The following is a 137,918-nucleotide window of genomic DNA, read 5'->3' as shown; positions in this document are numbered from 1 at the left end:
ACCCTCCCAGGGAAGAGCGACTGGCTTACCGAGGGCGCACATTAGCGCGAAGACGCCATCACGCCCGAGGGGGCCGCGTCTTGAAGACCTCTCAAGTGCTTTATCTTCCAAATGCTATTTTTTAAAAGCATCCAGATGTCTACCCTGAGGGCAATTATTTCCTTGAAGTTCATAAAGAGTCAAAGATGAACAAAAAATGCATTTTGACACTTGTACGCCTGTCCCCCAGCAATTTCCATCAGACGTTCAGTGGCCCTGCAGCTCAGGGGGTGCTGCTGATGGACACCAGCAGCCGGGTGGTGTCAGCAGCGCACGTTCCGACGTCCTGATCCAACACGGCTGAGTCTCCTGGGAAGGGGCTGCGGGGGCCAGCTGCTCCATTGCGTGCTACTCTGGGTGTCTCTGCACCCACAGGCAGGACTGACTGAGGTTAGTAGTCCTGGTCTGAGGTGTCTGGGCCACGTGGGTGGACCTCACGCCCCAAGGCGTGTCCTGAGTGACCCCAGCGGCCGCTGGGGCTGTAACTGGAGAAGGCGGACACGCGGAGCGCACGCCCACAAGCTGGGCCTGGCGAGGTGGCCCTGGCTCCCCGATGACCTGCCGGGTGGTGTGGGGCCCAGAGCGGCCCTCTGGGTCCCGCAGCTGGGAGGGCGGGGGGCGGGGATGTCACAGCTTGGCCGGCCCTGCCTGCCCAGGACGTGCCTGGCGGGATGACCCCTCCCGCTGACACCGCTGTCTCCTTAAGGCTTTCCCTCTGTCCCGCTCCTGGGAGCCCCGTTCGGCTTGCGGGGAGGGGTGCTCCCTGCTCTGACTCCTGTAATGCTCCAGGGCGACCCCAATGTGAAACGGGGTGTTCTGAGCATGGGTCCCCACCTGCGTGCTACACAAGGGGGAGCGCAATCTTACAGGAGGGACACGCGGGCAGGAATAACCCAGGGAGACAGAGACACATGACGACGTGTCCGCCGGGTCACCCCAAGAGCACACCGAAGGGTGGCACAAAGGCCAACCGGCCCAGTCTGGCCGCAGGAGCCTGGGGGCTAACTGCAGCTCAGATCCCAGCACCACCACCCCCCCAGCCACTTTACGGATTTGCAGTCCTGGCTGCCTCGGGTCTCTTTGGCCTGGGGTGGGGGCGGGCCCATCCAACCCGGGTTTGTGACTGAGTTCCCCCAGGACGCCCTCCCCCAGCACCGACAGAGCCAGCCGGGGCTCAGCAGGCCGCTGGCGTCCAGCCTGCGGTGACCACCACGGCACCGGGCCAAGGCCCCAGGGCGGGTCGCCAGGTCGAGGCAGGCGCAAGTTTCAACTTTTGCTGAGTTCTGCAGCAGCGAGATATGCACTGAGAGGGGAGGCTCCGGCCCTGCGGGAAGGGTGGGGCTGGGCGGGGAGGAGGAGCAGCTGGAAGGAGACTGGAGGAGGGCGGGAGGGAGCCAGGGGGAGGCCGGGAGGAGGCTCTTGGGGCTGAGATGTGTGAAGAGGCCATGCTGGTTTCTCCGGCCTGACCTGCGCCAGGGACTGGGGGCCGCAGGGAGACACTCGGAAGAGTCAGGCGGGGTGAGGGCCCTGTGGGGGGCTGTGGCGACCTTCACCCTGGCTTGGATTTGGATGTTGCCCTTTACCTCCCGGACCTACTGGCCCCTCGGCCCGCCCGTGGGTCCCCCGGGAGCCGCCGGCGGGCCAGTGACGTAGTCACTCCGGCTGTTCAGGTCCCATCTCCCGAACCTGGTGGTGCGCAGGTGCAGGGGGTGGGGGGCCTGCAGGACCCCCGTCCTCTCGAGAGGGCGCCCCGCGGATACACAGACCGCCCTGTCTGGGTGAGCCTCCCTGGTCGTCCCCCCGCCCGGCCTGGGCCTGGCCTCCCCTGCATTTTTTCCGACTCAAAGCGCAGGCACAAGTTTTGCTCTGTCGCCTGTTAGGCTGGGGCGGGGGGCGGTCCCCAGAAAATTTTAAGATGTTCACAAGACAGATTAGTAGGTAAAAGGACCAAGTTAATAACATACATAGGGAGAGTTTAGATGTAAATTTTAAAGCCCGCGGGACCAGCAGAGGCCCCCGCTCTGGAATAGGGTGGCCGCTCCGGCCGGGCGGAGGGCAGCTTCTTCCAGGGGCCTCTGACTGACAGGTGGGGAGATGTTGTCACCTGCAGGCTTCTCTCCGGGGGAGGGGGTGAGTTTCTCCACGGCCCAAATGGGTTCTTGAAGTCTTTTTTTGGAGACGTTGGGTTTGGAGAGTGGGGTCCTCGGGTCACCCTGGGAAGAGTTTCCCCACGAGACAGAGACGTCAACTGCGTCCCAAAGGGCAGGTTTATTACGAAGGGGGAGAAAAGGAAAGGGCACTTGCCTAGACGCCGTGGGCAGAAAGGGCCCCGGGAGGGACAGGTTTGCGGAGAGGGGCCGGCAGCCCGGGAGGAAGCGGCCTCTGGCGAGGGAGGTCAGTGAAGCGTAGCCGGCAGGGTCTCAGGTGCTGCTGCAGCACAGTCTGATCCCGGCCAGGGAGTGACCCACAGGGCGCAGCAGACCCCTCCTGCCTCCAGCTGCTCCCCTCAGCAGTGTCCTTCGGTCCTTCTGCCCGTTCTGCTCCCCGCTCTGTCTCTGGTGAATCCTCTCACCCTCCCGGGCATCTGGCCTGTGCCCTGGTTCTTGTATAAATAAATAAATCTTTAAAAAAAAAAAAACAGCTTTCGCTGCCGCCTGGCGTCTGCTGCGGTGTTACGGACACGGAGAAGCAGCGCGAGGGTGTGAGGCGAGCCCCCAGCTCCGTGCCCTGTGAGTCCCCCTGGCCAGCTGCCCCTCTGCCGGGCGCCCCAGGGTCCTCGCGTCCAGCTTAGTGCAGGGACAAGCAGAGGCCTGGGGAGGAGCCGTTCGTGGCGAACAAACTGGCTTGGAAGATGGAGCCGCCCCAGCAGCCCTGGGGAGAGGGAGGCGCAGCGGAGTCAGGGCCTGGGGTGCCCCGGTGGAGGACACTTTCTGGGCCCCCCAGTTTCGTCTGGGTCTCTTAATCCTCTAGTGAGTGTGACGTGTCTGTGACGGAGCCAGCCCAGGTCTTGGTGGCTGGGGGGGAAGGGGGGGTGTGGGCAGCAGGTGCCGCTTGTCCTGGGCAGCAGGTAGGGGAAAGAGGAAGCATTGTCTGCTGGCCTCACCCCTCCCCACCCCCCAGCAGCCTCTTGTGCCCGCACCTCCTGGGAGGCAGCACTCTCCCCTGAAGGTGCGTCAGGAGGGAGGTCTCCTGGGACCCTTCCAGGGGCTCCCGCATCCCGCCTGCAGGAGGAGCCGGGCCCAGGGGAGAGCCCACCGCATGCCTGGGCCACCCCACCCTGTGTCCAGCTGACTGGGCGGGCAGCAGGGTGACGCGGGCGCTGGGTCGCAGCTCGCTGGCAGGTGGCTGGGGTTCCTGGCCCCCTCCTGGGGGAGAGGCCTGTCAGAGGCCATGAGGCCCATGGAGGCCATGGGTGCTCTGCCCGGCGGCTGTGGGAGCCTGACGCTCCGGAGCGGGAACCCTGATGGCCCTACCAGCCGCTCCTGCTGAGGGTGGGCGTGGGCGATGCTATCGGGTCCTCCTGTCCTGGCCGCAGAGGCCACCCGGGTTGCACAGGGAGCAGGACCTGGAGAGGAGCCGGGGGCAGCTGGGCCCTCGGCGCCGCCCTGCCCAGGTCTGCCTGGGCAGCCGTCAGCAGGTCGTCCCAGGGTGGTGGCACAGGTGTGCCAGGTTGGGGGGCCAGGTGGGTGGGCCAGGTGAGGGGCCAGGTGGGGGCGGCCAGGTGGGGGGGTGCAGGTGGGGTGCAGGTGGGGGCGGCCAGGTGGGGGTGCACGTGGGGGGCCAGGTGGGGGGGGCCAGGTGGGGGCGGCCAGGTGGGGGCGCGCGCCCGGCAGCCTGTTTACCTGGGTCCAGGAAGCGAAGCGGGAGGCGGGGAGGGAAGGCGGGGTGCGCGCCGGGCCCTCGAGCAGCCACCGCCCGTCGCCGTCGCCGCGCGCTCCCGAGGACGAGCTCCGCCGCGGCCGCGTCCTGCACCCCGGAAGGCGTCGCCGCGGCCCCGGAGCCCGCGCTCGGCGCCAGGACCCGCCGGTGCCCGGAGGCGGCGGGACCCACGCGCGGGGGCGCGGAAGCCACTGCAGGGCCGGTGCGTGACCCGCGGGGGGCCTTTGTCTCTGCGCCCCGAGCGGGACGCGAGCGCCTGGCGGGGCCCCAGCCGGGTCGGGGCGCGGGGCGCGGGGCGGGGGAGGGAGGGGGCGCTGTCGGCGCGCGGGAGCGCAGGACCCTCCCCGGGCAGCGCGCCCTGGAGCCGCGCGGTCCCGACCCTCTGCGCCCCCGCGAGCCCCGGCGAGCAGTGGGCGCGGGTGTGGGCGCGGACCCACCGTGGCGGTCCGGGACCGTCGGGTCTCCAGGTGAGGCCCCAGCCCGGCCCGGGGTCGCAGAGGCGCCGGCCTAGGGTGGGGGTTGGGCGGGGCGGAGCTTAGGTGTGGGAGGTGCCGAGCGCCTGCCCTGCCTGCGCTGGACGGGAGCTCCTGGCAGCTGCAGGCCAAGCCTGGGGTCCACACTGGCTTCAGGTGCTTCCTAACTGCGCGCCTGGAGGGGGGGGCACTCCCTGCACCTGACCCACCCCCCACGCCGCCGCCGCCGCTCCCCCAGGAAACAGTTTCCTTTTGGGCAAAGCAGCCAGCGCCAGAGACACACAACTCAGTCCAACTTCCTCCTTTGCTGGGCCTGTCCTGCTCTGACCTGCACCCTCTCCTGTCACCCACCTGGGCCCTCCTGTCACCCACCTGGGCCCTCCTGCAGCTGCCTGCACCCTCCTGTCACCCACCTGGGCCCTCCTGTCACCCACCTGGGCCCTCCTGTCACTCACCTGGGCCCTCCTGCAGCTGCCTGCACCCTCCTGTCACCCACCTGGACCCTCCTGTCACCCACCTGGGCCCTCCTGCAGCTGCCTGCACCCTCCTGTCACCCACCTGGACCCTCCTGTCACCCACCTGGGCCCTCCTGCAGCTGCCTGCACCCTCCTGTCACCCACCTGGGCCCTCCTGTCACTCACCTGGGCCCTCCTGCAGCTGCCTGCACCCTCCTGTCACCCACCTGGACCCTCCTGTCACCCACCTGGGCCCTCCTGCAGCTGCCTGCACCCTCCTGTCACCCACCTGGGCCCTCCTGCAGCTGCCTGCACCCTCCTGTCACCCACCTGGACCCTCCTGTCACCCACCTGGGCCCTCCTGCAGCTGCCTGCACCCTCCTGTCACCCACCTGGACCCTCCTGTCACCCACCTGGGCCCTCCTGCAGCTGCCTGCACCCTCCTGTCACCCACCTGAGCCCTCCTGTCACTCACCTGGGCCCTCCTGCAGCTGCCTGCACCCTCCTGTCACCCACCTGGACCCTCCTGTCACCCACCTGGGCCCTCCTGCAGCTGCCTGCACCCTCCTGTCACCCACCTGGGCCCTCCTGCAGCTGCCTGCATCCACCTGTCACCCACCTGGGCCCTCCTGTCACCCACCTGGGACCTCCTATAGGCACCTGTGCCCACCTGTCACCCACCTGGGCACGTGCTCCCCAGGCGCTGTGACCAGAGCGGCCTTCTGGAGTTGAAGCCCCTCCAGGCCAGAGGAGCCTGGTTTCGGTGGCCGTTGGGGGCAGCGTGGATGGTCACCCGCTGACCGGGGGCTCTGCTCTGGGTCTGTGGGATGCTGGCGGCCACGCCTGGTTGCTCTTAGGAACAGCTGTCCTTCCCCCTTCTGAAGGTGGAGGGGGCTTTGGAACAAGGTTAAGCTTCCCTGGAGGCTCCCGGCAGGAAATGGATGTTTTGGGTTTCTTATTCTGCTCCAGATCGCAACAAGGTGAGAAAGGGCTGCATCGCCTGCGTGGGCTCAGGGGCCGGGGAAAGTCTGGGCGTGCGGCCAGGGCGCAGAGCGGTCAGGGCGAGGGAGGCCTCAGCTGCTCTCCGTTGAAAAGAGTGTTTCAGGTGAGCGAGCTTGAAGAGAGCTTGTGGAGAAGAGTTTTAGCCCATCAAGCTGGGGCGGGTTACGGGCCCTCGGCCCCAAGCCCGGCCCACCCTGTGTGGGATGCCACTGCCCAGTGGGGCGAGGCCCCGGCCAGCACTGAGCCCCACCCTCGGGCCAGTGCCAAGTGACCCCAGGACCCCACCGCGCCGGCTGCTCCCACAGCACCGTGCTTTCCTAAGTGGGGTGAATAAAAACCCGGAGGGAGAGCACCCGGGTAAACATCATGGTAAAATGCTGGTAAATGGGAACTCCCCCGCCTGCAACGCTCCAGAAACGACTGTTCTGTGGACTTGGGGTTAAACAAAAGCTATTTGGTTCATATCAACTCTGAAAGCCTGAACACCACGCTTCCGCCCAAGGTGAGAGCGGAGCAGGCGCCTGCGTGGGCTGTGATGGGGGCGCGGGGCGCTGGGGTGTCCGCCCGCGTCTTCCTGGCCGGCCCCGGCCTTCGTGCCCACTGCAGGTCTCCCCGGAGCTGGGAGAGCAGAGCGCGGCCTGGCGTGTGCCCCACACTGCCTGAATTTTGAATGTTAGTGGAAGGTTATTTTGTTTGCTTTTTAACTTCCTTTCTGGGGTCTTTAACAATTTTACACCAGAGATTTGCGAAGGTCTGGGCCTCTCCGGGGCCCGCTGGCAGGCGGCCTTCCGGCACGCGGTCACCTGACCTCCGGGGCCCCCAAGGACTGACCTCCCTCTTAGGGTCCCCCTAATACCGACTGGGACAGAGACCCAGCGGCCCTGCACAGCAGGGCGGCCACCAGCCCCGTCCTGCACCCCAGGCGCGGGGACACCCCCAGAGCTGCCTGCTTTTCTCTTTTCACGCGCTTCCGCTGCTGGGGTGGCCACGCCCTGCAGCGAGCTTCCTCCTGGGGTGACTGACCCCGGCTGCGGTCGCGGGTCTGTTAGTCATCTTCCCCTGTCATCCCTGCGGCCGGCGAGAGGAAGGAGGCACACACTGCGCCTCTGAGATGGGGGCCTCCTTGCCCGGCGGTCACTTCCTGTGGCCCACGAGACTGTGGGCCCCGGGGGTCCCAGTGGGAGAGCTTTCCAAGCCCTCACACGGCTTCAGCCCAGAGCACCAAGCAGGCGTGGAGACTGGGCCGCGCTGCGGGCTGGAAGGTGACAGGACGGGGCCGCTCCCCCACCCGGTGCACCCCGTCACATGCTCCTCTCCGTGGGATAAATGAAAACCCGGAGGGAGCGCACCCGAGTTCTTGGGGTGGAAATGCCCGTGCCCAGCGGTGCCATCCCCACGTGTACCCCCCACGGCAGGGGCGCCCACAGAGGGTGCTCACGGAAGCCGTTTTTCAACGTGTCCGTGTGGGATAGTTGCACGTCCCCCTGGGGGGTGGGCAGGGCCCCAGGGCGCCCGCAGCCTGAGACACCCAGCCCGGCGTCCCCTGTCGAGGCCGGAGCTCACTCACCACGCCCATGTGGCCCGTGTCCGCGCGTGGCCCCAGGGACGCTGACCCGGGTGGGGCGGGGGCCGCCAGCCTAGCCCCGCAGGGCCATTCCCTCCGGGACCTCGCGCCACTCCTGTGGCCACAGCAACTCCCTCCCCCAAGCCTGGCAGCCACTGCCCTGTTCCCCATTCTCAGTAGTGTCATCATTTTGAAAGTGCGATAAATAGAATAAAAGACATGAGGCCTCTGATCGCCTCTCGCCAGCACCGTCTGGCCATCTCACCCGCTACTGGGTTTGGCTGCGCATCTTTCCCGGCCGAGCCGCCCGGAGGCGGCACCTGCTTGCTGCCAGCCCTTCACCCCCTGAGGGCACGGGCCTTCCCGGCGGAGGTCCGGCTGTGCGCGCCCGGCCAGGCTTCGGCGTGAGCACTGTCCATCCCTCCAGACGAACGCCCGGGGGGCCGTGGCCGACCCACGCCTGCGCAGCGAAGCGCCACTGGCCCCCAGCAGCCCACGCGGGGCCTCCTGGCGGTGTCCACGGTCAGCCCAGGTGGGCAGCGGCCACCGGCGGTGGAGGCTTCCGGCAGCCGCCCGCCTCCTGCTTGTCCGCAGCGGCAGTCCGTCCCGTCTTTGCCCGCTTTCTAGTTGAGCCCTGTGTCCCGGGCGCTTCTGGGGGGGGTGCGCGAGCCCGCGGGCGGCTCCTTCCCGTGCTCGCGGGGCGCGGCGGGGCCCCCTGTGCAGTGAGACCCAGCAGCTCGCTCCTCTTCAGGGGCTGGCGCTGGTCCCAAGGCTTTTTCCTGTTTTCTCTGCTTGTTTTATAATTTTACACCTCGGTGTTCTCCCTGTCATGCCAGCTTCCGCGTGAAGTGTGACTCGCAGGCCGAGCGTTTGGCTTTGCTCGTGTCTCGCCTGGAATGACAAGCGGCTCCAGGACTGTTTGTTGAAAACAAACACGGAGCGGCCTCCACGCCCTGGCCGAGAACCGCATCTAGCGGGGTCCCGTGCCCAGGCTGCTGCGTTCCGCCCCCGGCTCTGTCCCTCGGTCCCTGGCGCCGCAGAGGTGTCGGCGTCCCGCGGCGCGAGCTCCCGCCTCGCTCCTCATGAGACCCGTGGGAGCTGCCGTGGGCTCCGCGTGGGGCGGGCCGAGCTTGTGTCTGGAGCAAGCCTCTGGAGCCACAGCGCGTCTTCATTGGGATCCTTTACTATTAATACCTTCTCTGCATTTAGAAAATAACACTTCATCCCCGGAACATTCACCAGACTCACGGTCTTCGGGCCGTCTCCCGCGTGGTGGAAACTCGTTGCCGTCCTGCCTGTGAGACCGAAAAGCGCAGAGTGAGGTTGCGGGCGGCCCAGAAACCGCTGGCTGCGTGACCAGGCCCGGCACGACGGCCTGGGAGCGGCTCTGCCCTTGCACAGCAGACAGGGCGCCGAGGCGGGGCAGCGGCCTGCCGTGTGGGCGCAGGACCCCAGGGCTTCGGACTCCCCAAGGGGCAGCCCGGGCCCAGGACGCCCAGCGCCGGCTCTGACGGGCCTGCAGCAAAGCCCTTCGGCCCCAGCCCTTGGGCTGTTCGGGTGTCCTCAGCTGTCCCCGGCCTGTCCCCTGGCCCGTCCCCTGGCCAGTGTGCCAGCACCTGCCGTCCTGCCCTCGGGCAGCGGGCGCGTAGGAAGGGCGGGCAGTGTAATCCGCGGGGGTGGACGCGAGGGTCATGGCCCCGAGCCCCAGGCAGCGAGGGTCTCCTGAAGTGAACAGACAGCGGGTGAGTCGCCTCTCCAGGCCCCACCCGCACGGCACTCACTGTGCTGTGGCTTCAAAGGGCACCGGTGGCTCCATCCTTACCCCCGTCTGTCCAGACTTCCTTTCAAGCGAGAAGGCTGCAAAGCAGGTGTTAAAGCTCAGCTCGGGCACTCCAGGGGAGCGCTAGGAAATGACCGTGTGGAGGGAGGACACAGCAGTGCCTGGAGCTGTAAAATATGCTGCGGGTGTAATTATATATGAGCACGTGTGATTAACACAAATTATATATATTCACATCCCATACATTCATAAATTATGTAATATATTTATTTTATATCCTGATATAAAATTCTAATATGAAGGTGGATTAAAACTCGGGCTCGGGGTTGAGTGCGAAGGGCCTGAGGCCCAGGACAGCAGGTGCGAGGCGGTGGAGAGGGCCGGGCCTGGGGCCTCAGGACAGGAGGACGGCACCGAGCTGGACGGCGTCCGCCACCGCCTGCCCCGGGGGCCCGTCTGCGCGCGGCCTGTCGGCACAGGCACCAGGCAGGCGGCCAGGTGACGCGACCGCTGCGGGGCCTGACCCGGTTGGAGCTGTTCTTGCGCCAGCCCTTGGCAGGAGGGGGTCGGCCGTTTCCCCTCAGCGGCCTGGCGCACCCTCCGGTGGCGCCCCCAGCGTCACCGCCGCCCGGATCTGTCTGCCCTGTCGGCTCGTCTGCTTTGGCTCCTGGTCCTCACACGGGAGTGACACCGTTGGGTCTCATTCGCCGGGTTTGTGTCGCTGCGGCAGGTCCTCTGAGCCAGCCCCGCCACGTGGGGGCGGCCTGTGCGGAGGAGGGGGGAGGCGTGGGGGTGGCAGGGACTCTGCAGCCTTGCGCTGTCCTGGCATCTGGCCTCCCAGCATGAAAGCGAGGAGGCCTTTGGGATGCTCGCCAACTCCAGGTCCATCGCCCTGACCCCCGGACCCCTGCCCACTCCCTGGTCTGAGTCCCGCGTGGTTTCCCCTCGTGTCCAGCGGGGTGTCGGGGTGGAGGTGCTCTCTCCGGTGTGCAGACCCACAGTCTCCCCTCCTGTCCTCTGGGGTGTGCCCCTAGGCTGCCTCCTAACACGGCGACGCCCCCCCGCCCTGGGTCTGGGGTCCCCAGCTGTCCACGCAGCGCGCCCCACCCCCACGCCCTACTCTGGGCCCTGAGCCAGCTGGCCGCCGAGAGGCAGGGAGGCCGGGCCAGGCCAGGCGTGGCGGGCGCTGTGAGCAGGAGGAGCAGAGTTCGCTGAGCTCTGCCCAGGTCTGTGTTTGGTGGCATCAGTGTGGCCGCCCCTCCTGCTGGGGTGCCCAACGAGGATCCCGCGGGGGGGCTGGGGGCCCCTGGGACGTGTGTGTTTCGCGACAGGTCACACGGGTGTGTTAGTAAGTGTGACCCCTCTGGACACAGTCTTCGCTGTGTCCGGATGCCCAGGGCTGCGTGGCCCCTGCAGGCGTGTCTCTGCAGCGAGCGGGTGCCCCAGAGGAAGAGGCGCCCCGGGAGGGGCTGGCGCAGCGCAGAAAGCTGGTCTGCAGCGGGCAAAGTCCAGGCCACGCTCCCCTCGGCGCCTTCCCGGGGCAGGCGGCCAGCACTCAGCCCCGAGAGACGGCAGTGGGCATGGCGCCCGCGCGTGCTCCGTGCCGGGGTAGGAAGCCCCTGAGGGCCCCGGTTGTTAAGGAACAAACCCACAAGTGCAGAGACCCCTGTCGGATCCCCGAGCCAGGCGGCCCCGCGGAGGCGGGGGTGGTGGGCTCGCTGCCGGATCGGCTCAGAGACCTGGGGAGCGGCTGTCCCTCCTGGAGCCCCTGCAGCCCCTGCAGTTGTCTGCACTCACTCCTCTGGGTGCTGCCCCTGCCCAGAGCCCCGAGGGTGGCGCCCTCCCTGGCAGGGGTGCCGGGGCCTTGGCTGAGAGCGTCGGCTGTGCTCAGCCATCGGCAGTCCCGCGCAGCTCACTGCCGGAAGGTGTAGCCGCACGCGTGCATGTGAGCAAGCCTGTGAGAGTGTGAGTGTGTGTAAGTGTGCGTGCGTGTGACAGGGAGGGTCAGTGAGCATTGTGTGAGTGCACATGAGTGTGCATGAGTGTGAGGGTGAGTGTGCATGTGTGAGTCACTGTACATGTGGAGTGTGAGGAGTGAGAGTGAGTGCACACCGTCCGTGAGCGGCCTTGAGAGTTGTCACTGTTTCATATCGAGGAGGAGCATCCCGGTGTCTCGCTGCTGTGAAGCAGAATCTGGGGGTGGCAGCACCCCGTTCTGAGTCTGATGGGAAGACAGTGATGGTCACTAGCAGGCAGCGGGGCGTCTCTTGCTCGGGGCGTCTGGATTTGCAGGCGTGCACAGCGGGGTCTGGCTGGAAGCCACAGCTGCTCTGGAGACTGACCCCGTCTCTGCCTCTCGCCCCCACAGCTCCGGGCTCCAGGATGGGGAACCATGCGGCAAAGCGAGAGCTTGGCACCGAGAAGGCCACGAAGGTAAGAGGGGAGCGGGCTGCAGACCCCGCAGGCCGCGCTTCCGGGGAGAAGCCCCCTCCCGGCCCCCACAGTGATCCCGGGGTCCTCCCAGCATCCATGTGGGCGCTGCGGCCAGTGGCAGACCCCGCCTGGGGAGCGCTGAGCCTGGGAGGCTGCGGCGAGTCCTTCCAGCTGCTCCCAGGACCTGCCGCCCCCGGCATAGGCCACGGCCTCCCCACCCTCCAGCCTGGCCCCCTTCCCCCTCCCCGGTGACTGGGGTCAGCGGCACAGCCTCTCCCGACCAAGCCCCCTTCCGCAGGTGACCGGGACCGCCAACCTCCGGCACCTGGGCCGGCTCTGTCCACCACTTGTCCAGGGTCACTGCAGATGGCAGGGGGAGGGGGGTGCGGGGCTGCACGGCAAGCAGAGGGCTGTGCCCTTGTGGGGGGCGGGAGGGGCTCCGTGTCTCGGGGCTTTCTCTCAAGCCTGCAGCCTGTGTCACACCAACAGGCAAAGGACTGTCCGCCAGTAGCTGTGGTCACTCACCATGTCCATGTCCTGGTGGAGCTGGGCAAGTGCCCAGGTGCCCCATGAGTCTGCCCAGCCCAAGGCTCAGGCCTGGACGCTCCGTCCTGCACTGGCCTCCCTGTCCCTCTGCCACACGCATCATCCTCCCTCATTTGCGTCCAGGTCACCTGGGAGGCCGGTGAGGGCCACCGCTGGCCTCCCTCGAGGTCTCTCTCAAGGGGCTGGCGAACAGTTGGCACCATCTGGTGTCCTGCCTCCGGGGTCAGGCCCCAGCGAGGTGGCGGCGTCACGCCCTGCAGAGCAGCCCCTGCTCCGGGCCCCTCCCGGTGAAAGGCCGTGTGCAGAGGCCGATAAGGACGGTGGGCACCGGGCCGTCCGCTCCCCTGCCCTGCCAGGAGCAGCCCTGTCGGCAGCGAGCGCCAGGGCCGGGGCGGGGCCCTAGGTGGGGAGACAGGTCCGCTGGCCGTGAGCCTGAGTGAGCGCTGGCCAGGGCGCCCCGGGCTCCAGCCCCGAGCCCCGTTGCGGCCCACGGCGCCCCTCCCGCTGCGCGACACCGCACATCCGCACGTCCCCGCGTTTGTCTGACTCCCCGACGGAAGGCGGCTCACTGCCGGGGGAGCCCGTGGCTGTGCGTTTTCTGAGACCCGATTCTCCGCGTGCTGATAAGTTCAAAACAAATCTGGGGCTCGGGCGAGCTCCGGGGGCAGCTGTGCTCAACCCTAGGTCCTCTCCCAGTGGCCAGGCTGCCGCCTCACCTGCACCCGGAGCTTTGGGTGCAGCTCCGGGAGGCGCGCTCCGACACTTGGAGAGTTTTGCCTGTTTCGGGGCGGGGACGCCCTGCCTGTGAGGAGCCCCAGCCCTTCCTGTTGGAGGCCCTGCCCTGGGACCCCGCACTCATGCCCCCACCCGCTTCCTCCCACCCCCCCCCCCAGGTGCCAGCCCTCCGCCCTGTCCTGCGCCCCCCAGGGTACCCCCGGCGCTGCGTGCCAAGCATCCGTCCGCCTGTCTGTCCGCCGTTTCTGTGGGCCCTGCTCTGTGCCAGGCAGGGCGGGGGCATAGGGCCCACCCTCCCCCGGGCCTCTGCCTCCCCCTCCGTTCCCTGTGGCCTGGGTGCCTTGAGACTGCTGGCTGGTGCCCTCCGCTGACGCCGGCCAGTCAGACGTGCAGGGGCCTGGCGGCCACGAGGGCCAGATCTGCAGGCCCCCGCCTGGTGGGAGCCGGACTCCCTGCTCCAGTCCTGCTGCAGGTGAGGCAGGCGTGACCCCACATCCCCCAAGTAGCTGCGGGCGCCGTGAGTCTATGTCCGAGAGCCAGCGCCGGGGCGACAGCCCTCCGGGGGAGGGGTGCAAGGGGCTGGACTCCGGGTGCCCTCGGCCAGGGGGCTCCTCTCTCGGTCACACGTCACAGCCACGAGCTGGGCCGCGCCGGATCTGTCATGCTAAACTGTAGTGAGAGCCGGGGTGGGGGGTGGCAGGGAGCCAGAGGTCGTGGCTTCACATCAACCTGCCCAGGACGACCACGACCGACTGGGCTGCGCTTATTACGGGAGACGGGTTTATTTAAGGTGGGAAGGTGAGAGAGTGAGGGGTGGTCTTGGGGGGAGCTGGCGGTGGCCTGGGCTCTGCGGTTGGCGCGGCTGCACCTCGGCGCCCGGGAGCTCTGCCGGGACCCTCCCCCGCGGGAGGGGCTGCGCGACGGCCTGGGCCCTGGCTGGCGGGGTCGGCTCGCCCAGCACCTTCCGCCGCACGGGCCCAAGTGTGCCTGAGGCCCCGGCTGCCGCTTCTCTGCTGCGCAGCCCCCGAGTGCCACCGCGTGACTTCATCCTTGAAGCCAAGTTTATCTGAGGCTCTGAAAGGGAACGAGGGTCCTTCCGTGTGAAATCTCTGGACTTGTTTTACTTTTAAGCACTTTTTTATTTTTAGCAAAACCCTCCTAAGGTTTTAAATGCAACAAAAACTAAAAAATCTCGTTTTCAAAATGATATTTCCTGTCTGACTCATGGCTTTGGCAATCCGGCTTTAAAAGCTTAAATTTGGAAGCAAAAGATTTTATATTCCGGAGTCCACTTGTGAGACACGATCTCTCTGTGCCCGCGAGTCGGCCTGGGGTATTTCCCGTACCCGCCCACCAGCAGCGCCCGCCCCTCTGGGGTCTGCACCGGGCCCCCGGGGGCATGCTGTCCTGGCGGTGACTTGGGGCCGAATGGGGTTATCACGTTGGTAACAAAAGCCTAATAAAACCCATTGTGATGCTCCTGCGGCTTTTGATGCCTGCACAGCAGACTCTGTCACGTCCTGCTTCCTCAGCGACCCTCAGCACGTCCTATGTAACCAGAGTTGTAAGTAAACAATAAGGCAGGTGATAATTACACTGATGGCACGCGGTGATTTAGGGTTCCTGCATCCGATTATTCAGAGACATGTGCATTACACCCACTAGCTCATCGTGGCCTTGAGGTAAACAAGAAGACACGTGTCTCAAGACAGAGCCAGGGGTCAGCCTCGGCACTGCCTGTGACCCGGTCTCTAGACCTTTTGGGGATTGGCTGCACCGAGACCCTGCCTGCCCCCCTCCCGGGCCCTCTTGTTGGCCGCTGCCCGCACCCCCACTTCAGGCGCCGGCTCGCTGTTTCTCCTGCTGGTTGCAGGCGGGGGACGGAGCCCCTGCTGGTCCCTCCCCCCTGGGGCTGGCAGGCACTGGCTCCGCCTTGCTCCCCAGGCCTTGGTCATGGTCCCCTCGGGCTGGCCTGTCGCCCTCCGGTGCCTGCTGGGGGCTTCCAGGCCACAGCTCCGTGAGAAAGCTCTCCGGAGAGGCCCTCCTCAGGCTCTCCCCAGTGGCCTCCTCCGTCCCGGGGAAGGAAAGCCACCACAGCCAACTGACTAAGGGAGCAGCATGGGCCGCCCGCGCGGGCAGCCTCTGGGGACAGCCCAGGGCATTAGCTGCTTGGCCAGAGTCCGCGGGCAGCGGGGCGGCCGGCTCCCTCCAGGGCTCCGAGGCGGCCGCCTCTACAGCTTATGGGGCCCCTGGTGTCCCCAGGCTGGTGGCCGCATCACCCTGTCTCTGCCTCTGCTGTCACATGCTCGCCCTGGGTGCCCCTCTGTGAGGGAGGACACAGGCCCCCGCGGCTGGGCTGGGGGCCCGCCAGCATCTGCCCCCCACTCACCCATTAGGTGAGGGGGTTCCCGCTAGGTTTGGGGACGGCCAACGCGTGACTATGAACACGACAGACAGAGGGTCAGCAGGTGTCACTTAGACTCGCAGCCCAGGAGGGCGGCAGGACACCACACCCCAAGGGCCAGCAGAGACCCCCAGGGTCTCCTCTCGAGAGGAGGGGACTGGCTTGTTAGAGGGGAAATGGAAGCAAACGCGTGAGCTGTTCTCCTGAAGAAGCAAGGATGCCCGACCGGGCTGCTGTGCTGCTCTGCCCCGACGGCCGGGCCTCCGCCCTGTCCTCAGCCCGGCCCCGCTGCTGCCAACCGTGCCGGGGTCCCGCTGCCTGAGCGGCGGCGGGGGACGGGCGACACGTTGATTATGCTTGTCCCAGAAAACGCACTGAACGCAAGGTCGCTTTTCTGTCCGTCTGTCCCACGCTGTGGCAACCGCACTTTCTCAAGGGCGTTACGGCAGCGAGCCCAGGATCCCAGCCCCTGCGCGGGCAGCGCTTCGGTGCCGGCCGGCGGGTGGCAGTGGCCAGGCCAGGCTGGCCCAGCAGCTCCAGCGGGTCAGACCCACCCGCTACGGCGTGAACGGGAGAAGGGAGTGGAAACGTGTCGGAACACGCATCTGTCTCAGCAGCTTCTGCTCTGAGATGGCCTGGGCTCCAAGGGGCCGGGAGGGCGCGCTGGGGAGGGGCGGGCGCGCTGGGAGGGGTGCGGCACAGCCCGGGGAGAGCCAGCTGGGGAAGCCCGAGGCCGGGTGCTGCAGGAGATGCCAGGCAGGCCTGTGGGGGCCTCTTCCTCTTTCCAGACAACTCAGCCAGGTCAGAGTCCCCCAGAGGAGCGCGTGGCGGTGAGGGGGAGGCCGAGAGCCCCCACCTGCCACCTTCTGGGGGCTATAACCTGAGGGACGGAGCATCTGGCACTCGGCACCGTGTCCCTGGCCCCTGTTCTCTGGCGGTCACTCTGCTCGCTGCACCGCAAGCCCCTCAGACCCCAGGTCTCTTTGGTCTTTGCGTCCTTGGTCCTGGACTGTCGGGGTCCGGGTGGGGTGCGAGCAGGAGAGGGATGGGCGGCCCGTGGCCATGAAGGCTCGCGGACTTCAGGCCTCGCTCGGTTTTTTTGTTTGTTTTCCTAAGTGGCCGGCCGGGGCTTGCCTCCAGCTGGCGGGAGCTGGCTCTGCCGTCTGGGGTGTCACCTGTAGGGGCCCGCGTCTCCCTGCGCCGACTCCCCAGTTGGAGTCGCAGCATCAGAACCCCCCGGGGGGCTGCGGGGTGGCTGCGCTTCTGGGGTCTCTGTTCTTTTCTCAGAAGCTTCTACGCTGATCGGGGGTGACCCTGGACCTCGCCTCGTCGGTTTGTCCTCCCACCTCCGGCCTGCCCAAGCGCGGCTGGCTGCAGACGGGAGTCCACCAGGCGGCGTGCGCCCGTGCGCCCCTGCGCCCCTGTGCCCGTGCGCCCCTGTGCCCGTGCGCCCCTGTGCCCGTGCGCCCCTGTGCCCGTGCGCCCCTGTGCCCGTGCGCCCTGCCTGCGCGTGAGCTCGCCCTGGACGGGCCCCGGGCCGCCCCGCCTGTCCGCGGAGCAGGGACGAGCGCGGCCCGGCAGGGCACAGGCGGCCGCCGGGGCGAGGCCGCGGGGCGGAGGGGAGGCGGGCGGGCGGGCGGGGGCAGGACGGGCCCACGGCCGGCCTCGTCTCCCGCCCCCCCCAGCGCCGCGGCCTCCCCCGGGGCGCCCGCCCGGAGCCCCCGAGGTGGCCAGGCCCGCCCGCGGGACGGGGGACGGAGGGCGGAGGAGGGCGGGCCGCGGGGCGCGGCTCCTCAGGGCGCTGCTGTCTCCCCGCAGGACGCGGCGGGCGCCGATGGAGACGGCGACGGCGGGAGGAGACGCGCCGCGCGCGAGCTTTCCCGGGAGGCCTCGGAGGACAACGAGGTGTTCGGTACGTGGCGGGCCGGGGCGTGACGCAGCGGGGGTGGGGGCGTGACGCAGTGGGGGGGGCGTGACACGGGGGGGGGACATGACGCAGCGGGGGGGGGGACGTGACGTAGCGGGGGCGTGACGCAGCGGGCTGGGACGCCGCGCCCGCGGGGGTCGCGCAGGCGCCCTGTCGCTCGGGGTTTCGCTGCCGGGGGCGCCCCGGGGCCTTCGGGGCGGGAGCGACGGCGGCCGGGCTCGAACCCCCGGCGCGGGCCGGCGCTGGCCTCCCGCTGCTCCCCGCCCGCCGAGCGGGCCGGGCGTCCTGGGAGGCCCAGCTGCCCGCGGCCCGGAGGCCGCCGGCCGGCCCGGAGGGGTCTGACTCCCGCGCGCCGGGGCGCACAGCCGGGGCGCACAGCCGGGACGGCCCGCGGGGCGGCGGTCTGACGCGCGGGGTGGCCGCGGGGCGGCGGCCGGACCCCGGAACATCGGGCGGATCGGGCGGGACGCTCGGGGCCCTTTCGGCCTCCCTGTGCCTCGTCTCCCGGCAGCTTGGGGCGTCTCCGGGGGCATTTTGGGGACCTCGGGAAACCAGGCAGTCGCCGGCAGGTGCGGGCCGCCCCCTCAGGCACAGCCTGTGTCCCCGAGGCCGGTGGGGCCGCTGGCCACCGCGCCCGCCAAGCTGGGCCAGCGCCTCCCGGGTGGGGCGGGTGGAGCCTCCGGCCCCCCTGACCCCGACACGGAGCAGAAGCCCCAGAAGAGGGCGGCCGGGCCTCCCGCGCCTGCCGACCGGCCTCGGGACGCGCCTCCGGGGGCTGGGGCTGCCCGCCCTTTGCAAGGCCGACCCGAGGAGTCTGCGCGGGGGACCCCCGACTGTGGCCGCCCCAGGGGCGTCCCTGGCTCACGGCGGAGCCAGAGTCCGCCGTCTAGCCTCGGGGCGAGCGGGTGGCGCGGACACCGGCACCTCCACGTGCGCGGCGAGCAGGGCACTGTGGGCGGCTGCCAGGGCCGGCGACTTCCAGCGCGGGACGCTGAGCGCGTGTTGCACGGAGCTTGGCCAGCGCTCACAGGCGCGCAGGGAGCCGCAGCTCGAGCAGGCGAGGGAGGCGCAGGCCCAGCCCACGGCCGCCCCTGGCCTGCGCAGGCCCCCCCTTGCGGTCCTGCTGCTCGACGGCCCTCAGCCTCCAAACAGACCCGCTCCCTCCGAGCCCGGCCCTGGGACCCGCCTTCGGTGGCCACGCCCTGCCCCACTGTGCACTGGCCCGGCATGAGGCTGGCCTGGCGGACCCTGGCATCCCCTCCCCCCCATGCAGTACTGGCCGGACCCCCAGCTCGACTCCCTGGGCCCTCACCTGGTCCCTGTGGATGCCATCACGATGTGGGGGAAGAGCAGAGCAGTGAGAGCACCCCAGGAGCCGGCTCCACCCCCACAGCGCACGCCTGCAAAGTCCCAATAGCTCACTGAAGAGGTGCCCCATGCTGGCCCCGTCCGTGCTGCCCCCGCAGTCCTCGGCTCCAGCTGCTGCCCCCGGGAGCCATCGTCCAGCCCAGACGTGGAACGTTGTGGCCACCTCTGAGCTCCCACCTGGATCCCTCAGGGTGGAGAGCGGCGTCAGGTGGAGCCGCGTGTCCGGAGGGCCATGGGGCCCGTGGGCGGCCAGCCCCGGCTTCGTGGCCCCTCTGGGCAGCTTCTGTCCTGCCTCTCCGCGCCAGGTCTCAGCCGCTGCTGTTTCTCTTTTTCAATCGAGCCGTATTTCAGCCGCGTCTGCCCAGGGATTTTTGTGGGAGTGACCACTGACGGGGAAAGTGGGCCTGTTCATCAGCGGCTGGTAGACAGAGCTCCCAAGTCAGCCTCCTGACTGCCACAGGCAGCAGGCGGGCAGTAACCTCGTCTGCAGAAGAGCTGACACTTTGGTGCCCTCACCCGGTCACCACGTCCGTGTTCACGAGTTGCTGTTGCATGTGCGGGCGAGCGCGGTGCTTTGCCCAGCGAGACCACGTGGCAGCTGGCGTGGTGCTGGGGCTGCAGGGGGCCAGCGGGGGGGGATGGGGGGGCTTGGCATGACAAGCTGCCATCCCAGAGCTTGGGGGCGTGCAGGAGCGTGAAGGTTGGGGGGCCCCCATTTCACTCTTAAAAATACCCAACAGCCGCTGCAGAACCTTGGCTGTTCCAGCCGAGGCTTGGGAAGCAGCATCTGCCCGACGCCCGGGTCTGCACGGAGCAGGCAGTGGTGCCAGGAGGTGTCATGTGCCCAGCCTCTCCCATACAGCGCCTGTCATGACTTGAGAGCAAAGCCGGAGCGCGCCCTTCTCTCTCCCCCTGCCGCCGGGCTGGGTGTGCCCCGTGGGCCGGGCCCTCCGCAGATGCCCGAGTAACCACTGGAATTAAACACACGTGGTGAAGGCGGGCGGGGCTGGGGGTGGCACTCCCGGGCCTCCGGCCTCTGTGCTCGCCCGTGAGGACACCGGTGCTTTGAGGATTCTGCTTCAGGTGCCCCCGCTTTGGTCTCTCCTGGGGAGCCAAGTGGCCCCTCCTTGGGGGTGGGCACGGCCGCTGCCTCTCGCCGGGCTCCTGCCCCGCAGAGGGGAGTCAGCTTCCTCCCACGACAGCCAGAAAGTCCTGGGCCCAGCCCCGCTGAGCAAGCGGGTCAGGCGCGGCGTGACACAGGCGTGCACATGTGCCCGCAGGAGCCGTGTTGCCCTGCGTGTGTGCTTGTGAGCTCGTGCTCCTGTGCTGCTGCCAGTGTTGGCTGCACACGAGCACAGACGCGCCCCAGCAGGCAGGCGTCCCTGAGCTCCGAGAGCAGCTGCTGTCTGTGAAGTCGGGGCGCCGGGCCGGCTTACCCCAGAGCGTCACTGAGACGGCTGGCAGCCCGGTCGCTCTGACGGGCTCCGCGTCAGCTCCCCGTCAGGAAGCCCTGACCATGGCCGTGGAAGCAGGGCCAGCGGGGCCTCAGGGGCCGCTTCAGCCCGCAGGACGCCTGTGACTAGGCAGACGGGGCGGGAAGCAGCAGGCACAGGTGCAGGACGGCTGAGTCTCAGGGACACGCGAGGCCTCCTGCCGGCACTGGCGTGCTCAGCCCCTCCCGGGCCGTCCAGGTCAGGAGACTCGGCTCCCGTCTGCCCTGGTGCTTCTCCAAGCCCGGGGCCGGGCTCTGAGCGGCTGAGAGAGCAGCTCCCTGCGGGGGGCGGGGGGATTTGGTGTGCGGCCGGGGCCTGCGGGTTCCTGGGTCTGCACGTCTGCAGCTCCCAGGGACAGGCATGAGCGTGTGGCCCAGGGGAGCACCCGTGCACTGCCAGCTGCGGGGCCCGGCGTCCAGGCTGTTCGGCGCGGCCAAGAGTCACTTGAGGTCAGAGGGCCACAATAGGGTGACTGAGAGATGGCGGGACAAAGAGAAGATGCCGCCGGACAGCGGCGCAAACAGCAGCTGCGATGGGCCCAGGCCAGCGGGCAGCACCGTGTCCCGGCCTCCCACACCTGCTGCCCAGCGCGGGCACCTGTGCCTCGGCCACCTCCCGCCCTGCCCCCTCTGCCCCTGGCCCCAGGTGCACCGAGAGGCCCCTGCCCCGTCCAACCTGGCGTCCTCTCAAGGCCAGCGTGTCTGCTCACCCCGACCAGGCGTGGCCCGGAGGGCTGAGCTCGCCTCCCCACGCATGGGCCTCAGTGTCCATTCCTGGTCGCCCAAGGGCCTCGGCCCCACCACGCCTGTTGCAGCCAGGAGACAGAGCTTCCTGAGACCGCGGCCTCCTGTGGGGGCCCCCAGGGCATCTTCTGGGGTGCCTTAGGGATCAGGGCCTCTGAGGGCGCCGGCCACCCCTGCAGGCACCTCCTGGGGACAGCCGCAGGGACGCGCCAAGGAGCCTCCTGCCAGTAGCCAGTGGGTTTCCTGTTGCCTTGACTTCGAGGCCCCGTCTCAGAAGAGCGCCCCCACTTCTGGCCCTCGCTATGCTGGCCCGCACCCCATGCTGGAATTGCCATCTCCCCCGGAGCCACCTCTGGCGGGCGGTGGGCATGATGGGGCACCAGGAGCTGTGGGTTTGCCCCGCAGATGCGCGCCCTCCGCCACCTGGGGGCATCAGCCCCTCCTCACGCTCCCATCGCCCTAACAGCAGCCGAGCCCCACCCGGCGCCTCTTCTCGTCGGCTGCTGCGGCTGAGAAGCTGTGCCAGGGCAGCAAGGTACTGGAGGCCCGTAGCAGCCTCACCCGCTGTCGGCCTGTCCTCTGTGCCCCCCATGTCCACCCATTTGAAGTGGGAGATGACGTTTGTCGCATGGCCATGACACTGACCACTCGCCGCGGCCCCCGGAGCCGCCCGCTCTAGCCCTCGCCCGCAGCCGGCCACGCTGGCCTCAACAGTGCCTGGCATCCGAGCCTGGCCTTTGCCCTCTTGGCTGTGGCTCCGCCCCCTCGCAGCATGGACCCCGTGGTCGTCCAGGTGCCCGCGTGGGGCCAGTTCCTGGAGGACAGGTGGCGTGGGTGGGCGGGAGGGAACTGCAGGGCCCAAGGTCAGAAATGGGCAGCAGGCGTGTGGGCTAGAGGTGAGGGATGCGCAAAGCCTGGGTCAGGAAAGGGCCAGGGGTCGCTGGGCCGGGGTCCCCAAGGCCGGGGAGGCTGGGCAAGCGGGCGTGGCCCCGCCCAGTGGTCAGCAGTGGGTGACCCGGGTGGGGGGACAGCCCAGGAGCTGGCTGCGTCAGCTCTCATGTGCTCCACTCCCCTTCTCTGCTCCCGGTGCATGGACGCACGTGGACACTGCACCCCTCGTCCTGAGCGGCGGGGCCTGCTGGCCAGGGTGCGTGGCCGTGCCGGCTGCTGGTGGTAGCCGTGAGCAGGCCCCAGAATCAGCAGCACCTACAGCATGTGCCAGCGAGTCCGCAGGGAGCACACTGGCACGCGGTGGAGGGAGTTGAGGAGGTGGGAGCTTTGAGGACCCCCGAGGTGCACTGGGGCCTGGGCGGGGCCTGCCCTGGGTGGTTCTCCCTGAAATCGCCAGGTCCCGCCAGGTCCACACAGCAGAACATGAAAGTGGGTCAATGCAGGGACTCCTGGCTACGTTAGAATCGCCGTAAAGAATGAAGTGCACCTGCCGCCCTCTGCTGAGGATCAGGGAACGTGTCCAGTTTCCTCGGGGGAAACTGTGAAACGCCGGTGGTCTCCGAGCATGCGGGCGTGAGAAATGGTCTCGAAATGACTTCCAGAAAAGAAAATAAGCTGGAAAACACCCTTGAGCGGCCGTGTGTCCTCCACCCTAGCCGCTGCCCCCAGGAGGCCAGCACCGGTCAGGCCGGCGCCCGAGGCCACCTTCACCGTGACCCGACCCTGCACCCCACTTAGCTGACCACGCACCACCTTTCCTTAACCTGCAGGTCCCGGGGGCTCGCCCGCCTGTGTCTGCGGGGCTCACAGAGCTGCTTTCTTGAAGAGCTTTCCAGTTATTTTTACCCGTAAAGCAGCCGCGGCGGCCCGAGCTGGTACCGGCCCCCAGGCCGGGTGAACGGCCGCATTGTGCGCCCCGCTCCGCGGCAGACACTCGCCCCATTGTCCCGGGCCCCGGGACACACAGTGCTGTCCCCTGCGCAGGAGCGCGCGACCCCTCGAGCCAAGACCCCCCCCCACCCCGCGCCTGCACCAAGGAGGTGAAACGAGCCGGGACAGAGTCGGGCCGTCCCCAGGCCGGGTGAGGCGCGCCCCAGCCCTCTGGAGAAGGGACACATCCAGCCCCTCAGCCAAGCGCAGCTGTGCAGGCCCGGACTCCTCGCGCCGGGACCCCTCACCCTTGCTGGCCGGCCAGCCGGTGCCCGAGAGAGTCCGTGCTGCGTGGGAGCCTGAGGCCCGGCCTGGGTGTACGGCTTTGCGGGCGGCGGAGTCACCGCCTCAGCCCACCTCCTGCTCCCGCCCTCCACGCGCCCATCCCGGGCGGCCACAGGGCGCCAGCGTCCCTGTGCTTGGCTGCACGAGCGGGTTTCTGCTGCTCATCACAGCGCCACGGTCACCAGCGGTCACACCTCTCGCTGCTCACGAGGGCAGCGTGGGGCCTGGCGCGCCGGTCCCGCCGGCTTTCTGCTGGCCTGTCACTGGTTTCCCCCCGACGCGCCATCTTGCGTCTGCTGACTCGGCAAACTCACCAGGGATGGAAGCGAGCGGGAGAAATCCTGGCGTCCGGCGCGGGGTGCTCGGGGTGTGGCGCCAGGCAGGCGCGTGTTCCTGTGTGAACCGACTCCTCAGCAGCGGGGCGGCCCCTGCCTGAGAACAGGCCGGCGGGGATAGGCAGCGGCCGAGCGCAGGCCGGCGGCCATGTCCACTCCTCTGAAGCCGGCTCCGCTTCGGAAAACGTCAGCCCTCGCGAGAGGAGCCGGCCGCGGCGGCGGGACGGGGCAGCAGCCTCCTGCGGCGAGCGGCCTGATTGCTCTGACACGCAGACCTGCCAGCATGGACACTCGGGCCGTCCCCAGGGGCTGTTCTTGCCGTGTCTCCCGGGAGACCCCAGAGCCCCCTCCTGCCTCCCGGCCCTGGCAAGGGAGTGGGGCGGTGCCTGGCGAGACGATGGCCGCCGGTTGCCTCTGCACCTCTGGCCATCTCGTCCTGGACGGGTCACCCCGGCAGGTGTCTGCGGGAAGGTCGCTCTCGCGCGGCCCCCAGAACACGCTCTTAGGTGGGAGGCTCCGCCGGCCCCGAGCCAGGCAGGCCCAGCACGCCATCCGGCCGAGGGAGGCTGCTGCAAGGGCTCGGGAGCACACCCCTCCGCAGAGGCGTCAGCACCGCCTGGTGGCAGCTTGTTCTAGAACATTCTCCTCAGTGCGATGACCTTTTGCAAAGTTTTTCTCAAAAACTTACTGTTACGGACTCAGCTCAGGATAAGCAGATGTTGCACGAAATACGCAGGGGCCAATCTCTAGCTCTTAGTGTCACTTTAGGGTTCGGGGCTGGGGCTGAGTTGACAGAGTTGCTTCCCCGGCAGACCGGCGTCCCCCAGACTGAGGGGCAGACCAGTGCACTGAAGTGCCATCCTGGCCCGCACCTCCCTGCAGCTGTCCGGGCCCAGGGCCCAGCGCCCAGCGCGGCTGTGTGTCACCACCGGTGAATCCGGAGGCCACGCGGCCCCCCCACGCGGTCCCGCCTCCCAGGACCCCGGGCACCTGCCGTCGCCAGCCCTGCCTGGGCCTGTCCCCTGCATCGAACGCCACTGGGACCGACCAGTGAGGATGCGGTTCCCGTCCCTTCACACGGTTTCCTGAGCGTCCCCTGCTGTGGCCTCCCCGTGCCCTCCAGGGCAGCCTCCGCTCTCCAGGCCGGGCGACGCCCCGGGGAGCGGGTGCTGCCATCGGCCCGCGGCCGGAAGTGGAGCCCCGGCTGCGTCTCCGTCCCAGAGGCCTGCAGACCCGGCGGGAGTGCAAGGGGGCGCAGGGTAGGGGTGGGCTGGGGAAGACAGCAGAGGCAGGTCAGGCCGGCACAGCCCCTTGGGGGGCCTCTGGGCAGGAGCCGGATGGCGTGAGGGGGGCTGTTGTCCAGGCTGGCGCCGGCAGACATGGCTGGGGAGAGAAGACGCGCGGTCTCGTGCCTGCCAGTGTTGGGGGTGACAGCAGCCAGTGTTGGGGGTGACAGCAGCCAGTGTTGGGGGTGACAGCAGCGCCTCCGCCGCCCTTGGGGTCCCTTCCCTTCCACGCATTGCCAATGTCCGTGCATTGCTGAGGGGGAGGGTCGCTGAGCGCGGGGCGGCCGGGCTGCCTCTGAAGCTCCTTCCGGCCCACTTGGCCCGGGAGGGTCACACTGAAGGCGCCTCCAGGCTCGAAGCGCTGCCAGACCCCGGGGCTCAGCTCGGAGCCGTGGGCTTTAGAGGCCCGTGACCCTGCATTCGCGCAGGCAGGGGGCGGGGTGGGTGGCAGCCTCCTGAGCCCCGGGGCAGGGCAGCACCTGCAGGGTGAGGGGACCTCGGGAAGGGGACGCCTCCCCCGACCCCCCCTCCCCCGCCCCCAGACCCCCACTCTGACGTGTGGCCGGCACGGCCTTCTCTGAAGTGCAGGCGAGAACCGCAGCGTGTGGCTGCCCAGCGCTTCCCGCCCAGGACACGCCGGCCTCCCCGCTCCTGGTCAGCGGGCCTGGCGAGAGAGGGCGCGCCTGGCATTTCCCGGGGTCAGTGATTCTGCCCGCGGGCCTGGGCTCACTCCTCGGAACTGCCCAGGACCCCCGTCTCCCCCAGCCCCAGCCTCCTGCCGCCCCCCGCCCGGCCCTGCCCGCCAGTGACCCCGCGGCCGTGGGAGGGCCCGAGGGGCAAGCTATTTAGAGCAAATAGGACCTGTATGTTCTGGGCGGACAAAGGAGGCATTCGGGCAAGATGGGTGGGCTGAGAAGATCCATTTGTGGAGAGGTTTTGAAGAGACCTCGCCGGGACGCCTGGCGGCCGGCCACGTGCCTCTCATAGATGCAGAGTGTCCGCCCCCAGCCCACTGGCCACACCAAGGGCTGCTTGTTCCTGCCTTCCCCGCGGACCCGCCGCCTGCCAGGGAGGGGGGTCTGTGCCAGCAAGGAGGCCTCTGCAGCCCGGCCCACGGCCGCATTCCAGGCCCGCTCGGCTCCTGCGGAGACCCTGCTGCCCGGCAGGGCGGCCATCCTTGCGTCTGCCACACAGCCGTGCCCTCAGCCCCTGGCGGCCTGCTGGTCTCCAGTGAGTACCTGAGGTTCTGGCCATGCCTGGCTGGTTTGGGGCCCACGACCTCGGGGTCAGCGCGCAGGCAGGAGCTGGGGTCCCGTCCAGCTGTCCCCCGCCAGCCCAGGGCCTGCAGCCCGTACTCTGCAGCCTGGCTTCCGCCCCCTGCCCTGGTAGCCGGAGAGGGCAGAGCACCCTCCGGGCCCGGGGTGCCTGCAGCCCCCTCAAGGTCCTCAAGTGGGGACGAGCGTGTCTCGGGGCTCGGGTCCCTTGGGACGGGTGCTGAGGAAAGTGCTCACTGCTGGCCCGGCTGCTGGGCCAGGCCCGTCCCGCAGCGCGTTCTGCCCCGAGCCCACGTGGGAATAACCCACACCAGGTTTCACCTCAGTCGGAGCTGATGTTCATGGCCAAAGGAAAACTGCTCTGGCCTCCGCTCAAAATGCCCAGATCTGGCCTCTCAGGTCCCCCTCAGGTGCGAGAGGTGGCTCGGACGGGCCCCCTGTGGCCTCACAGGGCCGGCATTCAGAGGCAGCCCAGCTGCTGGGCCTGCTGGTGGTCAGGGCTGGGTCCGTCAGCCATTGGGCTGGGGACAATGCGGCCACTCTCCGCTCACATCCGCGTTAGCTACATGCGCCACAGGGCGTGGCCCAGTGAGAGGACGAGGTGCTGACTCTGCTGCGGCCCAAGCGCCCTGGCCCTGTGCTCCTCATGCTCACTTCCTGGGCACTGCGTGGGCAGTGGCGCCCGCCGGCAGCCTTAATCTGTGGTCATGAGAGGGGGTCCGCCCAGGCCCCCCTTAGTGGGCAGTGTGCGCCTCTGGCTCCTGCGCACCCAGCTGGCCACACAGGCCGGCTCCCGCGGTCACAGGGACGCAGAGGTCCGTGCGGTCAGCCCGGGGGTCCGGGCAGCTCCAGGTGGCTGCCAGCGGCCTGTGGTTCTGTCAGAGCAGTGGCATCACTTGCCTTTCCGTACACACGTGCGTGTGCAGGGGTGTGGTGTGTGTTGACCAACACCCACGGGGGTGTGACTGGCTCACCCCGCCATGTGCTGACCCCCCGCAGGCACGTGTGGCCCTCGCCCATGGTCTCCGCCCCGAGGTCAGGTACCGCCCTCGTGCCCTTGGGCTCTGGCTGCTCCCTGGAGAAACGGCCAGGAAAGGAGGCGCCGCCCTCCACCTGGACGAGGCGTGCCCTCGCCTCGGTCCCGGCCCTGGCTGTCCTGGGGCTCCAGCCTCCCCACTCGCCCTGGTGAGCCCCGGGGCCTCCCTGGAGCAGCGCTGCCTCCCCACCCCAGACGCCACAGGGCCTGACGCCCGCCGGCCGCCACCTCCCGCATTGCCGCCGTGAGCGTTTGCGCCGACTGTTTCCAGGCTCTGCCACACGTGCTGCGAGTGGGCGGGCGTCCTCTCTGAGTGCGGGCCAGCAGGCCAGGTGTGGTCGGTGCCTGGCCCGGCCCCGAGGGAGAGGGTGCTGTGTCCAGGGTGCCCGCACTCAGGTGCCCTGCCCGGAACACAGCCCCTCCCTGGTCCACCGCCAAATCCCCTCTTCTTACAAGGGCCCGGTCACGGCCCAGGGCGACCGGCATGGCCCCAGCATGGTCAGAGCCACCAGAGACCCATTTCCAAGGGCGGCCACCTTCACGGGGCCAGGCCCTCCTGGGCCGTCCTCGGGAGCAGCAGGTTGGGGGGCTGGGTTGGTGGGAGGCGGGAGGGCAGGGTGGATGGGGAGGGCGGGCAGGAAGCGCGGAGGGCTGGGGAGAGGGTGGTTGGCGCTGGACGGGTGGGGGGAAGAAGGGGTAGGAGGAGGGAGGGGTGAGTGGGGAGAGGAGGGGTGTCTGGGTGTCTAGAGGGAGGGGCGGATAGACAGACAGATGGACACGTGGACGGAGGCTGCAGAGCAGTGACCGTGAACGCTGTGGTGCTGGGGGGGTGCGAGGGGGCCCATTTCCTGCAGTAACTGACGAGACACTGCAGCTGGTGACACACTAACTGGGGAGCAGACGGGGCGCATTCTCCAGGACGCCCCGAGGCCCCGGCCCGGCTCTCGCTGGCTGCCCGGGGAGGCGTCCAGCTGCGCTCTTCCCGGTGCCCGAGCCGCTCCTCTGTGGGGTCTGGACGGCAAAGCCTCCTAAGGCCTCCGTCTCTTTAAGGCTTGGGTGGCAGAGACGTGGGCAACTGGGCTTTACCAAGAGCACTGCCAGCACCTTTCGTGAAATAAACCCTCCCACAGCGCTCAGCCCGGCTCCTGGCTCCTCGGGGTTCCCACGCCCCGGCTTCTCCGAGCAGCCACACCACCCAGCAGCAACCCTGCCAGGCCCGGCCGAGCCCCGCTTGTCTGCCCAGGGGGCTCCGGGGTCCGGCCGCCAGGAGGGCGTCTGCCTGGGCTCTGCCCGGGATCCAGGCGGCGCTGCCCGTGGGCCGGGGGCAGGGCCGGGGCCTGAAGAAAGCGGCATTGTCCGCGCTTGGCCCTGCTCACCCGCGCTCACTCTCCCCGTTGTTTGCAGGGCAGGCAGATGCGGGGCCGGACAATGTGGGCCCCTCCCCGGGCTCCGCGGTGACAGACTCCACGCGCACAGCCGCCCCGAAGAATGCCTGGCCGGGCGCCAGCCCAGCTGACCCCAGGGGCCGCCCCCACTTGATCCGCCTCTTCTCCCGAGATGCCCCGGGCCGGGAGGACAACACCTTCAAAGACAGGCCCTCGGAATCAGACGAGCTCCAGACCATCCAAGAGGACAGCACCGCCGCTCCTGAGGGCCCCAGCGTGATGGCCTCGCAGAAGAGACCCTCCCAGCGGCACGGCTCCAAGTACCTGGCCTCGGCCAGCACCATGGACCACGCCCGGCACGGCTTCCTGCCCAGGCACAGGGACGCCGGCTTCCTGGACTCGCTCGGGCGCTTCTTCAGCGGCGACAGGGGCGTGCCCAAGCGGGGCTCGGGCAAGGTGAGCGCGGAGGACTAGGAGCGCCGGGCGCCTGTTCGCCGGCTCGCCGGCCAGAGGGCCAGCAGGGGCAGCCGCAGCCCCGGCGCCGACCCCGGCCCCTGCTCCCGGCCTGGGGCCCTGCGCAATGCCCACAGGCCCCCGCGGCCCTCCCTCTCCACCCCTCCCACGCGGCTGCCAGGACTCAGGGGTGCAGCCTGCTGTGCAGGTGGCACAGACGGGGCCATGTAGAAAGCTGGGTCCCTGGCGTCTCGGGCCTGGAGCTCCACGGCCGGTCGTGTCTGCTGCCCACCCTCGGGGCTTCAGCGGGGGTCAGGCTGGTCTTGCTGGGAGCCAGCCCGCGGCTTCAGGAGGCTTTGCAGGGCAATGCAGGGCGATGCCAGTGAAGTCTTTGACAGACTCAGCTTTGCACTGGCCCGGAGCCAACTTTCCCTCCGTCTGAGCGGCGGCGTGGACGGGCGGCGGGTAATTCTGTCTCCATACTGTACCGCTTGAACAGCGAGCCTGGGGCCCTTTGGGACTTGGGTGCTGTGCAGGGAACGCTGCATCCCCAGGAAGGCCCGTGGCATGGGGGTGCCGAGGGGCTGGGCCGGCGGGGATAACGCTCGTGGGGCCCTCCGGTGGCAGGTTTTTGCCCAAAGAGCTGGTCCCTGCGGCCCTGGAGAGGCTGCACGGCGCGCGGTTTGGGAGAAGAGGGGCTTCTCGAGAAAGCGCCCGGCTTCCTGGGGCTGTCCTGGGCCTCGACAAGGGTTTTCTCCGTGGGCGCCGGGCATGGCCTGAAGCCTCTGGGTGGGAGGTTGGGTGGGGGGTTCAGCGGGGAGCCAGACACAGCGTCTCAGACCCCGGGCCGCCGGGAGCGAAGGGCCTGCTCGAGTCCCTGCCTGGATGGTCCCCCCGCCCCAGCCCCCGCAGTGGGTGAGGTCAGGCTGGGCACCCGGGCCTGGGGCAGCACGTCGGGCATCTGCTCTGGGGGGTCTCACAGGAGACTCGGACCTTGGCCTTTTGTGCTTCGGGGTGCCCGTCTGCTGGAGGCTTCCTGACCGCCGGCTCTGCAGGCGCCCCGTCCTCCCGGTTGCCCGGAGCCTCCCTGGCCGTGCCCGGCGCTAACTCCAGCTGAGGCGGCTCCAAGCAGAGCTGGTCCTGGCCGTGCCTGGTGCCTGCGGGCTCCAGGCGGGGAGTGGGGGGGTCCGCCCTGCAGGGAAGGGGTGTGGGGGCGCAGTGCGCTCACTCAGGGATGCAGGTCAGCAGAATCCGCCCTGTGGCCGCTGCGGCCTCGCACACGCCCCGGCCCCGCGGGGACAGCGGCTGCCTGAGCCTCTCAGACGCGCCAGTATTTTCAAAGCAAAAGGAGGCGCGTCCGAGAATCGGGCACCCGCTTTGCAAGACTGAGCCTCGCCGGACCTCGGGGCAGAGACATGGGAACATTTTCGCGGGACTTTAGAACACGGACAGTCTTGAAGCCGAGGCGTTAGCCCTCCTGCGGCAGCCAGCAGGCGCTCAGTGCCCGCTCCCGGCGGGCGCCAAGTCTAACAGGCTCCAAGAGGCACAGCTCGCCCGGGCGGGCGCCGCAGGGGTGCTGCCTGCTGGTCCCTAGCGCGGGTGGGGCCGGCGGTCTCGGTGGGAGGCTGCGGGCGGCTTGGCGTCCGCTCTCCCCCCTCTGCTCTGGCGGGCCAGGAGCCCCGGGCACGCACAGGCCCTTCGCCAGGAGGCTTGAGACAGAGGAGCCCGGCGCCCCTCGCTGTGCCCCCGCCCCGCTGTGCCCCTGCCCCGCCGCGCCCCGACACGGGCCGGAGGCGGGCCGCCCTGCACCTGGGAGAGCGGCCCGCCGCCTGTCATGCTGTCTGCCCAGAGCAGCTTTTCGGGGGCAGCTGTGGGACTGCGTGGCGCTGACCACCCAGAGGGCCCTGTGTGCAGCGCCCCCTGCGGCCCCGCCCCGCCCCTCGGGCAGGAATGCAAACCCCCTCCCGTGTGGCCCGCAGCTGACCTTCAGGAAAGCACATCGCAGATTCCTGGGGAGGCGCGGCCTTGAGGGCCACATGAAAAGCGCTTTTGTGGCGAGCAGGGGCCTCTGCGAGGGGGAAGGCGGGAGGAGGCTGTGGTGCCCGAGGGAAGGGTCCCAGGCCTGGGTGTGGCCTCGCGGCTGGCAGCGTCCTCTGCTGCCCGCCCCGCCCCCGCCCCCCCAGCCCGCCCCAGGCTTGGGCTCTGCACCTGCTCTCGCTCCGAGCAGTGAGTTCTCCCGAGAGCTAGGCTGAGCTGGGGTGTCCGTGGGAGGCTGAGCCCTGCGCCCCCACCCCTGCCCGGGCTCCGGCCCTCGGACAGGGCTCTCCAGCCCGTCTCTCGTCTCTGTCTCAGGGCGGCGCCCGGGGGCTGCTTTGGCGGAGTCAGCGCTCTTGTTGCGTGAAGCTGCGGGGCCTCGGCCTGCACGTTGGTCGCAGGGTCTGGGGGCTCGCGGGGCCGGGGGGTTTACAGGGGTGGGGGGCTCGCGGGGCCGGAGACGCCCGCAGTTTCAGCTCATGTGACACGCCTGAGCTCTACAGTGCGGGTCTCCCCTGCTGCCCCCACCGTGCGGCCTGTCCGGGAACCGGGCTGTGCTCCTGGAGATGGCAGGCAGGATGCGGCAATCCGGGGCAGGCTGTCCGGGTCGGCCCCGCCGTCCGGGCGGGGTGGACGCCCTGGTGTGGCCGGGCTCCCCCACCAGCCGTGGCCCCGGCACCAGCACAGCCGCGTCTCCTGGCCCCGCCGGCCGCTGGCAGCCGGGCTCACCCTCAGGCCTGGCCGGTGGCCTCTGGGCAGAACCCAAATACACTGGCACATTCGTCTCTGGCCCCATTTCTGAGGTTTCCTGCAGGAATTTCTTCCTGAGGTCCCCAGATGGGGCCCGGGGGTCCTGTGGCCCTGCCCCAGGCCGACACTGGCCTGTCATCTCCAAGTGTCCATTTTTAAACCAGCAGGTTAAACTAGCGCGTGGGCCGGGCCGGCCAAGCCCCTGCAGGGCGTCCTGCTGTAAACGGCGTCCCCTGAGACTGTGCTCCCGATGGTTCTGAACCCCGCTTTGTAAATATTTCTTTTGTGCACTCATTAAACACGCTCACAGCCAAGGGTGATGTACTAACTGCCTGAGACCTTTTTTGTTGCCCTCACTCCTGTCCCCCCTCCCTACGCGCCGGTGCCTGGCGCTCCCGTCGGTCCCCAGACGACAAACGCCAGGTAAGTCCGGGCCTGGTCCCGCCTCGCCCACGGCAGGCTCCCCGCCCACCCGCCGCGTGGCCTGGCCCCTGCTGTGCCCCGCGTGTCCTGCTGGTTCCCCACTCGCTGGGCCCGCCAGGCAGGTGCTGCGGGGATGCAGACACTGGGGCCTCATCCCTCGCCCCGCCGGGACCCAGGGCGTCCCGGACACTGACCAGGACGTGCTTGGGGGACAGACTGGCACCCTGGCAGACCGGCACCTGTCCAGGGGAACTGGAGACCCACACAGAGGCAGGGCGACCCTCTGGGAGTGAGAGCGGGTGCGCGGGCGTGGGCCTGGCTCCCAGAAGGGCTTGCCCATGTGCCTGGCTCGCCTGGGCCTTGGCCCGCCTATCCCCCGCGGCTCAGTCTGGTCTCAGCTCTTCCTGCCGTCCCCGGTGGTGAAAGAACCAGCCACGGGGCGCCAGGCAACTCTCCCTGGGGATGGAGCACTTGGCCCGACACCTGGGCCATGCCACCATTCGGGGAAAGTCAGCAGAGGTTACGGGGAAACCAGTCAGGCCTCGTCCAGTGCTTAAGACTGGTGGCCTCTCGTCCATCCCCCCAAGTACCCCCATCTCCAACCTCCCACCCCTGAAGGCCCCCAAACCGCTCTCCATCGATAATAGCAAACAGCAGGGGTTGGGCGCAAAGGAGAGTGGACTCTCCCGGGGCAGCCCCAGGCCTGGGGTGACCAGCACCCGCCATGGGAGGCCCTTCTCGTGTCACCCACACCCGGCCGGGGCGCTGGGCACCAGCTCCATCCAGCCTCGCCCACCGCCCTTCCGGGAGGCTCCACGCAGGGCCATCCCGACTCAGCCGCAGCTGGTGCGCCCGTCCCTGCCTGGCCACCGGCCCCGGAAGCTGGGGTGTGCGGAGGCGAGGCGAGCAGCTACCGGGCGCTGCTGAAACTCTGCACACGCTCGGGAGGGGCAGCGCTTCCGCGGGGGAGCAGATCAGAACCTCTTTCTCTGCCTTGTGACCCACGTGCGGCGGCCTGCACCCCACCTTCTAGGGGGTCGCTCCCTGTGGGCACAAGGTGGAGACCCCAGGGGGAGTCACCGCTCCTCCGGGCCCCACCACCAGGGGCCGCAGGCACCGGGGCCTCCTGCCGTGGGGAAGCGGCCCCTGCAGGGAGGGTGCCTGGCCGGCAGCCGAGCACACCCCAGGCGCGCCGGACACCCCGCCGTGCCCAACGCCTCCACGTTCCGTTCGGGAAGGCAGGTCGCGGCGGCGTTCTGTCTTCACGTTGCTCATTTCCACGCACAACCAGCTATTAAGCTGGTTTTTAGGATTTCGCTTTGCCTGTAGCCAACAGACGTCCCGAGGCCTTTGTGGTGATTTTCTCCCTCGAGGCCGTGTCGGTCTCTGTCTCCCCGTGCCTCATCCCACTGTGGACGGTCAGAAAGAGAGGCGCCGAGCCCACCTCCCGGGCGGCCCCTCCGTCTGCGGCTGAGGAGCAGGTCGAGCGCGGCTGACAGAACAGCAGGCGCTGGGTCTGCAAGGTCAGCGCGCGAACCCCACCGAGCAGAAGCAATTCTGCCTGTGGGTGCCACCAGCAGCCCGCGCTTGCCCTAGAGGGGAAAGTGACGCCCGCCCACCGCAGAGAGACACCAAACACCTTCCAGCCCCGCGCACGGCTGTGGGGGGCTGCGCCTGCGCCTGAGAAGCCCGGATGGGGGGGGCCGCCAGGGCAGCAAGCCCGGCGGTGGGACCGGAGCCCCAGACCGGCGAGGGCAGGATTCCTTTCCTCTTCCCCTGCTCCTCCTTCCCGGGGCCGGCTTCTCCTTCTGGGCCCCACCCCGCGCCCACCATCCATCCTGCGTCCTCAAGCGCCGCTCACCGCCAGGCCTGGCCGAGCCGTCAGGCGAGGACGTCAGGCTGGACGTCGCTCAAACGGCCACTCTGTGTCCTCTGGCAGGTCCCCTGGCTAAAGCAGAGCCGGAGCGCCCTGCCCTCCCACGCCCGGAGCCGGCCCGGGCTGTGCCACTTGTACAAGGTAAGTCGCTCTGCCCCACAGTGGCCGGCGGGGCCAGCGGGGCCGGCCTGCTGCTCACAAGTCTCCCGGCGGGCGCAGGCCCATGCCAGGCCCAGGGCCCCGGAGGCAGCAGAGGGCTGGCCTCAGACCCGGTGGGGCTCAGCGGCTGTCCTCCGACCGGGACCCCCGGCACCGGGCAGCGGCGGCCGGATCGGGGGCGCCGGCCTCAGGCATGGGCCTGCCTGGGTCGAGTCTTTGCAAACCAGCGCCTGACAGGTACTGAGCGCTCACTAACCACCGGCTGACTAACCCGCACACCCAGGGCCGGGGGCCTGCGCCGGGTGCCCGCCCCACGCTGGCCGAGCCCCTGGGGGGAGGACGTTAGCGTCCACAACTCTGTCCCCCTCGGCTCAGCCTCTCCGCATCTGGGAATGTGGGGAGGGCGCGCTCCCGGCCAGGCCCTCGGGCAAGAGTCCTGCGGGCCACGCCCTCGGTGCATCCCCAAGGAACTCAGGGCAGGGAGCCCGGGGCCTGAGGGCAGAGGCAGCCTGGCTGGACATGGTGCGGCCACTGCTGCTCCAGACACACCTTCCCCGAGGCTGCTGGGCAGTGACTGCCCACGTGGGCTGGACTGGACGGTCACCTGAGTCCCCGATGTCCTCCGCTGTGTTTCCTGTAGTTACTCGGTCGCTTGGCGGCTTATCCGTGGAGAGCCATCCTCCGGGCGCTCGCGGCCCGTGGACAGCACCACCCCTCCCCAGGTTTAGCCTCGCCGGGGGAGCCCCGGGCCTTGTGCAGCCGCGCGGGCTGGAGGCGCACCCCTCTCCACAGCCAGGACAGCACATACGTGAGCCGGAGAGCAGGGCAGGGGCGCGTGTTGGGCGCGGGGTCCCGGGAAGGGAGTTGCGCCCTCACCCAGCCCCTGGGCCCTCCCTGCCCCGGCCCCTGTGCCACAGAGTTGCCAGGGCCCCTGCGCCCGAGGCACACCTGCCGGAAAGGCCGGCTCCGGACGGAGCTGGGCGAGGGCAGGAGGCCGGGGCTGGACTCCTGACGGGATGCCTGGTCTCTGTGTAAAACATCACTCGGCGCAGGAAGAACAGTGCCCGCCCCAACAGCTTCCCCGGGCAGACCAGCGCAGGGGCCAGGACGCTGACGCCTGCGCACGGCCACCAGGGGCCACCGAGGGCCGCCAGCACCACAGGCGCCAGCACCCGTGTCCAGGAGCACCGGGGTGCGAGTGTGAGCGCGTAGGAGCGTGCGATTCACGTCTACTGAGTGACAGGAGAGGCAGAGCTGCCCGACCCTGCACGGAGGGAGCCCAGGCCCTCTCGGGAAGCGGCGTGGCCCTGGCGGCCTCCCTCGAGCATCGGGGCTCCGTCATTTTAAGAAAGTGACTGGGTCTGTGGCGGCGCCGGCGGGACGGCTGCGGGGCAGGACCTCCACCCCACGGCCGCAGAGGCGCAGCCTTGACTGGGGCACGTGGCCGGGCGGCCGCCACGGGCTGCACTGGCGGCGGTGGGCACTGAGCCAACAGAACCCAGCGAACTCCCGCCCCTCAGAGACTCCAGAGGAATCCGTGGCAACGGCAAGCTGACCTGTGCACCCTTCTGGAACGTTCCACCTCCCCTCGGCTCTCTCTCTCTCAGTATCTTGGCGTCTCTGTACCTATGTCCCTCCCCCATGTCTGTGTCTCCCTGTGTCTCTGTGAAGGCACCACCGTGTGAGCACCCCCAGCGTCCCCCGCCGTGGAGCCAGGGGCAGCACACGAGGAGCTCGCCGGGAGCCACCTCTCTGGACAGACGCTGGCTGCTGAAGGCCTCTGGAGGCTGCACAACAGGGGCAGGCGGGAGGAGCGAGGAGGGCGCTCCTGGGGCCCAGCGCAAGCTGTGAAGGCCGAGCCCGAGGGCACCGAGCAGAGACATGCGGGCGGCCTGCCCTCCCCACCCGGGCTCCGCTGCTGACCGCCGGCCCGGGAGGCCTGCTCCTCACGCGGCCTGTCCAGAACCCACTTCCAGGAGCCCGCGCCACCCAAGGCCAGCCCAGCGCGACCCCACAACCTTGGGCGCTGACACTGAGCGCGTGGGATGTGACTCCAGCGACACGCGTGGGACCCAGCATGGCCACGTCCACTCCAAACGCCCCTCCTCGCCTGGAAGCAGCTGCAGAGGGCGACGGCCTCCGAGCCCCTGAGACCGGGAAGCGGAAATGCCTGGGGGTCCTGTCGGCTGACGCTCCGGCCCTTCCCCCAGGACCGCAGGCCCCTGCCGCCCAGCACAGCACCCACGCCGCCCACCGCTGCAGCGCTCCCGGCCCTAGCCCGCGGGTCTCCCGAGTCTCCGGCGTCGTGACGTGCAGGTGTGAGAGCTCCAGCACCCACCCAGCCCCGCAGGACGCTCCCAGGCCAGGACCTGTCAGTGCCCCGCTGCCCTCACGAGGCCGGGCCAGGCTCACCCCCTCTGCCTCATTTCCTCACTGGCCCTGGCCATGGATGAGTGGTTTGTGGGGCTAAGCCCACCAGGCCCCTGGAGACGGACCCCCCGGGAGGCCACCACTGGCTGCCCGGGCCTGGCCTCCGGCCCGCAGTGCCCATGCAGCAGAGGCTCAGCCTGGCCTCCCTCCAACAGACCCTTGCTCACCACGTTCTCTGGGCGATGACCAAATGCCAGGCCCGGGAAAGGCCTCCACATGGCCGCTGGCTCGCGCACCTGTGCACTGGGCTTGATGCTCGTCAAGGAGGTCTCGTGTGACCGTAGCGGCACCTGGAAGCCAAGAGGGCGTCAGAGGGCCGAGGCCGCCTGCAGCTGGGAAGTTGCCACCACGGAAGCCTCACGCGCCCTCTCCAGGTCAGGCCCCCACCTGCCTGACGCTTGGGAAGCAGAGCCCGGCCCCTCTGCCCGGAGACCCGCCCCCAGCACGGCCGCATGAGACTCAAGGCCTGGGGGCCGGGCAGCTCTCGTCCACGCCTCTTCCTGGAGGGGCCCCTCTGCACACCTGCGGCTGCCCCGCCACGGCGGGAGCCAGGTGGACACGCGCCAGTTCCTGTCACCTTCCCGCCCGGCCGAGGACCCCGCTCCGGCGGCACCATGTCCTCGGCCGCCCCCCTGGCAGGTGGAGTCCAGGCTCTGGATTCAGACCGGCTCAGACAGCATCTCGTCGTCCAAGCGGGAGCGGCTGCAAGTGTGGACAGTAGACAGTCCAGCGCGCCTTCCCCAGACCAGCCCAGCCCCCTGTGTCCACAGTTTCTGCTGTCGCAGCCTCTGATCCCAGGCTGGGCCCCATGACCCCGTGACCCCAGGCCATCCTGCCTGCCGCTGGCCGGGGAGAAGAGCAGGGAGTGGTCCCCACAGGCTCAGGCCCAGCCGCCGCAGCACCCTGGGAACGCCAGAGCCCCCGGCGCCCTCGCCAGACCCTGCGCCCTGGTTGCCGGCTCCAGCCACTGCACCGTGTCTCCAGCTCCTCACCGCCTGCAGCCCCCCGCGGCCCCCCGCGGCCCCCCGCAGAGAAGCCAGGCACGTGGCGTTGCGTCCCAGTGGGTGGTTCAGGAACAAATGTCTCCTGTGACCTGCCAAGGGCAACAGCACCGGACAGACGGCCGGAAGCGTCCTCCCTGGCCACAGACCTGAGCGCTGGCCAGCACCGGCTCACCGTCTCGGGGACGAGAAGCTGTTGGACCAGCGTGGCCCGTCACGTCTCCCAAAAGCAGAGGAACCAAGCCTGCTGCTGGGCAGGAGGGAAGCCGGGCGGCGTCTTCTGGGACCACAAGCATCAGGGCAGGGGTGCCCACTCTCCCGGCATCCTCAGGGGCCTCCATTCACCCCAAACTCGCTCCGCTGCCCTGCCGCTGGGAGGAAGACGGGGGTGGCCAGAGAGACAACGCGCCTTGTGAGGACAGAGGCCCCTCCCGGGAGCCTTGGGGGACAGTCGGGGGAGGAAGCATGTTGCCAGAGAAGGCACAGGCAGCCCGGGCCCAGTGGGCCCCACGCTCCCTGGCCTGTCGCCGGCAGACTGACCACAGAGACCCGGCGTGCTGTCTTGTTAGCACAACAGGCTCCTTGGGCCCCAAACCCCACCTGTGCGTGGCCCAGAGGCCGCGCCAGGAAGCAGCCGCCCGTCCTGCCGGGGGAAGGGGTGTGGACGTGGGGGGCGCAGCCGCCTGCGCCCGCGGCTCCAGGAAGGCCACAGAGTCAGAGGAAGGCGTCACTGCAGCCCTGCCCAGGCCTTGGTGGGCTCCCCTCCCAGGCCAGCCTGAGAACCCAGGCAGGGGTGTAGGCTGGCCACGGGCTGGCCGCGGGCGGGCTTGGATCTGAGAGCACAGCGAGGCTCCGAGGAGTGTGACTGCCCGCTGGGCTCCAGTCTGGACAGATGGCCACAGGCGGAGGCCCCTCGCACCCCTGACCAGAGGCCGCACTCCAGGTGACCAGCAGGCTGGTCTCCAAGGCCTTCTAAGGGGCCTCGGCAGCTCCTTCCCAACCCGGCCAACACCACGGGAGGCTGACATTCTCTCCTGCCCGAGGCTGGTCCCCAGCTCTCTCCTCAGCCGCGCAGGTGAGCGCACGCCCGGGAGCCGGCCTCCAGCCCTGCAGCCCTCCCCACGCGGCGGCCCTGGTGCCGGAGTCCCTCTGGACGTCCGGGCAGCCTCTCCTCCTCCGCCCTGGGGGTCCACTAGGCTGAGTCCTCCTGCGAGCTCTGCAGACCCCTGGGGTCCGGGCGCGCGGTGAGCGCAGCCCCGAGGCGGCCATGTCACCCTGGCACCCGCGCCAGGGGCGGGGCTCCTGGCCTTGTCCCCGCAGGCAGGCAGCTCCAAGAGCCAGACGCGCGCTCGGTGCGGACAGGCCGTGAGAGGCCGCGCTGTGGTGCGCACGTCGGAGCCGAGTCCCGGGGCTGTCCGCCCGACGGTCGCCCTGAGGTGGTCCCGGGCCTCGCCGGCTGCCCCCTGCACCGGGAGGTGCAGGCCCCGGGCCAGGAGCCCGCGGACAGACCTGAGCCCGCAGCAGGTGGAGACAGTGCGCGAGGGGCGCCCGCCTTGTGGAGGGCGAGGCTCCGCACAGCCGCCCCGCCTTTCCCGGGGCCCCAGAGGCGCAAGGCCCAGGCCCAGGTGCGCAGGCCATGCAAGAGTGGCCTCGGGCGGGCGGCGAGAAGCAGCCGCCCGGCGGGTCCCCGGAGCGCTGAGCCTGTGCCCGTCCCGGGGACGCGCCCCACCCGCAGGCGGAGACGGATTTCTGGGCGCGCGTCCTCGTGCGGAAGGGGAGCCGGGAGGCCGCGGGCACCCCTGGGCTGGCGGAGACAGGTAGGCCGGCCAGCGGGCCTGGTTTTGCTCGGGAAGCGGCTCTCGCTCCTGCGCCGTCACCGGGTTCTGACCCAAACGCGGAGGCGCCGCGACCCTCACAGCCCAGCAGCCGCCGCCCACAGGACAAGTGTCCACCGCAGGCCCCGGCTCTGCAGACCGTGGGGGCACGCCTAACCCCCAGGCCTCGGGCGCCTGAGGGAGGGAACTTGGGGCACCCGGGGCAGGGCCGGGTCCCCACGAGCGTCCCTTCCGAGCCGGCCAAGGCGGGGCAGGGGCGGCTGCTGCTGTGGCCTCGCCCGCACCCGGGGTGCGCCGTCCCCAGGCGGGCTCCACCCTGGCATTCGGGTGCTCCCCGGCCTGAGGTGGAAGCTCGTGGGCAGCGCAAGCTCGTCATCTTTTTCTGAATAACAAAGTTTTTGTCTGAAAACCCAGGCTGTCCTTCAACTGTCCTGCCCCCCCTTTTATGGGGCAACTGGCCTTCCAGCTTTTTCTTGCCGTTTAATCACTTACTGAGTGAAGGAGGGTGGCCCGGGCAGAGGGACGCCCGTTTGGCAAACAATGGCGAAGTGCAGCGTGGGCTTTAAAGTCATTCTCCGGGAGCAGGGAGCAGAGCGCTCCCCTGACGGTCACTGAACGTGCGTCCTACAAGCGAGCCACCCAAAGGTCCTTCCTCTCTCCCCGACCCCGGGTCCAGTGACCCCACAGGGGACCCCACAGCCTTCCTGGGGCCCGGCTGAGAACCTGCTGGGCGCTCCCTGACTCAGATGGCCCCACGGACTGAGGACCCTGGTCAGATCTGGTGGTCAGCTTGGAGAGCTGGGACACTGGACCCTCTTCCTGGCTCCACCGCCACCTCCCCTGGAGGCTGCCAACTGACCATGAATCCCAGGGATGTCCTGCTGGCCCCTGGTGGAAGCGAGGCTGGGCCACAGCCCCGAGCTCCTTCCCAGCAGCTGCCCCTCCACCGGCGTCCACTGGGCCCGGCTGCCCCTTGGCCACCATCCAGGGAAGGAGCTGGGAGCTGAGCTTCTCCTGCCGCAGCCAGAGGCCAAGGAGGGGTCACGGCCAGTTCAGGTCAGTCACGTCCAGGTCAGATCAGCAGCTCAGCACGGCGACCGAAGGTAGAGCCCACCGAGATGTCCATCTGGGGTGAGTGGGCGCCCGAGGCCGCACATCCATCCAGGACAGGGTTCTGCTGACCGGCCGGCCAGAGGGATGGGCCGGAGGCCGCAGGCCAGAGGACCTGGGGTCCCACTCCCACAGCGGGAGGCAGATCCGGTGCCCCCAGGACAGTTCCCCGTGGGGGGACAAGAATGTCCTGGAGCTGACGCTGGGGACGCCGCAGCACAGGCCGAGCATGGTCAGTGCGCCGAGCCGTGCGCCCGCAAACAGCCGAGTGGCGAATTTCGCTGTGTGCTGCGCTGCGGGATTTTTAAAGTGCTCTAAAGGGTGACAGGTACAGCCCGGCCCGGCCCGGCCCCGCCGGCTGTGGCGATCCCAGCTGTGCCCTCGCCGCGGGCCGCCCTCTGCCTGCGCCGCGAGTGAGTCCCCGACCTGTGCTCCCTCCCGCTCGCTTCGGTTGTTTTGGTTCCTCTGCATTTCCACGCAGCCTCGCAGTAGACTAGACGGCTTGTCTGTAACCAAACAAAACCCTGCGGGGGGCGCGACTGGGGCCGCATTAAGCCCTCAGGTCAGCTTGGGGACAGTGGGCGTCTGTGTGCCGCCGGCTGCGGTCACCTCAGCACTTAGGTTTCTCCAGCGGCGTTTTCTGGGCAGGTTCCATTCGACGCGCGCCTGGTGCTTTGCTTCTGACGCCCTCGCGCGGGGCGGTGGTTCTGCTCCGCGTGTCTTGCTGTGCGTGGCTGGCGCGCTGCTCTGTGGAAGTGGCCGCCTGAGTGTCCTCTAGCCACAGGCATCGCCACCGGCACGTCGCATCCTGTCACAGCTGCAGGGCAACAAGCTCGGGCAGCTGGCAGCTGACGGGCAAGCAGGGGCAGGCCGAGGGCCGCTCGCCACCCGGGGCGTGTGTGATGCGCAAACTGCCCCAGTCTGTCCCCCCCGCCTGGCCCCGGCCCGCGCGCAGCTGTGTTCTCCGCCTGACTGGACCCGCAGCCCGCGCACCCGCCCCAGCTGGCGCCTCCTCACGCACAGTCCGCGTGGGGCCCATGCCCCTGGCCGGCTTGTCATCAAGCTGCTGGTCCTTGATTTGAGCCCCTGGAACGAAAGGGCACAGCCAGCTCCATGTGCATCTGAAAGATCAAATTACTTTCCCCCCAAATATTGGTGCCCAATGTTTTGACTGTAAAAATCACGAAACGTTATTTTTCTTTGGCGCGCAGAGCGGCTGCGCGGGACTGGCGCGCGGAACGCTGTCCTTCTCCGTCGACTTCTTAGCGTCTCACAGCAAAATAAGCCACAGCCGTCCGAGGTCTGACCGTCGGGGCGAACGTTCACTTGTTTGAAACCCTTGACCCAACATCGAAGCCCTTTTTCTAGCTGAATCCCAGGCCGGGGTGAAGGCGCCTGGGCCCGCTGCGCTGTCTGTCCCTGCGGGTGCGCTCCGGCGGCGCCAGGGGTGGCGGGAGACCTCGAGGGGGCGTCTAATAACCCACCAAGCAGGTGGCCGCTTAGGACTCTTGTCCTTCTGTTAGTCGCTGAAATGGTTTCCTGGTTCGTGTCTGGCGTTTCAGTTCTTTGTTTTATTCCTGCCCTGTCGCTGGGGAAGACCTGCCAGGCCGGGCGGGGCTGCAGCCGAGAGCTGTTGGTCAGGGGTGCTGCGCGGCAGAGGGGGGCAGCCCCTCATCCAGGACCGCCGAGAGAGGGTCAGAGGAGGACGGGCGCCCAGGGCCCTCCCTCAGCCCCAGCCTGGGGTGCAGCCCTCACCCCCACGGAGCGCCCGCTGGAGGCCTAAAGTGCGACACCCCAATAGTGGGGTGTCCTCGGGGCCACGTCCGCCAGGGCCCCCCGCCATGGGGTGGGCCAGCACCTCCTTGCCCGCTCCGGCTGCTGCAGTGGTGCGAAAGGGCCGGCAGGCGGGCGCGGCCAGAGACGGAGGACAGCGTCCAGGACGCCGGCCCCACGGCTCCATTTTCCTCGGGCGCACAGGCTCCGCCCCAGCTGCACCTGGCCTGTTCTGAGACGGGGGGCGCACGCTGCTGGGGCTCTGGAGGCCCGCCCCGCGGCACCCTCCCCCGCGCTCTGGAGCGTCTGGCCCTTGCTGGGGCTCTTGGTGATGGGAGCGCCCCGTGTGCCCGCTCCAGACCAGGCCCGGGCATCTGGTGCCACGCCAGCCACGCTCCAGGCTCTGCGCACCCCGGCCCAGCGGGCAGCGGCGAGGGTGCCCCTCCAGGCCCCGCCTCGCTCCCCTGGGTGGGTCTCAGGCTGGCCTGGGCCACCTCCGCGGCCGCCGGCACCTGGTCAGGGGGCAGAAGGACCTGGACCCGCAAGGAGCAGAGCGGCATCCCCGAGGACGGACGCGGGGCGGCGGCGGGAGTCCTCAGTGGTCGCTGCGCCCTGTTTTCCAGGACACACACCACGCGGCGAGGACCACCCACTACGGCTCGCTGCCCCAGAAGTCACAGCACGGCCGCGCCCAGGACGAGAACCCCGTGGTCCACTTCTTCAAGAACATCGTGAGTGCGCCGCCCGCCGCGGGCGCCAGGGGCCCCGACATGCCAGCCTCGGGAGCGCGTCTGTCCCGGCGCCTCCTCCGGCGAGGCTGGCCGTGGGGCTGGCACCTGCGCCCCCGCCCGTGTCTGCAGGACTCACTGGCCCGGGAACGGGACGGCCCGAGGCGCTGGCGTGAAGGCGGCCCGGAGGCGGGGCGAGGCGGCGGGGCCGGGGCTCGGCCGCCGGGACTGTGTCCTCCGCCTCCTGCTGTGCTGCCCGGGCTGGCGGGTGGAGACTCTGCCGGGAGGCGGGGGCGGCCGGAGGGAGAGCCCCGGCGGCTCGGCAGACACCCGAAGGGCATGTTTTGCCTGTGGGTACCTGAGTTTTCGGAGCCTCTGCCGGGGCGTCCTTGCAGGCTCCTGCGGGGGCTGCACTCAGCCCAGGGCCAGCGGGCGGGGGCTGGGTCCATCCGCGCAGCACGGCCCCTCCCTCTCCGGTGACCTGGGAGGCCCGTGGAGCCCTGGACCCTGTCGGTTCCCCACTCGGCGCGGACAGGGAGGGGGAGCGGGCAGCGGGGCTGGTGCCCGGTAGGCGCTAGACACGGCGCACACGCGGGAGGAGGCTGGACGCGGGCCCGGCTCTCCCGGGGCCAGGCTGCTCACGCTTCTCTGTCTCCGTAGGTGACGCCGCGCACGCCCCCTCCGTCGCAGGGCAAGGTAAGGCCAGGCCGTCCCCTCGCCGCCTCCCCGCAGCCCTCGCTGTCCCGGAGGGGACGCACCACCTGGGCAGTGCCCACGGGCTCCCTGCGGCCGTGCGGGCCGCGCCGGCAGCGCCCCTCCCCGCCTGGGGCAGGCCCCAGCGCTGTGTCCGCCCGCGGGCTTCCTTCCCGCGCCGGTGACCCGGCTCTCTCTCTCTCACAGGGGCGAGGACTGTCCCTCAGCAGATTTAGCTGGGTAGGTGGCCGGCGCGCGCCTCTCTCCTCCCTAGAACTCGCGGCCGCTGGCGTCTGCTCCCGACCCCGTCTCTCCTGCCGCCCGCTTCTCTCCCTGGCTGCCCCCCGCTCAGCACCCTGCCTCCGCCCCGCGCCCGGGGCCGCGCGCAGCTGGGCCCAATGTCTCTCACCCAAGGGCCCGAGATCCACGGCCCCGCCCGGGAAGGCGCTGAGCCGCGTGACAGAAACTCCCGATTTCCTCCCAAGGCGGCGACGAGAAGGCCAGCCCCGTCCGGGCGTGGGGGGGCGGCCCCAGCTGCAGCAGCCCCTCCGCCAGCCGGAGGAGGCAGGGCCAGCTTCCGTGCTCAGAGGCCCAGCCGGTCCGCGAGACCCGGCGTTATGGGGGCCGTAGCGGCAGCTGCAGCTGAGACAGTGGCCGGGCCGAGCTCCTGGGGAACGTCAGGCTTTAGACCCCGAGAGGAGAGGGAAGGTTCAAAACGGTCCTTCGGGCACTTTCTACTCACGACATCTCTGGTCCGAGCCAACTTAAAACGCCACCAGTGTAGTCTAGTGAAACAGCAAACATGGTTCTTACTTTAGAAAAAGTTTCATTTTCAGAACAAAATGGAAACGGACCTCCAGCGCCGGGCCGGGAGCTGCCTGTCGCGGGGACACAACGTCCCGTTCTCTAGTAGAGGCCCCTGTCCTACTGCTCCGTCAGGAAGGGTCCTATAAATGAAGGCACGAAGGATAAAAGAAGGGAGGGGAGGGAGGGTGGGAGAGGGGCAGCGCAGGCAGGGGACAGGGCAGGCAGGGGGCAGGGGCAGGGGCCCGGGCGGCCCAGACCCGGGTCACGTGGCTCGCGCTGCACGGGGTCAGCTGCTGTCGCCCTTCACCTGATTGTATCTGGGCCCTTTTCTGACCTAATGAATTTGCACAGGGACAAAATGCAGGAAACTCGCACGAGCCGGTGCCCACAGACAATTAATGCTTGACTTTCTGTGCCAGCAGGAAACAAAGATGAGCCTGAAGAGCCAGATCCATTTTAACTCTAGAACCTTCTTTTAGTGAGCACTGAGCTTTCTCTGCCTCGCAGCCCCGCTGGTGTGGACTCCGGCCTGGCTTCCGGGCGCAGGGGCGGGCGCCCGCCTGGGAGCTGGCCTCACCCGCCCGCCTGCCCTGCCCCCGCTGCATCCACCTGCCTGGGCCGCCTCTTCCTCCCCAGCGAGCCCCCGCCTGCGCTCCACCCCTGCCGGTTCCGACCTCGCCGCTTTGTTTTTCCAAGCTGTGTCGTCCGTGTCGTGGTAGATGCCAGGGTGTCCACAGATAGAGGTGACCAAGGACCTGAGGGAGGAAGAGCCACGCGCTGCTGACCTGAACCCCAGTCCTTGGTTTCAGTTCTCGGACGCGCTTTATTTTTGGAGAAAAACAGGAGAACGAGGCCGAGTGCCCGCTGGTGTGGGGAAGGCTGGTCTCCACCAGCTCCCGTGTCTGTCTGTCTGTCTGTCTGGCGCAGCACTCCCTGACCATCACCTACCCCCCCGGGGGCCGGCGTGGAGACGGCGCGTCCGTGGAAATCGCCAGGACGCACGGGCAGACCTGGCTGCTCTCCCGTACGCGGCTCCACCGGGTCTGCAGCCGGCATGGGCACCCAGTCCACACCCGTCCTGCCCCGCACACCTCTGGAATCAGGGGGTCAGGTGGCTCCCCCTCCCCAGAGCTGAACCCCTTCGTGACACATGGGGCTGAGGGCCCGCCAGCAGCCTGGGCTCCCCAGGAGACGGTTCTGCTCTGTGCTGGGACCCTCTGGGGGGGACCGTGCAGAGGTCCTCCCCGTTCTTTGGGCAAACAAAGCAAACTCCCTGCGCCCGTCCGTGAGCAGGTGGGTGCCCACCTCAGGCTGGGGCGCCACCACCCCAGATGCTGAGTCGTCGGCTGTGCCTCCCTGGGCTCCTGCCCGAGCCCTGCTCACGGGGGACCCCAGCCGGAACTGGGGCAGGTCAGGCAGGACGGTGGGGCGCAGCTGCAACATGGCTTGCCTGTGCCAGTGCCCGAGGAAGCTTCGGAGGGTCTTCCCCGCCTAGACAGGGGCCTGTTCTGTCCGGGCCTGTGAGACCCGGGGGCTCTGGCCCTCAGGGCTGGGGGAGGCTTGCCAGCCCAGACCTGCCCCCACCCCGGCGGCCACTCAGGAGAGGGGGCCACACACTCAGGGCGGCCACGTCCAGGAAACCAGCTGTCGGGACCACAGAGCAGAACTTTGACTTGCACTTTGGCGACCCTCCCGGGTCTCCCGGGGTGTGGACAGGCGTGAAGGGCCTGGCCGCAAGCGTCCTCCTCTGCCCTCCTGCAGGCCCAGCGCTGCCTGAAGACACCTGCCCCTGCTGGCTACTTGCTGGCCGGGACCCCTAACCGCTCCCAGAGGCAGGGCCGGCGCCACAGCCGCCCTGCGGCCCCTGCCCGCTGGAGCCCCGACCCTCAGTGCTCGCTCTCTTGCAGGGCGCCGAGGGGCAGAAGCCGGGATTCGGCTACGGGGGCCGCGCGTCGTCCGCCCACAAGGGACTCAAGGCCCACGACGCCCAGGGCGCGCTTTCCAGAATCTTTAAGCTGGTAATGGAGACACCTGGGGGTGGGGGGCGGCCCGCGGGGGGGTCGGGGGGGTCTGCGGGTCCCTTAGCAGAGATTCAGGAGGCCGCGGGGCCCTTGCTCAGCATCCAGAGGGGCCTAAGGAACATCAAAGCACGATCCCGGGGCCCAGCCCCTTCCTGCCGCAGCGCCCAGGGCTCCCTCCCGCCGAGGTCCGAGACCCTCCGCCCGGCGGACCCCGGTGGGGCGCAAGGGTTTGGGCAGGCCCCGAGGCGCCCGGATTCGCGCTTGACTGCAGCTCGGGCGGGGGCTGCGGGCCCGTGTGCGGAGGAGGCCCCGCCGGGTGGAGACGCGCTGACCCGGCCTCAGCCCAGCTCCGGGACGCGCGGGGGCGCAGGGGCCGGCGCTTTCCCGGGTGGGCTCGGCCGCGTGCGCGCCCTCCACGTCCACACGAGCAGGGGAGGGTCCCCCGCGCGGCCGCGCCCTGATCCTGGAAGGTGGCGACCAGAGGTGGGGGAGCGAGCTCTGGGCCCCAGAGCAGCAGGCCCCGCGCCCCGCCTCTCGCGCCCCCGCCCTGCCCGGGCCAGCCTCCGCCCTCCCCGCCCTGCGCCCCGGCGGGTCTGCCAGCGCCGGAGCTGCCGGAGGAGGGACTCGGCCGAGGCTCCAAGCGACCCAAAGGAGGGTCGTGACGGGGCCTGGGGGCCTGCTGGGGAGGCCCCACTGCGCCCCGCGCCCCGGCTCCGCCCTGACCCCCTTCCTCTCCGCAGGGAGGCCGGGACAGCCGCTCCGGGTCGCCCATGGCCAGACGCTGAAGCCCCGCCTCGGCCCCGTCTCCCGTCCTCCGCCTCTTAACCTCCCGCCTCCAGACTCTAACACGGTCCGCGCCGGAGTCCCGGCCCCAGCGCCCGCGCCCCGGCCCCGCGCCTGCCCCGCCGCGCGCGCAGCCGCCTCCAGGCCGCGCCCCCCCGCCCGGCCCCGGCCGGCAGCTCCATGGCGCCGCCGCGACCCCGCTGCGCAGCTTTTACCTTTAGGGAGAAAAATGCCCCCGACGGCGCGCGCCCGGGGCCCACCTGGGAGTGCCCGCGCCCAGGTGCCCCTGCCCGGCCCCCGGGCCGCCGCCTTTCCGGGGCGCTGCCTGGCGCTGCTGCCCGGCGCCCCCGCCTGGGTGGTGCTGCCCTGGGGGCGCTGCGGCAGCCCGGCCGCGCGCGGGGTGGCCGGGCCCGTGGTGCTCCCCGCTTCCTTGGTGTTCCTCCCCGCCCTCCTCGCGCCCGCCCCGCGCGCTCTCCTCCTCCCGGCCGCGGCGGCGGGCGGCCCGGCTCCGGCCCAGCGGGCTTCGGTACGTGAGAGGCGGCGGGGCTGTGGACGGCGCGCGGCGCGCACGGCGGGGCGGCCAGGGGCGCGCCCCGCTCCCGAATGAGCGCCGTGGGCGCGCGGCGGAGAGCACGGATGGACGGACGGATGGACGGATGGACAGGAGCGAACGTGGCCGGGGCGCTGGCCCCCAGCGGGACGCGCGGAGCGGGGCGGTGCCCGCCCCCCACCCGCCTGTTCCCGCGCGGGCCGGCCGGAGAGCGAGGGACTCGCCCGTGCGAGCGGGACGCGGGATGCCCGGCCGCCTGCAGGCCGCGCCGGCGGGGCTGACCGGCCAGGGCGCGCGGCAGGGCGCACCGGCGATGGCTGGCCCGGCCCGGGCCGTCGGGGCGCTGCCGGGGCTGGCCGGCCGCCGGCGCGAGCCGTTCTAACCGCTGCCTCCCGCCCCCCCCTAACACCCACCCGCCCTCTGCGGAGAGCGCCCCGGCCTCCCGCGCGCCCCCGGCCTCCCTCCCCGCGGACCCAAGACCAGGACGAGCCGGCAGGGGCGACCCTTTAATCCCCTTCTAATGTCCCGCGGGTTTACTGGACCGTCCACTAACACGCAGCGCGCGGGGCGCCCGGGGCTGGGGGCAAGTGGCCGCCGCTGCGGGCCCTGCCCGACCGCGCCGCCGGGGCCCGTGCCGAGCGCGCTCCTGCAGCCTCGGAATAAAATAATAAACGTTTAATGGCAACGCCGGGTCGTCTCGTTTGTGCGGGGCCGCGCGGCGGGGGCGGCGGGGGCTGCGCGGAGGGCGGCCCGGGGACCCGCGGTCAGCGCCCCGTCAGCGCCCCGGGGACGCCCGCGCGGGCCCGCGCTCCGGGCAGCTGTTGTGGCGACAGTTTCGGCGGAGGACACGCGCCTCGGAACTGCCCGCGCCGGCCGGGGCAGGAGCGCGTCCGCGAGGCGCGTCCCTCTCCGCGCGCTCCCAGCGAACCCCGCCCGGCGGGGGCGGCGGGCTCGCGGGGCGCCCCAGCTCCGGCCCCACCGCCGGCCAGCGTGGCCCGGGCGCCCCCCGCCCCCCCTCGGTCCACCCTCGCCCAGGGAGCGCCGCCCGCGCCCGCCCGGTCAGCGCCCGCCCGACAGCCACGGCCGCGGGACGCGCACCTGGGGGCGCCCCAGGGTCCGGCCCCGGAGCCCGCGCAGCGCAGCGAGCCTGGGGGCAGCCGCCCTGGCCGCGCGCCTGACCAGAGGACACGCCCCAAGACGCCGAGTCCGCGGCGACCGCAGGCTGGCCGCAGGCTGACCGCAGGCTGACCGCAGGCTGGCCGCAGGCTGACCGCAGGCTGGCCGCAGGCTGACCGGGCCGCGCCGGCCGGCGCCAGGAGGCAGCAGGGCTGCGGGACACCGCGGCAGGGCCAGGGCCCAGGGGGACTGGACAGAAGACGGACACGCCCTCCGGACAGAAGACACAGCACCCGCCTCAGCCCCCCGCCCCGGTCCCGCACCCCCAGTGCCCCCCAGACCCCCGGCCCCCGTCCTCCCGCCCCCCCAGCCCCGGGCCCGACCCCCGGCCCCGCAAGCTCCCCCCACCCCCGGCCCTCCCTTCCCGCCCCCCCCCCGCGCCCCCCGTGCCCCCCTCACCACCCCGCCCCCTCGCTCCGCCCCGGGCCGGCCCTTCCAGCCCCCACAACCGCCCGCCCCGCCCACCCTCACAGGGGCCACGCCCCCCAGAGCCCCGCCTCTACAGGCCCTGCCCCCACAGGCGCTCGCCCCCACCCCAGGAGCCCCGGCCCTTTGGGCACCACCCCCAAACCAGGTGCCCCGCCCTCCCAGGAGGCCCGCCCCGGGCCCCGCCCACACGGGAGCCCCGCCCCGGGCCCCGCCCACACGGGAGCCCCACCCCGGGCCCTGCCCACACGGGAGCCACGCCCCGGGCCCCGCCCATATAGGAGCCACGCCCCGGGCCCCGCCCATATAGGAGCCACGCCCCCGGGCCCCGCCCATATAGGAGCCACGCCCCAGGCCCCGCCCACACAGGAGCCCCGCCCCGGGCCCGCCCACACGGGAGCCCCGCCCCGGGCCCCGCCCACCCAGGAGCCCGGCCCCGCCTCCGGACTCGCGGCTCGGGGGTCGCCGGCTGGGGCGGGGGACGCTAGTCCGCTGCTCCGGGGCACCGGGACCCCGCGCCACGCGGATTGTGTGCGGAGAGGACGGGCCTGGGGGTGAAGGCACCCCGAGGCGGGAATGGGCGTTCTCCCGACCCGTGAGCCCCGAGCGCCGGGTGTGCCCGCGGGAGCGCAAGGCCGTCGGGCGGGGACCGTGCTGGCCGTGCTGGCCGTGCTGGCCGTGCTGGCCGTCCTGGCCGTCCTGGCCGTGCTGGCCGTGCTGGCCATGCTGGCCGTGCTGGCCGTCCTGGCCGTCCTGGCCGTGCTGGCCGTGCTGGCCGTGCTGGCCGTGCTGGCCGTCCTGGCCGTGCTGGCCGTGCGGGCGGGGGCCCCGCGCAGGGGCGAGGGCGAGGGCGAGGGCGGGGCGCAGAGCGCGGGCCACGGCGCGGTGCCCTGTGCTGGCAGCTCCGCATCGCCGCGTTGGAGAAAGTGGATTCGGGAGCCCAGCGCCGTTGTCCCGGACAGCGCGGCGCTGGCCACCCTCGCCCCACGGCCCGCACCGGGTGGCGGGTGACCGCCCTGTCCTGTCCCGACAGGAGCCACCGCACAGGTGCGGAGCTTTCAAGGTGCGGGCACCGTGGATGCGGTGGAATAACCACTGAGACCTGCAAAAAAATGTCCGTTCATAACTAAACTGAGCGGGGATCTGGGGACGGCAGCGTGGACTGACGACGTGTCATCGACTACGAAGCATCTGCAGTCCTGCCGGTTTCCCGCGGGGGCCCAGGGGGCAAGAGGGGGCCGCTCCGGCAGAGCCCCACCGGCCGGCGACAGCACCCCAGCTCTGAGCAGGCGTCTCGCCACCTTCCCAGGCCTGTCCCTGCGCGCCGTGCGGAGAAGGGGCTCCGTGGCGTGGACGTGCCCGAGGCGGCCATTCCCCGCACACACCAGCTCTCGGTGCAGAGCAGAGCGGGAGGGCTGTGAGCTGGGAGGGACACACTTGGCCACCAACTCTGCAGACGAGGAGGCCGGCCAGAGTTGGCCCAGTGGTCAGGGCGGGCGCTGGGCAGCGTGGGGCAGGGGCCGCCGCCTGCGCCCGGCTCTGAGGTGGCAAGAACACTCGCCCCGACGGGAGAGGCGGGAGGCTGGGCTGGGCCACGTCCAACAGCCAGCTGTCCTGGAGAGGCGGCCTGTCTGCTATGGCTGAGCACACACACCCCAGCCCCGGCCACAGCCTCTCCACGAAGCCCAGGAGGTCGTGCCCCTGGTGGGCACCCCGGCACTGCGTGGGCAGCGTCGTGCTGCGCCAGGGGCGAGGCCGCTGGGCCCTGGGCGCATTGGTCCCGCGGGGTGACGCACCCCTGAGCTCTGGGCTGCAGGAGTCTGGGGCTGTTTCCAGGAAGGACCGACGCCGACACCGGAACGGAGTCACCAGCGTCCCACCTGCGGCACAAACGCGGTCCCTGAACGGCTTCTGAGGTGGCAGTGGCTCGGGCCCAAGCACCCGTGCGAGTGTCCAGACGGCCGCAGTGCAGGCCCACGCTGAGTTACCAGGCCACAGCTCACTCAGACCCAAAGAAGTAAATATACAGGAGTTTTAAAATTATACAAAAACTATTTTTATTACTCTTAACGCCAGTACAGTGGCTTTTGGCATGACTTCATTTCTGATACAAAATTGGATTAAATAAAATACCATCCAATGTATAAATAGACCGTGAAATGACTTTGAAGATTAAAAAAGAATTCTTCTGTAAATAAAAAAATCAGCTTAAAAATTCTCATGGTGCATCAAGAGCGAATTATGTCACCTTAGACTGTCGGATACAAATCTCGATTTAACACAAAAGGCTTCGTGCCGTGAGCATCGCGCGTAAGGACACGAGGCCTCCGCGACGGCCCGTTGCTCCCGCCGAGCGCCGCCGAGCGCAATGTCCCCCGTCCGGGCGGCGCAGCGCCTGCCGGGGCCGGGCGGGGCCGGGGAGTCCTTCAGGACGGGGCCACGACGCTGGCCTGACAATTCTCTACGGGGGACCTGTGGCTTCTCACCCCAACCCCACCTGCCTCCGCTCTCGAGGCGCAGGAGCTGCAGCTGGGCCCCGCAGGGCTGGCGCCCTTGAGATCAGCCGCCCGCACCCTCCGTCTCACGGGCAGAGGACAGGGGCCTCGAGGAGACGCCTGGGCGCAGAGAGACCCACGGAGGGTTCACCTCTGCCTCACCGGAGACGCTGACTTCAGGAAGAAAATTGGGTAGCAAAGATCAACCCCTGGATTAAGTCTGACTTTTGCTTTTTTGATGTGTGGGGGGCACAACACTGGCTGCGACGGGCGTGGATACGCAAGCAGCAGGCGCGAGAGATCCCTGAGACGACCCGAGCGCAGCCTCCGGCTCTCACGGAAGAGGCGGCGCCGGCCCGCGGCGGGGAGCCTGTGGGGAGGAAGCCCCACGCAAGGGCAGAGCCCCGCATCTGCTGCAGATCGATCGGGTGCCCGCAAGGGCGGCGTCTCGCCACGGAGCTGCGCGAGGACTCGGGGAGCACCAGCGGCCGCGGCCCGGGAGTGCACAGCAGCGTGTGGCGGAAAACCCTGCTCGCGCCGAGCCGGAGAGAAGCGGGGCTCCAGAGCGTGGGGGCCGGGAGGTGCGCCTGCGGGGGGCCTGCCGCCAGCCCACCAGCGCTGGGCGGGAAACAGGCCTTGGGGACCCCGGCCCCAGACCCCCGGGCCTGGCTCAGGGAGGCCGCCGGTTTCAAGGAAGCCTCCAGGGCAAAGAAGCGGGCGCCGCCCCCAGCTCCTCCAGGTGCTCTGAGAGGCCGGGCCCCACAGTGCTGAGACCGCCGCGGCTGCGCAGGGCCTGGGCCCCGCAGGGTGCAGGGGAGACGACCCGACCCGAGGGCGCCCGCCGAGGAGGGGGCAGGGAGGAGTGTGCCCCGCCCCAGCCAGACCCGGCGTCTGGAGCGGCTCCCGGGGCGGCCGTGAGGGCCGGCGTCGCGCCTGGCCTGCCCAGCGCTGGGGGGAACCGTTGCTAGAGATTTTTCTGCTAAAAATTACCTGATCTAGAAATGAATTCACATGCCGAATGATTTTATAGTCAATGTTTTAAAAGGGAAAAACATCACCCACGCCCTAACTTCACTCCGCGCGGACCGGCGCTCCCAGGCGGACACGCGGTGACGCGCCACTTCCAGAAACACAGGCGCCCACCGCGGAGCCCAGACCGGAGACGCTCTCGTCAGGAGACCCTCTCGGGACAGCGAGACACAAGACAGCCCTGCCCTCCGCCCAAGGTTCAGGTGAACTGATGTCTTTGCTAAAGCTTGTATTTGCCAGGAATGTCTTGCAAAGCAGCAGCTTTTCTAAGTAGAAAGTCCATCAAGATCATACAGTGACGTCTTCTTGGGTTACTAATAAACCGCAAAAACTCATAAAACCAATCGTCTGTAAGACTCTGTTTCCCTTTTTCTGTAACCAAAATACAAGCGGGCATTCGATTCACCCGGCAAAGCCTTTCTGCGACAGCCCCCAGCGCAGGCCACGAACTGCACCTTCTGTGCCATCAGGAATGAAACAAACCCTTTCAGAGACTGTCCTGAGATGACGTTTAATGCTAAAACCAAAATAAATAATCTGGTAAGAGCACAAATTTTAAAATTCCAATAATTTCAACTTTGGGGATTTCAACCTGTTCATCAAAATCAATCAACATTTCTAAAATATTTTAATACAAAATTATAAAAAGAAAAGTGCATCTTAAAAAGCAGAACCTTTAAAACTCTGGCACAATTACAGTTATTCCGAACACACTGACTGACCAGGTACACGCACTGACATTCAAGGAAACTCAGAGGATAGGAGAGGCCAGTATCACAAGAATCAGTCAAATAAGGCTTCTTTTTCATAAAAAAATATACAATACACGAAGCAGTTTGAAAAAAAGTAATATTATTTAACAGTTTTCTGACTTAAATATTCTCACATAACAAAAGATTTATATCAACCACCAATATTACTTATATACATATGCCAAAAACAACAGAAGTTTAAAGATGCCCTTTCAAAAAATAACAGTGAAATGTCTTTCTTTTGGAATCTGAAATGACTCCTCTCTTAATATACAAAGTCCATACAATATTTATAATAAAACTACTCTCTGCTGAAACCAGGGAGGCAATGAGAGAAATAAAGGCAATTATTTTTCAGGAAAAGAAAAACCAAGAACCCCAGCTTTATGCTACAACGGAGAGAGCCATTTCTGAATAAAATGAAGCCAATACTGATCTGAAGTGCTCGCAGGAGGTAAGACCCGGATGCTCTGTCCCTGGACCAGGGCTCTATTTACAAAATATACTGCTCAGCCGCACAGAGGCCCATATATCTGTCTATGTACACGGGTATTTATATATAGAACATATAAATAATTTCAAAGGAGAAATTCACATGAAGGAAGGAACTTTCCATCTTTGGAATGCTGTCGGGGGACGCACACTCTGCCCCAGCGTGGGGTGGGATTTGGTTTGGGACACGTTTAATGTGGCACCATCGATGAGACTAAAGAATTCCCTGAAATAAAAATACGTCTGTTCGCGCACGGAGAGGCAGCCACGGTCCGGCGGCCCGGCCTGACACCACAGGCGGGCTGCTCTGCCACGGAGCCGCCCGCTGGGCCCGGCCCGGGCACCCCGTTCTTTCCTGCTGGCAACGTATGGCTTGTGCTTTCTGTGGAGGCCGCGGCCCCCCGCCCGGCGGCGGCGCCTCGCAAGTCCTGCGCCAGGCCCGCCCGGCCCGCGCCCATGCCAGGTCTGCGTCGTGTACCTGATGGTGAGATGCTTGCGACGGAGAGAGAACTGGTCCAGCCACCTCTCAAGACATGAGTCATAGTAACTTAAGGTCACCTAAAAAAGAGTCAATTTCTACTAATTTCAAAACGCACAGAGAAAGCAATTGGAAAACACCTCCCTGTGCGCGAACATTCCCTCTGGGCTTTGCGCCCACCACGCGCTGTTCCGCAGCTCGGCTTCCACAGCAGACAGCGCGGGGGGCCCGTTTTACTTCTCCGTGTTAACGTCTGCCTTGGCCAACACAGAGAAATCACACTGCAATGATAGTGAGGCCCAGTCAGCTCCTTAACTGGACACGCTGGCCGTGGGGCCACGGCGAGGCGCCGGGCGTGGTACCTGAGGTCAGTGATTCGTAGACAAGTGAGAACAACGTGCTTACACTTTTCCCAGTTTTTTTCCTAAAAGTCTCTGAAAGACAGTGATTCTTCAGCTAACGCTACAGCTAAAGCTGCCGTGACATCTGCAACACTCGCCGCTCCTAGGAGCAGGCCCAGCGCCGCCGATCCCAGCATGGACTCGCCGGCCTCGGGCTGCGTCAGAACACGTCGGCCAGGGCCTGCCACTCGCTGGCCGCCTCCTGCACCACGGCCTCCAGCTGCAGCGTGCGGCCCAGCTCCTCCACGGCCTGCTCCTGGGGGCCGGCGGGGTCCTGCAATGTCCCTGCGGGCAGGCGGGAGAGGAGTGTCTCAGATGCCAGCGGCAAGAGGCTGCGGGGGGCGAGGGGGTGGGGAACAGAAGCTGCACGAGGGGCTGGCCTGCTTCCTACACAGTGACCAGAGCAAAGCTGGGCTGCGGGGCCATCACGCTATGGGTGGCAGTCACCACGCCAGGCTGGCTGACAGGAGGCGTGGCAGGATGCGTGCCAGCACCCCGCAGACCCGCCCATGGGGCGTGCCCCACTCACACACCCACCGGCCCAGCAGACAGCCGCAGTGGACAGCCAGGGATGGCCAAATGCCGGCTGGACTGGGAGGGGCCATGCCGCCCAGGGCCACCTCGTCCGGCGGTCCCGGCGCCCCCTCCTCAGCAAGCAGGCGGGCCCGAGGGGCAGCACTGGGCCCCACTGGCTGCTGGGGCACAGAGGCGCACCAGCACTCTCTCTGCCCCAACCCCTGCGACCCACCAGTGTAGCTGTGCGCCCGCTTCATGTGCAGCTTCATGTTGCTCTTCTGCGTGAAGCCCATGACGCAGTGGGCGCACTTGTAGGGCCGCTCCCCTGTGTGCTTCTTCATGTGCACCTGCAGCGCGCTCTTCTGGTTGAAGGCCTTCTCGCACAGGGTGCAGTGGAAGGGCCGCTCCCCTGCGGGGACAGCGCGGGACTCACCTGGGGCACTTCCCAAGCTTGAGCAGGTGAGACTGAGAGGGGGACGCGGGTTTAAGACGGCAGGACCAGCAGGTGTGCTCCGGGGAGACTCAGCCCGACTGCCGGAGGCCCCGCGGCGCCCAGCGGTGACAGAACCGCACTAGGGCTGAAGCGTCTGCGACAGCCGCCAGCGAGCGGCGAGGCTGTGGACACGCCATGCGGCCCAGGACCAACCGCCAGGCAGGGGAGGGCAGGACAGCAGGAGGCCGGGACGCAAGCGACGACTGGTCGCCTTCCCACCCAGAAGCACAGCAGGCGGGGCCGCCGGGGAGCGGGAAGGCCTAAGGTCGCTGACTGACGGAAACACGGGCTGCAGAGCTGGGTGTTTGGCCATGAAACGAAGCTCAAAACGTTACACTAGAGTGTGACCAGCCTCACGGCCCGCAGCCCAGGCGGATGCGAGGCAGGGACGGGAGTTTATTCCTCCCTGTGCTGGGTTCGCCCCCGAGAAGGCTCGTGGCGGATTCCACTGGAGACAGGAGGGCCAGGAAGGGGCAGCTTGGAGAGAAAGAGGCGGCAGGGTCCTCCAGGACTGGGGGCGGGAAGCTGGTGGCGGAGGCACAGGCCGCTCTGATCCACATGCCCCCCTTCCAGGGCAGCCTGGCATGGCCACATCCTGCCCCCGGGACAGCAGATGGGCAGGCCCGGCCGTGGGTACCTGTGTGGATGCGGCTGTGGCGCTCCAGCTGGCTGGGCTTGGCAAAGGCTTTGTCACACGTGTCGCATTTAAACAGTCGGGGCTTCTGCGAGCTGACGGAGGGGCCGGCCTGGTGGGTCTGCACGTGCTCCTGGGGAGACAGAAGGGTCACGGCACGCTCCGCCCGCCCCGCAGCAGGGCACACAATCCTGATTTTCTGGCACAATTTCATTTTTCAAAAACCCCAAATTTCAGAAGATCATCAAGAGAAAGTGAGGTGTAAGTATTAAAATGCCCTGTGCAGCACCCCAGAGGCGTTCCCTCCTGCCTGCCACAGCCCTCTGGGGGGCTGGGGGGAGTGAGCCACTCCCACAGTAAGCTCGGGTGCCTCCCCGCAGCTCTGCCACAGGCCCCGCAGGTTCGAGGGCCCTGTGCGCTGACAGGCGGCGACGCAGCTCCCATTACTTGACTTTGCAGAGACACCAGCTCTCGATCACCCGTGAGCACGCGGCCCTGTCTGCACACACAGGCCTGCCACGCCCAGGTTGCCTGGTGATGACACCCACCTTTGCCGACCCACCAGCAGGCGGGCCGGCACAGGCCTACCTTGAGGTGCGTGGCGCGCTTGAAGGCCTTCCTGCACACGGGGCAGACGTGGATGCGCTCCCGGCCGTGTGCCTCCTTGCTGTGGTGCAGCAGCAGCGCTGCGGAGGGAAAGGTGCGGCCGCACTCCAGGCATGGGTGTAGCCGGCCCTCCTTCTCGGCCGGGCCGCCCGCGGCCAGGCTGGTAGCAACGTCAGCCACCTGCGGAGTGGAGAGACCTGACATCGCATGGGCGACGGCGATGGCCTGCACGGCCCAGACCCTCCTGGCCATCCAGGATGGGGGGGGCTGCAGCGCGTCCAGCCGTGCCCTGAGAGTGGGCGGGGAATCGCCCAGGCAGGGACAGGGACAGCGCGGCCACACGGGCGCCACTGACGAGGGCGGATGCTACGCCCGCTGACTCGTGCCTCAGCGCCTGGCCTGCCGGTCACTCCTCACCCGAGGAACAGCAGCCACGGCACCTGCCCGCTAGCCAGGTGTGCCACGAGCAGCACCACCCCTTTGCGTAACCCCAAGATGAGCAGAAATGGTTCAAGTCTAGAACATTCAGCAAGAGGCGCTACAAGGTGCTTCTGTGGCGTAATGACAAATGGAATGAAAAAAATAGGAATAAACTAAAAAGACCAGAAGACCCAACATGCAAACAGGCTCATGCCCCCAAGGCCGTCTGACACCGTGCGGACCGCGTGGCCGGGGACGAGGACACCACACGCGGTGCCAGGCGCACGCAGCACAGCTCCCGAGTCCAAAGGAGCAACGGGTGAGGCTGTCCTGGAACCGCTGGGGAAACCCACGAGGTGAACAGGGACAGAAACGGCCGGAGTTGCGGCAAGACCAAAGGCTGGGGCTGGGTGCAGAGGGCTGCTCCGAGCCGACGCCCTCACCAGCTGGGCCCATGGCTCACAGCCCCCCTCTGGCCTCCAGCCTGACACTGCAGCCCCCGCCCCCAGAGCGGACGACACCTTTTCTCCTGGAGAGAACAGTAAGCGGCCACCCTAAAACTCATCTACGAAGGCAGTGAATCCTTCTTAAATTCAAATTATTTTTCCCACACTTTAGTTCGAATTAGCAAATTCGAAACTAGATTTGCACAGCACCGGTCCTATGTCTCAGCTGTGTCGTCAACATGGGGTCAGCGGGACCCCAATTCTCCACACAAGCCAGCCCGGTGGCTACTCCCGGACCCTCTTGTGCCCCACCGCCGCCCCCTCGGGCCGGCCCCAGCCCCGGCTGTGCGGCATCCCCTGGGTAGAGCCGGTGGGAGCAGTGTGTACCTGGTAGGCCACTTCCTCACAGGCGGCAGACGGGGGCTGTGGGGTGTGGCTCACTAGGATGACTTGGGGCGAGCCCGCTCCTCCTTGGCCCGAGAGAGAGGGGTCCGTGAGTAAGGCTGGGAATTGCTGACCCTGCAGAGACAACCACTCTTTGAGAAGTTGTGACATCAAAACAGCCAGGAGCCACTTACAATATTGCTTACAGTGGTCTCTTCGGACAACACGGTGGCAGGTCCGCTCCCCCGGGTGCCCACGGAGCAAGAGACGGAAGCCCACAGCCGAGCGGTAACGAGCAGCCCACCCAGGCAGCAGAGTGGGAGGCCAGGCAGGGTGTGCGACTGTCCGGGTCAAGGGCTGAGTGAACACGTGCTCCGGCCGGTAGAGCCAAATGCCGTGACCCGCTCGTGCATGCAGCCAGGCCAGCGAGGGTGGCTGGGCATGGAGACGGGTTGTGGGGTAACTGCAGAGGGCAGAGACTTTACTTTTGGGGGTGATGGAATGTTCTAGAACTAGAATGTACAATTCTGTAAATCTACCAAGGACTCATGGTGCACTACAGGTAGCGGGTGAGTCTCAGAGCATGTGCGCTGCATTTCAACGAAGCAGTAAACACCTACGTGTGCACACAAACACGGCCTCCACCGTGACGGCTCCGAGTGAGCCGGGCACGGGGCGGCTCAGGACACACACGCCGAGCGCCACTCTGCAGGCGTGGGCTCAGCGTCGTCACTGAGGGCCTGATGGGCAGAGCTCAAGGTGATGCCCAGCCTCCTGCCATGCAAAGCTGCCCGGGGGAGCAGCCTCGCCAGCGCAGAAGCTCGGGCGGGGGCTGTCCTGACTCCTCATGGCCAGTTCCCTCCACAAGCTTCATAAAGCCAGCCAGCAACATGCCCCGGAAGCGTGTGCTGTTTTCACGCCTTCCGGGAATTTATAACTAGGTGATCCCCCAGAGTGAAGAAGGAGCAGCCAGGTCACGGCGCAGGCCAGGCCTGATCTCTGCCGCTGCCTGCACTCGGCTCTGGCCCGGGGAGCTGAGAGCAGAGGTGAGGCCCCCGCGTGTGCCAAGGGCCTCCCGGCGCTGCTGCCCGTGTGGCTGCTCCCCCAGGGAGTCACGGTCAGAGGGAAGCGGGAGGGGGCCCAGGTCAGCTCGGCTCGACCACGACACGGCCTCACTTCCACTCATCACCGCGCACCACGGTGGGTTTTCCGCTCACACCGGGGCGTCTGGCTCAACGTGCACTGGGGACGTGGGCTTTGGACAGCCCGTGTGCTAAAAGGGGTCACCCGCACACCAGTGCCAAGGCCACAAGAACCCCCACACCGGCCCTGGGCGTGCCTGTCTGGGGAGCAAGGGCGCTGGCATGGGGAGGGGTCCGAACGCCAGCAGGACCTGCGGGGGCACCTCCCACAGCTTGTCCTGCAGACGCAGTCGCAGACAGTCCCGCGCAGACGCACACTGCGCTCAGACGGCTGCGGACTGAGGTGCAGGCTCCTGTTTGGGTGGCAGATACTTTTTCGAGTAACTTTCTGTAGTTCCCGAATTTTCTTATTTTCTCACTTTTGCATTTAACACAACTTTTTTAATGAGAAAAAATTTCCACTTCAGTTTTGAAAGAAAATGTTCAGAGCATACACCTGAGGAAGATCGGGGCCTCCTGGAGAGGGCGCCCCGGCCAGCTGGAGGGCGTGCACCCACCTGAGAGGCGATGTTGAGCGTGACCGTGTCCAGGCCTCCGGACAGCAGGCCCTGAGTGTCGGCCAGAGTCAGGGTGACGCTGGCGTCCGCGCCCACTCCCGACGAAGACATGACCAGGCTCTGTGCGGCCACGGCGGATGGGGACATGGGCGTGGCTGCTGGGAGGCTGCTGGGGGCGGGGCTCATTTCTGCAAGAGAGCGAGGGAGCGGCTCAGGGAGCGTGTGAGCAGCCCGCGCGCAGAGGGTTGACCGGGTCTGTGCTTTGGGCCTGCGCCCAGGAAATCAGGGCCGCGTTCCCTCTAAGGGTGCAGTCACCTCCTGCCTCGAAGCCTAGCATGTGAGGAAACTTTCGCTCTACAAGAGCAGGGAAGCTGGACAAAAGGCACCTGAGCGCCCGACCGTCCCTCGTGAAGCTGTGGTATCCTCGCCTGAGCTTGCTCACTGGGCTTGTAACACGAGAGGACACACCCTGACTTTAGGAAGACGCCTCCTGCCAGTCGTGTCCCACGTCAGCTGGTGCCAGAGAACTGACGGGGCATGGGGAGAGGGGTGGATCCCGCAGGACCAGGAGGGCTGCTCTGAGAGGGCACCCGCCTGGCAGCTGCACCCAGAGGCCCACCTTACCCAGCGCAGGCACAACGGCTCTGGGGAGCTCGGCCCTACCGCCGCACGAGCCGCGGGCACAGGGGATGTCTCACAGGATCCGGCGGGCAGTGGCTCCCCGGCGTGGGGGGCTGACTCCTGCTAACTGCGCCCCCTTCCACCATGGGGACCGGCAGGTGCCCCGCCCACGTACCTGAGGAGTTCAAGGTACCACTCTGGGGGAGCAGCTGGTCGTTGCTGATGGTCAAGGTGGCCCCTGCGGGCTGGCTACCGAGCGCAGGCGCGGACAACCTTATGCTTCCATTCAGCTCACTGCTCCCGCTCGCGCTGTGCTGGATGAGGTCCTGACCTGCGTGGAGAGTTACACGCGGACGCCTCAGTCAGCAGCGCCCAAGCGCGCGCCAACGCCCTTTACAGTCATTTCATCTTTGACAGCGTTTACAGGAATAGATGAAGACCACGAAATACATTCTCTAAATCAAAATAATCATTTGAAACTGTACATTTTCAAAAATGCTCCTTACGGGTTCTGCTCTAACCCCGTATCCTGACATGCAGAACTGCACGTGGTGGGATCCGGCCGCCGGTGGCGGGACTATGTCCCAAAGCAGCACCACCCGCTGTACCGAGACTGCGTGCCCACAGCCCTCGGGCGCAGCGACCTGGTCGTGGGACTGGCCTCCAGGAAGGGCTGTGCCGGGCAGGCGGCGTGCTCACAAGCAGCTAAAGTACCAGCCTGAGACCGCTGGGCTGCGCCTCGGCGGGGACCCAGTGACCGGGCTGTGTGCCAGCGTCGGGGCATGGAAACAGGCGCGCACGGGAACGAAGAACCAGGGGTGTTTCACTGAAAACCACACCAGGGCTTCAGGGAGACTTGATAAGGACAATTGCTTTCAGAGGCTCTGCCGTCCGGTCAGACACAGCAAGACAACCACACAGGCTGGAGGAAAACACAGACACAAGGCCGCGGTGCTGGGTGCGCGACCGCTACGGGCCTGTGCCCCACCCCAGACACAGACAGTGAGCCCCGCCGCGGACAGGAGGGGCGGCAGAGGCCATGGGCCCTTCTCAGCAGACGGGCCACTTGCAGGAGGCCCGCAGAAGTCTGTGGACGCTGCTTTTTGACTCTGACAGAGCAACTAAAGACCTCAGGTGAGAGGCTCTTCCCGTTGAGAGGCTGCAGAGCAGCCGTGTGCTTTACCCAAGTGCGCTGTGAGCTGCCCCGTGGACGCAGGACATGGCTGAGCAACATCTGCACCTTAACATTTCTCTGCATGAATGGAAATAATAACCCCTCAAAATTGAAAATTCCTATTAAATATCTACACGTCTCCGTCAACAGGTGGCCAAAAATAGAATGCATGATGATGACTAAGTACAGATACCTTCAGCTCCAAGTCTGGGGAAACCTTCTGCAGTGAACTGCCTTAAAGTTTTCAACTACAGGAAATCTTTTAAACCAATTCTTTTTAAAATCATCTGCTTTTCTGAGTAAATGAATAAACAAAACAAACAATGACGGCGACGACTAAACCATCAGTGACTGGCACAGTCGGGCGAGGCAGACGTAGGGGCCAGCCGGGCAGGACTCCCTGCAGGCCCAGGGCATGCTAAAAGGTAAATTTCTTGAACAAAACAGCTTCCGTACGTAAGCCTGTGGGATTTCAACCTGAAACTAGAAACACCGTGAGGAGGAGACGACGGCTGCGCATCACCACAGCCCGCCACCCTGCTGCCCGCGCCGGCTGAACCGTGCCCCCCTCGGCGCCCCACCCAGAGGTGTTTCCTGAGCTCCTACCCACGTGACAAGGAACGCGGACACCCACATAAAAGAGCGCGTTTGCCACGTCTCTCTATGCCAATAGTAGCTTCTGCAGGAACCTCGCCAAGGCAAAGTGACGCCTGTGGCTCGCAGCAGGCCAGCCACGCTGGCGTCTGCAGGTGGACACAGCTTCCGGCCCACACCTGTCTCCAGGAGGCTGTGTCGATGCGCCGCGGAGTCTGCCTCATGCGGCTCGGAGGCTTCATTTAATGAACTAGTATTTGTGAGTTTACGGGTGTGCCTGGCGCGCGGTAAGGGTCAAGTCCCTCCGAGGTGGCAGGGAGAGCTCACAGCTGGGACCGCAGGGTCTCACGTTACAACTCAGGCGGGAGTGGGGCAACCCGGGACGCCCTTCGCCTGAAGCGGGGCTGGTGTGGGGCTTCCGGGAGCCCCACTGCCATCAGGCATTGTCTACCCTCTTCTCTACTTCTCAGTTTGCTGCCATGATTAACACAATCTGAACAGGGTTCTGGAAAAACGAGAAAGTAGGTATCTACGATGCCCTGGTGGACACAGGTCTTGCCACACACATGCCCCTTTAGGTTAACAAGCAGGAGGAAGCGCCAGGAAGCCATGGTTTTCTGCTCTTTGCTAAACCAAAAATGTGCAACAGAGACAACTGCCTTCAACAAGGACACACTCATTTGTTAACCAGATTTGAGTTGTGACATCTTCTCTAATCTTGAATTTCTCACGGAAGTCACAAGCACGATTGCGCGCTGACTGGAGGCAAAGCTCAGTGCTGCAGAAGAAACCACAAGGTAAACGCAAATCACAGGAGAAGTGTGAGATGACTGACCAGAGATGGTCAGGGTGATTTCCTGTGGGGGCCCCGAGGCGGATGCAGCTGTGGGCCCCGCAGCCTGGGCCAAGACCTGACTCAGACTGGAGTTGTTGATGGTCAGGGTGATCTCGTGGGGGCCACTGGAGGTGGATACCAGGCCCTGTGATGTCATCACTTGAGAGAGGTCGTGAGTCCCTGGGCAACAGTACAAAACAAAACCAAGGTTGAAAAAAAAACACTAATTTTCTCCTATTTTCCATTAAAGATAGTGGAATCATAATTTCGGAAAGAGAAAGATTCAAAATGAAGCATCTGTCCTCTCCTGCGCCTCCACCGCAAAGGTAAGGAGGCCTCATGTGGAGCTGGCAGTGGAAGACCAGGGGGGTAGGGGCATCTGCGCACCCCCTGGTGAGGGCCCAGCTGCTTCCCGCTGTGGGTACGAGTGCCAGGGACTCTGTCCAGGCTCGGTGGGGGTGCGGGCTCTGGGAGGAGCAGGCGAGGAGGTGCTCACCACTGCTGCTGGTGGCCAGCACGGGGTCCTGCTCAGATAGCGGGCCGATGGTCAGGTTGGCAGAGGTCACTGTGGGCTGCAAAGACAGGCCTGAGAGGGGCTGTATGACCACACTGGCCGGGACCGTGCCGTCTGGGGTCTGGAGAGCGCCGTTCTGCGGGGCCAAGCTGGGCTCCCCGGCCAGCTGCTGGGTCAGCAGGCTGCTCTGCTGCAGGGTCTGCTGCAGGATGCTGGGGTCAATCTGGAAAGCAAGACCCTGTGTGACAACCTCGTGCACCGTGCAGTTGGGGCCACGGCAGGTGCAGGGGGCGGTGGGGGGCGGGGGTGGTACCTGCAACGTGATGTTGTTAATGCTGGAGGCGTCGATTCCAGAGATCTGGACGTTCGGCCCCAGCACGCTTGCGGCCAGCTGCAGCTGTACGCCCTCCAGGGCGGCCAGGCCCCCATCCGCCAGGGACACCGTCCAGTCGCCGCCGGCTGCAGAAGAGTGGGTGTGAGAAAAGCCTCTCAGATAGGAAATACTCCCTTGCACAAGGGTATCTCTAACACACACGCTCACTCACACGCACATGTGCAACCTTCACGCCACACATATGCGGTGTTCAGCCGGCACGGAGCAAACCCTGCGGAACAGACGACATCACTGTCCTCCTTAAACACGCCCGGAAACCAGGCTGGAGGCCGCAAGCAGTCAGAGGCTGGGCCAGCCCCTCCCGCCTCACCCGCGGGAGTCGCCAGCAGCTGCTGTTTCATTTCGGTTCATTAAAAGAAAACCACCACGCGCTGGCGAGACTCCGGGACTGGCCAAGCTCTGTGGGGCCTCAGCAGCCAGCGCGCCCAGGACCCTGAAGCAGCGTCCCCGCGCACTTGGGAGTGACCCCGCGCTGCTGCTGAGAACGTTGAGAAAGAAGTCAGCCTCGACCTGACAGCAGCAAAGGGAGCCAGAGCCCAAGCGCAGAGAGGCCGGCGCCAGGGAAGGAGATGGGCCAGCGGGTGAGCGTCTCAACGAAGAATGCGGCTTCTCCGCAGCGCATGGGCCTCTGGGAAGGGGGTGTCTCGGCTGCAACCCGCCGCGCGGCCGGCCAGGACGCAGGGGCGCTGCCAGCCGCCGCTCCGCCTGCTCACCTGACATGGCCGCGGGGAGGATGGCCTGGCCCACCAGGCCCTGCTGCAGCACGTTCTGGTCAAACTGCCCCGCGAGGACGGAGTTGTTCATGATGAACACGCTGGGGTCGGAGGGGGGTGGGCTGAGGAGGCCTCCGGGCGGGAGCCCCTCCGCGGGGCCCCGGGTCGCCGGCTTCCTGCCTTTCTTCGGGTCGGGCTTGTAGTGAAACTGCATGTGGGTCTTCCTCCGCCCCGACGTACGGAAGCGCAGCTCGCAGTGGGGGCACTTGAAGGGCTTTGCCCCTGTGTGCAGACGCATGTGGACCTTCAGGCTGCCCTTGGTGGAAAAGGCGTTGCTGCAGACGTGACAGCTGAAGAGCTTCTGGCCTGCGGGAAGGCAGCCAAGCGTGAGCGGCGGCTGCCGAGCCTCAGGAGTGGCGGCACACCCGTCGCCACTCAGCCCCAGCACTGTGGCGACTTCACCCCCACGCCCCAGGGCTGTCCTCAGGGGCCGCGGGTGCGGGGACGGAAGCCCTCGACACGGTCCCCGCCCTTCTCCGGGGCTCTGCGAAGGGCACGGGCAGCGCTTCGTGTCCGCCTTTGCCTGGGCGGCGGCAGCCAGGCCCGCAGAGGAGGCTGCGCTGGGCAGGCGGGCCTGTGCCTAGCCGCGGGGGGCCGGCTCTTGGATGGCACCAGCAGGGAAAGGCTGGTCGCCCAGGACAGTCTCGGGGGTAGAGGACGTCCTGGCTTTCCGCGGCCTCGCAAGTCCGAGAGCAGCGAGGGGCACACCTGGCTTGGGGGCGCCTACAGGACCGAGAGCTGTGGGGGGAGTGGGGAGAGGGCCCGGGAGGCAGGGACAGACTGGAGCTCTCCATCTCGTGCGGGAGCCGGACTGACCCCGGTGCCCACAATGCCCCTCCCCCGGGTTCTCCTGGCCCCGGTTCCCACAGGACCTCGAGGAGCCAAGCCCTGTCAGCCCCAAGGGGCGACGAACTGGCAGAGGCACTCGAGGCCGAGTAAGGAAACGAGACACCTTGTCCCCGACACATGCGCCCGCTCCCTCGTGCCATGCGGGCTCCCCAGAGCGGGCTCCCGGCCCTCCGCCCGGTGCCCCGGCTCCTACCCCCGACGCCCGCGGCTGAGGGCGCCCGCGCGCGACACAGGCCACCCGGCGGCACGGCCGTAGGCGGCGCCCTCACCCGTGTGGGTCTTCACGTGGCAGTCGAGCGTGGACTTGACGGTGAAGCTCTTGCCGCACTCGTCACACCTGTAGGGCTTCTCCCCGGTGTGGATCCGCACGTGCCTGGCCGGGAAGCACCTGCCGTTAGCGTTTCTGTTCAACCCGACACGAAGCCCCCTGAAGCTCCAACTCCTCACGTAACAAAGACCCGCGGCACTGACACAGCTTCACGCCAGCACACAGCACCCTCAGGAACCCAGACGCCAGCCAAGAGAAGCGAGGCAGCGCCTCACCGCCAAGGCGCCCTCGCCAACGAGCAGCAAGACCCGCCGGCCCCAAGAGAAATGGGGTGCGAGGGGGCAGCTTACAGGAAAAGCGGCACAGCCACGGTTACCCCGAACTGGACTCCGGAGCACACCCAACTGTTAAGACGCCCCCCGCCAGGAGCTCCCGCGGCCGGGCCGCACCCACGGCGGCGCCTCTGAGGCCGGGAGACGCGCCGGCGCGTGGCGGACGGGCCGCTCCTGGCCGGGCAGGACGCTGGAGATGAGGTGACAACGAGCGGACAGTGGGGCCTGCCCGAGCCGCCGCGCTCACCTCACCAAGTCACTGGGCTTCTTGAAGCTCTTGGGGCAGTAGGAGCAGCAGTTGGCGAACCGGGGCTCGGCCTCGAGCTCCGCCTGCCGGTCCCGCAGCTCGCTGATGCGGTCCTTCTCGGCGGCCGACTGCGCCAGCACGCGCTCCGACACCGTGGCGCCCTCCTGCGGCCGCGCCCTGGCCAGCTGCGCCGTCTCCTCCGCGGTGAAGGTGATGACCTCGGGCCGCGCCTTCCTGGCGACAGCGCCCCGCTCCGCGCCCTCCTCCTCCTCCTCCAGGCAGGCATCTGGGCAGAGCACGGGCATTACAGACGCGCACAGGAGCCGAGCGCCAACAGAACAGGCGGCGCACCCTCAGCCAGCCGTGAGGGGCACGCCCGCCCCGCCGGGCACTGCTGAGGACAGTAACGGGCTCGGGGTCTGCTGAGAATCTCAGCCCACAGGGCCCGAGGCTGTGTCCTCAGAAGCCGCCTGTGCAGCCTCGGGCGGAAGGGGCGTTCCCTCCGACGCGGAACGTTATGACCCAGAGAGCAGGAGGGGCCTCCAGCGCAGCCCCCCCGCAGGCTCCCGGAAGCAAAACCTAACTTGGAGAATCCCATGTCCACACGCTCCCGGGGACACGCAGGCTGCACGCGCTGCCAGGATGGGCGCCGCGGTCGCCAGAACGTGACAGGAAAGGAGGGCTGGGCGGGCGCTGCGCCTGGATGGCGACTAGTAGGAGCAAACCCTCTGCTGAGACCCCACAGCAAGGACAGGCCTGGGGGGGGGGGGGAGCAGGGACAGGGAAGCAGGCCGGGACGGGGAGACGAAGGCCCCAGTGGCGGGTCGGCCTTCGTATGTACCTAGTGGGCGGACGGGGGGCGGGCACTGCCTGCAGTCCTCCACGCCGCCGCGGCCAGCACCAGGAGCAACGCGGCCAGCACTGGTCTGCGCTGATGGAGGCCTGTGCTCGCCAGCCTCGCGCACAGCGAGAACACACTGGTGGGCGGGCAATCAAGTGGCCTGTGACCCCGAGACCACGGGGCGGGGCTGCGGCATGGGGTCTGGGCTGTGGGGAGTGGTGACCGGCCGTTCCCTTGGCGCCCTCTGGGCTCCCCGCAGATCTTGCGCTACTTCTACTCCAGGAGACAAGCGCGAGCCTCGAGGGCGCCGGCAGCGAGTCTGGCCCTCAGCGGCGCATGGCCCCGACGGCGCCACCCCGGGCAGTACCTCCTCCGGCCTCTCCCGGCGCAGACACGGCGGAGGGGGCGGCCTGGTGCCTCCGCATGTGCTTTTTGCAGTGGACGGTGGTGCGGAAGCCCTGCTCGCAGAACGGACACTTGTAAGGCTTGGCGCTCACGTGCGTGGCCATGTGCCTGGTGAGGCTGCCGTTGGTGGTGAACGCCGCGCTGCAGATGCTGCAGCTGAAGGCCTTGACCCCTGGACAGCGGCGACAGGGAAAGGGCACGTCAGGACCTCAGAGCCACCCGCGGCCGAAGCAAACCAAGGGTGCCCCAGCGCCCTCACAGGGCCCACACCGCGGTCTCCGGCTCTCGGGCGCCGGAGGGTTCCGAGGACACGCCCACCATGGACCCAAGGCCACGGGGCATTTCCCCACCGATGTCAGGTTCTGCCTGTCCCCCAGAATCATACTGGCAATATAGCTGTCACTCCTACGCAGAAATCAGTCCTCAAACCCACCTTGTTTCATCGTTCCCATAACAAGTGACTTAGATTAGGTCCCTAAAAACCTGCCACGCCTCTACGCAGCATGGCCGGTGGGGCCTGAGAAGACCTGGTGCATGCACAGAAGCGGGCACTGCCTCCAGCTGCCCTCGCACGCCAGGACTGCCTGGTTGGTTCCCCAGTCCCAGAGCCGCCACCTCCCTCCCCACGGGCACCCCACGTGGTGTCCCCCTGCTCACGCGCTGGTCTCAGGCGTGGCAGGCTTCCGGCACCGGCGACCTGCCCAGCAGCCCCACAGTCCCTGCCACGCCAACCCACGGACCAGCCCGCAAACATGTCCCTGCTGTCCGTGGGCTCTGCGCACAATGCTCGCTGACAAGGCCTGGCGCCGCACCACCACCGCAAGGAGCGGACACGGCGCGGACGCACTGGCGATGAGCAGATGGAAGTGACATTCAAAATACCCTTAACTCCAGGCCATGCATCTGACAAAGAGACAGTGAACTCCACCATGCAGTTAGGGCGCAGAGGGCGCCTCGAGAACAGCGTAGGGTGAGAATAGACTTTCTCCAAAAAGCACACGAAAAGATGCTCAACACCGCGGGCATCTGAGAAGTGCACGTCAGGACGCGGCCAGACGATGTCACGCACAGGAGGAATAGCACCAACAATGGTCAGCGCTGAGGAGCAGGAGAACCAGGAGCCCCTCCCACTGCTGGTGTACAAATAAGGGGGGCCGCTTGGGAAGACGAGGTGCAGTCAACGCTCAGGTTTAAACCAGCAAGGCCTCGCCCAGACAGAGTGGGACACGCGCCAGAGAGGCTGATGCCAGTCAGCACTGGCCGTGACAGCCCGAAGATGCGGGCCGCACAAGTGCCCACAGCTGCTGCACAGCAGGTGAGTGGTTGCCCCACAGGGGTCACCCTCAGCTGTGAGAGTGATGGGTGCTGACAGCCTGCACCAGGAAGGCCTCCACACCGCTGGGTGGGGGACGACAGGGTGGGCAGCCACCAGCACAGCGTCTGCTGACGAGCCACGTCCCTGGAGGCCAATCGGCAGAGAAGGCCACGGAGGTGGCTGGTGGGGCCGCGCCTGGCACGGGCTGGGGGGTGGGTGCGAGGGTGGCCAGGACCTGTGTGGGTCTTCTCGTGGGACTTGAGCACCCCCGATGACACGAAGCCGCGCCCGCAGAGCTTGCACTTGTAGGGCTTCTCCCCGGTGTGTGAGCGCACGTGCTGCTTCAGGTGGCTGGACTTCTTGAAGCCTTTGCTGCAGTAGTCACACCTGCCCACGACAGGGAGCGCAGTGACTGCCCGCCCAGGGCCCACCCCATCCCCGCCTGCGGCCACCTGCGCCCCAGCCCTCTGACTCCAGTTTCTTGCTCCCAGCCCGTGAATCCTCCAGTGGCCCAGGGGCTGCATATTTAACCACTCAGAAACTCTTTCTTTAAATGCAGTGGCAAGAAAATTTAGCATCTGCTGCTCCCCTGCTGTGCCATGAGACACAGTGAGCCCCTGCTCTGCGGTCAGCAGCGCCCGTGAGTCTCCACGCTGGGGCAGGCCGTTACGAGACCCTCTGGATTACAAAATAGTTTTTGAAACAGATTTCCTGCAGCTATTTTGCATATGTAAGTATGAAGTATTTTCCCCCACAGTAGTTGTGGAACTATGAAAATTAACTAGTGATTATAAATTTCAGGATTCCTGTTCATGCACCACAAAAAAATAAAAATTAAGACAGCCTATTCTGCTCCATGTCCCTATTTTTCTACTTTTGAAGTTTCACTCTGTGCTGGGAAGTTAGTAAAACCCTCAGCCTCAATCTCCCCAAGACCCAGATCTGCAGCAAACACCCCCAGGGTCCGCGGGCAACGAAAAGCTGACAATAATTTACACACAGACACGCATGTGTGGGGGCTCCGGGGAGTCACCTACTAGGACAGACATAAGCAAACAGCATTCTCCAGTCACTTTGCAGAGAATACTGGGCGTGAAATTGGGGTCAATTCTAGTCCACGTGTCAGTAGAAGAAAGCGATCTGTTTGCAGGACTAAATCACTCGATGCTGAAAGCTTCTCTGCGCAGGAAAGCAGACTTTCCACAGCAGTCACGACCACCAGCGCGCTCACCAGCGCTGGAGAGAGTGCACAGCCGTGGAGACGCAGCCTCCCAGCCTCACGGCTGCTCCCAGTGCAGGCCCTGGTCGGGACTCCAGCTACCACTCTGGCCCAGCCCTTGTCCCCAGGGTCCAGGCACAGTGAGGCCCTGTCTGGCTGGAGGCAGCCATGCCACCATTCTGGCTGCTCCTCCAGGAGGTGTATGGGGCCAAGCTCCTGGTGCCCACAGAAGCAGCCCACAGAGCAGGTGGCCAGGTCACGAGGCCACGGGGCTTTGCCCTCATTTTCCACCTCACACTGCAAACGGCAGCGCCGTGATCAAGGTCTAGCAAAAGACTCTCGGGCTTGGGGGAGAAGCCTGACCCTGTGAGTCCTACCAGAAAGTCACATCCTCTCCTCACAAGGGCCAGGAGTGCAACCTTCTCTCCCTGCTGGCCCAGGCTCACTCTGCTAGGCTCTCAGCCATTCGGGAGCCTTCTCTTGCTGACAGATGTGCACCCCGTGGCTTTAAACGCCAGTGCTGAGAGCTCTGACATGTGCGCCTCAGCCACCCCCCAAGCTCTGAGCAGGTGCCCTGCGCGGCCTCTGGGACATTTCCGCCTGAACAGCACTCTTCATGACCCAGAACCATCCTGGTCATCACACTAAGCCCTGCTGCCCGAGGGCCCCCTTGCAGGGACGGTCATTCACCCTTCTGCTGCCAGCCCGGGCGCAGACCCACCTGTAGGAGCGTCGGCTCTGATCCTCGCTGGCCTCCAGGAACGGGGGGCGGGGGGTCTGCAGGTCCAGTTCCTCCTGGGATGACTCCTGAATCAAACGAGTTGTCTACGATTTAACACAAGCACAAGCAGACTCCTGAATGTCTAGGGACGCACGCAAAGGACCTCAAGAACAGCGAACCCCTGGCTGCAGGACCATTCCACAATGGGGTTTAAGAGGCAGAGAGAAGCCAAATAGATCACCGCAATCCCGAGGTCAGACCAATACTGAAAGTCACTGAGGCCAACTTTATTAAACGTTTTCTTCTAATTCATTATACTACGAAGTTGAGTCAAGCACAGCACGTCACTTCCCATACTCACTGACGCATCCTGGGAAGAGACGGCTCCTCACCTGCTCCGCACTGGGCGTGCAGAATGTCCTGTTTCTAAAGACATTCAGTCCCTCATTGATCACAAAGCCCCAGGGAGAAGCAGGACACGTTGTTCACCCCAGGGGCTGTGGAGTGTGGGGCCATCACCCCAGGCACTGTAGCCCTGGGGCACAAGAAGAGCTGGGTGGGTAGCTGCTCGAGGATGCTGCGCGCGCCCACAGGATGGAGTGGAAGTGACCTTGGGGGAAGGGACAGACCTGGACAGACCAGGTGCTGCAGCACGAGCCTCCCTGAGTCCCAGCACCGAATGGGGTGAGCCCGATCCCACCCCAGTGAGCTGGGGCCGAGCCCTAGGCGGAGGGCTCTGGAGCGTAGGCAAGTGGCTGAGGGCAGGCTCCAGGCCTCGGAGGCAGCACCTGCTGTCAACCAGGTCACATCCTCGACAAGAACAGGCTCCAAGGCTGTCACTGGGGGCAGCCCAACAGCTGGCCAAGCTACCAACAGCGGCCTTTAAGGATAGGGAACAATGGACTGGCCAATCATCTCCATCACAATTAAAAAATTTCCAAAAATGTAAAAAATCAAACCAAAACCAAAACTTAAATGCCTCTAACTTGATTTGGATATAAAATTAAATGTTGTATTCAATATTTATTTTAACATGTAAGCATTCACTGTATTTCCCTCCAACACATTTAAGATTTCACCAATAACAAGCGCAGGTTCGGGGTGAAAGCAGCACAGGGTGCGGCGCTGTGGAGACACTACCCTCTCCTGACCTTCCCGCTTGTCGCCAGGAAGACAAGCTACATCGCGGCAATGAAATCTTTAAGGAAAACTGTTTTCAGGAAAATGAAAGACTTACACACCAAAACTAAAGTTTTTCTTTAAAGTCACTGTGTTCAGCGGTTAGCAGCAGGTCCTGTCCTCTAAGCGAGCAAAGCCTGAGCAGGGGCGGGGCGGGGCGGGGCGGGGCGGGGGCGCAGGGCCCCCCCGCACTCACCACGGGCACGGCGTCCGGGGCAGGCGCCTGCAGTAGGTCCTGCTGGTGGAAGCTGGTGGAGAGGGCCTGGGATTCTAAGGTGCTAGAGTCTTGTAACTGCTGGACAGGGGGAAACTGAGTCTGCTGATTGTACGTGTCTGTCACTGTAAAACCTGAAATAAATTAAAAACAACGGTTTTATAAAGACACTGAAATTAGGCAAAAGCGGCAAACAACGGGCGCTCTCACACCTGTGCTCCCCGTGTCTCCTCGGGCCAGCGGCGGGCCGGCGCTCCCGGCACACGCAATGGCGGCTTGCTGGCAGGCTGAGGCCACCCCCACACACACGTCACCCCGAAGCCTCAAGCTCTTCTGCTCAACTCCCACCCTCCCCCCAACGAGAAAGCACAAGCAGAATGGCTGTGAAATCTGAGCGGGCCGAGAAACAGCACGCGTCTGCATGCTGCTCCACAAGCCACGTGAAAGGTTACTATTTCACGTCCTAAATTTTGGAGGGACCGTAAAGAAACAAAGCTGCTGCGAAATAAAACCCAACGCGGGCCCGAGCGCGCGGACCCCAAGCCACACACTGACCCTGGGGCAGGCCGGCTGGCGCGAAGGGCTGCGCTGCAGGGACCGGCTCCTCGAACTGGTCCATGTGGCCCTGGAGCGGGGGCTGCGGCGCCACAAACCTGTCTGAGGGCGAGAGTGAGAAAGGAGGGTCACAGACTTGAAGAGCTCAGGCCTGCCTGACTCCACTCTGAGGAGCAGGAAGGGGTGCAGGGCTGTAATCTCCGGACTTCCAGGCTATCGCCCGCGGTTCCACCTGCAACAGTCAGTTCCACAGGGGACGCCCAGACACGGCTGCATTCAACAGCTATTTAAACCCTTCCTGGGTGTGTGGGAACCCGCCCGCAGACCAAGTGCCCGCGGGGACGCCCTTGAGCAGAGCAGTGGGCGGGTCAGCAGCTGTCCGCGGCCGCGGGACACACACAGCGGGTGCTGGGCGCAAGTCCCAGCCCACGGGCCTGCGTCCTGCAGGAGTCCCCACCGGGAGGGAGAGGCGAGGCTGGCCTCTAGCGGCCAGCATGGGGAGCTGCAGGCCGCCCGAGACGGGCCCAGCTGCAAGACACTGCTGACCGCCACACGGTCCTGGGCCGGAAGCCAGACGTTCTCAGGACATGAAGGCGGGGACTGCAGGCGCCTACCCCCCGAGGTTGCAGCACGCAGACCTGCACATCCACACGGCACGAGTGTGGAGTCAGGGGAAAGGGGGTGGTGCGGCCGGCGTGGGAAGGGCCCAGAGCCACACGTGCGCTTCCACGCGCAAGCCCAACGCTCACCTTCCTCCGCTTCCAGAGGCTGCCCTGCCAGCTGCTGGCCGAGCCCCGTGTCCTCCGAGCCCACGACGTGCTGCGGCTCCAGGTCCAGCATGGCCGCGGGGTTTGCGGTGACCGTGTCTGCAGACGGTGGCAGCTCGGCACCCTCGATCTCCACCTGCATCTGCGTGGGCACCTGCGCGCTCTGCGGCTCCGCAGCGCCACCATCCAGCAAGGTCGCCTGCTGGTGCTGCTGGAGTTGCTGGGCGAGCTCGTACCTTCAAAACAGAAGCAACAGGCGGCTTATCGGAGCCCGCGGCAGCCACGGCCTTGGAGCAACCCTGAGCAGGCCCCAGCCCACCCCCTCGCTTAGTCACCCCGACGTCGCGACGGCAACACGCAGGCAAACTAGACACTGGCCACAGTGCTGAAGAAGTCCTGTGGCCTCCTCTTTGAGCACTCAGACTGGAGGGGTGAGGCAGCAGGGAGGACGGAGGACAACACGCACCAGAGCTTTTTCGAGCTTGAGAAAGTAAAGCCAAGTTCTTGTTTCACAGTAACAGTCCCCCGACACAAGCGCCGCCGAGACTCAGCTCAGAGGATGGCGGCGCTGACCAGACAGCGTCCTGACCACGTGTTTAGGCCACACAACTAGACAGGGCATGTGGGCCACAGGTCCCACCAACCACCCTCCCCGACTGTAGACAGCAAGGCCAGGGGCCCGACAGGACCCAGCGTGTGCGCCACTGCGGCGACGCGCCTGCGGAGTGAACAGGAGCTGAGCGAAGAATCAGCCCACTCTGAAGGGGGCTCAAGCCACGGCCGCTGCCGGCACCAAGAGACCAGAGGCTGCAGCCCTCTTGGGATACCATGTCCAGCCCTGCAGGGTCCACCTGAGGCTGACCCCAGAGTCCCTGCTGGATCCAGCCTCTCTCCTCCACCCAGGTCTACGCCGGCTGAGAGGAGAGAGCAAGAGCAAAGCCCTGGAGCGTCACCCAGGCCCTGCCAGCCGGAGGGTTTCCCGACCTCACCACAGCGCCCTCTGGGCCGCTCCCAAGGCAAGCACGGACGGTGTCTAGGGCATCCGAGACGGTATCTGGGGCATCCGCATGCTGCCTGGGGCTGGCAGGTTGGCCTGGAGGCGGCAGACTCCAGCACGCAGGGCCCTTGGTGCCACACACCTCCCAAGCAGCCACGGCCTGCGGTGGCCTCAGTGTCACCCAGGGCAAGCAGTGGCCCTCACAGGTGGTCCTGGGCACGGCCGCAGCAGCCCCGCGGCGCCGAGTCCGGGCTCCCCACACCAGTACCAGAGCGCGGCCCCCTGGCCTCCTGGTGGGGACAGGGCAACTGCCAGGCCACTGAAAGGAGCGGCCAGCCCCTCGGCTCCTGGTGGCCCCAGGCAGCGGGGTGCCATGCTGCGAGGGGGCGGGCTCCCGTGGGCCCCCAACTCCTGCAGCACGTGCAGCTACCACTCCACTGAGCAGCGCCTGTGTCCCACCGACCTGTGGGTCTTCATGTGCTTCTTGCAGTTGAGCGAGGTCTTGAAGGTCTTCTGGCAGTAGGGGCACATGTAGGGGCGCAGGTCGTTGTGGATGCCCATGTGGCGCCGCAGGCTGCCGCCCGTGGTGAAGGCTCCGTTGCAGATGAGACACTTGAAGGACTTGAGCCCGGTGTGGGTGCGCAGGTGCGCCTTTAGCACCCCCGCGGAGACGAAGCCCCGGCCGCACTGTGGGCACTTGAAGGGCTTCTCGCCCGTGTGGGACCTGGAGGAGCAAGCGGCTGGCTGAGGTGGCGCCTGGCTGCTGAGGTCACAGCTCCCAGCCATGGCACCGAGGTCGGACCCGCCCTGCGCGTGTGCTGCCCCTCGCCGCCCGTCTCCCGGGATGAGGGCCTCCGCGCCCCGCCGCAGCGAGCCCAGGCTGGCTGGGAGCCGGCGAGGACGCCAGGAAGCCCCAGGGCAGGGCTCTAGAGACAGAGGCCCCACGCGGGCCGGGCCAAGGGCACGGCAGGGGCAGACAGATGGGTCAGTGGGGGTCTCTGCGCTAGGCAGCTGGCCCAAGACACTACAGAATAAAAATGTCAACTGTCAATAAACATTTCGGGTCCAATGTTCCATTTTAAACGCAAAAAGGGCCACGACGCTCATGGGGCCCTCCCAGTCGCCATGTGGCGGGGCCACCCCGCACCCACATTGCCCTGGCGGGGCCGCAGGCCTTACCTGATGTGCTGTTTCAGGTGGCAAGATTTTTTATATGCGCGATGACAGTAAAAACACTTGTACGGTCTATCTGCTTCATTTACAAAATTATTATTAAAATAACTTTGAAAAAACTGGTTTCTCGGAATAGGCTGGATAAGACCTAAAACCAAAAGAAAATCAGGAATAAGTCACCAGCAATGCTACCAAAAAAGGCAGGTGTCCAAAGGTGCCGCTTCACCCAGGGTGCACAGTGATGAGCCGCGGGCGACCCGACGCTGCAGCTAAGCGCTGCTTTGGGTTGGCAGCCATGAAAGAGAACCTTGGGAAATACTTAGAAGTTCGACAGGAAAGACTTTCAACATAAGAAATGCCTGCATCGCCGATGACTACCCTGCAAGCTGGAGCCCGTTTTTAATGAATTTCTACCTTCACTTACAAGCGAGCGTCTGCGGACATGGAACTTACACACATATAACCAAAATTTAGCTTAACGGGACCTAAAGTCCCATCTTTGCTCAGTACGAAGACCACGCGAGGGACCGTGGCAGCTTCTGAAACACCAGTAAAAGTGTTTAAACAATCTTCCCACCACTCAAATGAACTGTACAAATATATAAGAGTAGGAATTAATTTTATGTGCTTTACTGACAAAATGTACATAAAAAAACAAGGAGGAAAACATGGGAAGATGAAATAATTTCAGCGCTTAGTTGAATTCTGTAAGTGCCAGGCCTGTAAAGAATGAGCACTGGGCGGCTCTCAGGAAGCACGGCCCTCAGGGTGGCCTCTGCTGCCCCGGGGACCGGACAACGAGTGAGACGAAGCACGGCCCCTGCACCTCCAGCCACAGGGGAGCACGGTCCCCGGGGCGGCCGCCGCTCGGAAGTCAGCCACCCAATGGGGTGGTGAGCTTCTCCCTTGAGCGCCGCAGTGCAGACACTCAGCTCATCTGCGGGGACCTGAGTGGTTTCAACCCGTCTCAGGTTGCACCCCACTGAGCCCCGTTACCGTGGCCACTAGCAGGAGCACTGGCAGCCCCAGCCCTGACAGCAGAGTCCAGCGCATCTTAGAAACCCCTCCCGCCCCTGCCTCTGCAGAAAGCCCGCAGCCTGGAAGCCCGCAGCCAGCCCCCTGCTGCCGTCCCTCCCACCCCTGCCCCGGGGCTCTGGACCCACGCGCCGCAATACACAACTGTCCATCAGACACAACCTCACGGAGTTTCTTTTCTGCAGCAGACGTCTCTGGTCAAGCTGCTGCCCTGGACTGCCAGCTCCTGTCTGCCCCTCCCCCACCCGGCCCAGGCCCCAGGCGCCCAACCGCTTGACCCCATCCCTTGCCAACCCACACTAGCAAGCTGCACGCCCACTGACCTCTCCTCAAGTCATTCAGAAAACCATGAAAGAAAAACTAAAGACCTTGCACAGTAAATCCCAGAGGGGACCATCGAGTCCGGCGAACTCTGACAAAGGAGGCTGCTGTGCGCAGACCTGAGGGCCGCCCGCCTGGTCTGTAACAGTTTACACAGATGCCAACATCGCGCCGGCCCCTCCTCCGCTCTCCAAGGCGCCGGCCGCGAGCTCCGCCCTCCAGGCAGACACCCCCGCTGCTGCCCATCGCCACAACGTTGCCATAAAGCGCAGCCTGAGTCCGCAGAGGGCGACAGTCTCAGGGAGGCGCCCGCTGTGCAGCAGAGGCCCAGCTGGCTCTGGGTCTTATGCAACAGGGGGGGCGCGGGGGGATAGATCCCCACTTCCAGCCTTTTAGGAAGCAAAAAACAGACTCATTTAAAAAATGCTGTATTTTTCATCTATAATATTTTGCACCCAAAAGTTCTGTTAAAGAGTTAGACTAATTACAAGGTTACAATCTTGGAAGGCAAAAAACCTACAGTAAAAGGAACACAACGAAAAGCCCTTGGGTCCTGGCCGCAGGCAGCCCTTCCTACTAGACATCAGGGCTTTCCACGGTGTGCTGCTGTTGTTGAAGGAAACCACAATTCCTAAAGAAAGGCATGACTAAATTTTAGTTAATACACAGCAACAACAAACTACAAATGTCCTGGATCTTCCTCAAATTCCTTCGATAATAACAGAAGAAAAAGCTTTACCTGCCATGGTTTGGGGAAAATGCATCTCCGTCTTCATAGCGCCATTTAGGTAAAATCTGCTTTTTGACTGTTCACTTAGAAAACTACTTAAGTTTAGAGGAATTGATCCTTTTTTTTGGTTTATTTATACATACAAGAGCTGGGGTACAGGCCAGATGTGCGGGAGAGTGAGAGGACTCCCCAGAGACAGAGCGGGGAGCAGAGCAGGCGGATCTACTGAAATCCACTGCTGAGGGGAGCAGCGGGGACAGGAGAGTCTGCCGCGCCCTGGGGTATCTCCCTGGCCGGCTGGGAATCGAACCGACGCTGCAGAGCCTGCAGACAGCTTCACAGCACTGCGCTCAACTGCCTGCGCCACCGGGAGGCCGGGAATTGTGTCTTGTAAAGTCATGTTATACCTATTCTTTTCTGCTTTCTTTTCATTTTTGAGCTTTTAACCTATGCACTTATTTTCATTCTTTCATGCTTTGTTAAGATAGACTCGTTAGGAGGTTTAGCTTTTCTGATGAACACTCTGGTCCATCTAATTTGTTTATACAATGCTCCCATTTGTGGTATATAATTGCAGTTTTGGGTCTTTTTTTCCCATATAATTAAATATTACATGGCTATTTTCTATTATGTTTTCATCTAACTAATAAAAGCAATCAAAGACTGTTCTGAGAATTTGAAATTTTCCTATACCTACAATGTGATCAACTTCCCTTTATGGACATTTGAAAGGGTGTGTGTGTTTTAAAGTGAAAGAATCTGTGAGACTGTTAGTTAGCAAATCAGTGTTTTCATATATGCATGCTTCAATCCTCTTGTTTCACTGTGTGGTTCACAGTAAGACCTGCCTGACAACACCTCACTACACAGGTGACTCTTCCCTTCTTCTTATTGCTTTGGTTCATGTACTTTGATGCTATGCTCCTAGAAACGTAAAGGTTCATAATTACTAGTGGACTATGATTTATATTAACTCAAAATGTCTCCCTTTACAGCACTTAAACTAAATTTACAGTATACTGCATTTTGCTTGACATTTAGACAGACTAGATTTCTTGCGTTTAAGACAATGGTGAAACACAAGCACTACATAAAAATGTAAATTCTAACAGAATGAAGTTTCTTAAATTTTATTTAAGCACTTATAAAAATAAAAATGACTTTCCGGGCCTCCCCTGGTGGCGCAGCGGTTGAGTGCTGGGTTGCGAAGCTGCCCGCGGCCTCTGCGGCACCGGTTCGATCCCCAGCCTCCAGCGAGGGTCCCACATGGTGCGACAGACCAGTCCTGCTGTGCCCGCTGCTCCCCTCAGCAGTGTACTTCGGTCCTTCTGCCTGCTCTGCTCCCCACTCTGGCTCTGGTGGATTCTCTCACCCTCCCGCGCTTCTGACTGTACCCAGTGCTTGTGTAAATAAATCAATCAACCTTTAAAAAAAAAAAATGACTTTCCAGAAAATTCTCAAGCGGTATTTTCTCTCTAGTTAACATAACTGAAATTTGGCTTGATGATAACACGACCCTCAACGTACAAAGAATTTAAAGGCCACCAGTTTCCTCAGCAGCACCTATCAGCACCGTGGGGGGAGGCTGAGCTGAGGGGGACAAAGGGCTGTGAGCCCCAAAGAGAGGCCCGTCGCCTCTGACAGTTCCACGGAGGCAGAAATTTCCCTTCAGTAGGCTTGATATGCTCACACCTTCACTTACACACCGTTTTTCTGTCTGACAGAGCTTTAGGGTTTTAGTTTTGACTACAGAACTAACTGGCCCGCAAGAAAGTAAAAGACGCTTTACCAACGCAGCGCTGAGCCCGCTGAGCCGGGGGGGGGGGGGGGGGGGGGGGCGGAGGCCGAGCAGCCCTCGGTGGCGCCGCAGGGAAGACGTCTTACCTACGTCGGTGATGAGAATCGGCTCCTGCAAGGGGATGTCGGGGACCGGGACGCTGGCCTTGCCCGCGCGGACCTTGGCGGGCTTGCGCTGGTGCCGCATCTTCCGCAGCTCCGTGTGTTTGAAGTGGGAAGCGATGTGAGTCTTCCTGTGGCCTGAGGTTCGGAACTTTTTGTCACAGTGGGGACAAGCGAAGGGTCTGACTCCTAATAAAAATGAAAGAAAATGCAGAATTATTTCCAGAAAAGACACCTTCCTATCAAAGCTGGCATACAATGCTGCCATTTCAATATTTATTTGAATAGCCAAATACCTGCCCTCTCACGCTTCTCACCTCACAGATGCTATCAATCAGCTATCCCCTTGTGTGCACACAGAGTGTGGAAGAGCACGTAATACGGCATTATAAGTTGAAAAGGATGTTTACGATTTTTAGGAGACAGCCTTGAAGTGTAACATAAGGATAACCAAACCACCAGCAGTCCCTAAAAACAGCCCAGTGTGAGGCTTCGAGGGGTGCGCGTGTGCCCCCCCAACCTGTGCCCCCTACTCCCACCTCCGAGGGGCAGAGGTGAGCCTGCGGCCCGCATGGCAGGGTCACCGCCTCTGATGAGGGCAGTGGCACCCTCTGCACGAGGCTCCACCTCCACTTCCCTTCCTGGGGGACGTTTCCTTCACTTGCAATTTTTTATAGGTTAATGAAAACATGGATTCCAAAGAAGGACGTCTAACAAAATGCACTAAATTAAGCCACAGATCAGCTGTGGCCTAGGAACCCCGGGGCTAAGTCACTGCTCATGGGCAGGAGGTTTCCTTTGGAGGTGATAAAAGATATTCCCCACTTTCAGCAGTGGCATGAGCTGCACCACCCTGACCTATGCTGTGATGACGTGGACGCCAGCAGCTGAGAACCGCATCTGGGCCAAGCTGTCATCAACAAGGTGGAGCCTGGCCGGGGCTCCCGGCACTGACCATGAGGCATCCAAAAGGTGCAGGCGGCACAAGGTGGCGCCCGGCCTCAGGCCTCGGCACAAAGGGCCCCCCTCAGGGTAGCTGTGTACCCACCGCCGCCTGCCCAGCCCAGCCCTCCAGCCCTGGGCCTGCAGACTGCAGGGATGGGCCCCCATACAAGGCCCCCACTAGCCAGGACACCTTCTGGCCCCGTCCGCGCGGCACCCGTGCTCCCTCCCAGCCAGTGCCCGTGAGTGACCCTCATGACATGGCTACCCGGCCCGTGAGGTCAGGCACCAGGGCTCCCTTTACCAGGGCAGATCTGCAGCCGCCCTGCAGAAGGCCCTCAATGGATACATGTGAAAAGACAGAAAATCAGTCTGAGTGGCCAGCTGCGGGCCCCAGACCAAGCTGCGGGTATCTGAGGGCCACGAAGGTGGGGATGCGACCCCCGACATCAGGGCCTGAGCAGCCGGACATCCCGGGCACGACGGGGAAGCCAGCCCTTGCGGTGCTGCGTGAAGAGGCCGGCCCGGCAGGGTGTACCTGCGTGCAGGCGTACCTGTGTGCAGGCAGGTGTGCAGGTGTACCTGCGTGCAGGCGTACCTGTGTGCAGGCGGATGTGCACCTTGAGGCTGCCCGCAGTGGAGAAGCTCTTCATGCAGTGCTGGCACTTGAAGGCCTTGATGCCCGTGTGGGTCTTGATGTGGGCAGTCAGGGTGCTCTTCACGGCGAAGGCCCGAAAGCACTGTGGGCACTTGAAGGGCCGCTCGTGGGTGTGGATGCGGATGTGGCGCACTAGGTCGCTGGGCTTGCGGAACTCCTTGCTGCAGTAGGGACACACGTGCCACCGCACCCCGTTCTCCTCTCGGATTGAACCTGGGGCAACACCAAGACAAAGAATAGTCCAGCTTGGCCCGGAGACTTTCCAAGTGCAGACACCGAGGCCCCTGCACAGCTGTCCAGGGTCGGACCAGCCCGCGGCCACACCGATGACCACAGAAACGCATAGCAGCAGCAGACACGCAGCGGCGACGGGGAAGCAGTGGGGGCGGGCGGGCAGCACAGGCCCCAGGAGCCAGGCCGCCCGAGCATGGGGAGGGCCGAAGCGGGCTGGGGCAAGCGAGCCGGCTGCTGCGGGGCCAGTGGATGGTGCATGTGCGGGGAGCCGGCGCAGCCAGCGGTGACGCCCTGCAAGGGGCTGGACGAGCAGTGAGGTCAGAGAAATAGTGCACTGCCAAGGGCAGGGCAGGCCGAGATAAAGACGGTGGCATTTGTGACTCTAAATGTTATCATCAGCTCTGAATCACGGTTAAACCATTCCCATCAGAAGAGGAATAACAAGCAGAATCTATGGGACTATATAACAAGTAAAGTGACTTCTAAAAGTTTTTTTAAACACAGCAGAATCACTTTAAAAAATGTTTACTAGACTTACTTATCTGAAACTAAATTAAGTACGTATAGTAATTGAACAGGTAAAAATTCAAGTAAGGAATCCACTTGGGATCAAAAAAATTTGACCATGTTAATGAAATTTATCAGAAAATTTTAACTATTTAACTATGTCTATATAGACGCAGTTTTGTTAGAGAAAAAGAGTATCTCTTATGCCCTCCTCACTGGTACCTGTAAATACAATGAATTCTCTGGGTCTTCCTGGTGGCACAGGGGTTCAAGTCCCAGGGCTGTCAAGCTAGCGCCAGCCACTGCAGCACGAGTTCGATCCCTAGCCAGGGAACTGACCCACTGGGCACAGCAGACCTCTCCTGTCTCCCCGCTGCTCCCCTCAGCAGTGTGTTTCAGTCAGTCTGCCTGTTCTGCTCCCCACTGTCTCTGGTGGATCCTCTCAACCCCTCTGCACCTCTGGCCTGCACCCCAGCTCTTGTATGCAAAAATAAATAAAATAAATCTTAAAAAAAAAACACACAAAGAATTCTCATTAAAGAGAATCCACAAGGAGAGAAAATGTATTTTCCAGAATATATTTTTCTTTGAAAAATTTATTAACATAAGAAAAGTGAAGCTACATGTAAGAATAAAAAGTTACATATAAGAATAAAAAGAAAATAGTGAGCCAGTGGGGTCAGGTCAGAGAGGAACAGGCAGAAGTGGGGGAGGGGGGAGCAGGAAACAGCTTTGAAAGCAGGGAGGAGACACTGCTTAAAGCTAACGGGTAAAAACTATTCAGAGAAGCGCAATCATTCCCTGAAAGACTTGCAACCACAAGTAAACACAGGAAGGTGTAAAAGGTGAAAGAAGCCGAATACCTATTAGCTAAAAATCAAACCCAAAAATCTGATTCTTTTCCCAGAGGTAAAAAAAACTGAAAACGCATCTTCAGTTACGTAAGCTGAGGCAACGCAAAGCTGCCGCCAACTTCTAGTTACTCCCGGGAGTAGGCCCAGCGGAGGTCACAGGCCGGGTCCAGACGCTGCCCGAGCCGGGGTGCGCAAGCTCGCCCGGCCAGGCAACATCACGACGCGAAACTGGGCCCAGATCTCGGACTCTGCAACAGAGGGGCCAGGAGAACCCTTGCGTCCCCTCACGGCCCGGACGGCTCTTCTCTTCAAACACACTCACATCACCATCACGATGAAAGGCACTGGCTGACAGACTCCAACATCTAAATATTCTAAAAAATATCTAGATGCAGGAGGAAGTGAATAAACCCTAGCTGAATATCACATTTGGCTGCACGGGTAAATATTAAAAGCAACCCTGATTAAAGCCATGGAAAAGTTCATTATCACTGATATTAATTTACAGCTTTAGAGACACGAGCCAATGAAATTAGCTAATAAAAAAAATATGCCATAAACTACAAGGAAAAAGGTAAAATCGCTATTTTCAAATGATATCACTCATACCGCTGAAATAAAACTAAAATTCAGAAAAGAGGTTCACATTTCAATACATGAAATCAACACCCTTCATGTCCACAAATCACCTTGAAGAAAGTCTTAAAACACCAAAATGTGACAGAGAAACAGCCTCCCCAAGGGCAGCACACCCATTCTTGGATACAAAGCCCAAGTCAGACACCGGCTCCTCCCGGTGAAGCCTCTTCTACACAAACACTGGGGCGGGTTCTTCAGAACCAGCGTCTTCGGAGCTTCAGCGGACAATGTCGAAGCAGCGTGTGTATAAAACGTACCCAAGAAATAAGGTGTGACAACTCCATTTCCAAGAAGTGCCAGGCGAGAGGACGGGCCTCCTGCCTGTCGGGGCTGGCCGCCGCGGAGGGCGCGGCCGGGGGGGACAGCCGGCCCGCGTGGTGACAGAGACAGTGACTGTGGCAGGGACGCGGCCGGTTCCCACGGCGGGTGCCCAGGTAGGAACAGAAGAATAAAACTGGGTCCATAAACTCCTGTGGATTTAGTTTATAATTTGAGAGGCTAAGAGCGGCTACTTCCCACAGTGCCAGCGTGAAGGCACGTGCCACACCGCTGCGGACATCACCGGCCAGCACACGCTTGGCCACACCCGCGGGGCGCTCTCTCCGCACTGGCTACGTGACCGCACAACACGTCTCCCTTCAACTCAACTTAGAAAGGCGTAACGCGCGCCCCATGAGCTCACGCGTCGCGGTGGTCCTCAAACTCTCAGGGGGGTGGGGGAGCACAGCTCTCTGGGGGGAGCTGAGCGCGAGCAGGGGGAGCCGGGGTGGATGGAACCCCAAGGCGGCAACAGCGTCCAGCGCACCGCCTGGGGCCGCCAGGGCCCAGTACCGGATCTCGAAAGCAGGCGCAAAGGTCTGCTGCTCTGTCGTCAAGCACAGTGGGGACCTGGACGGGAAACCCAGGAAGGCCGAGATGGGTCCCCGCGCCGGCGTCAGGAGCCAGTGCGCTCCCGAGGGGCCGCGGCGCCCGGCACCGCGGGGAGATCGGTCGAGAAAGCCAACAGAGCTCAATGTTAACACGTGGGGGATCTGGACGAGCCCCGCGCTGCGAATGCTTTGTGTTATTTCTGCAACATTCTGCTAAGCCTCAAATTATTTGAAAACCAATCCTTAAAACGGCCTTCACAGGTCTACACCGTGGCACCCGACACCGCCGGCGGGCACGGCTCCACCTGCGCGCGAACGACAGCCTCGCGGCGCCCCATCTGCCCGTGGCCGTGGCAGCCGCGGCTCTTGCCAGTGAAGAAACGTGACCAGCCTGAGTGTCCCCTCGGCCAGGCGGAGCGCCACGCTGGCATGTCACAGGATCGGGTGTCAAGAGGGAGAAGGAGTCCGGGAGCTCCGCGCGGCCCCACTGCAGGGCAGTGGCTGCATGTCCAGAGCTTCCGCAAGACAGAGCCGGGGCAGCAGCGGCTGGCCGGTGGGCATGGGGTGCGATGAGCAGGGGTGTCCCCGGGACCGTGGGGTGCATTCGAGGTGTGTGGCACCAGCAAGGGTTGCTATTGAAAAGGCAACTTTAAAGCCCACGTGCTCACCGTGCAGTCAGCGTGTAGCCGCCGCTGCACACTGTGTCCTGCTCGCACGTCCTCCCCGCCAACCTCACCAGCTTCTGGCCCAGCGTCCATGCCAGTTGGTGCAGGTGCCCAGGGAGCCTGTACCCCTTGGGGCTGAGGGCAGGCCGCTCAGGAAGGCTCCTGGGTGGAGGTGTGGGCCAGAGGCAGGGCAGGCTGCAGGTGGCCACGGCGGGAAGGGCCGTCTCCGGAGGGCACTCAAGACTGCGTGGGCAAGCCGCCGAGCGGAGACCCAGGGCAGAGCTGGGTGAAATGCGCAGACCAGGCAGGAGAAGCCAGAGCCAGGGGTGAGGTAGCAGAGACGCCTCAGTAGGGCCAGCAGGGTTGTGGCTCCAGAGGCAAGTGAGGCTGCGGGCCCTTCTGGGTGCGGGAAGGCCCCTGAGGACACCAGCTATGCCCTCTGCACTCCTTAGAAGTCAGTTTCCAAAGGAGAAGGGGAGCAGGGGATGACTCAGTTGAGCCCGAGGCCCCGGGGATGGGAGCTGGAAGGCACGGCCAGGGCAGGGCAGAGAGGGCAGGAAGTGCTCATGACTGTGAAGAGCAGGGCGGGCCGCTAGCCTTCCACAGTTGTCCGCGCTGGGGACAAACGCATGGACCGGTCGTGGCAGGTTCTAGCAGATACTGGCGCTCTCCACCGGGGGCCCTGGGAGCAGCAGGACGAGGCAGCGGAGTCAGCAGGGAGCACGTGAGGAGGCTCTGCTGGCAGCACAAAGTGAGATGCTCACGATTTCTTAGTGCCGGCACTGCCAGGGGAAGGCCGTGGGCCCCTCTAGCACAGCATGGCTGCCCCGCTGCGGGGGCAGGTGAGCCCGCAGCCCCAGCACTGCTGAAGCGCACGCCCGCCCCTCTCCTCTGGACCGCTGCTGCCATGCTGGCCTCGCCCCCAGGAGGTGGCCCGCTGGGGAGGGCACCTGCCAAGGACCGGCAATAGGACCGCAGCGGGTGGCCAGGGTGATGCCCAGGGAGGCTCCTGGGGGCCTGGCATCCACCCGTCTGTTGGGGACATGAGTGGGTATTCAGAAGGGCAGGCCAGCCATGGCCTGCAGGCTGCCCCAGCCACAAACACCTTCTTGCCTCTGGGAGCCAAACCACCCAGGAGATAAGGTGCTTGGACTCCGCAGCACGGAGAGGGGCCCCGGGGCGGGAGAGGAGACGGGGCGCACAGTGCCGGTCCTGAGGAGCAAGCGCCCGGCTGCAGGCTGGCCAGGGGAACGCGGAGCCCAGACAGAGATGCTGTGCGTGCACGCCAGGACACTCTTGGTTCCCGAGACTCGGGGAGGCCAGATAGCTCCTCCCTGGGAATATGTCTGTAGAGACACTTTTGCCCAAAATGCAGGAATCTATTGCATTCAGGAAAGACTGAGTAATGTCTGCACAGGCCAAGAGCCCGCGGGGTACGTGAGGAGTCTGGCTGGGCTGGGGTGTCCCCCCATCCCCTGCCCCGCTGCGGAGGCCGCCTGGGAGTGGAGGAGAGGAGGTGCCTGTCCCTGCCTGCCAGAGAAGCTGCCCTGGGCTGGCCCAGAGCGCTGAAGCCTGCGAGTGCGAGGGGCGGCGCGGAGGCGTTTCCTGCTCAGACGCCGCGAGGGCCAGGGGCAGCTCATGGGCCCCAGCAGAGCGGGCGGCGGGTGCGTGGGGAGGCGCAGGCAGCCGGGTACGGGCAGGGTCGAGGCGAGGAGGCCCCGGCAGCAGGTGCGGCTGGAGGATGCGGGGCGGGTGGGCCTGACAGAGACCGCGGGCCCCGCCGGAAGGCCGAGGGACAGGCTCCCCGGGGACAGGCAGCCGAGCAGACAGCGAGCGCGACAGCCGGTGCTTGTTTTCAATTTTAAATATCAAACAATTTTAAATATCAAACAAATATCAAATATCAGGCAGACACCGTCAAAGGCTTCCACAAACACACCACCCCACCCTCGGAAGAGAGAGGGGCGCACGGCACTCAGAGACAAGCACACGCCCGCAGCGCTCCAGTTCGAACGAGGTCAAATTACCAGGGAGAAATGGAGATTTCTTCTTTAAAATTTTCTTCTCTTTCTTGTCCAGCTTCCCGGGGCTTTCCTGTTCTTTCTCTTGCTCTGCCTCCGCAGCGTCGGGGGGCTCACCGGGAGCGGGGGCCCCGTCGCCGGGCTGCACCTGCGGGGCGGTGGCCTTGGCATGGCTGGAGTCACTCGGGGGCGCTGCAACTGGAATTGAAGACAGCCCACTGTTTTCTAAGGCTTGCTGAGACAGAACAAAACTAAGAGGTTAGGAGACACGACGCCCAGCTGTGCCTACCAAAATCTACCCCACAGGTGTAAAAGCGTCACCTACAGGACGCTCCCCCACTGGCCAGACACCAGACCCTGCCCGGACAAGTCACCTTGATAAGCAAGACTTCTTTTTCTCTTTTTTGAGACTAAAACGCCCCTTTTGATACCTGAACCCCTTACCTCCACCCTAATTAACAGCATGGCAATCACACATCTAAATTATCAGGAAATTAAGTGAATCTGACTTTCAGAAACTTTACTTCACCCAACTCTGCTTGTCTCTAAACAAACAAGAGTCACTGTGTCGGGCAACGCCGGGTTCACCCTGCAACAGGAGCTTTCGTGACAACCTGGGCGTTTTTACCCGGCGGCCCAGGGGCCACCACAGATGATCCAGACGGGCGGAGGAGGTGAGGGTCGTCTCTAGGCACGCAGCCTGCCTGCCCTCCCTGCCCCCACCACGTGCACTGCCCGCTGAGAACAAGCGAGAAGCGAGGCAGCAGGGACAGTCTCTGAGTCACAACCCCAAGGCCAAGGTCGTCTTGCTGGCCCTCAGGCCTGGTGAACAGGACAGTTACCAGAAGGTGCTGCCGGAAGAGCCTGTTCTTTTAAGTACATCCACTTACGGGTAACAATGACGGTTTCAACTTATTTTTAATTGGTAGATTAAAAACACATTTAGATTCCTGCACTAAGTTTATTATGTTTCACGACGGTCTTTTCAGCGCAGCTGCAACTTCACCCTGACAAGCCCCGCACGGCTACTATTTAGCATGACCCCAGGCCAGAGGGAGCAAAATGCCCACGCCCGTGGTGAGCTCACCTGCAGGATGTCCGGGCTGACGCCCACAGTGATGCTCAGGTGCTGCCCTGGCGGCACGGGGGGGCTGGGCTCCACCGGGCCCGGCTCTGACAGCTCCAGGAGCTGCTGGATGACGTCGGTCACCACCTGCGAGTTCTGCTGGCTGGACGCGGACGTGACCTGCACTTCCGTCTGCTGGAGGGGCAAGGTCTGGAAGAGCGTGGCCTGCAACGCAGCGACATCCCCATAAAAATATAAACAATCACATTCATCTGCACGTCCGTTGTTTTAACAAAGAAACAGGCACATCTTCCTTTTGAGCATTAACATCTAACAATCTGCCAAACCTAAATTTTAAATAAAATCCCTCACAGACTTTAGTGACAGGCACAGCACTGGCTCTTAGAACTCATGGCATCTGTCTACATGCCTTCAGGGCTTACGCGGCAAGAGACAGTGGATTCAGGGTGGCCAGAGACACGAACGTCACCTCCTGTTGGCCAGGAAAGCCGGGGGAAAGCAGTCACAAAATAAAGAAAAGGAGAAAGAAACCACTGTGGTCAAAAAGTTAAGCAAACTTCTAAAAGAGGAGAGTGGAGGATCCCGTGGCCTCTCGGGCCTCTGGGAGGAGGGGAGGCCGGTGGCGGAGCAGAGGCCTGAGCTCGCCCAGCCCGGGAGCGCACGGCAGCAGGAGCCCACGGCGGCCGGGCGGCCTCCTCACCGCCACCGGGTGTCCCGGTCTCGACCAGCTCAGGCCGGTTTCTGCAATCACGCTCCCGGGCAGAACACAGAACCCACCGGAAAGAATAAAAATACGTATGATTTGAATCACACAAATCCCAAAAAGCGGACTGTAAAACGTAACTGCTGCCCCCAAATCCGAAGGTGGGGGTTATCACTGTGGCATCAGAGGTGGAGGCATGTTCCTAGAGAAGGCTGACTCTTGAATTATTCCCTGAAGCTAAAGAAATTCCAGTAACAGTCTTCAGTAATGCTGACTTGTGAACAACAATTCCATAAATGAATGGCTACATCTTTGTCATCTGCTGGTTCGGATGACAGCCCGTAAGTCCGGGTCACTGGATACTATTCCAAAGGGTACGAGGATTTTCCTTCACTAATTTAAGGAAAAAAAGTACATTCCCTCCCTTCCATTTGGAAACCCCCATAGTACCTCCATGGTGCTAAATAATACTTGGCTCTAAGCCCACAGTCACGGTGGGTGTGCTGGGGACGAGCCGGCGCTCACCGTCAGCACGTGCGCGGTCTCCGCGGGGCCCGTTGGGTTCTGGGGGCCCCCCATGTGCATCTTGCTGATGTGGGTGTTCAAGCTGCCCAAACTTTTAAATACACAGCTACATTCTGTGCAATTGTAGGTAGGTCCATTCTTGACCTTAAAGCATAAAAAAAAAAAAGAAAAACGTGATGTTTTACAATTATCAGATAAAAATATTCAAATCATGGCAAACTAGAATTTGCCATTCTATAAAAAGTGACAGAAATAATCTCTTTAACGTTATTTCTTTCTTCTAAATTAGCTATAGAATCAACAACCCAGCCCTTTAGTCAACATTGTGCGTATGAGGTTACTGAAATTTCAGTCTTTTCTGTAAATTAGAGCTGGTTTGGGAGTAAAAGAGCAGTTCTCAGCTACTCCGACTCAGTGACAACAAAACGACACCTGTCCCGAGTGTCTGCCAGGGCCGAGCGCTCGCAGGGAGACAGACACGCCCAGCCGAGGCTCTGCAGGCCAAGGCACACACAGGGAGGAGGTCGCACGGTGACGGTCTCGCCACCAACGGCCCAGCGGCGGCTCTTCAACCACGACAAAGCTGACAGTGGCCCAGAGTGTGGCAGCGGGGAGGCACAGGGGTGCAGGGAGCCGTCTGCACCTCGAGCCCGGCCAGTCCTTGCTGCAGCCACGGGGCTGGCCTGGGAACTGACAGGCCGCTCTGAGCTTGGGGGTGATGTCTGTTCTACTTCAAGTACCTGGTTCAGAACCCAACTTAGGCTCCAGGGTCACGACAGGATGAACACATACAAACTCATCTCTGGAAGCCGTGCCTGGGCCACCTGTCTGCACCTCCACCCGGGCCAGCTGCCCTCCCTGAGAAACCTGGACATTCAGGGGCACGAGGAGCATCTCATAAGGGCTGTTCTGAGGTCTAGGGGGTTTTGGGGGTGCAAGCAAACTGCAAAGTACTCACTTTTCCAGAAGCAGCCCCACAGAATGACAGCCGGCCAGGCTTAGGCCCCAGGTCAATACCCCCTCCCCCCCAGCACACTCCTGGGTCTTTCTAAGGTCTTTGGGTCTTAGATAATGAAACTTAGTTTTTAAAGGTAACTCATGGAATTCTGAGTCTGTTATATAGGGTTTTTTCATTTCAGGGCAGCTCAAAACCTTACTCCAAGAAAAAAAAATAATAAGATACTTATTTACTTTTAAGAATATGGTAGTTTTCATTCTGCAAAGCAGACTGTGCTGCTTGAACACTTCTTTATATTCTATCAGTCAGCCAAAAAGGAAGACACCACTTCACGTCAATTAATAGAGCAGAGATTAACCTGCTTCACAGACACATACTTTCGGGGACTTTACTAAGGAGTCGGGACCATCAAAACTGTATCGGTTTTGCTGACATAGAGCCTGGAGGAAAACAAACAGGCCGGGAAGCTGCCCAGTGGGCCGTGGTGGGGGGTGAGGGTCTAGGGAGCCGCAGCAGGAAGAGCACGTCTCTCCTTCAGTTTTATTCCTGTCTTTCCAGTTCGTACACTCGACGGTCTCAAGTCCGCCGAAGGGAGGAAGGGCCCTGGCTGTCAGGCTGGGGATGATTTTCAGCCTCTGCGCGTGACCGCTGAGGAGCCAGGAAGCGGGAGCCCGTGGTCCCCCCAGGAGTCAGCCACACAGGCCTGGCGTGCGGAGCCGGGCTGCTCTGCGTGAACGCTTAATCCGCGTCCCACAGGAGGGAAGAGCTTCTCAGCCCCTCAGCCTCCGGGTCTCCAGAGCAAGACCACACCCCTGGCACGCACCCCCCAGCCAGGTTACCTCGGAGTGGACTCTCTGCACGTGTGACTGGAGATTCCCCTTCTGAGAAAAGGCAGCAGGACAAAAGGCACAGGCGTGGGGCTTTTCACCTGTGTGCTTGATCATGTGGGTCTGCAGCGCCCCCTTCTGGTTAAAGGCTTTCCCGCACTCGCTGCACTTGAAAGGCCTTTCCCCTGGAGAGGGAGGCGGAGGGTCAAAACCAGCCCGGCTCCGGGCTAAGAGCAACACTCAACACTCCATCCCTGCCACCCACGACCCCGCCCTCCCTCCAGCCAGAGCACCTCCCAGGCAGGCGGCGCCTGCTCAGCCCTGGACACCACAGCCCTTGTGTCCCTGCAGACTCCCCCGCCCCGCCCCGGCCACACCCACACGCCCCACCCGAGACCCCAAGGGTTCCACCTTCAGAATAACCAGGGTGCCAACCCCGCCCCCAACCACTGGCCAGAGGCACCCTGAAACCGCCTCCTAAGGCGCTGCCCGCTCCCACTCCCGCCCCAGGCTGCTCTCAGCACAACTGACCACGGCCCCACAGGCCCAGCCCCAGCGGCAGCAGGCAGACTGGCTGAGAGCCCTGTCCCAGCGGCCCGCGGGCGCCAGAGCCCGGGCTCCCTCCGCAGGCGGCCCACCCACCCGGCTTCCCACTGACCTGCCCAGACACGCCGCACTCCCCGAGCGGACGCTTCCAGCCCCACTCACTGGCCACATGTCTTCAGGCCTTTGCTCAAAATCAGGTCCTCAGCGGTCCCTTTCTAGTCACTTCTAGTCAACACAAACACCTCTCTCCCTTCACCCTGGGGTGCTCCCAGCCCCTCTGCTCCACTCTTGTCCACGCACCTTCACATTACTCATTATCCACTTTTTCTCATAAGACTTCAAGTCCAAAAAAGCAAGTCTGTCTGTCTAGTGCGCTTGCAAATGGCGCGGCGGGGACAAGGCCAGCCCGACCCCAAGGCACAGGGCGCCCCACCCCCGAGCACTCGCAGCAGGAGCAGCGCCACTGCACAGGACGGCAAAGAAACAGTGTCATCACTTGTACTTGTACGTGACGAACAAGACGTGACCGACGAGGCTTCAACAAATGAGCAGATGCCTGGGGGAGGAGGCCGAGACAGGCGGCGAGCGTGACCCGCGGCCGCATCTAGGGAGCCGGCCCCACTCGGCCCTGCCCCGCCCAGACACCCGGGGTCAGGCCCGCAGGGTGTGGTGACCACCATCCCAGGCGGATGAGGCCTGGCCCTTCCCGGACCGACCGGAGGGAGCAGAGCCCTCGAGCCACCTTCCCAGGGAGCTGAGTGCCCGCTCGCAGCCCCCGCCCTCAACCCGCAGCCCCCCACCCCCGCCCGCCTGGCTGACCCCCCACTGTCCCTGTCGCCCCACACCGCAGCCCGTCCCAGCAGCCATCACACGCGCCCAGCGAGCACTGGCGCGAGGACGGGGCCCGCCGCGGGAAGAGGCGCCCGTGCGGCCGGGGCTCTGCGCATGCGGAGGGCAGGCCCGAGCCCAGGCAGCGCGTCACGGCCACGGCCGGCGGCCCGCGGGCGGCGTAGATGCCGACTCGACTCCCTGACGGTTCCTGCTCCGACCTCACACTTCAACACATGGCGTTTCCTAAACTCATTCTTCACCGACTGAAGCTGCGAGGAAGACAGAGCGTGCCGTCCCGCGAGGGAATGGGCGGCCACAGCTCCACTGACGCTGCTCTCGTCTCCCTGCTCTGAGGAGCAACCATGCCCTGGCCCTCTGGAAACGCCGACGTAACTAACACACAACTGGATCTCCAGGGGCCGACCAGCCCCAGCTCCTGCCGGGGAGGGCCCCGGGACGACGGGAGGCCCACGGCGGTGACGCGGCGGCCCAGGCCCACCCGCGCCCGGAGACGGCGGCGTGCCCCCTCCGCCCCGCGGCCGACAGCTCTGCAGGAGACGTGGAGGGCCCTGGGCCACGAGTGCTGTGCACGGCGCCAAACCCTCACACAGAGCCACGAAGGAGACGGGGCGCGGCTCAGAGAAATGAAGCCTTTCTAACTCTTGCTGTTTAATAGCCCAGCTTGCGCCAACAAGACCGCAGAGACTGTGGAGGCCGGAGCTCTGTGGGCGGAGGCGCCCGGGGGCCACCCCAGCCCCGCAGAGAGCAGACGCTACTTGTGGCCGCAGCCGCCCCATGCACTCCCACTTGTGGGTCACGGCGCCTTCACAACAGCAGCGACAGCCACGTCCCCGCGTGCGGGAACGGCACCACACGGCAGACGGCACCAGAGTGGAGGTGACCTCCGGGGCTTGGCCCAGGGACTCTGCCCAGGCAGCCACCCACCCCGCGCACCTGTGTGGATCCGCACGTGCCGCGTCAGCTGGCTGGGCTTCTGGAACGTCTTTCCGCAGTGCGGGCAGGAGTAGGTGAAGCTGCTCCTGTCGATGTTCCGGTTGTACGACCTCGTGCTCGACACCCTGGAAAGACACGGGACGCTCTGAGCCTCTGCTCCCGCCGCAGCCCCACAGCCCACACCCGTGGGGACGAGAGGTGCGCAATCCGCGCTCGGCGCTAACTTTGAGCTTCCAGCATCAAGTCCATCTCCCCACATCAAATGAAAACTGAAAGAGTTTCTCGAGCTCAGGAAGCTGCAGCATGCTGGACCATTGGCAGGCCTTGCCCTGTGCTCCGGGCAGCCGCACCCTCCCGCCTGCTGGCAACACGGAGCTCCGCAGTGTGGGGTCACCCACCACACTCAAGGAGCAGCTCAGATCTGACCCGCCCCAACAACGCTTGTCCCCCAGGCTGCCCATCTCACAGGGAGGGCGCTCCTGCCTCACGGACCCCTCCCTCTCCCTTGGCCCCAGGCAGCGGGCCACATGCCATCTGGCCTCTCCGGCCAGCACCAGAGCTTCAGAGCAGAGGGGTGGCCTAATGCGCAGCAGTGAGAGAGGCACTCGGGCTGCCCCCCCAGACTCCCAGCTCGCGTGGGGCCGCCACTCCCAGGGTGGTCCTGGTCCTGTCTGCTGCAGACTCCGCACACCGCCCCCACCCCCCCAGGGGGCTCCCGGCCTCCCACCCTTCTCAGAGGCAGAGCTCACTGCTGCTGGCGTGGGGGTGTGCTGGCCCAGCCCGTGGAAAGGAAGCACCAGCACAGGCGGGGGAGCAGGAAGTCGCAAGTCCCAAGTGAACCAGGAGGACAGGCAGCCTCCCAAGGCGTGACGCTGGATGTGTGTCCAGACGTGGGCACAGCTGCCGGGACGCTCACCGGGCTGCTCAGGCTAAACCCGATGCTTGATTCAGGGGGACCGCAGCCGGGGGGCGCGGGGCACTGCCACCAGGTCTCCTGTCTGTAAATCGGGGACCTGAAGGGTCCAGCCAGGTGGCCATGTGCAGCGACTACCTGAGGATTTCGTTTTTTGTGACGATCTCCAGACACGCCATGCAGAGTGTGAACAGGCCGACGCAGCCCAGAGGCGCTGAACTCACCCCCTGAGCCTGCCCAGTGTGTCCCTCACCACCCGGCCAGCAGCGCTATGACACCGGCTGAGAGTCCGCCCATGCAGCCCGAGCCCATTCCCAATCTTCAAACCGCCCTTCCCACTGCAGCAGTCAGCGTCACATGAACACGCATGGCCGCGCCAGGCTCCGCGGCTCATCAGCCACAGCGCAGCAGGCCCCGCCCCAGCTGTGCAGCCCCACACCTGCCAGGGCTGTACCTGATCTTGTAGTGTGTCCTCATGTGCTCCTTCAGCTGCGCCGACGTCTCAAACTCCTTCCTGCAGGCCCTGCAGGCGTGGGCGCGGGAGGCGGCCAGCTCCTGGCGGTGCTCCTCCATGTGGACAGCCAGCTGGCTCTGCAGCGCGAACTCATCCCCACACTCAGGGCAGATGAGGTTCTGCAAGGAGAGGCCCGTAAGCAGGAGCCCCCCACGGCGCTCACGCCCACACCGTGCCCCCCGCACGCCCGCGACTCTGACCTCTCGGACAATCCTCCTGTCCTGACGTGAATATATAAACAGCACTTTACTGGGAGAAAAAAACAACAACACAGGGGCAGGGCGAGAGGAGACACACCCTGGGGCCGGCCCGTCTCCCGTGGCCTGGGGTGGGCCCCTGCGCCCCTTCCCACTCGGCTCACGGCAGCGCCGGCACAGGCCAGGGCAAGCACAGCCCAGACGGCAGGGCGGGCAGGCGCGCGAGTGGAAAGAGCACACGGGGCTTCCGAGGCGGACGACGACCCCAAACAAGAGTGCGAAATAGTTTAACAACTTCATGCACAAATTATAACCCACGCGTGTAAAACACTCTGACTCGCAAGCCGCTCACAGACGTGTGGAGAGCCCATCGGAGGCGGCTGCGCGCTGGCACTGCTTGGCGGCCGGTGCGCGAGGAGCCGGGGGTGAAGGGAATATTCTGAGCAATCCAGTAAAGACGCAACCTGCCCAACTTCAAGTTGGCGTCACTTCGTAATAATTTAAAGAAGGAACGGTCAGACCATTAGTGTTTTGCTGACAACAAGGACGAGTCTTTCGAGGAAACTGGCAAAAAATACCCGACAAAATTTTCTCCATTGAAAGAAAAAGGTCTCTCCACTTGTTTTCACCACAAGATGCCCCCGTCCCACTGACAGCGGCAACAGGTGCTCGACTTGTGAGCAGGAAGCACGTGTGACCCCTCCAGCCCTCCCGTGGCCCCGGCACAGCTCTGGCTAGACCAGCCTCGGTGCACTCACTTTCACCTGGTGATCTCTGAAATGGCCACATTTTTGAGTGAAAACTCGGCCTTATGGACAATTTGCTCCCAGGGTGAAAGCAGGATCCAGCAAGCCCGGGCCCGGCCAGGCGGCCAAGCGCGATCGAGTGTCGGGCTGCAGCCTGCACCCGCTGGCCGAGAGGAGCCCGGGGAAGGCACACCCGGCGGGAGGGCGGCTCCCCGCACAGTCAGAGCGAGCACCACGCTGGGGCCAGAGGCTCGACGCCAGCCTTCACACAGCGGCCACCATGGCAGGACATGCGTGGCACTCAAGCCTCCACCTTGCCGAAGCCAGGGGGCGGCCTCAGAGTGCCTGCCAGCACCTGCCCTGCCCCCAGCCCCGGGGTCTTTCTCTGCGCCCCTCTGACAGTCCCCCTCACTTGTGCCCCCACACCCTTCTCCTGCCCGGGGCCTCAGCCGCCTCGCCCCCTTGCCCACAGGAATGCCTGGAGTCTCGGGGCAGCAAGGCCAAAGCCCACCAGCCATGGGCGCTGCAGAGACACCACCAGCACAGGGAGCTGGGGAGGGGGTGCTGCCTCCTCTCCGACGCCCCAATACCCTGGGGGGAAGGGCCGCGAAACAGCGGTCACGTTCCCAGTCCGTGTCTGGTGGTTTCGACAGCTGTGGAGAGTGGGGGCAACACAGAGCTGAGGCCATCGGCCCTGACAGCGCTCAGTGCCCGAGGACGCTGGAGAATGGAGCACCTGCACGAACGACAGTGCCTGGGCAGCCCCGAGGGCACCTAAGAAAACGCCCTATCGGTATCAAATGCATCAAAGACTTCATGTACGGCAATACGCAGCCACTGCAGAGTGACATTCACTTCTCTGACCGTCCTGTGACTGGTTTCAGCTGAACCCCGGAGGCAACCTGCTTCCCATAGCCAGAGCGTAGGGGGCGCCTCTGCCCGGGTTCACCCATCGCCCTCGACCTCCCCATGGGTCAGGGCACCTCCACCAGGCCTCAGCTCTGCTCCTGCTTTGCAGACAGGCGCAGAGGCCTGACAGTCCCAGACAAAACGCTGAGTACTGAGCCCTCTGACAAACAGCGCTTTCAGCAACTGCCCCTGCTGAGCTCTGCCCTGTGCTGAGAGCCGTGAGGGCCGGTCCCGTCCGGAGAGCCGTCACCAGCGTGCGCTCAGGCTGAATGCTTCCTCTGCGCCGGCTGCTTCGCGCCGGCTGCTTCCCGCCTCCCGCTCCCTGCTGCTCCTTCTTGCCCTCCTGGGTGACTTTTCAGAACTTTTACGAACGGACACCGGCTGATGTGCAGTGTGTGCGCAGGGTGCTCTGGGAGGCTGCGCTGGGCAACGCAACACGTTACGTAAGGAGGCCACACTCCCGGCAGAGAGGGAAGAGCAGGGACCAGACGTGACAGCCCTGACGACTACATTTCCCACGCACACGGGGCAGGCGGTGGTCACGTCCGCCTCAGCCATCAAGTATGACTCAGGGAGATGAGCCGTCATCACTTCGACTACATTAGCCAGGGCTCCCGAGACAGACCAGGAGGGCGTGCGTGTGAAAGATTAACGGGCTCACCGGCGGGGCGGCGGACCGCGCCGACTGTCCCAGCACATGAGCGGCGGCTGCAGTGGGCGCCGAGGGTAAAGGACACGGCGTCAAGGAGGAACTCTGCTTTACTCCAATCCACCAACTGCAACATTAGCCTCATCCCAAACCGCCCAGGAGGCTAGAAGTGTGATGTCGCCGGCCGGTGCTCCTGCCTGGTGACCCCGCCGCCTTCCCCACAGGCTACCACCTGCTTGCACTCCTCACCTGGAGGCGCCCCCACGATTCCCAGTGGCGGCGCCCATCTCGCACAAGGAGAAGGGTGGCCCTCGGAACTGGCCCCCGCGGGCATCATCGTGTCTTCTGCCCCCGAGCGCTTGGTTGTGCTGCGTCTTGGCAGAGGCTCTGGACTCCCTGCTGGGCCCGCTTGGCTTCACGAGCGCACCAGGCTCCCGTCCCAGGAAACTTGAGTGGTTTCCAGCCCACACCCCTCTCCCCATAGCACCGGGTCCAGGCACAGGCGCCTGCTGCGTCCTGGAGCTCCCGGAGCTTCCGCCGACGGGCTCCCGGATCTCTGTCTTTCCAGCCGTGGGAGTCCTCGGTCCACGCCAACATTCTGCACGCTGGGTTTTCATTTCCACAATCTCCCTTTGCCGTCGTCGTCACGTCCTGCCCTTCCCATGGTCCCCACAGCTCAGGCAGCACTTTGTGCTGGCGGCTGCACGGCCTCCCGGCACCCAGCTCCTGGCCGCGCAGCGACGGCGTCCACGGGGTCCTCACCGGGCCTCGCGCTGTCCTGGCTCCAGCCCTACGAACGTCTCTCTGTGTTCAAAACCCTGGGGCGCCCTCAGGGCGAGCCGTCCGCTCCCCCATGAGCCGGGGCCTTGCCCTTCAGCCGTCCTCGTCCTCGGGCCCCCCCAATCAGAGGGCTCTCACGTGTTTCCCACCCAGCCCGGAGCCGCCGTCAGCAGGCCGGCCCCCCACCCCTGCTGCCCGCCTGCCGCCTGCGTCCTCAGTTGGGCTCCGGGCAGCCCACACGGCCTTCAAGAGCAGACACTCGGGGGCTGGAAGAATGACTTTAGGCTTGGAAAATACCCCCAAGTGAGTCACAAGAAGCAGAATCTGCAAATAAAGAGAAGGTAACAGAAAATCTGAGCACGGGACATTTAACAAACTTGCCAGGAACACCAGCATCAGGGCCTGAGCAGGCTGCTGCGGCGGGCGTGGGCTGGAGCAGGCGCCACGGCGCCCGGGGAGGCCAGAGCGGGGCGCAGACCCACACTGACATCCTGCAGGACTCTGCTCCGCACACGGTGACACGGGAGTCGGACGTCTTCAAGCGACTAACAGGGCCGGGGCCCAGACACGACATGGCAAGAAGAGCCCCCCATCTGCTGCCGGCTGGAGCGGAGACAACAGAACCCCCTGAGCTCGCCGGAGCACGCCGTCTGGGAGCTGCACGTCCTCCGCCCGGCACGCCCACCTCTAGGGACTTCTCAGACATTTACGACACCCGGGGCTCTCAGTGCCGAGCTCACACCGGGGCCAGGTCACGCACACTGTGAGGGAGCTGGCCTGTGCGCTGGGGGTGTTCGGGAGGACTGCCCCCCACTGGAAGCCAGGGGCAGAGACTGGCCTTCCTCTCCACGTCCCGCACAGCCCAACCACTCACGCAGTGCCCGCGGCGCATCCCGCCACTCAGTGCCAATATTTTCTGCTTTTTAAAAATAAGGCAATGGTCACTCCCAGTGAGCCCTGGACCTGAGGGGACAGGCGGGGGGGGGGGCGCAGCAGCACTGCCAGACCACGCTGTGGCCGGGTGCACTAGCAGCCTGGCAGCGGGAGTCTGTCCCGGGGCACACAGAGGACACGGAGGGAGGCCTCCACCACCAGCGTGTCCACTGCTCTGGAGGAGGAGGCTGAGGCCTGTGGCATTAGCAAAGGGAACAGTTAAGTCTGACGGCACTCGCCTGGTGCAGGAGTCCTGGACAAGGCGTCACAGCCAGCCGGGCCAGCGCCGGCTCAGCACGTGGCCTCTGGGACGAGGGCCGGCCCCACCAGCCCGCGGACAGAGAAGCACTTCTGCGCGTGAACGCCAGGACCGCCTGGAAGCCCACAGCCCCTGCGGAGAGCGTGGGCCCTGGAGGGAGGCCTCAGCTGCGCCCACTCCACCCTGCCCACCCGCAGCCCTGCGGGTGCTGCCAGCCACGTCGCTCCTGCTCCTATTTATTTATTTACTTATTTATTTTTAAAGATTCATTTATGCATACAAGATCCCGGGTACAGACCAAAGCTGTGGGGGGTGAGAGGACTCATCAGAGACAGAGCGGGGAGCAGAACAGGCAGACGGAACAAAGACACTGCTGAAGGGAGCAGCGGATGAGTCAGGAGAGGTCTGCTGCTTCATGTGGGTTGCTCCCCGGCCGGCTGGGGATCGAACCCGTGCTGCAGAGGCTGTGGACAGCCTCATAGGTTGTGCCCTAACCCCTTGCACCACCAGGGAGGCCCCTCCTGCTCCTATTTAATCTCTAAATTTTCTCAAACATGCATTACTCATCCAGTTTCAAAGGAAGACAACATTACTTTATAATAAAAATCAAAGGCACACGGACCAAGAGGACACACACCTACGATGCAAGCGTGACGTCAGCCTTGGGGCGCAGACAGCACGTCGCAGCCCAAACCCCGCGTCCGCGCCATAAGGAAAGACACCGGCATTCACCGCACTGCCCTCAGGTCGGTGGAATCAGAGGTGACTGTTTCTCCTTTTCAGTTTTGGCACTTTCTTAATTTTCTACAGTAACGACAAAGAGGATGGCGACACTCCGTAGCCACAGCCTCTCACGCTGCAGCCCTCGGCCCACAGCCCCGCACAGCGCAGGCCAGCAAGGCGCGTCTCCCAGACAGCCACACGGGCCCCCGCCGCCCTCTGAGGTGCCAGCTCCGGCCCTGCAGCACTGCAGGGCTCACATCCGGGGAGGAGGGCGGCGGGGCCTCTGTGGGCCGTGTGGGGCATGGATGTATTCACCCCTTCGGAGCATCCACATGGGTGTTCTGACGTGGCCAGAAAAATAAAATGTTTTCTCAGTGGACCGGAGATCAGCCAAGGCAACGCTAATGATAACTAACGGATACAAAAGGTTTCTTAAGCTAGTTTATATATGTAAAGTCCTCCCAAGGATCCGATGCATCAGAAAAATCAGTTCACAAAGCACAGGCCAGGACAGTTACCTCTTCCTTCTCATGCAGCATAACATGCGCCTTGAGACTGGCCGCTCTGGAGAACTTCTTGTGACACACGGGGCAGGTGGGGTCTTCCCCATTGTGGGTGCACTTATGAAGGGTCAGGTTGAATTCAACATTAAATGTTTGGGGGCACTGGTCACATCGATGTGGCTATTTGGAGAGAAAAACCAAGAAGCCACTGAAATGCAATCTCTCTGCAATCAGCGTCGCGCACATGTTAACAAGCACCGTCATCTACAACCTCCCCGGGGAGCTCCTGAGCGCCTGGACCCTAGACAGGCGGCCTGGGTGGACACAGCGGGCTCCCCACTGAAGGTCTCCCAGGAAGGAGGCACCATCAGCGTGGAGTGTTTCTGAAGAACAGAAATGCGCGCATAAACGCAGCAGGAGGTGGTCTCCCTTCCCTCTTCTTCTCTAAACAAAAGCATTTCAAGTAAACAAACATTTTTTTTTTTACTGGATTTTTAAGAGAACTGCTGGTCTCAGTCTAAAATTTTCCCCAAATGGAAAATATTCTGCCACTTACTTAAAGAGACGTGAAGGGATCCCTGGTGTTTCCCTCTGACCTTTGGGGGCCCCCTGGAGCCCTTCTCTCTAGTCCCTGGCTCGGCCCGGCGGCAGCAGCCTGTTGTCCAGGCCCCGCGTGATCACGCGCGCTGGAGGCAGAGCCGGCCTGGGCTATCTCTGTCTGCTGCCCAGGAGGCCCCTGGCATTCCCTGCTCTCAGCAGGCTCACCGTCTGACATTCCCCTACGGAGAGAGCGTCAGCAATAGCCTTTTAGAACTGCAGCTGTCCCTGCGCTTTCCTTCCAGCCGGCTGGCCCGAGCAGGCCATGGGCACTGCAGAAGGGGCTCAGGTCTGCACTTAAGACGGTGCTGCTCCGGCCGGGGAGGACCTAAGATACCAGGACGCCAAGTCAAAAGCAAGGCCACTTAGGGTAACACTCCCTGCTGGAGAAAACACATCAAGATATGCCAGTTTTGTGTCCCGCCATGCTGGAGGTTGAAGCTACAAGCTATTCCCTGGTCTACTCATCTATGATGTCAACACACACATTCACCGCTAACACCCTCTCTTAACCAGCACCGGCAAGAACACCCCACACTAAACGCCTAGTTATTATATGACTGTGAACGCCCCACAATCCCCACCATCCAGGGGTCTGAAGTGTGAGAAAACATCTGGCTCCACGGCCGACTGGCAGCCCCCAGGCTCCACGCCCGCCCGGCGGCGGCAGGTACGTACCTTGTCATTTCGTTCGTGCTCCCTCATGTGGCGCTGAAGCTGGGCCTCTTTTGGAAAGGACAGCAGGCAGAGCTCACATTTATGGAAGTTTGGAACTTGACAGGCATAATTAGCGTTCTCCGCATTCAGTGTTAAAGCTCCATCTACAAAATCGCATAAGTATAGACAATAAATACCAGTTGTTACTCTCATGACATACATCAAACTAGATTATTTGGTTATTGTGTAGAAACCAGTATCGTCAAGGATTTTTGAGTTTAGATGAAATTAATGGCATAGATTTTTCTAAATGGGGGCGTTTTCGTAGTTAGAAATGAGAACGTGGAGTGACTGAGACATGAGACAGCGGAACCTTACACACTCGCTAGGAGGCGTTTCAGAGACCCGACACGGCGCCCTGAAGCCTCGACAACCCGCACACCCAACTCACAAAGGCCACATGTCCTAGACTCCGCCCGCCGGTCTCTGTAGGTCACACTGCCCCCCAAGTCACTCTGAAGCTCAGTGAGCTGCACGGCATTTTAAATCACTCAGCAAACGATCTCTAGGAAAATATAAAAGCTAATTCGCTGATTCAACCTAATGCTGGAAAATGCAGCAAAGCAAAATTAAGTCAAAAAGGAAAACCTTCTGTTCTCTCCTGTGGCTCCGGCCTCAGGGATCAAGGACCCTGACGCCGGGCCGTGGTGGCCTTGAGGGTCTTCCTATGAGTTCATTCAGTTAAATGACCATAAACCTAGAAAGTATTTCCAAATAAGAACCTGTAACCATCATAAAAATGAATCCAGAATGTCATTAAAAAAAAAAGGAAAATCTAGGGCCTCCCCTGGTGGCGCAGCGGTTGAGCGCTGGGCTGCGAGGCTGCCCGCAGCCTCTGCAGCGCCAGTTCGTTCCCGGGCCACCAGCGAGGGTCCCACAAAAAAAAAAAAAAAAAGAAAATCTAAATCCCTACAACTCTCTTAAATAGGCAAAAAGAGCCCACATCTGATGATTGAAGCATTTCGGCCACAAATACGTAGCATGTGCCAACTATACAAAGACTAAAAATACGTCCCAGGAGTCTTTGCATTAAATAATATGACCCCAAAATGTTCGAAGCTGGAACCCGGACAGCAGGGCACTGGTCAAGGAGAAGACCCAACCAGGGCCTCCTCAGTGGCACAGCGGTTGAGCGCTGGGTTGTGAAGTTGCCTGCAGCCTCCGCGGCGCCAGTTCAATCCCCGGCTGCTCCTCGGCCACCGGAGGAGGGTCCCACATGGCGCGCAGACCTCTCCTGCCGCCCGCTGCTCCCTTCAGCAGTGTACTTTGTCCTTCTGCCTGCTCTGCTCCCCGCTCTGGCTCTGGTGAATTCTCTCACCCTCCCGCGCTCCTGACTGTACCCAGTGCTTGTATAAACAAACAAACAAATAAATAAATAAATCATGCCTCTTTAAAAAAAAAAAAAGAATTGCTTTTAAAAAAAAAAGACCCAACCAGCAAGCTCAGGGGTCCACGCAGTCAACACAGGGGCCCAGATTTCCTCTCAAGACTGGTCAGTCCCTCTTTCGAGGAAGCAGCCTGCAGTTGCCCAGGCTCCCAGGGCCGCGGCCGCGGGTCTGGCGGGCTGGACAAGCGGCACGGGGGGCGCGGGGGCCAGGACAGAGCTGGGCGGATCCTTGAGGAAAGCAGATTCCAGTTATGAAAAACAACGCAATTCCAGACAGGCTCCTGTCGCGGGCACAGCGATCCAGCGAGAAGAGACGCTGTATTCTCTCTCCGCGGAAGCCACCTTCTATTCAAAAACTGCATTTTAAAAATCTCTGCGCTAAAGACAGAATGAAATATCACGAGTCCCCACTTTCAAACAAAACGACTGCTGGAACCACGTTAACGTACACATTCTCATTCCCTTTGGAAAAGCTTATACAACGGGAACAGAGAAGTGCAGAGGCCAGGGGAAGAAAAGCAAGCTATCTGGTGGACAGCGTTTCCAGAAGGCAGCGGCAGCGGCCAGCCTACAGGCTGGCTCCATGGCCAGGGGCGCACCGCAGCGTCTGAAGCGCAAGTCACAGGCTATTTCAGGAAGCAGAGGGAAGCCAGCTTCACAGACTGTGTGTTCAAACTACTTAATTAGCTACCCCAAAACAAGAAGGGATTTCATTAACTGCAAAGCCAAAACCCGAAAAGACAAGAGATCATATATTCAGAATTGAAAAATGACGTCGTTTTGCCGATGAATAAAGTTTTCCTGAAAAGGGCTTTTTAGCGTAAGTGACGAGACTTCCTCCTTAACAAAACCCAAAACACAATAAAACTTCCCCAGTGAAAAAATAGTACTAATTTGGCTCCACAACCCCCAGCCACCCCCACCGCATCCCCTGGGGCGCCCATCACCCTGAGCTCGGGGCACCACAGAGGGGGAGGGGGCTTAGCCTCACTATTCACAACTCTCGATCAGAGGGCACTATCGAGGAAGGGCAGGACGAGGATAAAATATTTACTGATCAGGGCCTCCCCGGTGGCGCAGCGGTTGAGCGCTGGGTTGCGAAACTGCGCGCGGCCTCTGCGGCGCCAGTTCGATCCCCGGCTGCTCCCCGGCCACCAGAGGAGGGTCCCACATGGCGTGCAGACCTCTCCTGCCGCCCGCTGCTCCCCTCAGCAGTGTCCTTCGGTCCTTCTGCCTGCTCTGCTCCCCGCTCTGGCTCTGGTGAATCCTCTCACCCTCCCGCGCTTCTGACTGTACCCAGTGCATGTATAAACAAAAAAAAACAAACAAACAAACCAGCAAACAAATAAATAAAGCATGCCTCTATTAAAAAAAAAAAAAAAATTTACTGATCATCTGACACAGGGCAGGGATCCAGGATATACCGAGAATTCTGAGGATTCAAAAAAAATTTAAACGATGAGCAAAGGATTTGAACAGACACCTCTCCTCTCTGCCGACAAGTGCCTGAGGACAATGGTCAGGGGAACGCAGCGCCATGAGACTCGTCACACCCAGAAGACCGACCAGAATCTTAAAAATAACAGCCACAGACCATAACAAGTGCCAGCGAGGATGCCGGAACCGGGGCGTCCATGGCAGGCGGGCGGGCAAGCGGAGCAGCCCTAGTGCGCTGATTTTGCTACCCGACCCAGCGGTGCCACGCGAGGTAGCGCCCAAAGGAACAAAAACAGGCATCCAAACAGAGAACAGGCATCTCAAGCATCTCGCAGCATGCCCCAGAACAGCCGTGCTGGGCGCGGAGGCCCCGGCACGCACGGACCGACGGACCCGCGCCAGGGCCGACAGACAGCGCCCGAGGCTGGGGAGTGCGGGCTCTGCGGCTGCAGGGTTTCATCTGCAGCTATGAAAAAGTTCTAGAACCGAATCATGGTGACGGCCCCACAACAACAAGCTTCAGTGCGATGAGTGGTGGACTTTACACCGTCTCTAAGGACAACTGTGATATTGTATGCATTTTACCACATAATTTAAAAAAATGTCTTCTGAGGGCTCAGAACTGTATGTAATGGAGACACACGCGAACAGCACATCAAGAGACAGAAAGGGCACAGTGAATAGAACTGAAGTGATCAAACAGCTCAGAATTTTCTGGGAAGTGGTAAAAGCATTAACTTAGACTGTAAAGGTCAAGGATCACATTATATTCTCAACAGCAAATGCTAGAAAACCAGTCAAAGAACACACAGCAGGTTAACAGAAAAGCAGAAATGACATTTTAAAAATACTTCATTAAGTAAATAAGGCCAGGAAGAAGGTGGACCATAAAGGAGTGAATCCAGCAAAAAATTAATGGTGATATTAAGTTCAAACCCCAAATAGCAAATAACTGCCTTCAATATAATGAGACTAAACCTCTCAATTAAAAAACAAGGCCACCAGACAGCACTAAGGAAAGCTCCAGCCCGTTCCACACACACCAGAGAAAGCAGCAGCGTGATAAAGACTGAGAAATAAGAGAGAAACCTGTTAATGTCAGCAAACGTGATCAAACAGAAAATCTAAAATAAGCTATAGGGAACTATTGGAAATAATAAATGGTGAGGGGGAAGACTGGCCACCAGATCGAATTTAAAAAACTAATAAATTAGCAACACATAGAAATTGAAAGAAGAACCCGCCACGTTTCATGAACACCGACACGCTGGCTGTGGAATCTATGGGAAACCAAAAAGTACCAAAAATTATCAAGATAAGCACAAAAAAGAAACCAAAGTTGAGGGTTCCACTTAACCCATCAGGCACCAAAACTCGGGTTAAAGGCGACGCCATGAAGACGGGACGACGCTGAGACCAGGGCAGGCCCACGAGATACCGCCCGCGCGCAGGGCCCCGCCCGCCCGGTGGCTCTCCGCAGTGAACACAAGTTCCCATCGTGAACGAAAGGCAGCAGATGCTGCGTGACTTGCAGCGGGACGAGGAACAACGCCTCCAGGTGGAAACGCAGGCGGATGTCTGCCGGCAGCTGCCGAAGACCCCAAGCAGGTCCCAGAGCAAAGGACTGCCGACCGGGACGCTGAGCTGGGAACCTTTTCATCCCAGCTGCCCCTGCAAGAGTGGCTAGAACGCACCAGCACAAACACAGCATGTGTGAGACAGACAGACAGACAGACAGAGACAGGACTCCTGCAGCCACGACGGAGACACGCCGCCTGCACGCGGCCAAGCAGCAGAGGCGCAGGCGCTCGCCCGGCCTCCCGAGGAAACTGCAAAATGAGACATGAGCTTCCCCTGGCAGGCGCGGAGCGGCTGGGGGAGAAAGGAAGACGCCAGCACACCGGGGGCTGACGGCGGCGAGGCTGTCCACTCAGGAGCGCAGGGACGGCGTCGCCCCGGGGAGGAGTCGCCACAGGAGCCAGCGACGTGTCCCGGCACTTACCTGACAAACGGCGGGCGGCCAGTCGGACAGACGCCCACACAACAGCCCGCGCGCGCGGGCGTGCACAGCCACCTCGCCCGTGACGCCCTTCACACCGCGGACGGACAGGCCACGCGGCCCTGCGGACACCGCACTCGCGGGGCCCAGCCCTGCGCTGAGGCTGCGGTGAGGACGGGGCAACAGGGGCCTCCAAAGGCTTGCCGTTCCTCAGCAACAGCACTTTTTGGGGAACCTGTGAGATGACGGGTACTAACCAGACTTGCTCCATCATCTCACACGCCCGGAGTCAGACCCGCGAAGGCGCACCGGGCCTACGTGTGGCATCAGCTGAATCTCAATAAAGCAGAGGGGGAAGCGAGGGCCGCCGAGGGCCGCGGAGGGCTGTGCGTGCCGAGGCGGAGGCTCCATGCAGCCAAGCAACGACTCCGGCCAGCGGCTCTGTCACGCACTCGCGCTTCTCCTGGAGCGTCCCGAGCCCTGGCGGTCATTAAATGGAGCAAGAGTGGGGCTAAACTGCGGACAAGGCGAGAACCCGGCCAGTCTCTGAGTTCCCGGGCGGCCCCTGGGCCCCCGGCACTGCAGCTCGGCGCTCGGGAAACCAAGCACCACCAACAACCCCCAGCAGCAAACAGGGGCCCGGCGGGGCCGGCTGACGCCACACTGTGGAGACGCGCGCAGGGCAGCGGGGCAGGCGGAGACAGACATGACCCGGCCAGAGCCTCCAGGCCCACCCCAGCTGCTCAGTGTTTCTGGGAAGTGGGCCCCGCAGCTCCTCCGGGAGCCGGCCCTCTGGGCAGCCCGCTGCGCGGGGTGAGGAAGGGGCCTCAGAAGCTGGAGCACCCAGACCTGCAGGGTGAGCAAGAGCAGCGTCCCCAGACAGGACCGGGCGGCCGGGGCCCCGCGCACCTGGGGGCGCTGTGGAGGCACACCGGGGGAGCAGAGCAGCCAGGGGAGAGGCCAGGGCCCCCGGAAACCCCAGGGAGGGGCTTCACCGTCAAGGGCCCCCGTGCCACTGCAGAGCTGGCACCGGAGCGCAGGCCTCTGGCTGACTTCTGCCCGCGGGTTCCGGGGGAGACACTGAGCAAGCCTCGTCGGGACCTTGGACAACTGCCGAGCCTTTGGGCTGCAGAGGGCGGGCGCGCCTGGAAACGCCTTTTGGAAGCAGAAACTACAAGGGTCAGTCAGGCCGTCCTGAGGACCCGGCTTACCAACTGGCAAATGTGGGGCTGGAGTGGGACGGGCATCCCGGCAGGCCCACGGCCCCTGGACCCCAGACTCCCTCCAAGGGAAGGGGCCCCGCTGCTCGGGGGTGGCAGGACACATGCCAACGGGACACCCCAAGGGAAACACTGGGTGCGACCGCCAAGGCCCAGCAATGGGCCTGCGCTGACCCCTCGCGGGCCCCAGGCCAGCTCTGGTCCCCACGTGGGGGCCCACCTGCCCGAGGCCAGCTCACCTGCCCGAGGCCAGCTCACCTGCCCGAGGCCAGCTCACCTGCCCGAGGCCAGCTCACCTGCCCGAGGCCAGCTCACCTGCCCGGGCCAGCTCACCTGCCCGAGGCCAGCTCACCTGCCCCAGGCCAGCTCACCTGCCCGAGGCCAGCTCACCTGCCCGGGCCAGCTCACCTGCCCCAGGCCAGCTCACCTGCCCGGGCCAGCTCACCTGCCCGAGGCCAGCTCACCTGCCCGGGCCAGCTCACCTGCCCGAGGCCAGCACGTCCGCCCAGGGGGGCAGGTGGCGCCCGGGAGCTCCCGCCGGCCAGGCCGGGCCCCTGGTCGCTGCTCCGTGACAAAATGACTAGAACGGAGGCCAGCGCGGAGCTCGGGGAGGGACCGACCCTCGCGGCCGGACTCTTCCCGGGGCTTCAGGGGTCGAGCCGCGGGCCTGGCCCCGGGCACCCTGTCCGGCGGCGGCTACTGCCCGACCCTGGCGGCCGGGCCCGGCTCTGGCTCTGGGCGCCCCGCCCCGCGCGTCCGGAAAGCCGGGCCAACGGGCGGGCGCCCCCGACCCGCCGGCCCGGGCACCCGGCCCCGACCGGCCCGACCCGGCCCGACCCGGCCCGACCCGGCCGGCCCGCGGCGCGCGCCTCCGCCGCAGGGGGCGCCCCGTCCTCCGCCAGCCGGCCGGGCCGGGCCGCGGGCCGCGCTGGGAGGTCAGGCCCGGCGGCCAGGGCGGCGGGGCAGGCCGGGGGCGGGGCCGGGGCCCAGCGGCGCGGGGCGCGGGGCGCGGGGCGCGGGGCGCGGGGCGCGGGGCGCGGGGCGCGGGGCGCGGGGCGCGGGGCGCGGGGCGCGGGGCGCGGGGCGCGGGGCGCGGGGCGCGGGGCGCGGGGCGCGGGGGGCGGCGGGCGGCGGGCGGGGCCGGGCCGGGCCCACAGGGCCGAGCAGGAAGCGGGGCGGGGGAGGGGCGGGCGGGGCCGGCGGGTGGGGGCGGGGCGGGGCCGCGCGGGGCCGGGCCGGCGCGGGGCGCGGGGCGCGGGGCGCCGGCGCGGGGGGCGGGGGAGGGGCGGGGGCGCGGGGCCGGGCGGGGGTCCGGCGGGCGGGGGCGGGGCGGCGGGCGGCGGGCGGCGGGCGGCGGCGGGCGGGGGCGGGCGGAGGGAGCGGCGGGCGGGGGAGGCGCGCGCCGGCCGCCGCCGCGGCCCAGGAAAGTAGGCCCAGGCGGAGGCGCCGCGCCGCGTATCATTCCGCCCGCGCCCTGCGGTCCGGCAGTCGGGCGGCGGCGGCGGCGGCGGCGGCGGGCGCGGCGGCGGCGCGGCCCGCCCGCCCGCCCGGCCCGGCCCCGCCCGCCCGCCCGCGCCCCCGCCCCCGCCCCCGCCCGCCGCCCCGGGCCTCCGTGCGGGGGGCGGCCCCGCGCGCCCCGCGGCCGCTTACCGGAGTCGCCGCGCGCCGGGCTCTGCCTGGGCTTCGGGGGGCGGCCCCGCGGCATCGCGGCCCCGCGCACGCTCCTCGGACGCCGGCGCAGCGCGCACGCGCGGGACGGGGCGCGGGGGCGCGGCGCGCGCCGGGCGGCGGCGGCGGCGGGCGGAGCGGGCGGAGCGGGCGGAGCGGGCGGGCGGCGGGCGGCGGGCGGCCGCTGCGCCCCGCCGGCCTCACGGGGGCCCGGCGCCGGGGAGGGCCGGCCCCGCGCCCGCGGCGACGCGCTCCATGGCCCGGCGGCCGCGCTGGGCGTTGGGCGCGGGGGCGGCGGGCGGCGCATGCGCCGCGGCTCCTGGCGGGCGGACGGGGCCGGGACGGGGACGGGGCCGGGACGGGGCCGGGACGGGGCCGGGACGGGGCCGGGACGGGGCCGGGACGGGGCCGGGACGGGGCCGGGACGGGGCCGGGGCTGTGGGGGCGGCCTCACCCCGCGGGGCCGGGGCTCACCTGGAGGGGCGGCCGCAGGGCCCGGCCGGCGCCCCCCCGGCGGCCCCCCCGGCAGGTGCGCCCGGGCCCCGGCGTGGGGCGTCTCGGCGGCCCGAGGGGGCCTCGGGCGGAGCCGCCGCGTGGGGTGTCGGCCGAGCGCGTCTGATTCGGGGCTCTGGCCTTCGGGGCGCGCTCGGGTTTGTCGTCGAACGCCCGCGAGGGGCGCCGCGGTCTCCCGGCAACGCGCGCGGGGCCGGCCCGAGCGGAGCGGGGCGGGGGAATCGGGGCGCCCGCGGGCCTCCCCCGGCCGGGACCGAACTCGCGCTGCGGAGGCCGCGGCCAGCGTCGCGGGCGGCCCGACCCCTCGCCCGCCCGGGGCCCGCGACGCCGTCTCCACGCGCGGAGCCCGGCGCGGCCGGTCGTGGCGGGGCCGGGGGCGCCGGCAGAGACGGGGCGCTGGGTCGGTTCCGCTGTCCCGGGCAGGAGCCGCCGGCGTCCGCCAACCAGACCCGCGCGGGGAGAAACCGGGGCGCTGGGGCCTGCGGCGGGGCCGTGTCCTGCGGGCCGTGTCTTCCCGGCTGAGCGGGGCGCCGAGCCCACCCGCGGGGACACCCACTGGGACGCGCGCCTGGCCGCGGCCTCCTGGCCCCGAGGGGCGGCCTCCAGGGCTGTTGTTTTAAAGATTTGTTTCTTTCCAGGAGAGTTGGGCTCGGGCCCGCGTTACAGGGGCGCGGGGACGCCCCAGAGCCGGAGCGGGGAGCAGGCGGAGCGGCTCACACGCACGGGGGAGCCGCGGGCGGCGCCCCGTGGGGCCCTCGGGCAGCTCCCAGCCCGCGCTCCACCCGCCGCGCCCCGGGCCGCCCGCTCCAGAGGCTTCGCGCTGCTGCTCTGCGCTGGGGCCGCGAGCCACACGCGGGGTCCCTTGTGCCGCGCGCACCTGCACGGGAGGCGGAGGCCGGTCGGGCAGGTGCCTTTCACTCCTCTGATGTGGACACGGTTTCCCTCTTGGCCTGGCCCGCCTGCCCTGGCCAGGCCCCCGGCGGGGCTGACTGCTGGGGAGCCGGGCCCCTTGTCTTGCTCCTGACGGTGGAGGACAACCTCTCACTGCTGACTGTGGTGGTCCCTGAGGGTCCGCCTGTATTAGGTGGGGCACATCCGGCACCCAGTGGAGCGTTTATGTCCTGAAAGGACGTTGACCTCTGCGCTGACAGGCTCCTGCTCCAGGCAGGCGGGAAACAGCTTCGGGATTCTCTGGAATGAACCAAAGCTGGGAGCCGGGCTCGGGGTGCGGGGGGCCGGGGCTGCAGGGCACAATACGGTGACGCCAGAGTCTGGAGGCACTTTAGGAAGCTTAGAAGCTGGACCGACTGGTCAGTCATTCACTTCAAGCCTGCAGACAGCGCCCGGAGGCGCTGCCCCGGGAGAGGGCGTGGCGGCTGCTCTTTTCCTCCTTTCCCTGGGACAGGTGAGATCACAGGACACTCTGAGGAGCAGCCGCCCCTGGGCCCTCTCCCTGGGCCGCGCCTCTGGCTCTGTCTGTTTCCCGCCTGCCTGGAGCAGGAGCAGGAGCAGGAGCCTGGCCTCGATGCTCTGGGGAAGCCCAGACGCAAAAGTTTACTCAGTGTGTCTCCTGCTTGGAAGCAGGAGGGACTTTTGGTGTAAGTGGGGCCTTCCTGCCAGCCTGAGCCCCGCCCCCGCGCCTGGCTGCCTGCTGGGACCAGGCTCCCCCAGCTCAGGGAATGTCCCAACGTCCCTCGGGCAATTTGGGGGGTGACAGTCTGGGAGGCTTAGACCTTGCCTGGTGTCCCCAGACTCCAGGTGGCCGGAGATCTCGTTGCACGGAGATGCAGGTGCCCGTCCTGCTGACCTGACGGCTGCCCCCGGCCCCCACCCCGTCCAGGCCCCCTCAGAGATGCTCTGGCCTCCGCCATCTTACCCTGCGGGCTACCGCGGCTCTGCTGCTCCCTCGGGCCCCGGGGTCCTAAGCGCATGCAGGCAGGCCAGGGGTCATGCCACCCCTCGCAGCAGGCCAGGCACAGGGCCCCCAGCAGCCTCGGCATCGCCTCGTCCTCCAGGGCTGCCTGCCCTCTCCCTGCCCACACCACACCCAGGTTTCAGTCCAGCCCTTGATTGCGCTCCTTGAACCCTGCATTTCCTCAGTCAGCAGCCCCCTCGGAACTCTCAACAAGCTCCTCAGGCGGAACCCCTTCCCCATGTGTGAGTGAGCAGTCCCCTCGAGGCTCACCTTCCCAGCCCCGCCTCGCTGGGGAGCGCGTGTCAAGGGGGCTGGCTGACCCCAGGCCTGGGGCCCACGGACCCACACCTCCAAGTGCCGCTCGGGCCCCACCGTCGCCTGCAAGCACGGGAACCCCTTGCTCCCCTCTGCTGAGGGCCACCGTGTTGCCCCTGGCCGAGGCCTCTGTGCACCCTCCAGCCCAACAGCCACGGCCGTCTCTGCCACCGACAGCCCCTCCCAGGGTCTGCAGCCCTCCTGTCCCTTGCGGGCTGGTTTTCCCTGTCCTGCTCCTGCCCCTTGTGGGCTTCCCACTGCTTGCTTTAGACTGGGAGCCTGACATTTTTGCTCGTGAAACATTTGGACCGTAGGCCGTCCACCTACATGACTGCGCCTTGGGAGCACCCCTCACCCCTCCAGGCCACGGCCTGTTCGCCCACCCCCAACCCCGCCCTTCAGTCACCATGTTTTCCTCAGAGCCTAAGGGTTATTCCTGCCGGCTTCGCCAGGCTCCTACCTGCAGGGTAACCGGGGAGACGGGCAGGTCCATCTTGGAGGTGCTATACCCCGTCTAGGCCGCTGTGTGGGGCTCGGCGGGGCAGGCCCTGTGGTGTCTGTTCTTAGGCACCTGCTTGCTCTGCCTACCTGGCGCCAGCGCACCTGGCTGGTCCGGTCTCCCTTCTGCTGGCAAAACAGGCTATTTTGAAGTTTTTTGCTGTTACAAATAACACTGCAGGGACCTCCTTAGCCACATGGCCCGGGCCCGCACTGGGCGGATGCAGGTGGCTGCAATGTCCTGTCCTTCCTGCGCCCAAGTGCCACGGCCGCCTCGTCTTCAGGCCCCGTGGGGTCGGATTCCTGTTGGGGCCTCCCGGATACTAGTGAGGCTGGACTCCAGCCCTTTCCTCTTCACTCATCTGCCTGTTCTCATTCCTGTTTTCATAACTAGACATGTATTTCTGCGTGGCCTATGCTAACCCTCTATATATTCTGAATTTTTTCTTTTTCCCCAGAGAAATGCATATGGTCAGCATGACCATTCTGCTCTGTGGCCTATTTGCTTGCTTCGTCATTTGGGAAATTCTGGTTTCAATGTCATTTGGCGCCTCCCCCCATCACAGAGACCCCGCGCTCCTGTCTAACTCGGGCTGGGCTTTGAGGACGGGGCTCAGCCCTCCGTGCCCCCGCGTGCTGCAGACCCCAGACCCGGTTGCGGCCCACCCGGCGGGCGCTGTCCTGCTGAGCTGCAGCGGGGCAGGAAGGGGAAGAAGCAGGAGAGGACAGATGGAGAGCTGGCGCCAGTGGGCGGATGGGGAGCGGAAGGGCACACAGGTGGGCCCGGGACGAGGGACGGTGGGCGGCGGCGGGCACGCTCCGCAGCGGTCAGGTGTGTCTGCCATCGGGGCAGGGTGGCGCCAGCTGTCCCATCCCCTGTGCGGGCCGGCCGGGGCGCTCGCGCCGGCTACTTGGAGCTGTGATTGCTGACGTCTGCTAATGAGCAGCTGGGGATTTTTCAGTTAATTGATTTACTATTTTTACAGCTTTAAATGTAGCGCAGAACTGAGTCGCCAGCAGAGATCGCTCAGAGCCCTTGTCACTTTTTTTACAAAAACCCAAGTGGACGCACCACGATGCGGTTCCTTGGCCAGAGTAATGACTGATTCCGTGGGGTGGTGTGAACCCACTAAGAGAAGAAATAAAGGCTTCGCCCAGCGCCGTCGCCGAGGCGCCCCACCCAGGGGGGCAGACTGGGCAGGACCTGCCACGTCCCTGAAATCTGGCTTTCGGGTTCTTTCTGAGTTTTCCTCTCGATGGAGTTCAGCCGTGAAGACAGGGTCACGGCGGGCCCTGCCCCACATGGCCACAGGGCTGGCCCAGCCCTGCAGCAGGCCCCCGCCCCAGCCCTGCTCTCAGGAGCTTGCCGGCATCTCCTTAGCGGCTCCCGAGCTGGGCATCGCCCTGAGCTCACGGGCCTTTCTCCGGGGCAGCCTTGCGAGGGGATCGTGGGTCACTGTCTGCTGGAGCAGACTCTGGCCACTGCCTTCCTGCTGAATATGAGGGCGGCCCCGTTGTGGTCACAACGACTGTCATTGTGCCACCCAGCAACGGGCACAGAGGCCACTCGCCACCTGGAAGCTCAGGACACGGCAGCTGGGGACGCGCCCACTGTCTCCACTTACTGTACATGTCCCCAGCTGCCCTCGAGCTCAGGACACGTGGGGGCCAGCCTCCAGACAGGTGCCCCGCCCCAATGGGTCCCGGCCAGTCTGTCACTGCACAGTGAGCAGCTGGGTCCATGGGGGAACAGGCTGCACTTTGTTCCTGGAGGGTGGGGCGCCCCGAGGCCCCGCATGTGAAAGATCCCGTTGTGCCTGAGGTGAGAGCCCCTGGCGTCCTCCTGGAAACCCGCTCCTTACCTGTCTCCAGCTCCCCGGTGACTTCCTCCTGGCGACGGATCACACTCCTGAACCCTCCGCGGGGTGCTTGCTGTCCAGGTGAAGGTGCCCAGAGTCGCCTCCGCCCCTCCCCAGTTGGAGTCAGCACTGCTGAAGAGCAAGAGGTGGCCCAGTGCTGAGAGGCAGCACTGGCCAGGGGTTCAGGCCCCTGGAGGTCAAGGAATCACCCTTGAAATACATTTCATTGTCATGAAGTCAGCACATCCTATCACAGATATAATTGGTGAAAACATTGGTTGTTTCTCAAGTCCCCCGAGGCGTGTTCGTGAACAGTGGTGGGATTGGAAGCTGCTGGGGCCGTGGGGAAGTGGCCGGTTCTCTGCCGTGCTCTGTGTGGGGCCTGGGGCAAGCTGCCGAGGACGTGTCCTCGAGGAGCTGCCCTCCCCTTCACTATTTCTTCTTGGCTTGACCAGCTCAGATTCGCCAAAGAATGAAGAACATGGTTTTCTCCAGCGACGCTCATCCAGCCCTAGAGGGGCATCACTCTGGAGAAGAGCTGGGGGGCTGACAACGTCTGCGGGGGAAGATGGCGTGCGCTGTGGGCTCTGCTGTCCTGGGAGAGGCACAGACACTGGGCAGTGAGTCTCCAGAAGGTCCGAGTGCCCCCACGGGACTGGCACTTGGGATGACGGCTCAGCCAGGGCCAGGAAGTGGGTGTCTGCTGTCCTGGGGCATAGGGTGGACCGACTCAGGGTTACACCCCACACTCCGGGCGACCAGACCTTGTGCCTTCGACAGGCTGTCAGCACCTCCAGGAAAGATGGCGTGGCAGCGGGAAGACACGGTGCAGAATCTCTGACCCCAGCGGACAGGGTAAAGGAGACTCTTGCAGCCCTTGGGTGCTTTTTCAGGCTTTTTTTGAGTTTACCAGGTACACGGCAGGCGGGGTTTGGGGGGGGCAGGAGGCTGGAAGGCCTCCCAGCCCCTGGGGAATCTTCACTCTCTGGGCTTTCCGGCCTTCTCTCGTGGCCTTGTTCTCTTTCACTCTCTTCTCTTCCCTCTGCTGGAGGCTCTGCTGGCGGCCGTGTCGCCACCCTTATAAGCCCAGTCTCAGGGCGGTGGAGCCCGCCCACGTCTGCCCACCTCCCCCTCCAGGCGCCGCCATCAGGCGTGCAAGCAGGACCGCAGGGGCCACCATCCGTCCTGATGGCGGGAGGGCGGGAAAGCCTGACACTTCACTTGCCTCCCACAGGCGCTGCCGCCACCGCGGCAGAACCCACACCTGGCTGGCGCCCACGCGCCGGGGGCTTCCCCGGCCTGGAGGTATTTGCCTACTTGTGGCCTCATCTTCTCTTGCAAGCAAGGTTAAGGCAGAGCAGCCGCGGGCTGCCCCCGGCTCTCCCGCTGAGCTGCTGCCCCAGGGCGCCCGCCCGCGGCCTGGTGGCCCCCTGCAGCACCCGCACCCGCCCAGCGCGCCGCTCTGCGGGGAGCGCCCGGGCAGGTGAGCGCAAGGCCTCCGAACCTTGCGCACGCGTGTTCACAGAGCACTAGTCACGCTGGCCAGAAAGTGGACATGGCTCCAATGTCCACCGGCTGGGAGGGGGCAGCAGAAGGGGTTGTCGCTCCATGTGCAGCGTCTCACTGGGCCCAAAGAGCATCGTGCAGGACGCGCCTCCGCAACGCGCGCGCCGGGGAGCAGGTGCTCCGCAGTCTCCTTGCGGGAGAGGCCCGGGCGGGGGGCGCGGGGCCAGGGCAGGGTTAGGAACTGGGTCGCCGCAACATCGCGGAGCTGCTTCATTCCGCTGAGTTGTGCGTCTGAGGCTCCTCTCGGGCCGCGTTTTACTCTGATGGGAAAATGACCAGGCGGCGCGGCCGGGGAGGGGGCGGCAGAGCAAGGCGCGCGCGCAGGGGGCGGGTCGGGGAGGGGCGGTGTGGTCCATGCTCTTGCCTTGGGGACTTTGCTCTTTACTTTTTCTACAGAACTGCACTTTCAAAATCAATTGTTTGATTCTGAGAGCGCCTGTGGCGTGGTGGCGTGTGAACTGCCCCACGCGCTCACCGCGGGCGGAGCCGGGGCCTGCAGCCGGGCGCGCGCCGCAGGGCCAGGACGCCGCTGTGGCCGGAGCGGTGACCCTGCCTCCACGCGTCCTGGGCGAGGAGAAGGGACGCCACGCCGGCGGAGGGACAGTCCCTGGGGGTCAGACTCCGTGCTCACCACCAGGGTTTTCGCTTTCTGTTGCGTGCGACCCAGGGAAAGACAGAACCCGCGATATTTCAGGCAACATGTCCCTCTCCATGCCATTTATTTCTTGTTTTGCTTTTTTTTCAGTGCCGCGTGAAGTCTCATGTATGGTACAAGCGGGTTTACCATGTAATGGCTTCGTGTTTAGGGGTAAAAATATGCCCAAACCTAAGTGCTTCGCTTCCTGGCCTCCACCCCCCCTTCTTGCCCAGTTTTCTTTTTAAAGTTGTCCCCGCGCCAACTTCATTCTCCCCATGGCCGGTGTCAGTCCGCGAGGCCTCCCGGGAGAGGGCTGGCGGGTCGCACGCGCGTGCCCCCGGACACGGTGATGCTCCAGCCCCCTCCTGAAACCCTGCCAGGAGGCCCGCGGGGGCTGTCAGGAGCTCGCAGTGACAAGGGCGACGGGAAGGAGAAAGTGGCGCAGCTCTGCGATGGGACGCGGGTGGAGGAACTTGAGTCTGTCTCTGTGGAAAGCTCCAGGCACGTTTGCGCGGCGGGCAGTGAACAAGCAGACAGCTGATCCCGGGTCCTGAGGCTCCGGGGTGGCGGAGGGAGGATGAGCCGAGGGCAGGCTGGGTATTCACCCAACACCCCCGACACCCACAGAGGAGCGGGGCGCCCGGGAGGGTGTGTTCTCAGGGACGCTGGGAAGCGGGTGCGATGGGTGGGTGGCACTTGAAGTGGGCTCACCCCAAACTTGACGGGAGCTGGACCAACTGAGAACATGCGGTGACTTCTCAGCTGCAGGCGGCAGAGGGTGGCGGTCCTGGCTGCAGAGTTTCTCATCGTCGTCCTATCCGTGAAGAGGCCGGGGTCTTGCTGCTGAGCAGCGTCCCGCACCGGGCAGCCTGCTCCCCGCCCTGCCGCTCACCCCCGCGACCAGAGGGGGTGTTCCACGCCGAGGGCGGCGGCCGGGAAAGCGAGGTCCTTGGTCTGTGTTTCGGGGCTCACGTGCCGTGTGCGCTTGCTGCGGGGTTTTCTGTGCAGGCCCAGCCCCCTGCGCGGCCGGCTTCCTCCCCCTTCCCCGTCTGGTGGCTTCTGTTTCTTCTTTCTTGCCCGGAGCTCCGGCAGGACTTGTGCTCCCGCGCTGGAGAGCAGGCAGTGGGCGTTCTGTTCTTGCTTCTCACCTTAGGGCAAAACTTTCGGCTTTAGTTATTTTTTAAAAATCTTTTTCTTTATTGCAGTAACTAGGTGGACTCATGAGGGCTTTGAAACCGATTGCACATGGCTTCCGCCGGCCCGCAACAGCTTTTGTACCCCGCGGGCACAGGCTCCTGGGCACAGGCGGCACCGCTGTCCCTTCGCCCGAGCCTGTGAGCTGCATGACGTGCCCTGTCGTCGGGTGCTCTCCGGGGGCGGCCAGCTGGCGGGGGCTGTGCGGCCACTCTGCTCCCGCTCGCCAAGCGCTGCGGACTCGCCGGACAGACGGGCTCGCCCAAACCCTCCCCAGCTCGCGTTCTGGTGCCTACGTCCAGTCAGTGCCACACATGCGAGCCCAGGCCCCCGCGTGCTGTTCTCACCCAAATCCCCTTCTCTGAGCGCTGAGAGCTCCCAGACGGACCCTGGTGGGAAAGACTGACCCTGTCTCTCGTGGGCGGGTTCGCTCATCCAGCCCGACCGGGTTTTCACACAAATACCCGGATTGCAGGATTTGGTCCTGGGGTCTCAAACGTCGGTCCCCAAATGTGCTCACCAAGGGCATTCCCTGGGGCGAGCTGGTGCATGCTGCCCTCCCCCCCCTTCACGTCTGTCTGGGATTCCATTATCATTTTAAAATTTCAGGCCAGCCAGTGTTCTGGTGCCGTGAAATTGCTGGGGGTGCCACACCGCTTGGCGCTGCCGACCAGTGTGAGGTGATGGTCTGTGAGCTCGGAAGGCCCACCTTCAGGACATGACCGGGGTGGGGGTGCCTCCCTCCAGGTCAGGTCCAGCGGGTCAGGCAGGAGATGCCTGGTAAAGACTGAGGGCTGCCGAGCCCGGGGCGCTGCCCATCAGCCTTCCTGGAGCCATGGCAGTGCCTAGGGGGGCCCCGAGCTGACGGCCGTTGGCGCCAGGGGTGTGCTTGCAGCTCTGCGCAGGCCCCACACAGCCTCCTGCTGCCAGCACCTCCCCCGAGGGCCCACGCGTCACAGCTGCTGAGCCCATGCTGACCGGGCAGTGCCACTGGGAGTCCCTGGTTTATACCGGCCTGCCTAGGGGGCGGGCATCCTGTCGGCCTGGCCCATGCCCGTGTCAGGCCCACACCCCTCCAGGCCCGCCGGGTGAGCCTCCCCTCTGCCGAGCCCCAGCAGCAGTGAGCGTTTCACTTGTCTGCTCAGTTCTGTCTTCCCCAGGATGTCAGAGTCGGGGTGACGCCCCGTGCAGCCTCTCAGACCCGCTGCTGCCCAGGGGGCCACACGCCTCTGTCCTGGGCAACTCGTTCCTGCTCTGCCCTGAATAAAATCCCATTTCCGGGTCTGAGGTCAGCATTGATGATCCCATGAAGGTGGGAGCAGGAGCGGCACCCCTGTTGGTGGCACCCCACGCCCAGTGCTGCCGAGTGTGGAGCTGGGCGACCGTGGCCCTGTGCGGACGCAGCCACGGGCGGCACCTGCAGGCCCCAGAGCGGGTTCTCCGTGGGCAGGTGCCTGCAGACGCCCGCGCCCGCACTCCCGGGCCCAACGCTCCTGCCCGTGAGCCCTCGTGCCCAGCGAGTGGTGGTCGCCAGCCCGCTGGACACCGGCGAGGAGGACCGCGGTCTTCCGGAGTGGGGCGAGGTGTGGCATCAGCCCCTGGGCGTCCTCGCCCAGGTCAGGCTCGCTGGTCCCGAGGCGCAGCCTGGGGTCTGCTCCCCCAGCTCAGGTGGAGGTGAAGCGCTCCCGAAAGCAAGGGCACAGCTCCCAGGAGAAAAAGGGGAGAAACGGACCCTCCCAAGGGTCAGGCAGCGCGTCTCTCCGCCGTCTCGGGCCCCGGTTTGCTGCTCTCATTTCGGGGCGACTGCCGCGCGGGGTACTCAAAACCCTGACGCCGCGCGGGGCCGTGAGCCAGAGAGCCCTGGGAGTCGCCACTTCCCCGTCCTGACCCCCAGCTGCCCCCTTCCCCTGCCACGCGCCCCGAGGTGCCGTCACCCCTCACCAGGCCCTTTGGGGGATCCGTCACCCTTAAGAGTTTGAAAAGCGAAACCCGAGACGACCGCGGAGCTGCAGTTCGGGCTGCGGCCGCCAGGGGGCAGCGGCGCCCCCGGAAAATGCCGCGGGGGCCTGGGGGGCTGCGGAGCGGAGCGGGGGGCCAAGCCCTGCCCCTGGGGTTCGCGCGCTCGCGGCGCGGACGGAGCTGCGGGGCACCCACAGGGGAGCGGCTTCCTGGGGGAACGGGGGGCGCGGGCGGGCGGCGCTGGACACGGGCCGGGCGCCCCCGGGAGGGGCAGCTCGGGGTTCCCCGGGGCGGGTCTGGGGTTGCGGCCCCAAGCGGAGCCTCCGCGGCTCGGCAGCGACCTGTGGCCGTTGGCTTGAGGCGGCGCGTGCGGTGGAAGGACGCGGGCTGCGCGGGGGGCCCGGCGCGCTGGGAAGGGGGGGCGGGGGCGCTGGGGGGCCGGGGGGGGGCCCGGCGCGCTGGGTGGGGGGCCGGGGGGGCCCGGCGCGCTGGCGGGGGCCGGGGCACCCAGGCGTGAGGACGGACGACGGGAGGGCAGCAGCGCGGGGGGCGGGGGGCGCCTGGCCACGGGGCGGGGCGAGGGAGGAACGGGCTGACGGGGAAACGCTCCGCGCCCCGCTGTCCGCGTCAGGCCGCTCGCCCTCGTCCCGCGCCGCGGGCCTCCCCGCCCCCCCCCCCCCCCCCGCAGCCCGGCCTCCTCCCCGCCGGGCGGGGGCAGCCGGGCCCCGCGGTCACCGGCCCCCGCGTTGCGCCCGTCGGCGCGGGCGGCTCTGTCCAGGCGGGAGAGGCCGGCGCCCGCCGCCCGCCCTGACCGGGCCCAGGCGGTGTCGAGCCCGAGGGCTGCCAAGGACCCCGGCGGGCGCCCCCCGAGCCTGCTCGCGGGGCCTCCCGGCACCGTCCGCGGGACACCGGGCGGGAGGGCCTGCCCGGGCCTGGCGTCCCTGCTCCCTGCAGGCGCGGAGCGCGCTGGACACGCAGCTGCATCGCCATCATCACGGCTGCTGCGCTTGTTATTTGGTTTCCTTTTTTTAAATGAAAAGTTTTCTCTTAGAAATTGTTACATCCCAAGTCACACAAAACCCAGATCCGACCCGGGTATCCTTTTGAAGACAGATCCGGGCCATGAGGCCATCTCAGCTCCTTTACCGCCCCCCCCTTTTTAACCAAATAAGAAAACCAGACTTTCCTGACTGGTCAGTGCGGAGGCCCTGCTGTCCAGGGGCAAAGGGCAGTGCCAAGGGAGGGGACAGGTCACTACCAGTGGGTCCTCCCCGCCCCCCCGGAACTCAAGTGCAAGACCATGCAGGCTCAGCTAACAGTGGGGTTCATTTCAGAAAACAGGAGATTGGGGAAACAAGGAGTTCTAAGGCCACAGGTGACAAGCACCTCACCCCACAGCGTCTGCAGCGGCCGGAAGTCCCGAAGGCCCCGCCTGCGAGAAGGCCTGTCCTGTCCACGAAGGCCAGGAGCAGGCGGCAGGTGGTCGGCCAGGGCCCCCCTTCACAGCAGCCACAGAGGCACTCCTGGGGTCACCTGCAGCAGCCCCAGCCGCAGCTGGAAGGCAGCTGGACAGCACTGGATGCAGGACCAGACCGCGATGACCTGTGGTCCAGCTGCTGGCCTCACACACCAGCAGCTAATGCCCTCCCGGAGCCTTCCCTGCCCCCGGCGCGTGCTGTCTGCCTGTCACCCCGTTGTTTCAGGACACGCCTCCGTGGTGGTCGCTGGAGTAGTGCCTGGGGTGTCCTCCCCCGCCCTGGATGGAGCAGCCTGGACCTGCTGCGGGTGCAGGGGGCCGGGGCAGGCAGCTGCCCCTCCGCCGCTCGTGCTTGTATTTCCAAAGACTTCAGTGGCAGGGCCGCGCTTCGGATGGCCTGTGCTTGTGCAGGTCGGAAGTAAACTGTAGGGATAAGAAAATCTCTGGGAAGAAATGCACCAAAATGTTCACAGTGGTTCTTGCCGAGTGGGGGCCTGCGTCTTCGTGTTTGCTTTCAAGGGTATGAATTCGTTGTAGAGTCAGAGCTTTTGGGGTTTTTTCAGTTGGTGTAGAATATTTAAGGCTGCGTTACTGGAAAAAAGCACTTCTGAGGAGTGAGAAGCCTGGGAGCGAGGCCAGCTGAGAGAGATTTCGGTCAGACGACATGTTAAATGCCCTGTGCAGGGCGGACAGCGAGTGGACCTGCCCGGTGGAAGCCGCGAGCAGAGACAGGAAGGAGCGTGTCCCCGCGACGGCTGCAGGTGAAGGTTGAGCAGACAGAAAACATGGTGCCGTTTGCAGAATAAAGCAAGTGTGCAGTGTTGCCCGGCACATTTTAAAAGTATATGGAAATACTGTTCCCTTCACAGCTGCGAGGCTGTCTGTGGCAGGAGGCAGCGTCTGCAGGGGGGGCGGGAGGGCTGGTCTGGGGCTGGGGGGGTATGAAGTGGGGTGTGGCCCCAGGTCTCTGTGCCTGTGTCTGCTGCAGTGTTTTAGAATAAAATTCCAAAATTTCAGACACATTTTGAAATAAAATAAATGCAAGAACGAAAGGAATTTGGCTATTAATTCATTGGCAAACAAAGTTCTTTTGTCAGTAGGATAGTGCATTTCAGCAGTTTATAAATTCAGATTCTCAAAAGTAGCTGTGTCCCTCCCCCTCCCTCAGCGGTATTTTGAAGCAGTTTACTTTTCAAACCGATTCTTTTATTAAGGAACACAGAAATGATGTGAAAACACCAGCCATTATGCTGTCACTCGGGTTAGTTCTGCAGGTGTGACCACAGCACTCTCGGGGCTGTCTGGGGTGTGGGGTTCCCCGGGAGACTCTAGAGAGTGAGATGTGGAATGCGCCCCCTGGCCTGGCTGGACAGGGCCCATCTCATGTCCAGGATGAACAGTTTGAGGAGACAGTTGAGCTCTCGTTGGGGGGGTAACGCCCGAGCACAGGGACCCTTTCAGGACCGCCGTGCAGTGGCTGCAGCGTCCATCCACATGAGCCTTGCTGCACATGAGGTCAGGGCCCTCGCTGTCCTGCAGACCCTGCTCACCTCGGCTCGCGGCGGGTGTGTCTATCATGTGAGGAGACAATCATTTCCCCGCCCAGGAATCCCCACTCTTTGGCAAGCGTGTGCTGGGGGAGCAGGAGAGTGGCCCTGGCCGGGCAGCTGTCGGCCTCATGCTGATCTCCTGGTGACCTGCTCACCTGCTTTGAGCCAAAAGGGTCAGCTTCTGGGCCCCTCAGTCTTACTGACGAAATCGTCTCTTTCCTCCCAGTTACAACCCTGTGAGGACGTGACAGAGAAGCAAACATGCCGAAGGGTGGGGGTGCAAGAAGAGTCTGGGTCACCTTCCCCTGGCAGGCGCACTGGGACCTGCCCTCCTACATGCGTCCTCGTCCAGGGCACGAGGGCAACTCATGCTTGGACACAGCACACACACTCATTCACGTGAACACACCCACTCACGTGTGCACACACCCACACTCCCTACACGCACTTTCAGATCTCACACCCTCACACTCATGCAGACCCACAGCCATACCCGAACACACTCGCTTGCACACACACAGCACGTTTCCTCCCCCCAGGGGAAACCCGAGACTGGCTGAGAACTGACCTGTTGACTCTGTCTTCACTGGTGAGGCTCAGCCTAGGGAATGGCCCGGCACAGAAATCACACCTCAGCAGGGAAGCCTCGTCCACACCTGCCCACTCACCTGGCGGCCCAGTGCAGCCAGCAGGGACGCCTCTGCTGGGCTAAAATGGCCAAAGCCATCAGCCCCCAGCGCCTGGTGCCTCCCACGCAGATGGGGGCCAGTTAGGGCTGGTCATCCAGGAATGCAGCTTACGTGCCTGTAATTATGGCCCAGACCCTGCTGATGTGGCTCCGAATCTCAACAAACGAAGCCTGCAGCTCGGGGCAGAGCAAGAACAAACTGGCCTCGGAGAGCTGGGAGCGAGCCCAGGAGCCCAGTTGCTCCCGGGCCTACAAAGTGCGCCTCATATGTAAGCCCGCGTGGGCACGGCATGAATTTGGGTGATTTTAATTTTATTCTTTTTTAAAATCTCATTTTCAAGTGTTGGAAGATAATTATCGTGGAAGACAACTTGATCTTATTGATATTCAAGAACCCACGCCGACTACAGTGGCCGCTCACACGGGCTTGAATGGGAGAACAAATCAGTATTGGTGTCAGTGTGTCCGATCTCAATAAAGTCACTATGGCAACAGATCACTGACCTATTTCTTTTCACACCTCCCAGTCAGCAGCAGGTCCCGCCCCAGGACCCTGTGTCCTTGCAGCGGGGTTTCTCCTGCAAATGTCTTCAGGGCACTTGTGTTGCAGTCTAGGCTTTCGATGGTTTCATTCTCAAAGTTTCATATAGTGAAATAGTATTCAGCTGTTAAAAAAATGACATAATACATGAAAAATGTGTCCTATAGTAAAAGTCATACTAACGAATAGGACACAGCTTTAAAGGAGATGAAAACACGCGCTTCCAGGCATTTAGAAACTCATCAGGACAAAAAACACCGCGTCCAGAGCGGGTGTGAAGGTCCCGCATGTGGGAGGGCCACCCCATTTCTGTTATCCACTGTCTCTAACCTCGTGGACATGCCGAAGGCGACAGGAAAACCAAGCTGGTGCATGCGTATTTGCGTGTCCTTACATTTTTGATTCATTGTGTTGATAAGTACAGCTGTCTGCCTCCTGGGAAGTATATCCACGTATAAAGCAGAAAAACAGCTCCCTACAACCCCATTCCCCCACTGCGCCCACCATTAACAGCTTGTTGCTTTTCCTGCTGGGTCTTTACTATGATTATTTTAAATCATAATTGAAACCATACATTATATATAATTTTGGAAACTTAAAAAAAATTAATATAGCATAAAGTTTCCTCATGCATTAAGCAATTTTGTAAACAAAAGCTGTTTGCATGATTTTTAATGGTGGCATAAACCAAAGCCTGTGGACACACTTTAAAACTTTCCCCTTGTAAGTGACCATTTTACTGACACTGATTGGCTTCCGGTTTGGGGCCTTCCTGCTGCCAGGCCTTGTGTTGATCCTTGGGAGGGGCTTTTATCTCCAGTCAACCCTTGGGGTGAATATGAAGATTGTACCAACTTTGAGGGTGAGGGGCAGGACTTCCCAGGAACCGGCTGTCCCAGTGGAGGGTCAGGCAGGGCCACCAGGCCGACTGTGCCCATGGAGGGGCCTGTTGAGTGGGATCCCTGCCTGACCACCGGCACCCGGCTGCCCGCTCAGGCCTCCTCCCCACAGCCTTGGGTGGGTGCTGCACCCCAGAGCCGAAAGGACAGGGCTGTTTCTGCTGTCCAGATGTCCCTTGACCTGCAAAGGAGGCCGGCACCCCCAGAGCCGCTGACCAGCGGTGCGGCTGCTGTTTTAGAAGTGGGCACTCATGCACCACTGCCCCTAACCGCCTGGCTTTTGGGTTTGCATGGACCATAGAATGGGCAGGCATGACGTGGGGCACGAGGAGGACATTGTCCAGTCCAGTCAGAGGGCCAAGGCTTACTTCACGTCAAACAAACTGAGGTTAACAACTTGCTGGAGAAGATGGAAACCATCCGCTCCGAGGGCTGGCTGGGAGGGGTGGGCCCTGGGGAGGCGTGGGCCCTGGGGAGGCGTGGGCCCTGGGGAGGCCTGGGCCCTGGGGAGGCGTGGGCCCTGGGCGGCTCCGACCCGCCCGCAGCGTCACGCAGCTCTGGGGTCCTCCTCTGCGGGGGCCACTGCGGGGCTTCGCACAGCAGGACGCCCAGGCGACGGCGTGAACCGTGACCGGAGCCGCCGCGTGGACTGGGAAAGCGAGTCTGGCCGCCGTCGTGCACCGCTCCGCAGGCCAGAGGCCACGGGACGGGCTCAGCGCAGGAGCAGCAGCGAGACCCGCGCGCCCGGAGCTCACCCCCGAGCCGGCAGGTCCGTGGCGGTCGGCGCCTGGGGGAGCCGGCCCGGGGCAGGCGCGACCCCGGCCTCGGCGGCGTCGCGTACGGCGCTTGTGTGGTTACGATGGCGTCGCTGCTTCCGTCGTCACGGTGGCGACGTGTTACGATGCGACGCGTTACGTGACGACGTGTTACGATGCGACGTGTTACGGTGGCGACGTCGTTACGTGGCTAGCGGCGCCGGGCGTCGTCGAGCACGCGGCGTTGGAACACCCCAAACTCTCTGCGGAATCTTGTTTTGTTCCCGCGAACGCGCCGCGAGCGCCGGCCCGGCGTGCTCTGCGGAGGCCTGGGCTGGGGCGCCCGCCCTGCCTGCCCCGGCGCGCGGCGTTCGCGTCACCGTCCGAGCACGGGAGGGATTTTAGAGTCTGTCCCGCCCGTCCTGCCCGCGAAGCCCTCGGTGCCCCCGCCGCGCGCCGGCCACGGGCCAGGAACAGCGTCAGCGCCTCCGTCCTCGAGGTCGCTTCCCTTCGTGCGCGCCCGAGCGGGGCGGGGCGGCCTCCCTGCGGGCACAGGGCCGGCGACGGGCGGGCGGGGCTCCCCGGGGCCTGCCCGGCGCCCCCGCGGCCAGGGTGGCGTCGCTGCGCCCATAAGAGCATCCGCGCTCCAGCTCCGCTGCCCCGGCGGCTCAGCCCCTGCGGGATGGGGGAGCCTCAGCCCCCGCGGGACGGGGGAGCCTCAGCCCCCGCGGGACGGGGGAGCCTCAGCCCCCGCGGGACGGGGGAGCCTCAGCCCCCGCGGGACGGGGCCGCAGCCCGGCCGGTGCACGAGCCGAGGCGGCGGCCTCCCTCCCCGCAGCCGCGCTGGTGACCTGCCCGCTGGCCGGCCCGCCGGGAGCCCCGGCCCTGCCCTGCTCCCCTCCCGTCGCGCCGGCGCTGCCAGGGGCGTGTGCAGGGCGGGGGCGAGGGAGGAGCCGCATCGGGTCAAGGCCCGGGGTTCTTTTTCCTCCCTTGCCCGACGTCACTCGTCTCTCCCCTTTAAATGTTGCGTCCGCCTGTTCCGTGGCTGGTTCCCGCGGCCGCCCACGCCCCCCCCCCCCAGTCTTCCTGTGAAGGACCAGTTCGCTGCAGCCTCCGTCCTATTTGATGCCAGCAGCTGTCCGGAGGAGGCACGTCTCTCCGTGACTCCAGACACTGCTTGGCCTGCTGAGCAGTTCTCCCAGGATGGGACGGACGGAGCTCGGCGTCCTGCCGGGCAGAGGCGTGGAGCTGGCGGCCCCCCCACCACCCGGCCGCCCCCTTCTTGCCTGGTCGCCAGCCCTGCCTGGGCCCCTGGGAGACCTTCCCGGGGGGCTCGTGGGGTCCCCCATCCCACCTGCAGTGTGAGGGCGTGCAGGGCCTGCCACCCTCGAGGAAAGAACCGCTCTCTCCTTAGCTGCAGAGGTTTTTATGACCGCTGAATGGAGAAGGTCTGCTCTTTCCAGGAAGGGGGGGGAGGGAGGAGGAGAAAGAGACGATGACTGTTCATAATAAATGCTGTTTTTGTGCAAGTTTTGAAAACAGCTTTCAGGGAACAGGGAGGACAGAGACGGGAGCCAGGCGCCTGCAGGGCTCTCTGCTAAGCGGGCATCCGGGGGCTGTGCCTCCCCCTCCCTCCCGACCCCGACCCTCGGGTCAGCCCACACAGCCCTGACTCAGGTTTTCTCAAAGTACTTAACACTCTCAAGAGCCCATGTGGACACAGCGCCCTGCTTAGCCTGGCCCCCTTCTGCTACCCCATCTCCCCCTTCTCCGAGCAGAGGGCACAGCCTCCCCTTTGAGAACCAATAAAGACTTGGGGAGCAAGCGATCCTGACCCAGTTACTGGCCAAAGTGTCCCAGCTCTGCGCCCTCGGCAGTGCGCGGCAGTTAGAGTGATGCAAAATAATAAAGGATAAAAGATTTCGAGCTGCTGAAAGGTGCCTTAATCTTCTTGGAATGAAAAATTCAACATTTCTCTGCTACTTAACTTCAGGACACATTGGAAAGCACCATCGACAGGCTTCTGTTACAGTTCCTGCCTCTGTCCCACCCCGTTATGTTTACTTTCGCTCTACCTGGTCTTAATGTTAGACTATCATTGGCTTACTCCGAACGTGAGAACCAGGGGCTTTTTCCAATAAGCAAGAGGAGAAGTAAAAGGAGGTGTCTCCAGGAAAGGTGACCCTGAGCCGGTCCCCAGGGGATGTGGGTGCATCCTGGGGCCCAGCGGCCACAGCTCACCCATGAAGTTAGCAGATTGCTGCTTCTGAACCTTCCCTGCTGCCCGGCACGGCAGCACGCCCAGGAACGTCTGGGAGCCGACCAGGGACACTTCCAGACAGGACCCCGAAGTCAGTCTCCAGCACACCCCTCAGGTAGCTTTCGGTCCAGTCCTCACCATTCGCATCTCCCCTCCACCGTCCCGACACCTCTTAGCCCTCCCTGCCTCCCTCCTTAGCCGCGAAAGCCTCACTGCATTTGCCAGTGTCCACCAGTGTGTTTGCGCGACTTGCTCTGTCGATGGTCATCCGTGTAAACGTCCAGTATTTGTCTTGGTCAGTCCGACTTGCTGTGCTGTGGGTAATTCCCTCCTGCCTTTTTGCCGGGTCCCGCCCATGTTGGGGGCACTCAGGTGCCCCATGAGCCACTGCTGTAAATAACACTGTGATAAACAAGGGGGGGGGGTATTTTCTGTGTTGATGGTTCCATGTTTCCTGGCCAGATGCCCAGGAGGGGGGTGCTGGATTATTTCCATTTTTAGTATTTGAAAGTGAAATTCACTTCCCAAGATGGCTGCACTTGTTGACCCCCGACAACAGTGCTCCGCCCACCCCACCCCCTCTCCAGTGCCGGCGGCGGGCCCTCTGGTACCCGCATCCTCACGGTCTGTCACACACAGCCTTGGCCCGCGTCTCCCTTCCTGGAAGTGATGAACATTCCCCACCTAAGTCTCGGCCTTCAGGGTTTCTCTTCGGTAAGCTGCCCGTGCACATTCCTCAGCAGTTGCTTCACTTTTAGACCGAAAGTGTAGGCACTTGCTTCTGGAAAGGTAAGTAAGCGGAGGAGAGAACAGTTAGCTTTCCCCGCTGAGCTGGGAGAGGGTCAGTTGCGCTTGGGAGGAGAATGTGGGGCTGAGCCTGGCCCTTGGAGCCGCAGGCCTTGTTCAAGTCTGGGACGCCCCCTGTGCCTTGGGGCGAGAGCGCTGTGTGAATAAAAGCAGTGCCTCTCCCCACTGCAGCGCTCCCTCTCTGCACAGGGCGCCTGCGGCGTCATGCTTGCTCCAGTGCTCCTCGGGGTCCCCTTCACTCTGAGGCTCCGCAGCCAACATGCCCACGACCCTCGGTGGGGCTGGAACAGGAGCCATCGGCCGGGTCTTGAAGGCTCTGGAAGGACCTGCCAAAGCGCCGCCCGTGTTTGGCTGCTCCCGGCGCACGGTGAGAGCCTCTGTCTCCAGGCGTAACCCGAAGGGGACATAAACCTGCCCCCCTCGGCGCTGTGAACTCCAGTCGAAAGGCCAGAGCAGTCCAGGCAGCCAGTTGCTCTCGCTCCTGGGACACGTGGCCTCGCCCAGATGGTCACGGCGACACGGCGCCCGGTAGGTGGCCGACAGCGAAACTCCTTTCTGCCACAGAAGCGAAGACGCTGCTTTTGGGGCCTGCGACACAGCGACAGGTGACATTTCAGCCGCCTCATTCCACTCAACGCCCACCGGACGGGTGGAGCTCAGCATTGCCGCGTGTGGAGTCGACTCTGGCGCACACACTGGGTTTCTTCTCGTTCCAGAGCCAGCCAGGACCCCAGAGTGGCGGGTCAGCTGCCTTACGGCCAGTGCAGGCACAGGAGGTTCCACCGGTGGCGGCAGAGGTCAGATGTCATGACTGCATCGTGGGGACGGGCTCTAGCTTCGGGTCTACGGCTGCTCCTAGCTGGAGAGGTGACCGCGAGGTCCTGTGTGAGACAGTGGCCGGGAAGCCACCTGGGCCCGCCTGCGACTTCCTCAGGTGCAGGAAGGAGGCCCCCAGGGCAGCCCGGGAGTGCAGGGGTGGGGGGTCTTCTGCTTGGTCCTGGAGATCCCAGGCCTCGGGGAGCCTAGCAAGAGAGGGGAGCCGCCCAGGACTGCACGCCGGGGGCCATGCCGAGTGGGAGCTCGCACTTCCTGGCTCAGGACCATCCCTTATGACCGCTGGGCTCTGCAACCTCTGTCTTTGGGTGGAACAAATGCACCAAATATAAATCAAAGGCTCTTCACACCCCAGTATTTCCACCCTTGTCATCACCATCAATTCATCCATCCGAAGGCCTCACAACACACACCCTGCCTGGCACCCCGGAAGGGCCGGCTTTCTGGAAGAACAGCGCAGAGCCGCCGTGGCCCTCCGCCGCGTGCACTCCGGACAGGCCGAGTCCTAGGCCGGGCTCAGGCTGGACTGCAGCAGCCTCTGTCACCAGGACGAGCACGGCGGGTGGCAGACTTAGCCACGGCCCAGGGAGGAGGTTTACGTGCCGGGGCTGAGAGCGGGGCTGCCCTGCCATGCCAGCCCGGGGCGCCCCGTGGGGTCCCGCTGCAGGGACAGCGCCCCGCACGTGGTGCTCATACGCCCCCACATCCTGTCCCTGTGCTGTTTCCCTCTGCCAGGGACGAGGCTTTGCTGTTTGTGATTTGGAGGGCACGCATCCTTCCGCTCACTCCCTGCAAAGTCCTGAGGTAGGACTGGGGCGCTGGCGCTGGGCAGGCCTGAGGAGACTGCGAATCTGGGGAAAGGCAGTGGTTACCAGGCAGCTGGAGCCCCTCCTCATGCACTGTGGGCGGGTGAGCCTGTGTTTGTAACCATGGAGACAGGCTGAGTTGGAGAAACCTGAGCAGACCTCCAGCATCCAGATCACTCCTCAGGAAGGCTGAGGAAAAGCCTCCCCGCTCGCTCAGCACGCAGGGCCTGGGAGAGTGAGCCCTCAATTAGACCAATTATTCTGGCCACCGCGGACGAGCTTCACCGACACAAGTGTCTCATCAAGTCGGCCACCACCCTCAGGGAGGCTGCTGGGCAGGCCCCAGGGCTGGGGTGTCCCATCCTCACAGCACCCCCTGCCGCCTTCCCACCAAGGGAGCCCTCGTCCCCACGGCCTGGCGCCCCAGGTGGCCGCACGGCAGGATGGGCAAAGTCCACAGGGAATGGGGCCTTTCCTGCCCACGTCGGCACCCGCCCGGGGCCCTTGGGATGACATGGAGAGCTGAGCGTGGGGTCCGCATCCACTCCAGCAGATCCTGGGGGCCCACCCGGCCTCCCTACTGCAAGGAAGCAGGGTTGGGGCGCCTCTGCCTTGGTCCATTTCCAAAACCAGCGCTGTAGGGTTAGCTCTGACAGGCTCCCTGAAGCCGAGGGGCTGGGGTCCCAGCGCAGTCGCCACTTGGGCCTGCAGAGGGGTGGACCGCGGATCCCTGTTACCTTACAGCGTCCTCTGTTGCGCTGGCCCCGCAGAGGGACATCAGGGTGTGGCCAGGGGCAACGGCTGCCGTCTTCAGAGCACAGTGTTACTGGGGGGCTTGGATGGACTGGCCGTGGGCCCAGGGGCCCAGAACGCCAGCTCCTGTGGAGATGCCCGGGGGCAGGGAGGAGGCAGCGGCAAGCCCCACCTGTCTGGCCCCCGCCTCCCGGGCTGGACGGGCCCCTGCCCTGGCTGCCCTGGTCCCGAGGCTGGGCCGAGCTCTGCGGCGGGAGGCAGAGGACAACCTACGGGCAGCGGCGGTGGTGCCCCTGCCGCTCGGGTGTTTCTGCCGCCCGCCGGAGCCGCGAGCGAATGTCTTGATTCTTTTCAATCACCAGTTCTAGAACCTTCCATTCACCACAAAGGGCCCGGAGGCCACCTCTGAGGTGACGCCCCGTGTCAGGCCTGTGTCAGCAATGGCATGAGGCCCCGGGTGCGCACGTGAGGGGGGTTGCTGCACTCGCTCTGACGGAGGAGACCACGCAGGTGCAGCCCGTGGGGCGCGGATGGGCGCCGGGACAGCAGAGCCGGTTTCATGTCACAGAGGCTGTGACACTGGGAGGCGGCGGCATCGGGGAAATGCCATCGAGGAGCGAGGCGACTGTTTGCAAAGGGAGGGGCTGGAGAAGCGAGCGGGTCGCTTAGGCTCCCAAATCTCTGGTTTCCAGAGAAACTGTCGGAAATGAAGCAATGCCCGGTTCACCCTCTTACGTATTGGAGCTTGTGTTCAGACGCTGTCCACGCTATGAGCAAGAAAGCAGGGCTGCTCTGGGTACTAATGTTAAAATACTAGTATGAATAATCAAAGAAAAAACTCGCCTCTGTGCGAAATGACCCGAGCGAGTCCACGTCACGAGAGGGAGTCATGTCATGAGAGGGAGTCACGTCACATGAGGGAGTCACGTCACGAGGCGGATTCTACGTCACTGAGAAAGTGAAAGACGGCCACGCTCACACCCCAGACACGACCGTGAGCAGAAGGCAGGCTGCTTGTGGTCAGCACGCGCAGAGACCACACAGCCCGCCGGCCCGAGCGACGCCTGCTGTGAGGACGCACGGTCAGGTGGGAAAGTCAGGCAGGACGGACGTGGGGACCGGGTAACGAGTGAGTGACGAGCACAAACCTGGGGTGTCACCTCTGGGTGGGGTGGCGTCAGGAACACGGGCTGGGACCGCGGCAACTCTGGTGCCGTCCAGGGCTGCCACCGAGCGGCCTGCGATGTCGTCCTTGGCGCTCACACACATGTTCCAGGGGCTGCTTTTCTGCCCGTGCGTCACGGGAAAGGCCGTCAGCCTGCTTCTCTCTCTCTCTCTCTCTCTCTCTCTCTCTCTCTCTCAACCTCGGTCCCTCCCTTGTCCAGGGGGTCCCGAGCCTGCACTGGCTCCCGCCTGGCCGTGGCCTCAGGCTGCCAAGCTACCGTCCTGGGCTTTGGGGACCAGGGTCAGACGCGCTCTCAAGCCCGGGATCTTGCCCTCTCGATGCCGAGCCGCCCACCGCCTCATTCCCAGATGAGTTTCTATCTTAAGAAAAAAATTGGGAATAAGGATGAAGATGATTTTATATTTTTAACACCATATTGAAATCATACGAGCTGGGTGACCTACCGTCACGCTCTCGTACACGAGGTCCCTGGGACACGAGGGAAGATCGGCGGGTGTGCGCCGCCATCCCGTGCCCTCTGATTTCCAGAAGAGACTGGGCAGGGGGGAGAGGGGCTTCTTCGAGATCATTGCTGCCCAGTGACCCGGGGCCCTGCTGGCTCCGGGGGCGGCTGCCCGCCTGCCCGTCGCTCCCCGCCCTCCTTCCCCAGGGAGCCAGGCCCGCGGGATCCACGCCGCAAGCCCTCCCGTCCCGGCGAGCGGTGGGTCCCCAGCTGGGCTTGGTTACCAAGGCAGAGCGTGCGAAGTTGGGCTGGTCAGATCCCGGCATCAGAAACGTGGTAGATGCGGGTTTTTCTTCTGCAGAGACACTCCTTTCGTTACCGTCACTTCCATACCAATCGCCCCGCCCCGGGGCCCTGTGAAGTGCTGGTCTTTCCGCCTCGCCCGTTGGCTGGCCAGGGGCGGTCTCGGGGGCCCATCACTGCTTCTTGGTGTCTTCCAGCACTTTCGGGCTCGAAGCCTGTCTCGCTTGGAATTCGAATGTTAGTTCAGTTCACTTTTGGTTACAATTTCTAAAGTATTTCTTTAACCAGCATTTTATTTTCAACGTACTGCTGCTGTCTTTGAATTTAAAGCGAGCCTTTTCTCTGAGAAAGCACAGCGGTGAGTGGCGGGGCGAGGGGTGCAGCGGGTGAGGGGTCCGCTGAGGGTGTGGCGGCCCCAGACCCTTGGTGGCGGGTGTGAGGTATACACGCCCTCCGACGTGCAAAGCTGCGCTCCCAAGAGTCATAGTGTTGTAAATAAACAGTAAATCAGTAAAATTTGATTTAAAAGTAGAGCTTCTGTGGACAGCACATACTTGGCTCGTGTGCATTTAGAAAAAATCCTTTCTACCAGCCTGCACCCTGGGTTGGCGAGGGCGACCCTTGGCGTCTAATGCAGCCACCGCAGGGGTCACCGCTGCCCTTTCTGTGTTTTCTCTAGTTCAAGACTTCGTGTTTACTCCATGATCGCCGCCTTTTTTTTTTTTGTTAAATATTTTGTAGTCTCCAGCTCAATTTCCTTCTTGTTTCCTTTGCAGTGTAATTTTTACTTGTTTTCTTAGTGGCTACCCTGAGGATTACAATTAGAGTATTAACTGATAAAAATCAAGTTGAAGTTCATACCAACTTACAAAACCTTTGCTTCTTCGCAGCCGCGTCTCCCCCCCCCCCCCATGCTGTTATTGCCAAGACTGTCGTCTTTACCTGCCGCGTGCCCCCCGGGAGGGCCATAAATATCGTTTGCATCAGATCGGACACATCAGACGGGCAATCAGATGAACTCCACTGACTGGCACATAGCGACTGCAGAGCGACCGTCACCGTGTTCCCTCTCTCTTCCCGTGGCTCAGGTCCCTGCCTTGCAGTCCCCCATCGCACCCGAGGGGGCCCCGGAGACGCACGCGGGCTGCTGTCCTGCCGACGGTCCTCCATGTGCCCGGTGCTGGGGCTCGCGCCACTTCCAAGATTCCGCCTTCGTGTTGTGAGAACGTCGTTATGATGTATTTTGGTGTGACTTTGAATTCTTTCCGCATGGAGCTGCGTGGGTTTCTCGGGTCTGTCGGGTCCTGTCTTTCAAGCGCTCCGGGAAGGCTTGCCTCGCTCTTTTTCTAATGCTCGTCCTGCACTTCGTCCTGCCCTCTCCGGGCTGCCATGCTGCATGTGTTGACGTGCGCGGGGGCACGAGTCTCTGGGGCCCTGGATGTTTTTTCTTTATTCTTTCTATTTCTGTTCCTCGGATTATATCATTCCAGTTGACTTTTCTTCGAGTTTGCATCTTCTTCCCACTCAAATCTGCTATTGAGCCTTTTTTGGTGAACTTTTTAGTTATAGTACTTTGCAGCTCCAGATTTTCGATTTGGTTTTTAAAAATTTCTATCTGCTTTTTAAATAGTCCCTGTTTCTTGAGACTCTGCTGTCGCAACTCCCTCAGTGCCCCGGGCCGGGGGGCGAGGCGGGGAGGGGGGGCTTCCATTCTGTGAGCAAGTGTGATGTCACTGACCAGAATCCCGGTGGAGTAGGTCAGGTGCGACATCTGAGCCCTTCAGGGGGAGCTTCTGTTCTGTGTCCAGGCCATACTTTTTCCTTCACACGTCTCATAATCTTATGTTCAAAGCTACATAATTTAAATAATGTAATGTGACAACTCTAGAAATAAAAATTTCCCTCTTCTTGAGGGTTTCTTAGTGCTGCAGTTTTAGTTTGTTTTCCAGGACTTCCCTGTGAAGCTCCCGCACCGCTCAGTCAGGCCGGCCAGCAGTCGGGGCCTCTCATCCACCGGAGCCCTAAGTCCCACAGTGTTTGCCCAGGAACCCGCCGCGCAGGTGGCGCAGACCGAGCCCACCTTCGCTTCCCGCCCGGGCAGCGCCCAAGGGGCTCTCAGGTCTTTCTCGAGCCGGTGCTCAGCCCTGAGACTGCCCACGCGTGGCCTGCTCGAGTGCGGGGATGAGAGCCGTCCACGTCCCAGGGCATCTGCCTCCCCGGTGCAGGCGAGCGGAAGCAGGAGGGTTCTCTGTGATCTGGGCAGATGGCAAAGGGGAGTCCTGGAGCCCTCAGTGGCTTTTTCAGGCTCTTAGCGATGTTTCTATTCCAGTTGCAGTGAGGCCACCGGGCGCAGGCAGTGGGGGGTGGTGGGGGCCGGGGCAGGGAGGCTGGCAGACCTCCCGGCCCTCAGCGAATCTTCTCTCTCATGGTCTCCCCGCAGCTCTCTGCTGCACGGGCCTGTGACGCTGCCTTCATAGCCCGTCTCTCGGCCCAGGTGCGCCCACTTACCTATGCCCACACCCTGCTCCAGGTGCCGCCATCAGGCGTGCATTCAGGACCACAGGGATCCATCATCCATCCTGAGGGCGAGAGGGCAGAAAAGCCTGATGCTTTTTTTTAACAGACCTGAAAAGAACTAAAGTGTGGGGCCTACGGGTGAGGGTGGCCCCGGCCCTGTGACCTGCGACTTTCCGCAGCCTGAGTCCCGCACAGGGTAGTTTAGGGTCTCACAGTTGACCTTCAGGTGAGACTGGCTGCCCAGGGACAACAGCCATGGAGGGCTGGGTCCCAGAGCGTTCTCCTCCAGCCCTGCCGCAGCGCGCCGAGGGTCACCACCCGCCGTGAGAGCTCCGGGCCTGAGCGTCCTCCCTTGGCCTTCCTCTAGTCCCGTCTCAGCGCAGGTTGGGGCTGCTCTTCATTCTAAACAAATAAAAGCATTTTTAAGGCATCACAGTCCATTTCTCGCTTAGCCAATATTTCCATTAAATAAATAATGAAGTTGCTCAAGCCTACTCTCAATTTCTGTGCCTTAAAGAAATTCAGAATAATTGCTTCTCTGAGTTACCAAAGTTCACTAAGCCACAAATCTTAAATGCTATTTTGAGGCCAAAATCTTTAGTATTTCTTGGTAACGACTATAACTGATAAGATAGAGCCCACTCGGTCTTCTCACAAAGGCCATCAAATGCTACAGAAACCAGAAGAAAAGTCACCGCAGCCCTTAGGTGACCGTGCTAGGGCCTGGAGGCCTCCGCAGGCCCTGGCTTGAGGGCTGACTCCACGGGCTTCCGGAATGTTCTTTAAAACATGAAAACAAAATGTTTCCAAGTGGAGGAGCTCAGTCTCCCACTTTACCAGGAGACAGGCCCGGCCACGGTGAGCCCAGATTGCGTGTGCCCCGGGGTGCCCTGCGACCCCCTGGGGGAGGTGGGCACTGAGGCCTGGGGCCCTGCGGGAGGGGAGGGGTCCCGAGCGTGTCTCCGGCCCCTTTCCCTGCAGCACTCCACACATCCATAAGACCCCCTCAGTGGGCGAGGACACCGGGACCCTTGGCCGCAGCTGCACAAAGCCAGTGGGTCAGTGTGCAGGCCGCCCGGCGCCCAGACCTGTGACCACCCGCTTTGCCCAGGCTCCAGCTTTTCAGGGAGGAAGTTGAAGAGAAGAGAAGAAGAATATTTAAAATTCAATCACAAGTGTGTCCCCGCACTGTTAAAGGCAGGCCTTTGTGCTGCTGCGACCCAAACTTGAAATGCGAATTCCTGCTCTTTAGATGCCTGTGTACTGTGCTCTTCTGGAAAAAGGGGAAGGTTGAAGCACCCTGGAACGAGGCTTTCACCTGATACTAATTTTCTTCTCCCTTATAAAGGCTATTGTTGGTTTCAACAAAGAGCAATAGGACCTATTAGTGGCTGTTTACATTCTGGGGGAGGGGGCCTCGGGAGGGGAGACCCCACTCATTTACCCCCAGGACTGGGATTACTGAAAAACTGCAAGCGCAAAAAACAACACTGGACCCCCTGGTT

At 64.3% G+C, this 137,918-nt stretch overlaps 2 protein-coding genes across 3 annotated transcripts; one reads left to right on the top strand and one right to left on the bottom strand.

Moving 5' to 3' along the window:
- Positions 1 to 28,557: 28,557 nt before the first annotated feature.
- On the top strand, positions 28,558 to 48,434 carry MBP (myelin basic protein). 2 transcript variants are annotated; one of them, XM_084252390.1, is made up of 6 exons: positions 28,558 to 28,779; positions 42,791 to 42,898; positions 43,556 to 43,591; positions 43,796 to 43,828; positions 46,303 to 46,413; positions 47,157 to 48,434. In XM_084252390.1, the coding sequence occupies exons 1-6, from the start codon at positions 28,603 to 28,605 to the stop codon at positions 47,199 to 47,201; spliced, it is 510 nt and encodes a 169-aa protein (XP_084108516.1). In that variant the 5' UTR covers positions 28,558 to 28,602; the 3' UTR covers positions 47,202 to 48,434. The 2 variants fall into 2 exon arrangements, with proteins under 2 accessions (XP_084108516.1, XP_084108517.1); XM_084252391.1 differs by lacking the exon at positions 43,796 to 43,828.
- A 6,724-nt stretch (positions 48,435 to 55,158) lies between these two features.
- ZNF236 (zinc finger protein 236) lies at positions 55,159 to 110,176 on the bottom strand (the record flags this gene model as incomplete). The annotated part of the gene is made up of 31 exons (XM_084252801.1): positions 55,159 to 55,283; positions 55,747 to 55,923; positions 56,645 to 56,774; positions 57,230 to 57,427; positions 58,501 to 58,632; positions 60,197 to 60,384; positions 63,421 to 63,600; positions 63,917 to 64,157; positions 64,248 to 64,393; positions 65,042 to 65,407; positions 66,220 to 66,323; positions 66,798 to 67,083; positions 68,006 to 68,215; positions 69,594 to 69,745; positions 71,299 to 71,402; positions 72,674 to 72,825; positions 73,247 to 73,348; positions 73,996 to 74,249; positions 75,474 to 75,734; positions 76,190 to 76,331; positions 80,154 to 80,357; positions 81,709 to 81,981; positions 87,564 to 87,792; positions 88,645 to 88,848; positions 89,873 to 90,016; positions 91,670 to 91,842; positions 93,989 to 94,113; positions 95,356 to 95,534; positions 101,130 to 101,294; positions 102,390 to 102,532; positions 110,122 to 110,176. 31 exons carry the CDS (start codon positions 110,174 to 110,176, stop codon positions 55,159 to 55,161), a joined length of 5,544 nt encoding a protein of 1,847 aa, XP_084108927.1.
- Positions 110,177 to 137,918: the final 27,742 nt, after the last annotated feature.

This window comes from Talpa europaea, assembly GCF_964194135.1.
Source record: "Talpa europaea genome assembly, chromosome: 13".
In the NCBI taxonomy this organism is placed as follows: domain Eukaryota; kingdom Metazoa; phylum Chordata; class Mammalia; order Eulipotyphla; family Talpidae; genus Talpa; species Talpa europaea.
The sequence above is the reverse complement of the archived record's forward strand: the minus strand, read 5'-3'. Positions and strand labels throughout refer to the sequence as shown.

Bases quoted from the DNA above. Each gene is read 5' to 3' on its own strand.
- MBP (XM_084252390.1), top strand. From the start codon at position 28,603: ATGGCCTCGCAGAAGAGACCCTCCCAGCGGCACGGCTCCAAGTACCTG. The intron at 43,829-46,302 runs GTAGGTGGCCGG...GCTCTCTTGCAG, and splicing joins CCCTCAGCAGATTTAGCTGG to GGCGCCGAGGGGCAGAAGCC. The intron at 46,414-47,156 runs GTAATGGAGACA...TCCTCTCCGCAG, and splicing joins TTTCCAGAATCTTTAAGCTG to GGAGGCCGGGACAGCCGCTC.